General features: G+C 34.4%; 8 protein-coding genes across 12 annotated transcripts in view; 5 read left to right on the forward strand and 3 right to left on the reverse strand.

Moving 5' to 3' along the window:
* Positions 1–8,201: 8,201 nt before the first annotated feature.
* On the forward strand, positions 8,202–10,497 carry LOC142629896 (uncharacterized). The gene is made up of 5 exons (XM_075803947.1): positions 8,202–8,748; positions 8,862–9,016; positions 9,131–9,187; positions 9,427–9,481; positions 9,938–10,497. Exons 1-5 carry the CDS (start codon positions 8,202–8,204, stop codon positions 10,495–10,497), a joined length of 1,374 nt encoding a protein of 457 aa, XP_075660062.1.
* Positions 10,498–11,931: 1,434 nt separating this feature from the next.
* On the forward strand, positions 11,932–12,309 carry LOC142629904 (uncharacterized). Its single transcript, XM_075803956.1, has one exon. The coding sequence runs from the start codon at positions 11,932–11,934 to the stop codon at positions 12,307–12,309; it is 378 nt and encodes a 125-aa protein (XP_075660071.1).
* Positions 12,310–14,706: 2,397 nt separating this feature from the next.
* LOC142644252 (uncharacterized) lies at positions 14,707–40,020 on the forward strand. 2 transcript variants are annotated; one of them, XM_075818911.1, is made up of 23 exons: positions 14,707–14,748; positions 16,393–16,684; positions 16,809–16,877; positions 16,958–17,095; positions 17,203–17,320; positions 17,835–17,917; positions 18,268–18,363; positions 18,881–19,049; positions 19,121–19,263; positions 19,333–19,419; positions 19,601–19,786; positions 20,591–20,758; positions 21,784–21,904; positions 22,005–22,074; positions 22,848–22,935; positions 23,030–23,150; positions 23,403–23,596; positions 23,727–23,835; positions 24,342–24,497; positions 25,383–25,485; positions 27,177–27,350; positions 36,272–36,417; positions 39,664–40,020. In XM_075818911.1, the coding sequence occupies exons 2-23, from the start codon at positions 16,442–16,444 to the stop codon at positions 39,861–39,863; spliced, it is 2,982 nt and encodes a 993-aa protein (XP_075675026.1). In that variant the 5' UTR covers positions 14,707–14,748; positions 16,393–16,441; the 3' UTR covers positions 39,864–40,020. The 2 variants fall into 2 exon arrangements, with proteins under 2 accessions (XP_075675026.1, XP_075675019.1); XM_075818904.1 differs by lacking the exon at positions 14,707–14,748 and having other exon boundaries at positions 16,169–16,684.
* A 7,916-nt stretch (positions 40,021–47,936) lies between these two features.
* LOC142613523 (uncharacterized) lies at positions 47,937–67,918 on the forward strand. Its single transcript, XM_075785903.1, has 23 exons — positions 47,937–48,190; positions 48,790–49,081; positions 49,206–49,274; positions 49,355–49,492; positions 49,600–49,717; positions 50,232–50,314; positions 50,672–50,767; positions 51,493–51,661; positions 51,733–51,875; positions 51,945–52,031; positions 52,213–52,398; positions 53,203–53,370; positions 54,426–54,546; positions 54,647–54,716; positions 55,440–55,527; positions 55,633–55,753; positions 56,007–56,200; positions 56,331–56,439; positions 57,019–57,174; positions 58,094–58,196; positions 59,930–60,103; positions 60,339–60,484; positions 67,484–67,918. Exons 1-23 carry the CDS (start codon positions 47,973–47,975, stop codon positions 67,681–67,683), a joined length of 3,249 nt encoding a protein of 1,082 aa, XP_075642018.1. The 5' UTR covers positions 47,937–47,972; the 3' UTR covers positions 67,684–67,918.
* A 2,257-nt stretch (positions 67,919–70,175) lies between these two features.
* On the reverse strand, positions 70,176–95,083 carry LOC142622686 (uncharacterized). 3 transcript variants are annotated; one of them, XM_075796214.1, is made up of 16 exons: positions 94,645–95,059; positions 94,470–94,553; positions 92,793–92,933; positions 92,559–92,629; positions 91,187–91,280; positions 89,319–89,396; positions 87,637–87,703; positions 83,646–83,731; positions 83,160–83,210; positions 79,751–79,798; positions 76,327–76,447; positions 76,041–76,221; positions 74,178–74,315; positions 73,933–74,045; positions 70,920–70,991; positions 70,176–70,833 (listed from the first exon to the last, which is right to left on the reverse strand). In XM_075796214.1, exons 1-16 carry the CDS (start codon positions 94,837–94,839, stop codon positions 70,706–70,708), a joined length of 1,668 nt encoding a protein of 555 aa, XP_075652329.1. In that variant the 5' UTR covers positions 94,840–95,059; the 3' UTR covers positions 70,176–70,705. The 3 variants fall into 3 exon arrangements, with proteins under 3 accessions (XP_075652329.1, XP_075652330.1, XP_075652328.1); XM_075796215.1 differs by lacking the exons at positions 70,176–70,833; positions 70,920–70,991 and adding an exon at positions 70,998–72,372 and having other exon boundaries at positions 76,372–76,447; positions 94,645–95,083; XM_075796213.1 differs by lacking the exons at positions 70,176–70,833; positions 70,920–70,991 and adding an exon at positions 70,998–72,372 and having other exon boundaries at positions 94,645–95,070.
* Positions 95,084–100,449: 5,366 nt separating this feature from the next.
* On the reverse strand, positions 100,450–107,398 carry LOC142615152 (isocitrate dehydrogenase [NADP]). Its single transcript, XM_075787860.1, has 16 exons — positions 107,175–107,398; positions 104,949–104,992; positions 104,735–104,844; positions 104,003–104,040; positions 103,813–103,890; positions 103,664–103,717; positions 103,490–103,591; positions 103,232–103,323; positions 103,029–103,132; positions 102,770–102,838; positions 102,559–102,674; positions 102,371–102,405; positions 101,501–101,643; positions 101,217–101,339; positions 101,044–101,133; positions 100,450–100,708 (listed from the first exon to the last, which is right to left on the reverse strand). Exons 1-15 carry the CDS (start codon positions 107,221–107,223, stop codon positions 101,052–101,054), a joined length of 1,239 nt encoding a protein of 412 aa, XP_075643975.1. The 5' UTR covers positions 107,224–107,398; the 3' UTR covers positions 100,450–100,708; positions 101,044–101,051.
* Positions 107,399–121,503: 14,105 nt separating this feature from the next.
* On the forward strand, positions 121,504–124,296 carry LOC142629911 (uncharacterized). Its single transcript, XM_075803965.1, has 3 exons — positions 121,504–122,383; positions 122,861–123,393; positions 124,228–124,296. The coding sequence occupies exons 1-3, from the start codon at positions 121,504–121,506 to the stop codon at positions 124,294–124,296; spliced, it is 1,482 nt and encodes a 493-aa protein (XP_075660080.1).
* Positions 124,297–143,269: 18,973 nt separating this feature from the next.
* LOC142622263 (transcription factor MYB1-like) overlaps positions 143,270–144,179 on the reverse strand; it is a 3,099-nt gene continuing 2,189 nt past the window's right edge. For both annotated transcript variants that reach the window (XM_075795710.1, XM_075795709.1), the window contains one exon: positions 143,270–143,976. In XM_075795710.1, coding sequence (XP_075651825.1) covers positions 143,397–143,976 — 580 coding nt within the window. In that variant the 3' untranslated portion in view covers positions 143,270–143,396. The remainder of the gene's footprint in view (positions 143,977–144,179) is intronic.

Raw genomic sequence — 144,179 nt, forward strand, 5'->3', positions numbered from 1 at the left:
AATTGCCACATCAGCGCCACGTCAGCTAATAGGGTGTTCCGTCTGCCACCTCAGCTTTTCCCGTTAGTTGGCTAACAATAAGGACTTAAATGCCACGCGTTAATTGGTTTAGGAATTAAAAGTGGTAAAAATAAAATGTAGGGACTAAAATGGAAAAAGTGCAAAATATATGGACCAAAAGTGCATTTACACCTAAAATCAAATAAAGTCAAGTGACCAATCACAACCTAAAAAAACCCAATGATTGGTGGCGACTTCACAACCTTTGGTAAAAAACAACTAAAAATGACTCAACTAGTCAATCGCAAGGTTCCGCACCCGAGCCGTGCATTGCCTTCCGAGTATGGGTGCGCGTGTCACCGTTTTAGGGTGATCGATGATCATGAGGTATCGACACAGCACATGAAAGACATATTTTGAACTAGATTTTTCATAGTAATAGTTAATTGAAAAAAATCAAAAAACGTACAAACTAAATACATAGCATAATCAAAACACATAAAAGAGTTCAAAAGTTGAGAATTTTAAGTAAAAATTACCTAAAAGAAACCAAGAACTTAAAAGTGTGTCCCTTGTTTGCTTCTCTGTAGTAGACTTCATTTGACATAATATCCATACATGAAAATTTAGAAACAAATAACAATAGTAAGATGAGTTTATTTAATCAAAACTATCATATACAAATACATATGCGTAAGTTGCAACTTGAACAAAAACATGGGGTGCAAGAAGGATTCTATGGAAAGACTATTGGTGAATATATATATATATATATATATATATATATATATATATATATATATATATATATATATATATATATAAGTTTTGAAATTTTGATGATAGATTTTTAGTTGGAATAAAATTTAAATTTTTGAAACTTAGATGATAAAGTTTTAGCTAAATTAAATTAAAATTAAATCTTATCCCTAAATTTGAGTAAACACATCCTAACAATTAATAAAATAATTTTTAAAAATTATTAACATAACCTAAGATGAAACTTAAGGGGGGAAAAGCATGGGGTGTTGTGCAGGATTCCCGATTTTAGTTTTAAATTTTTTCCTAGGGAAAGAAGTTAAAAAAAATTTATAATAAACTTTTAGTTTGAATAAAATTTAAAATTTTTAAGATTTAAATGATGACGTTTTATGTAAATTAAACTATTGTTAATTTTATCCATTAATTTGAGAAAATATATCCTAACAATTAATAAAAACATTATTGAGAGTAGATGTTAATTAGGAAAAAAAATTGTTAGAGAGAGAGAGAGAGAGTATAAATTTATCAACTCTTATGAATCTATACAACATGAAAAACTGTTTAATACAAATACATATGCGTAAATTGCAACTTGAAAAACAGAAAACAAAAATGTGAGGTGCAAGAGAGATTCTATGGAAAGATCATTGGTGAATATATATAAGTTTTAAAATTTTAATAATAGATTTTTAGTTGGAGTAGGATTTAAATTTTTGATGCTTAGATGCATGTTGCATATTTTGTTAAAACATTCATTGATACTTTATTTTAAAAAAAAATTGATAAGAACAAATAAGTTGTTATCTCTATCAACTGAAACATAGATGCATGTTGCATGTTTTGTTAAAATAATTATTGTTACTTTATCTAAAGAAATTGAGAAGAACAATTTAATTGTTGTCTCTATCAACTGAAACTTATATGCATGTAGCATGCATGTTTTGTTAAAACACTTGCTGTTATTTTATTTAAAGAAATTTATAATAAAAAAATAAGTTGTTATTATTATCTAAAAAATTGTTTTTATCCAAAATATTGCTGTAATTTTGTGAAGCCATTTGACGCAACCACAACTTAGAAAAAATTGCAGCAATTTAGTGAAGCTATCTGGCGTAACCACGACTTCTAAACTCAACTTTTATTATAAAAACATTTATTGTTATTTTTATCTAAAATGCATGTTGCATGTTTTGTTAAAACAATTATTATTTCTCAACACAAAGAAACAAAACACTTATTGTTTCTTTATCTAAAGAAATTGATAAGAACAAATAAATTGTCAACTGAAACTTAGATGCATGTTGCATATTTTGTTAAAACACTTACTGTTATTTTATTTAAAGAAATTTATAAGAGAAAATAAGTTATTGTCACTATCTAAAAAAAAATTAACCAAAATATTGCTGTAATTTGGTGAAGCCATTTGATGCAATCACAACTTAGAAAAATTGTAGCAATTTAGTGAAGCTATTTGGTGTAACCACGACTTCTAATTATTATAAAAACATTTATTGTTATGTTATCTAAAATGCATGTTGCATGTTTTGTTAAAACACTTATTGTTTCTCAACACAAAGAAACAAAACACTTATTGTTTCTTTATCTAAAGAAATTGACAAGAACAAATAAGTTGTCTCTGTCAACTGAAACTTAGATACATATTACATATTTTGTTAAAACACTTACTGTTGCTTTATCTAAAGATATTGATAAGAATAAATAAATTGTTGTCCTTATTGTTAAAATACATATTGCTATTGTTAAATTGTTAAATTGTTGTCCTTATTGTTAAATAAATATATCCTAACAATTGTTAAAATACTTATTGTTATTTTATCTAACATGCATGTTGTGGGTTTGTTATAACATTTATTGTTACTTTATCTACAAAAATTTATAAGAAAAAATAAGTTGTCTCTATCAACTGAAATTTAGATGCATGTTGCATATTTTGTTAAAACACTTATCGTTATCTTATTTAATAATGAAATAAATTAAAACAAATAATTAAGTTTTTGTTTCTATCTAAAATTTTTTTTATACAAAATATTGCTCTAATTTGGTGAAGCCACTTAGCGCAACCACAATTTAGAAAAAATTGTTGCAATTTAGTGAAACCACTTGGGACAACCACAATTTCTAAGCCCAAATTTTATTATAAAATCACTTATTGTTATTTTATCTAAAATGCATGTTGCATGTTTTGTTAAAACGCTTGTCTATATATATATATATATCGTCCCGATAATATATTATAAATAGTTTTTTGGCGGAAATACTATTTTCATCCCTACATTTTCACCATATTTTCACTTTGGTCCCTACTTTTTATCTTTACCGCTTTTAGTCTTTATTTTGAAAAACGTGTTCCATTTTTGTCTCTACCATCATCTTTCTAACAGAAATATCCTACAAGGCTAACGGAGTACACTTTTGGCACTCAGAACGCCTATGTGACCATTAAAATAATAATAAAAATTTTTAGTTAACATTAAAAAAGTCCACATCATCATTTAAATAAATAAACACAACATAAGAAAATAATAATAACAGAACTCTCAATTTCTGTTTTAAAAAAAAAGAATAGGTAATTAAATTAATAACTAAAAACCTTTCATTAATTTTTTTGGAAGAACATCATCATGTTCTTTGTGTTCTTTCCCAAAACAGGACTCATATTCTTAGCAAAGTAATCCTTATTTTCTTGCCTTTTCTTTGTTTTTCTTTTCTTTTATTTTCTTTCCATGTATTTTCTTAGCAACCAAACCCAGGAAATTTTCACAGACTTAGAAGAAAATTTTCAAATTGCAGCACTACCCTATCAAACCAGTTCCCCTCCCTTAATGTTCTCAAACCTCTCTCTCTTTCTCTCTCTCTCTCTCTCTCTCTCTCTCTCTCTCTCTCTCTCTCTCTCTCTCTCTTCCAAAACTCTCACAACTCTTTCTAACTCCATGGCCGACATCCTTCACTCATCTCCACTGCCGCCACCACCAAAACCAATGGTGGTTCATCACTTCATTACCTCTGATTGACCCACTCTCTCTATCTCACAATTCGTTCAAGTCTCTCTCTGACCACCTCTGACCGACCCATTCTCACAAATCGTTGTCTCTCTCTCCTAGATAGGCAAGTCTCTCTCTTTCATCTCTCTATCTCTCAGCTCAGTGGTGCAGATCTGGATTTGTGGGTTAAGGGTTGTCGGTTTGTGAGTTTTGGGTTTGTGGGGGATTGGTGCACTGAACTGTGGCGGATTTATGGGTTCTTGGGTTTGTGAGATTTGTTGATTTGGGTTTATAGGTTTGTGGTGGATTGGTCCACTGATCTGTGGCGGATTTGTGGGTTGTGATTCCAAAGGCTGGGTTGAAGAGAATGGTGGGATTTGGAGGATGGTGGAATTCAGTGGGTTTCCAAGTTGGATATGATTTTTTGTTTCGATGGATTGGTGGGATTCCAACTTAGAGATTGGTGTTGATTTTGTGATCAAAGAGGATGTAGATCTTTTGATTTTAGTGGGTGTATGTTGGGTTAAAATTTTTTAATATGCAAATCTGTTTCTAGGTTTGATTGTCGGTGTATGTTGATTTCTGGGTTTTAAATTTCGGTGGGTGTATGTTGATTTTATTGGATTTTGGTTGGTGTATGTTGATTATTGTTTGATCTAAGTTTTGAATTTTGATTTGTTTGGTTATAAAGAAAGTACTGGAAAGGCAAAGAAAAGAAAAGAAAAGAAAATAGGAATTAATTTACTAAAAACATGAAGAACATGAACAATAAGAACACAAAGAAGATAATCTTCCAACAAAATAATGAATAGAAAAGAAAATTTTATTTTAATTATTAATTATTATTTAAATAATTAAATAATAACTAAAATTTTATTTTATTTTAAAATAATTAAAGAAAGGAAAAAAGAATGATGTGGCTTTTTTAATATTAAAATGTTGATATGGTATTATTTAAATGCCAAATTAAAAATTATTATTATTATTATTTTAATGGACATGTAGGTGTTCTGAGTGCCAACAGTGCACTCCATTAGCCACGTAGGATATTTCCGTTAAAGAGATGACGGTAGGGACAAAAATGGAACGCGGTTTTCAAAATAGGAACTAAAAGCGGTAAAAATAAAAAGTATGAACCAAAGTGGAAATATGCTGAAAATGTAGGGACAAAAATAATATTTTTGCCTAATTTTTTTTTGGGATTATTTTTTACAATTTCAACTCGGCTTTTCATTGCTATATTATATTTTAAATAGTTTTTTTTTTTTTTGGATTATTCTGCTAACACCACTCTGCTTTACAGTCTCTTGAATTGATTTTGGTTCTTGAAACCCCTTCAAAACAAAAGGTATGTAAATTTTTCTTATCAGGTTTAATGTTAACATATATGAGAGATATTTTGGTCATTAAATTTAGTTTTTTGGTACCATACAATCACTAAACTTAAAGGAGACCTAAATTATCACATAATCAGGGAATTTTTAGATAATCCTAACAAAATTTATAATAACTCCATTAATATAAATCTATCCCATCTCCATTAATTTGATAATTACTATGTTGATGACATTTAAAAAAAAAAATCTATCATATTTCCTTATATCTATCAATCACATTTTCTTTCTCTTCTTTTATCATTCTTTTTATATTAACGTTGATTATAAATTATAATTTCATTAGGATTTAAATTCTATAATTATATCAAATGAGACTCAATAAATATATATCATTTTTAATTTCAATAAGATTTAAATTTTATATCAAATGGACTCTACCAACATATTCATCCTTTTAAAAAAAAATTATATAACCAAATTTGATTAGGAATCCATAACCCTAACCGAATTTGATTAGGAATTCATAACTCTATATTATATTATAAATAATTTTTTAGTGATTATTTGTTACAATTTCAACTCAACTTTTCATTCCTTTATTATATTTGAAATAGTTTTTTTTTTTTTGGATTTTTTCTTCCAACACCACTCTGCTATACAATCTCTTGCATTGATTTTGGTTCTTGGAGTACCTTCAAAACAAAAGGTATGTAAATTTTTTTTATTAGGTTTAATGTTAACATATATGAGAGATATTTTGGTCAATTAGAAAAAGTTTGATGAAACATAAAAGGAAAAAGAATTAAAGAACACACAATTTGAAAATAAATAAATAGTGATTGTATTGGGTAGAGGCTTTTGGAGATTGTTGTTTTTATTTTTAGAATTATTTACGTTCATTTGTATGTATGTATTGGGTTTAATTGAATAATTATCTTTGAAACTATGGTTTTGATTGGATAATGAAAATGGCAGAAGAAATATGTTCCAATATTTGGAGTCTTCTATATATGTGTTGTTGTAGTTTAAACTTGGTATTTAAATTGTTAAATTGTTAATTCACGGTTTCATTGTTCATCTATTAAACATGAATAATAATATTGCTATTTACAACCATCATGATATGGTATCAATGATGTGATCATTCCGAATGCTTTCCTTTAGAGTTTAGATAGAGTCTATTTTATGATTAAAAAAATTTTAAAATTAAAAGACTTTTGAAATTACATTTTTTTTCAAAAAACTTATTGGATATGTTGGATCTTAAATGACTTCTATTAAACTCCATCCTTTATGACATCATTAAAAAGAAAAATCATATAGATAGGTATTAGGATTTATTTGGAACTATTATAATGGACTAACGTGTTACACATGGTATGGATCTAACTATAACATCATATGCTATAAAATAAAAATTGGGCCTACGGGTTTCTTCTCTTTGCAAAAAATGGTTAAGTTCTCATTAATTGTGATAGTTCACTTTTAGGTAAAATAGAAACTCTAGTAACTAAGTTTTAAGAAATTTAAAATTCTATTTCAAAAATTCCAAGAATAAATATGATAAAACACTGTGAACACAATTAAATTTCTCTCCCACGGTGGAGCTCTCTCTCTCGTCTAAAAGCAAGTCTCTTGCTCCCTTGGCTAGATCTAAGGGTATTTCAATTTACTGTTCGTTACTCGGAATGGAGGATGATGTTATTGATGGCTTGGGAAATATGCAACTAACAACAGATGAAGAAGAGGATATTGCTATATCTAAAACTGGAAGATTGGAAGCTATTGAGAGTTGTAGTTTAAGTCTCATTGGGAAATTTCTTACGTGCAAACCTTTCAATAAACGGGTGGCAAAGACTACATTAAGGAGAGCATGGGGTATGGATGAAGGTTTGTAAATCCTTGAGGTTGGTCTGTATCTTTTTCAATTTAAATTCCAATCAGAATTTGATATGAACCGCATCCTTCGAGGAGGGCCTTGGACTTTTGATAATTAGCTACTTATGCTTCAGCGGTGGAAAAAAGGAATGACTGTGGGAAATATACGAATGGAATATGCATCACTGTGGGTCCAAATATGGGATGCTCCGTTGGATATGTTTTCTCCCCAAGTAGCTTCTGAAGTAGGGAGTAGACTGGGAAAAATGGAGGAAGTAGAAAGGAGACGTCAAGAGGAATTTAATTTTTTCATGCGTGTTCGAGTTGCACTGCCAATAGCAAAGCGACTCCAATGCGAGGCGTACATAGCAGATCTTGATGGAGTACGTACATGGGTTAAATTCAAATATGAGAGACTCCCGTTATTTTGTTACTATTGTGGAATTCTCGGACATGATTTGAAACATTGTGCTCAACACTTTGAAATGCAAATAAATGGTGTAGGGGTGGAGTATCAATACGGCGAATGATTAAAGGCTGCTGGGGGTCGCCCACGATCTCCATCAAGGCGAGACATGGGGAAAAATGTTGTGTGGGGTGCAACGAATGATATAGGGGATATGCCGAGGCAAACAAAGAACAATTCGATGCATGGTAGGTGGAGACCAGAGGTGGCAGAGAAAACAGGTGACTTAGGTGATCGAAGTGACAATGTCAAACCCGATAAAGGGAAAGCCGTGATTCTAGGACCTGCCCCTGAATTCCAGGAGTTTGAAAGCATGGATAAGGAAATTATGCTTACGTGAAGGATGATAATGCTGTGAAAGTAGGGATTATCTCTGGGAGTGTAAAGGATAACTCAAACGAAGAATCTGATCCTATTGTGAGGGAAGGCATGTCAATCTCTATAACAGCTGGATTGGATGAGATCTCTACTTTGAATTCGAAAGGAGGTAAGGAATACCAGATAAACTCAAAGTCTAATGAGCTATCCTTATCTCGACCCAAATCCAATTGGACTAGAATTAACCGAATGGATTTTGGGCTGAGTGGATTTCTAGAAGCCTAGCGTTACCTACACTTGGAAAAGGGAGGCAAATCAGAAAGTCATGTTAAGCTTGGATATGAATCACGATGCACCATCTTTGAAGCGTGGGAAAATTGATGGAGCTAGTAATGATGAGATATCGATGAGGGTGGAGAGCCACCTTTGCCGAGAGCAATGAGGCTTTTAAGTTGGACCTACCAAGGGCTTGGGAACCCTTGGACAAGTCGAAACCTTCGCAAAATTATGAGGGAACAAACTCCCAATGTATGTTTTTTTATGGAAACAAGGCTGGATAAGGAAGGATTTGAGAAGCTTTATGATAATCTACCTTTTCCCAATTGGATTATTGCCAAAAATCTGGATTCAGGAGGTGGTATTGCACTAATTTGGAAGAATGAGGTATCATTGGAGGTTATTAATTTTACAGCAAAATATATACTAGCTAAGGTTGTAGAGGATGATGGCTTCGTATGGTTTATGACAGGCTGTTATGGCTGGCCAGAAACAAATCAACGAGAGAAGTCATGGAAACTACTAGCTCATTTGAAAACGTATGCGGATGGACCCTGGCTTTGTATTGGTGACTTTAATGCTTTTCTCCATGCATCAGAAAAACAAAGCAAGCGACCTGCACACTCAGCACAGGTGGATGCGTTTAGAGAAGCCTTGGAGTTATGTCAACTTGAAGATTTGGGTTATAGAGGCTATCCATTTACTTGGAGTAATAAGAGGCCGGGTGGTGCAAACACAAAAATCCACTTTGACTGAGCTGTAGCAACAAAGGAGTGGAGGGAGAAGCATCAGTTGAGCACTGTTACCCATCTTTCTTCCCAGCATCAGATCGTCTACCTATTGTTCTTCAGACTCAGAGCTATCATAGGCAGAGACAGAGAAAGGAAAGATGGTTCAAATTTGAGGAATCCTGGCTTCTGTGGGAAGATTGTGAGGCGGTGGTGAATGAAGCACGACATGCGAATGGGAATGGTGAAGTGGGGTTAGCTTCAATTAAGGAGAAAATCAAGTCATGTGGAGCGAATTTGATGACATGGGGGACAACCAAAACAGATCTAAATGAGGAGGAAATTTAAAAACTACAAAAACAGATTGATGTTCTTATTGAGGCCAAAACTACTGAGTGGACTAAAGCAGAATATTTGGAGGTGAGTAAAAGGTTGGATGATTTATCGTTGAAGCAAGAGATTTATTGGGCTCAACGGTCAAGAATTCCTTGGCTGAAATATGGGGATAAAAATACAAAATATTTTCATTCCAAAGAAAGCCAAAGGAGGAGGAGAAACCATATAAAGGGGGGTAAAAAATGGAGAGGGCCAATGGGTGGAGGACATAGAAAATATAGTCAATGTAGTTGCAGGGTATTTTGATAATTTATTTTGTGCAGGTTCATGTAATTAGATGGTTCAAATTTGAGGAATCCTGGCTTCTGTGGGAAGATTGTGAGGCGATGGTGAATTAAGCACTGCATGCGAATGGGAATGGTGAAGTGGGGTTAGCTTCAATTAAGGAGAAAATCAAGTCATATGGAGCGAATTTGATGACATGGGGGACAACCAAAACAGATCTAAATGAGGAGGAAATTAAAAAACTACAGAAATAGATTGATATTCTTATTGAGGCCAAAACTACTGAAAGGACTAAAGCAGAATATTTGGAGGTGAGTAAAAGGTTGGATGATTTATTGTTGAAGCAAGAGATTTATTGGGCTCAATGGTCAAGAATTCCTTGGCTGAAATATGGGGATAAAAATACAAAATATTTTCATTCCAAAGAAAGCTAAAGGAGGAGGAGAAACCATATAAAGGGGGTAAAAAATGGAGAGGGCCAATGGGTGGAGGACATAGAGGATATAGTCAATGTAGTTGCAAGGTATTTTGATAATTTATTTTGTGCAGGTTCATGTGATCAGATGGAAGAATGTCTAAATGCAGTTTCTAGTATGGTGACCCCTGAAATGCAGCAGATGTTGTCTAATAATTTTAGTGCTAAGGAAGTGGTAGTGGCGTTGTTCCAAATGGGACCAACAAAAGCTCCTGGACATGATGGTATGGATGCTCTTTTCTATCAAAAATTTTGGCATGTGGTGGGTGAAACTATAACTATGGCTGTGTTATATTTTTTAAATTCTGGTAACATGGTGCTTGATATTAATCATACCAATATTGTTCTTATTCCTAAAGTTAAGAACCCTGAGAAGATGTCTAAGTTTAGATCTATTAGCTTGTGTAATGTAATTTATAAAATTATATCTAAGGTCTTGGCAAATAGGCTGAAGCAGGTTCTCCCCCAGATCATATCTCTCACTCAAAGTACCTTTATGCCTGTTCGCCTCATCACAGATAATGTACTGGTGGTTTACGAAACTTTACACACCATGCATTGTAGGAAGAAAGCTAAAAAAGGATCTCTAGCACTGAAGCTTGATATCAGTAAGGCATATGATCTTGTAGAGTGACCTTTTTTGAAGGAAATTATGTATAAGTTAGGGTTCCCAGAAAGGTGGATTGATAGGTTGATGAGCTGTGTCACAACACCTTCTTTTTCTATTCTCATTAATGGCAAAGCAAATGGCAATATACACCCATCAAGAGGAATCCATCAAGGAGATCCTCTTTCACCTTATTTATTTTTGTTATGTGCAGAAGGATTCACTTCTTTGTTGGCTAAGGCAGAATTGGAGGGGAGAATTCATGGAGTTTCTGTTTGTAGAAGAGCACCTAAAATCACCAACCTTTTATTTGCTGATGACTCATTGCTATTTTGTTGAGCAACTCAAATTGAAATGGAAGTGGTTGCTGAGATACGTTGAACCTATGTTCAAGCCTCGGGTCAAAGTATCAACCTGGAGAAGTCTTCAGTATATTTTAGTAGTAATACCCCTAATTGTTCTTTTGTATTTAGAAGTATAATGTTGGCACTCCCTATTCTTAAAAATGGGTGTTCTTGGAGAGTTGGGAATGGTTCTTCCATTAGAGTTCATGTGGATAGGTGGATCCCAAATTATCCAAAAATTAAAGTACTATACCTAGCCAATGAAGAAACTGAAGGATTGTTGGTGGCTAACCTCATTGATCTGGACCTACATTTGTGGAGAAGAGAGTTGATCATGTATATGTTTCACATTGAAGATGCTAAGGCGATATGCAGAATTTTGTTGAGTCGTCGACATGTACCAGATACAATATTTTGGATGTATAACAAGAATGTGAGGTTTTCAGTAAAATCGGCATACAAGGTGGCTGTGCAGATTCAAAGGGGTGAAGAGTGGACTGAGAATTCCAGTGGCTGTGTAAGGAAAAATGTAGGGACTGCTCTATGGAAACTACAAATTCCTAGTAAGATTAAGGTGTTTGGGTGGAGGGCATGTCATGAGATATTGCCAACATGATTGAACCTTGCAAAGTGAAGAATTATTCATGATAATGTATGTTTAAATTGCACAAGGTTCCCTGAATCAAATATACATGCATTGTGGGATTGTGAGGTTGCTACGGATGTGTGGGCTAGAAGCTTATTGAAATTGCAAAAGTGTTTGCATGGCCAAGCTAATATGCTTGAACTGATGGAGTACTTGCTGAGTCGGCTTTCTCTGTAGGAGATGGAAGTGTTTTTAGTTTAGGCGTGGTTTATTTGGAATCAAAGAAATAAGTTGTTGCACGGGGGTAAGATTCAAGATCCAAATTGGTTATGCAAGAGAGTTGTGGAGTACTTGGAGGAAAATCGGGCTTCTCAGGACCAACTGCATGTTGATGATGCAATACAATCTGTTGGTGAAGTATGGAAACCGCCCCCACTTTCAATCTTCAAATTAAACTTTGATGCAGCTGTGTTCATGGAAACTCAAAGCTCTGGATTCGGTGCTATTATATGAAATGACAAAGGTGAGGTGATGGCAGTGATGATGGCAAGAGGGCCACCTGTGAGCAATAGTGAAGAAGCAGAGCTGTTGGCATGCAGAAAGGTAGTGGAGTTCGCCACTGATGCTGGATTTTTAGAGCTTGTGGTTGAAGGGGACAACTGTAATGTAATGAGAGAAATGTCTTCTTCAATGGCTGATCTGTCTTTGTTAAGCAATGTAGTGGATGATGTTCGTCATTTGGTTCTTGGGTTGCATTGGGTTAATTTCAATTGCATAAGGAGAGAGGGGAATAGGGCAGCTCATGCTCTTGCACAGCATGCTAGGAATATTTTTGAGGATGTGTTTTGGATGGAGGATTCACCTCCACTAGCTATGAATGCCTTGTATCAAGACTCTCTTATGATATAAATAGATGAATGTTCCATTTTAAAAAAAAAAAAAAAAATCCAGAATATTAGATCTTATTTTAATAATTTTATATTGTAAAAGAATATAATTTATACATTACATACAATCATTATTTTAATTACCTTCTAAATGATGGAGGATATGAGAATGCAATTTGTAAATCTACTATCAAGATAACATAAATTAGATTGGTGGTGGATAGTAGATTTAATTGCCGTTGAGTATTGTGTGAAGTCATCATCATAAAATAACCTACACAGAGATGTGTTATGTGAAACCTATGATATAAAATAAAAAAGAATTTTTTTAAACCATTATATTGAACAAAAAATTACTTATTTTCATTCATGTTCAAGTTATACATTTTTTTTTAAATCAAGTCATAGACCTTTATGCAAAATAAATATTTTTAATTTTTATTTAATTATCTCGTGCATTGAACGAGTTAACAACTACTTGTTATAAAATCAAAACTTTCAACTTTTTGCTATCCTTTTAAAATTAAAATTTTGACATATCAACTTCACGTGCCTTACAAATTTACCTTTCATTATAATTTATTTTATATTTTAATTTCTTTAATTAGATTGCAAAAGTGCCGCACGATACATTACACGTTAGGACTTATAAAAAGAGTTAGAGACATTCACATTAGAGCATTCACGGTAAGGTTGTTACACAAACGCTAAATGCAGGCTACAGCAAAGGAGGTATACTTTAAATAAAAAAAAAAAAAAAATAGCAATGGAGCTACAGTAGGTTGTCAAAGATGACAACCTACTGTAGCTAGAAGTTATAAATAAAAACTATTATTTTATTTGGTTTTGCCTAAACCAGCCTTTTTTCTCTTTTATTTAATCATTTCTTCTTTCAACTGTGTCATCTTCTCCTTTGTTTCTATCGCCCATGCCCAGCCCCTCCATTTTTTCACCTTTGATTCTCTCCATTACTCCCATCTTTTCCTTTGGTTCTCCATTACTGCATCACTCCATTAAAATCCTCTCTCTTTGGGTGTGGTGGTGGTCGTCACTTGTGGCTAGATTGGGTTTGTCATCGCCGCCACCGTTAGTATGGATTTGTGAGATTGAGACCTCTGGGTTTGCTGGGTTGTGTGGTTATGGGTTTGTCGAAGTTGTGGCGCTGGTTATGCATTGTGGGTCGCGGTGGTAGTGTGGATTTTAATTGGTTTGCAGGGGGGTTTTTGATTTCAACGGTGGCTGGTGGTGGTGATGCAGTCGTGGGTTTGAGTTTATGATTTGGTTGTGGTTTTGGTGGTTGGAGTTGCGGTTGTTGAGTGGGTTACTGGCTAGTGGGTTGTGGTTGGTGGGTAGCTGGTTTTTTTTTTTTCAGAGGCAATGGCTGGCGGTGTGGGTTTGCTGGGTAGAGAAGAAAGGGAGTTGAGTTTATTGGTTGGTTTGCTTCAAAGAAGTGAGAAGAAGATGAAAAGAGAGAAAGAAATAGAAAGAAAGAATAAAAATATAATATTTAAATGAAATGGTAAAAAATATAAGTGTTTTGATGTTGAAAAATTCTGGTATCACACCACTCGCCTCCAATAGTCTGGCATCAGGATTATTTGTTAACGTTCAAAATTTTATAATTTAAGTTGTTAAAATAGATAAAGTAATATTTTAATATTTTTTTAAATTTTTTACCGTAAATGCTCATGCTCTTAGGATTGCTCTCTTCCCACCTCAAAACCCAGCTACTACCACAACCGCTTGGTAATAGCAGGGGAAAGCTTAATTGAAGTGGAAGCAATTGGAAATGAGCTTACAGGTATTACGGTCTACCATTGTCAAAATCCATGGATCATTTTGTGGCGAGCCTAACAAATAGATTTGCACCTTTTCAAGAATCTAACCAGAAATCAAGGCCATCCAAAAAATTTTTAGATTGTAACCAAGAAATAAAACCTTATAATTTGTGTTTTTCATTCCACTACAATGTAATTTCGAATTTCTAAAAAAAAAAATGAAAATGAATTTCATTTACTTTTCTCATTTTCTTATTTTTAATTTTAAGCCCTTAATTATAAACACAAGTCACAACAATTTCTACCTAAATATATAAAACCATCGGCATACCAATCCTGATTCTTTTAACAAAGTGGATATTCTAATTATTCATAAAAAATAAAAATAAAAAAAGTGAATATTCAAAAAATTCAGTTACGTTAGCAGTTAGCTCACTTCATTAAAAAAAATGGTACGTGGTGCAGGTCCGGGTCAGCCGCATTGAGAATTTGAGATTCGCACCATTCAACGACAACAACAGCACTAGCACGAGCATTGTCTATTAATAAAATATTAAGTCTTGTTGGAGTCGACCAGTGGTCAGGTTGAGGAATCTTGGTCTTGCTGCTGCTGCTGCTGCTACTCAGGGCCAGATCTTCACTTCATCATTTCCTTCTTCTCCGTTTGGCCCCATCACCATCAGGTACATTTACTAGTTCCTCCTTTGGCCTTTGTTTAATACAATCACATATTAGATTAACCAGAATATGATAAGAACAAAAAAAAAAAGTAACTAAATGTGTATATACACGGTGCATACTCATATTAGTTTCGTGAATGATTGATGCATTTTTGAAGTTTTGAACTTAATACACTCGCACCAGGCTGAACTTAATGTTAGCGGCATATTTTATGTAATTGACTAATCCTTTGACAAAATACACTTTACTTGTAATTGAGTAGATCTATGATAGGTTTAAGACTTCAAGAAATATGTTGTTTAAGCCAAGTGTTGAAGCCATGAAGATCTGACTAAGAAACAAGTGAAGAAGAGTTGTTCATTAAAACTCAATAGAAGTCTCAACAGAATCCTTTCTATCGAGATTTAATGTTGTTCTATCGAGATTTAATATTAAAACTTGACAGAAGCTCGACACAAACTGTTTTTGTCGAGACTTACGAAATCAGAAATTTCAGATCTGATTTTTGGTCCATGCTAAAATATTTGTATAGGATTTCTTCTCTCACAACTATAGACATATATAAAATTTATTTTAAAGGCCGTCATGCATGCAGATAGCGACGTAGTTCATCATTCTCTATGAAGAAGCTACTATGTTTTTAAACCAAGGGTTTTGTAACCAAGAAACTTCCTGATTTTCATTGTTGATGAAGTGAAGAACTTTGCAGCCAACATCTTCTTCAAGTTGGTGAGTTAGTCACGTACTGGGATCCGTGCATCATTGGTTCACGTATTGAGATTCGTGCATTGAACGGAAAGATTGCCACTACAATACAAGTCCAATTGGGTATTGGAGTAAGGGTTCAACTGTAGGTTGGTATTTTGGGATAGGCCAAAGGGTTTGGTAAGATTCATTATACTTGCGATTGATAATAGTGGATTCTTGGGAGTGGTGACCTTAAAATCACCCGATGGGATTTGCCTCGGTGGTTTTCCCCATTCAAAAACAAATCATCTGTGTCAAATTTATTTTCTGCTGCATTTAGTTTAGTTGGTGATTTGTTTGTGCTACCACGTCATTGCATGTAATTGAACCTAATTAAGTAACTTGGGTATTTAATTAATTTGCAAAGAGTCAATCCATTTTTGCCCGATCACTTAAGAGACTAAAATTTAAACTTTAGAGACTAAAATCGATTACAAGCTAAACTTAAGGGACCAACAATGGATTTAATCCTTAAATACTATCCTTTTGTCTATATGGGTAAAGAAAGAGTTTCTCGTATGATTGTCGGTCCCGTAGCTCATGAGCAGGTTTAATCCTCGAAGTTTAAAGTGATCGCTTTTAGTTCACAACAAACAAATTTAAAGTGATCGCTTTTAGTCCCAAAAGCTGTGATCTGGACTAAATTTAAGGGACCAACCATTTATTTAAACCTTTAGATTTCGCTTTCCGTCTATATGGGAAAAGAGATAGTTTCTTATATGATGTTTATACAAATGATAAATATCTGAGAGTGATGAACCATTGCCTGCTTAAATCTTTATTCAGCATTATCATCCTCTGCTGTGTTGTTTGGAAAAGTAGAAATTGAGAAGAGAACAGGGGAGAATACTAATACTACATGTCGGGGAAGGATTACTAATGCAAATTTTGGCTTGCAGAAGGAAGAGGCTTAGTAGGAAGTTGGTTGGTGAAAGGTTGATATCTAAAATGGCTGACCAAGAACAAAAGGCAGTCACTGCAGATGTCTCCTCAGGGGATATGATTTTTCAACCTATATTGGAGGATGGAGTCTTTCGATTTGATTGTCCTCCAAATGATAGAGATGCAGCATATCCTAGTTTATCTTTTGTAAACAGCAAGGATAGGGAAACACCCATTATGAGTCACAAGGCGCCCTTATACACTCCGACATTTGAATGTCTTCTTGAAAAGCAGATTGTTAAAATCGAGGTCAGTTCCTTCATTGCTTTCTTTGATTTGGTTCTCCACATTTCTTTTTATCTCTTTTCTAATGCAATTTCAAGTCTTGCATTATTCCTATTAATTGATACAATGGAATTTTCTTCTAATGTAGCTTCCTTCTGGTACCTCCTTCTATGGAACTGGAGAAGTTAGTGGACAACTTGAACGGACTGGAAATAGAGTAAGTCAATTTGTTTGATATTCCATCCATGAAAGCTCTATATTTGCTCTACAAATATTGAGCAGTTGCCTTTCTTTAAGGTTTTTGCTTGGAACACGGATGCATGGGGTTATGGTCCAGGAACTACATCCTTGTACCAGTCTCATCCTTGGGTGATAGCTGTTCTGCTCAATGGGGAGGCACTCGGGGTGCTTGCTGACACAACACAACGCTGTGAGGTACTGTGACAATTGAATATATGGAAATAAAACTTTCTGAAATCTTTATAGTTATACTTTATAGTTTTTTACGTATCTATTGGTTGCGCGTATCTTTTCATAAACAGATTGACCTGAGGAAAGAATCGAGGATACAGTTTGTTGCTCCATCCTCATATCCTGTTATTACATTTGGTCCATTTCCTTCACCCACTGCTGTCTTGATAGCTTTATCTCATGCAATTGGTAATTTCTGAATCCATCTTAGCTATTATTTCTTTAGTCCTCTTTATGTATAATTTCAATTAATTTAATGTGGCCACAATTATCAAATTGATGACAGAAGAGCCTAAAATTCAATGGTTGAGGTGTCTTATACCGCATAGTATTAGTCTACTTAGTTCTAGTGTGCTTTACTCAATGATCATATATTGCTACTTGTCTTCTAATATTTTCTTTACTTCTAATTGTGAGACTCCATTAAAATTTCAACAGTGTGAGTCTTCTAGAAGGCAGTTTTTTTTCTTTAATGTTTTTGTGTCATATTATTTTTTCGGCAAGAACTAAGATCTACTTGGATATATGTATCCAATCTTTGTATTTGTGTCTTGTTCATGAAGAAACAAAATTACATTGTTAACGGTAACCATTTGACTACCACACAATGCAACCAGTATCTACTGACTTGTCCATTATTCTTAAAAATTATCATTTTGGTAGTGACTTATATATGCTGAATAACTGATTATTTTTCCTTCAGGATCTGTATTTATGCCTCCAAAGTGGTCCCTCGGCTATCAACAATGTCGTTTTAGCTATGATTCAGACAAGAGAGTCCTTGAGGTTAGTAATTTCTAGTTTGCTCAAGTTAATGCCAGCCTCTCTCCTTCGTGCATGCATTTGTACATGCATGCTTGCAGTAAATCATGTTCAAGCACAACATCAGTTCTCTTAATTTTTTAAGTTTTTTATTTCCCAAGTGATATATGTGAATAAGCTTGACTATACTGTGAAGACTACAGTATATTATCAAAATTCTTGATTTATTCTCTAAATCTTTTCTAAGGAGAAAGCAAAATGCTCATATTGGTTACTTCATTGTTTTACAATCATGGACCCTCTATGGACGATTCTATTTTGAACATTATTATAATTTTTTTTTTTCTTCATTATTGAACACCTTACTTTTGCAGATTTCCAGAACATTCCGGGAGAAAGGTATACCTTGTGACGTAATATGGATGGATATCGATTACATGGATGGTTTTCGGTGTTTCACCTTTGACAAGGCATGTCCTCCTTTAGTGTCTTCTGTATGACAATTCCATAGGCATAAATTATTAGCTATCTCAGTTGAATTTAGTCACATATTGTTTTGTTCCTTGGAAATGGATTGGCTGTTCTTGATTAAATCTATACCCTTTTTCTTGATGTGGAAAAATGAATCAATATGTTGCTTTTACCTTCTTCTTTTTTTGGGTTTTGCTCCCCAACAAATTCTGAAGTTTATCCATTTTTTCTTCAGTCATTCAGTAATGGAATGATAAATCATGGTTCTTTTACTTGAGTAATCCATTGCTTGTGGCTATTTCCTTTTTGTGTTTGTTATTTACAATAATCTAATTGAACTGATAAATACATTTAGTGCTTTCCTAGTAGGTTCTATCTTGTGCTACACACTACTACAAAAAGTATTTAATTACAAAAAGTAGTTTGTATTGTGACTTGGAAATGAATTAGCCATCTTGCATGAAATCTTTCACATCATTTTTGACATGAACAATAAATCATTATGGTATCTGTCAGGACCGTTTCCCAAATCCAAAATCTTTGGTAGATGATCTTCACCAGAATGGTTTTAAAGCTATCTGGATGCTTGACCCAGGGATCAAGCACGAAGAGGGTTATTTTATCTATGACAGCGGTTCAAAAAGTGATGTCTGGACTCAAAAAGCTGATGGAAGTCCTTTTGTTGGTATATCTTCTTCATTCACTAGTACTTAATTTTGGCAGTTGATGTGTTAAAATATTCCAATCCAATTTCAGGGGAGGTGTGGCCTGGACCCTGTGTTTTTCCTGACTTTACACAGTCAAAAGTTCGTTCCTGGTGGGCTAGTTTAGTTAAAGATTTCACATCTAATGGTGTTGATGGTATATGGAATGATATGAATGAACCAGCTGTTTTTAAGGTAATTCAATAATTCTTTTTAGTACTTGAATCTTTCATTGTTATTTGATCTAATTATTTTTCTTTGCAGGCTGTAACAAAAACGATGCCTGAAAGTAATATTCATAGGGGAGATGATGAGCTTGGAGGTTGTCAAAATCACTCTTATTATCACAATGTATTACTCTGTAACCCTAGCCTTTTGCTTTTTCCATGTTACATGCTTGTCAAACCTTGTTTGTATTTGCTGTCGGAATGCGTTTGAAATGAATTGCTTTGGTCCCATAGGATCCTTTCTATGAACTAGACTGGCATAGCAAAATATGAACTTCTCTCAGATAAGGGTTTGGCTATTACAGGTGTATGGCATGCTGATGGCAAGATCAACATATGAAGGCATGAAGCTGGCTAATGAAAATAAGCGTCCTTTTGTCCTCACCAGGGCTGGGTTTATTGGTAGCCAAAGATATGCTGCAACATGGACAGGAGATAACCTTTCAAATTGGGAGCATCTTCATATGAGTATATCCATGGTACTTCAATTGGTAAGCAATTAGGAGTTCACACTTATTTAAAGAAAAAAAAAAGTGATCTTTGCAGTCTGTGCTGTTTGCCTGAAACAAAATGGGACACTTGAATTCACTTTTGTGCCTTCTTGTGTAATTTATGCTTTTGCCATTCCTGCCAACTTTCCACAAATCTTTTCTTTCATCCAGTGGTCTTGTGGAGAACTTTGGGGCTGTCTACATTGTCGTATGTGCATGGGAAATCAAACTCATTGATGCAGCCATGAAAAATAAGGGTCAAGTTGCTAATCTTAGGATAATTTTGGGTTTTGTCGAGTTAAATGCTTTTTATTTATGGGACTTACATGCAATGTTGGATTGAGACAAGTCTTAAATGGTTTGAAGTTAAGTCATTAGGAGTCTAGGGCTACAACATTTTCCTAATTTGGATTACTGGTTTGAAAGTTGTAGGTGTATCTTATGAGCAGGGAAGATCTGGCATATAATTTTACTTTTATGGTTATTGACTTGATTGTGTTTGGTCTAAGAGTATTCTAATTTTGGATTTCTAATAGTGCTAAGAACTATTCTGTTTGTTTCAATTTAGGAGTCCTGTCCAAGAAAGTTAAGGAAGAGAAATTTTTATGAATATGCTTTTTTGAATATCTTAAATTTATTTATCCCAAATTTAATTTAGATATTTTTCCTTTCGTCCTTTTCTTGGTTCAGTTTTGGACACAATGAAATGTTTTTCATTTCCAGATAATACTTCGGATAAGTGTATTCATGTTCAACTTTTTGTAGTATTCCTGTACTCTAACTCTGGTTTTAGCTTGTTTTCAGGGACTTAGTGGTCAGCCATTTTCAGGACCTGATATCGGTGGGTTTGTTGGAAATGCAACACCCCAGCTTTTTGGAAGGTGGATGGGTGTAAGTGTTATGTTTCCTTTTTGCCGTGGGCATTCTGAAGCTGACACGATTGACCATGAACCCTGGTCTTTCGGGGAAGAGGTTTGTCCTCCTTTAGCAATACAACAATAACTTATGTTGAGTATGTGAATGAGCCTTTTTAACTTATTGATGATCAAAGTGCATCATAGTACCACTTCATTAAATGCAGACATTTATTTTTGTTATAACAACATATGATAACTGATAAATTATCAATAGTCCCAAAAACTTAAGCTGTTAGGAAATAAAGAATTTAATCATTATGTGGGCCCAATATCCCTAGGTTTGAACTCAGGATCACTTGCTCTTATTCCATGATAAAATATTGATTATACCAAAAGCTTAATCTGTTAGAAAATTGTGAATTTAAAACTTAACCATTAACTAAGAGATTTTTATATTCAACATATTTATGCCTAGTTTTTCAGCTGTTTCTAGTTCCTATTTTGGGTTTGAAGGGATCATCATGCAGTAAATAGAATATGAGTCAGGTTAGAGTATGTTCAATGTCATTTGAGTTTTCTTTCTGGTCGTTTGGGTGAGAGGTTAGCCTATTTGCAATCATCTCAAAAATGTTAGGAGGTGGTTGGGGTAGGGCCATAGGTCCCGATATTTCTAAATGGAGCCATATCTTTGTGGTATCTATATTGAATACTAATAGCTCTTGGATACTTCCTGATATATATTTTATTTCATAGACGTACCCAAAATTTTAGAATGATATTTACATCTTTTAAAAAATGTATACGCTATGCCTTGGATGCTCTTGGACATGTGGAAATGCAATAAATACCTTGAGTAGAATGAATCATGTGTTTTCAAGCTACAGTTTTCCACCTGAATTTTGAGTGAGCGGTATACTGCATAGTTTGGAACTATTAAAGCGCATGCATTTATGTATATTGTATATGGAGAGCTTAAATCCAATCAGACTAAACTATTGGAATTTGGAAATGACTTTTTGAAGTCGTATATTTAGGCACTATTGATTGCCACCTATTAATTTGTTGTAAAGTTCTTTAAATTCATGTTATTCTGTTGTGGCCACAATTTAGTTCAGAACTTACTTCAATTTTGTTCATTAGTGTGAAGAAATTTGCCGCCTAGCTTTGAAAAGGCGTTACCGCTTTCTGCCACACATATACACTCTTTTTTTTAAGGCTCATACAATTGGTACTCCAGTGGCAATGCCTACTTTTTTTGCTGGTGGGTTCTTGTGCTGTTTAATAAGAAATTCCATTTGATGGAATTTGTGAAATTGATTACTTTATTCATGGGGTTTGATCTGTGTGAATTCCTTTTGCAGATCCAAAAGATCCCAACTTAAGGAAGCTTGCAAATTCTTTTCTTCTGGGACCAATTTTAGTCTATGCAAGGTTTTCATCTATTCCTTCACAGATAGATTATTTATTGGGTGATTGTAGAATGTATTCATATGTGTTTATATGGTTCAGTTTCTTGCTCATTCTGCTACTTGGATTAGTATAGTTAACATACACTTTGTTTCTTGCAGATTAACATTTAACTTTGCATCTAGTATACTTCCCGTGTACTTGGTGTATTCTTTGTTGTAATAGAATTGATTACTTATAAAAATAATAATAATAATTAGAACTTCTAGAATCTTTGAACCTTAATGAAAGAATTTTCTAAATATAATGCTGGGTGGCTGTCTTCAGTAAGTTGGATGGCCAAACATTGTCTTATTTCTCATTAATACATCCATCCAATGGCATACCATACTATTTTCACAATCTTTATTCCAGATACCTCATTCCTAACAAGGTCAATACCTAATTTCATTTTTACGAAGCCTTATTGTGTAGCGACCATTACAATTAGAAATTACTACTACTCACTTTTATACTTTAGATTCCTGTGATATCTATGATTCTTATCTGTTGCACTTAACTTCATCCAATTTTATACGACATATATTATTTGCACTGCTGAGGAAAATAAAAAAAGAAAATGTGAATGTGATGTTATGACCCCCTTGATTTTGAATATTTAATTTTAAGCCTTTACCACATAAAGGTCTATTTTGTGCTCTCTGGTTTATTGGTATACATTTTTTGTTTTCTGTTGCTGAATACCTATACATTTGGCCCATACAGTTTGTACTAACATCCTTGACATATTTGATTAGCACTATGCCTGGTCAGGGTTTGGATAAATTGGACTGTACATTGCCTAAGGGAATTTGGCTGAGGTTTGACTTTGATGATTCGCATCCGGTATCTTTTACTTCACTTCTTGCCTCCTTTTTTTTGTGCAGTAAAATGTTTTGTATTGTTGGTTTCTCATTTTAATTTTTTGTGGACATGTCAGGATTTGCCAGCATTATATTTACAAGGTGGATCAGTTATACCTTTGGGTCTACCTCATCAGCATGTTGGTGAATCTAAACCTTCAGATGACTTGACACTTCTTGTGGCTTTAGATGAACATGGTAAGTTTGGTGCTTTCAATATTTTTAGGAATGATATGTAAATTTTTCACTTGCTGATCCTGTTGTTTCAAGCTTCAACTGGCTATTCACCAATTCAGGCCATGTTCTGAAGCCTGCTTGTTTACCTGAGCTGTTTTAAGTCCGAGTTTTCTGTCCACAGTATTCAATCTTGCATGGACTGTTTAAAATGATAGATTGGCTATAAAGACATCATTGTATGGTCTAAGGACGTACTTCTCTTTTTATTTACAGGGAAAGCTGAAGGTTTTCTGTTTGAAGACGATGGTGATGGATATGAATTCACTAAAGGTGGATATTTGTTGACACACTATGTTGCTGAACTTCAATCATCAGTTGTTACTGTGAGAGTTTCCAAGACTGAAGGATTATGGAAGAGGCCAAAGCGTCGTACGCATGTGCAGCTATTGCTTGGTGGAGGTGCAATGGTATGTCTTCTTTTTTTGGAGGGACAAGGCTGTACATTCTTGAGACATGCATATGGTAGTAAACCAACATAGGTAGTCCTCTGCTTTATTTTTATTTGTTGATTTTTTCAAATCTGGGTACCTTCAACAGCTTGATACGTGGGGCATGGATGGAGAAGTGCTGCAAATTATGATGCCTTCAGAACAAGAAGTGTATAAGTTGGTTTCTACCAGTGAAAAGTATTACAAGACTTGTTTGGGTAATACAGCTTCTGCAAGGCGGTGTGCTAGCTCACATTTTTTTGGTTACATGTGCATATTAGTCTTGCTAAGTGATAATATGCTTCTGAACAATTAGTCTTTATCTGAACCTTCTGCTACGAGGAAATTTAAAATTTTGGGTTGGCTATGTATTATATATATAGTGATTTCTTGTGTTTGTACATAGGCTTTCAGACATTTTTTTCCTAGAGTTCTTGCAAGATATATATTATAATTTCTTGTGTCTAGATATAGGTTTTCAGACATGTTTGTCCCTCAGTTCTTGCCAATATTCTTCTCACTGACCCCCACCCTCTGTTTTATTTTTGGGCGCGGGTATTTGGGTGTATGAGGTGCATGATTTGCATTTTTGTCTTGCATTCTTTTTCTAAAGAGCATCGAATACTATTTGTACACTTCTTGTCACAAAAAGAATTTTTTTACAATTCTTTAATTTTTATTGGTTGTCATACTTTTTGCTGATGAAGTAGGTTGTTAATTGCAGAAAATGCTAATCGCATTCCAGAAATCGAAGAGGTTTCTGCACAAAAGGGAGTAGAACTTTCAAGGACTCCTATTGAACTGAACAATGGTTATTGGATTCTAAAAGTAGTTCCATGGATTGGGGGTAGAATTATTTCCATGATGCACCTTCCCTCAGGTAATTCTTTTGAATTGGCACAAGCTCAATATTTTTGAATTTGTTCCATGATAATATTTGAGAATAATAGCTCTGATTTTAGAATCAATTGATTCAGAGCCATATTCAGGGATGGCTGCACCTTGAGATAACATGATACTTGATGTTTGTATTAAGGAATATACAGGACGACCTTAAAAGAATTGGTATGGTATTTTTTGGAGGAAGGCAATAGATTATGATTTGTCAGCAATTATTACAATCAATATTATACCTTACATATTTAACTATTTGCATGGGCACTACTACCAAGGCACTCTCAGTTGTAGGATATTACAAAATGGTGTTATCCTGGTTTAGTGCCCAATAAGTTTTCTAGTCAACTAAGCATTCTGCGATCTTATAGGAAAAAATTCTGTGCCTTTTCTGCATTTTGTTGTTGTGAGCTTCTGTGTTGCATATGATCATGTTCAACAAATCCTCTAAGAAACTCCTTATTAGGTCTGTACTTTCAGTAAAGTAAATATTGATAGGTACAATTTGTTTTTTATTGAATATGAATTGAGTATCAAAGAACCATTTAATTTTCCTTTCTCTAATAGCAAGTTTGTAAGATGCTAAGTAATTTTTGTTGGTTTACATCACACCTCAATTATGAAGTCTCCCCAATCCCAACCTATTTGGCACTTTCTAAAGATTAAATTAGCTTAATAAGTCTCATGTTAAATGGAGAGCACAGTCACTGCTGATCAAATGGTTCATTTGATGTATATTATATCATGTCGTATATATTGTAATCATGGTTACTAGGTCATCTTAAGTATGCTAATTTATATTGTTGTAATATGCAGTAACCACTCTTTATGGGTAATGCTTCATTTCTCCTCCTTGTAATCATGAATGTAGGAATGCAATGGCTTCACAGCAGGATTGATATCGATGGTTATGAAGAGTATAGTGGCACTGAGTACCGGTCTGCTGGATGTTCTGAGGAATACAATGTCATTGAGTGAGTTGCTAACCTATTTTTTAGGAACGGTCTTTATCGGAGAAGCATAAGTTTAAATGATCCATATAGAATATAAAAATTATGTCTATATAATTACTTTCTAAATGTAAGTAGTCACTCCAATGTTTGTCAAGGATCTGATGCATGAATCAGCAGCTAACTCTTATTATTAATGATATGTTTGTGTTAGCATGGTTGTGTTATGTGGTAAAATAACTTGGATATAGAATCTTTCGCTTGGATCTAGATACTCTTCTATTAGGTCCAGGATCTCCTGCTTTGATATCATTTGATGCAGTGGATGAAGCTTAGATATGGATGTGGTTCGGAAGTTACGTTTCTTGCTAATTGACATTATCAAAAATGTTATGAAGAAATGCCAGTAGTAAAGCTGCATATTATAGCAAAGAGAGGAACAAGATTGAAGTTGAACTATAGATATAAATCTCTAGCTTTAGGGGACCAAAGAAATATTCCAAATTTGGATTGAATTCAGTTTTGCCAGGATCTCTGCAAGGAAAGCAAGTCAATTGGGTATTGGAAGTGTTGGAAATCATGAAGGAATTTTTCTTTTGCTTCCTTTTTGAGATCATTGGTGATGGGTTGCACCAGCAAGGATGGACAACATCTTTAGAACTCAACTGCTGATTATCTGAGGAAAAGAAACATTATTTTAGTGAGTTGGTATTGTTTGTGTAAATGGGTTGGGGAGACAGTTGAAATTCCCCTTTTGCCAAAGAATTGTGGGATATGGTTTTGGCTCTATTTGGAGTTCAGTGGTGATGGCTTGGGGGCTTATAGATTTATTTGATTGCTGGCAAAGCAGATTTGGGAGACATCAGAATTGTGAGATTTGGAAAGCCATCCCTTATTGCTTGATGTGCTTCCTTTGGCGGGAAAGAAATGCTAGAAATTTTGAGGGTTGTGAACAAGCATAAAATTTCACTCTCAGGACTTTGTGTGAATGGATGACAGCATCAAGAATCTTTCCTTTCTCCAACTTATTAGAATTTTTAGATCATTGTACTTTTAGAGCTTAGTTGTGACATAGATCTAGTATACGCCCTATGTACTTGGTTCATTCAATTTCTCTTAATAAAAATTATTATTTATAAAAAAAAATTGACATTTTGAGAGAGTCCATGGGACCAATGGAGATGGATTTAGAATGCTAAGGTACCTTGAAAGGTTGCTTTCTTCGCTTGGGAAGCAGAATTTGGTAAAATTTTGATAGTGGGTAATCTCTGGAAGTGAAGTATGGTAATAATAGATTGGTGCTATAGTTCAAGAATAGTGGGGAGTCAGTTGAGCACCTTCTACTTCATTGTTCAATAGCTTGAGATATTTGGTCGTTTGTTTTTTTTCTTATTTGAAGTAGTTTTGGTTATACCAAAGACTGCAGCAAATGCTAGAGTGTCAACAGCACAAACAATCCAAGATATGGAAAGCGGTTCCATTTTGCGTCTTGTGGATAATTTGGAGAGAAAGAAACAATAGAATTTTTTATGGTGTTGAACAATGCAATCATTTCATTGAACAATATTTTGTGGGATTCCCTAGCTTATTTTTTTGCGTTGCTGCCTCAGAAGGAGGGTTGGTATTAGTAGCATTATTGCCACAGTTCTTTTTTTTTTTTTCCCTTGGAATACTTGTATAATTCCATTTATTCTTTAAGTTTTATTTCTCTGTAGGCGTAAACTTGAGCATGCAGGAGAGGAGGAATCAGTTATGTTAGAAGGTGATATTGGTGGTGGATTGGCGCTTCAACGGAAAATATATATTCCAAAGAATGATCCCAAGGTTTTCCGAATTGACTCTAGCATTGTTGCCCGTAAAGTTGGTGCTGGTTCTGGTGGGTTTTCAAGGTGAAAATTACTGTCTTTTCTCTTTTCCTTTTTGGCCTGTCAAGAATTTTGGTAGTGTTTCTAACACTCTGATGGAATTGTGAATATTCATATGTTTTTCCCTTTTGAATTGCTTGATATATTTATCCTCCCAAGTCACTTGGTTAATGTTGCCTAGTTGATCTTGGTGCTAACAGTTATCTAATTGCTGCAACAATATTGTCAAATTTACATGCTTTCGTGTGCGCACCTTGTTTGTCTTTTAAGGCTATAACAGCAAACTTAAAAGACAAACAAGGTGTGCACACGTAAGCATGTAAATTTGACAATATTCTGTTTGTCAAATTTACATGCTTTCGTGTGCACACCTTGTTTGATAAAGGTTCCTTGTGAGAAATACGCTAGGGTTTGTTGAAGATGAGATTAGAGTTTTGGTTATGCATGAGAATGATGAATGGGCAGTGGCTCTTTCGAGAGATTTACCTTCTCCAAGATGAGATTGCTTCGAGGGAATCTCTACCTCCAAGCAAGATTACAATAGTGAGAGCAACAGCAAGTCTATTATTCCACTTGATGAATGAAATGGAAATTACAAGTCTATTTATAATTGGCCGACTTGGCTCAAGATTATTGGCTAACTAATTTAACATATGATCATTTGGATTTACACGTGTTTAATGTGCTTAAATCCTAACTAACTCAAGCTAGTCTATCTAGTAATAACTAACTTGTAATTAACTTCTATTTATGTGCACTCTTGAAATCACATCCATCTAAGCCCTTGATTGTCAACTCAAGGCTGAACCACTTGCATGGGAGTGGGGAAGCTGCCGCGTGAAAATGTAAGCTCTCAGAGCAAGGAGTGCCATTCGGCACTTTGTGGGGGAAGAGAACTGCCGAATGGAACTCCCTGAGTGCTGATCGGCATTCTAGGGTCTTCCCTAAGTGCTGATTGACAGTTAGGAACAGTTAGGGTCAGAAGCTCTAAGTCTTGAGTTTCTGTTTTATTTGCGACCCAAGACCTTTTGAAAAACTCAGATTGATACTCTGACTATCAAACCCAAAATCTTTAACTGTCAGGAAGTGACCTAACAATGTGGAACAAAGTGTACACTAACAAGCTAGATCTGTCATGGTGGTCTGGTTCTATTAACCCAGTTTGTGATAGCATGTGCACAGTTTGCAGTTTGCATAGCATTTCATTGTGGATGTTGTGGTGCTGTGGTTGTTGAACAGGAGTGCATTTCTCAAAGGTTTAGGATTTGAAGGTCAACTTGTTCTCCATGATTATCCACATGTTACAAGACAGAGCCTCCTAAACCTGCATAAAGCCTGCTGCTTGGTGCAATATGCCAGAGCTTCTGTTGGGCTGTATGAGCCTTTTTAAGCAGCTAATCATATAACATTAGGGGATACAAAAGGTTAAAAGAAATGGTGATTTGATTGAACCCCCCCCCCCCCCCCCCAAAAAAAAAAAAAAGATTACCTACAATAGGTGTATATATCCATGGTTAGATTACATTTTTCTTTTACCTTTCATGTTTGCAAAATTTAGAAAATGATCAAAGATCAATAACTATGTCATCTATTAAATGATTGAATTTCAAGTTTATGTGTATATATATTATTATATATATAAAAGCTGAAGCGTAACATTTATTGTCGCTACGCTCCAGTTGAGCCACATCATCACTATGTCACAAACTTTTTTTTTTTTTTTTTCCTTTTTTTTTTTTGGGTTTCTACTTCACACATTCTCTTTAATCAATCTCATTTTCTCTCTCTCAACTCATCATCTTCCCATCAAACAAACGGCTAATGTTTAATGGCTTTCCCATTGAATCCAAATTGCTTTCAATTCAGCAATCTCTCTCTCTCTCTCTCTCTCTCTCTCTCTCTAACTTATCATCTCCCCATCAAAACATTGCCTCCCTTTAGATTTAAAACCCACCAATTTAATTTTTTATATATAGATTTTGAAAGTCTATTTGAGGTCACCAAATTACAACTAGAATTGGAAACTTTACTTGAGGTCAGTTTTTCTTTTTCTTCCCTTGAACGTCTTTGCTTTTCTGCTACAATTTTTATGGTTTGTATAGCTTTCTTTCCACCCAATAAGTCACCAAATTACAACTAGAATTGGAAAGTATGTTTGAGGTCAGTTTATCTTTTTCTTCCCTTCAACTTCTTTGCTTTTTTGTTGCAATTTTTATGGTTTGTAGTTTGTATTGGATTTTCTATTCCGGGGTTGCAAGTACCATGTTTCTTTTTTCTCTTTTTCAATTTTAAATTGATAGTTTACTTCTTTGTATTCATATTCACAATTTTTCTTTACATAATCACGTTTTACCCATTAAATTTTTTTGTATCTAAAGAATTGGAATGCATTTTTTTTTGTTTTAGTACATGACAATTTTCCTCCCATTTGTTTATTTTATTTTCTAAATGGCTTTGTAATTTTTTAAAACTAAATAATACATAAATTCTTGCTAATTTTCTTTTAATCTCATCAAAATTTATGCTAATTTTTAACTTATTAGGATAACTTGGAAAAGGAAACAAAATATTATGATTGATAAGTATGGACCGTATGATCCTCTTTTTCTTTGTATTTGGGATTATAACTCAGCTTTATATGATTATTTTCTTTTCTTTTTTTTTGAAAAATTATTGTGTAAAGGTTTGTATTGGATTCTCTTTTCCAAGGTTTCTTTTTTTTTCTTTTTCTTTTTTCTTTTTTTTTTTTTTTTAAATTTTCAATTGATAGTCTATTTCTTTATATTCATGTTTACAGTTTTTCTTTAAATAATTGCGTTATACCCATTAAAATTATTTGTGTCTAAATAATTGGAATGCGTTTTATTGATTTAGTACATGATCATTTGCCTCTCATTTGTTTATTTTATTTTCTAAACGGCTTTGTAATTTTTAAAATACTACATAAATTCTTGCTAATGTTCTTTTAATCTCATCTAAATCTTTGCTAATTTCTAACTTCTTAGTTCTTAGGATAACTTGGAAGAGGAAACAAAATATTATGATCAATAGGTATGGATTTTATGATGTTCCTCTTTTTCTTTGTATTTGGGATTATAACTTAGCTTTATATGGTTATTTTTATTTATTTTTCCGCAAATTATGACGTAAATTATATTATCGTAAGTCAAACATACTAAAGTTTTTTTATATATAAAAAATATATAATCTCTAATTCTTACCATTTATCTTCTCAAAAAAAGAATCTACAATTTAAAATTTTTAAGATTTTTTTTTTTTATACAAGATAGAAATTCTACTCTAGCCTAATCTAAGTGTATATGTGTATGAAACTTTCTCCTGAAAACTTGAACTCCGACCCTTGCCCCTCACACTCTACAAGTATATCACACCAAGGGTGTGCGGTGGTAAAGAAATAACTTTTGGACGCTGTGAGGGTCAATTTTTGGACGGTGTCCAGGCCCAAATTTAAGCAAGGACGCCAGGCCCTCTTGTTGTAGTTTGAAGGGACTGGGCTTGGTTCACCGCAGCTAAATGGGCTGTTTACAAAACTAAGTGATGCACAGGGCAAGACTCCTGCAATACGTACACACTAGCAAACGAGAATATGTATTGAGCAACAAGAAAACAGCAAAGGAAGACAAGATTATAACAATAAAATACAGAGTAATTGTTCGGGATCCTCAAATCAATAAGAACTAATCCATTAATTTTTCTTAGTTATGGATTACAAATTTCGCTCATTAAGACGTAATACAAGGTCTAAATAAGCTCAAAAATTACAGACTTAGATGACTATTTAAGCCTTTAAGACTTGCAAAGTTTGAATCCTTTTGAATCCAAGTATGTACTACAGTGGCTGTTTCTGGGATACCGGGAGATATTCCCCTGTTTTCTTTGAATTTTACAGAGCTTTTTCTTAATGATTCTGTCTGATTTCCTTCTTGTTATGCAATGGAGTATTTTTCCTTTCCCTTTACTTTCATAGGTCCTGCATAAGATACACAATACACATATCTTCAAATAATTGTTAGTTTCTTAGATTAGGATAATGCATTTTAATAAATATACATATACGTAAGTGAATTTCATGAGAATAATTCAGCCACGAGGATCCTGGCCCCAATTCTCACAGACTTAGTGCTTTTGCACAAGACTTGTGGAATTTGGAACTCAAGTCCAAGTGGCTTTGCTTGGGCATTACCATCCAAGATAGTTAGGTGAGGAGGATTTTTGTGGGAGAGAGTGATAGCTGATGTGTGCATGTTTTTGGCTTATATTTCTTTGGAGGCTAAGTGATATTTCGAATAAACTCAAGGAAATAGGACAAATTCCTACTCCTTGGCTCTCTCTTTTATTTTCTTCTTTCTCTTCCTTGCTGGGCTTTTAAAGCTCTAAGAATATGTGTTTTAAAACTCTAAAATTTTCCCCTGAATACCCATTTTTCTCCTATCTGAATCCATTTTTTCTACTATGCGTTGTATTCTTTTTATAGCAGATCTGGTCTAGGACCCCGGGAGAGGACGTGCTAGGTTTTCTAGGTAAAACTACGTCCTTTGTGACCTGAAAATGTGCATTGGGCAGACGTTTAGCTTATTTAGCCAATTATAACTCAAAAGGGACATTTGACTTTAGCTATAAATGCAAAATTCCCTCTGCAAAAGTCAAAGGAACGGGTGGGCTGCTCAATGTATTGTCACAGCTTTGTTGAAAATGACATAGCAGACCTAGTCTGGTACCCCGGGAGGTCTGCTGGGTAAAATTACGTCCTTTGTGACCTGAAAATGTGCATTGGGCAGAGGTTTAGCTTATTTAGGCAATTATAACTCAAAATGGGCATTTGACTTTAGCTATAAATGCAAGATTCCTTCTTGGAAAGTTAAATGGAATGTCTGGGCTGCTCGGTGTACTGTGACAACTTTGTTGAAAATGACAATTGAGAGGAAATTGTGGGGAGGTGTCATGCACAGGAAGGAACTGAGCTTTCCATTGGTTCATGCATTCCAAGCAAATATATGAACCAAGGGAAAGCTTTGGGATCCTCCTTTCACCATAAATCACTCCCCTACCGACCAAACTATTCCTCCCTTACTATCCACTCGGGATCCCACGGGCTTGGACCATGGGTTATAAAGATAATACCTGGTTTTTTGCTGGATTTTTAATGGGTTATTCTTTGCTGGAAATCTGAACATACATAGGGCCTTGATGTTGATTTTTCTTGCTGCATATCCTCTGGCCTGACTGAGATCTTTGCTGCATGTCCTTTGGTCTGATCGAGATCCTTGCTACATGTCCTCTGGCCGGGATCCTTGTCTGAGATCCTCTTCTTTTTTTCTTTTCTTTTTTTATTATTATTTCTTTCTTTTTTCTTCTTTTTGGGATTTTGGGCCTTCATGGTCCTTCTTAGCTTCATGAATTGGGTTTTCTTTTGTTAAAGCCCATGGTCTTTCCTTACTTTTCGTGGAATGAGTTTTCTTGTGAAATTTTGGCCCTCAACAGACGCTTACAATGTTTAACTATTGCATCCATTTTATGACTATGGACATGCATGCATTTATGTTTTCCATGGTAATACTAATGTTCATTACTTTGGAATTAAAGAATTCTCTTAATTGAAGCATATACCTCAATGGGATCTCATTCTTAAGAAATCCTGAAACTTAATCCAATCATGCTAACCAATATATATAAACAAATAGAATGATTTTGTAGAGTCCAACACAAATTAAATCTTATTACCTTAGTTAGCTTAATTAAACTTATCTAATTCTCTTGAGGGAAAAAAAAAACCTTAAACTTATTTCTTATATCTTATTCTGAGTTCAATTTGGCTATGATATGTTGCGCTTCAATCCACCATACTCCTTAATTTTACATAAATATGATAGAAATAATATTTAGATACCTACAATAGGAAATCAACTAAGAATTTCTTTTGTACTTAAAAAAAATCTTAAATGCATACTACAAATTCCACTATTATAATAATTCTTAAATAATATATACTTAAATATTCACCATTAGCTCTTTTAGATACGTAATAAATTTTTTCCCCTAAAGTGGGGATAATCTTCTTTTTAAAATTATTCCTAAGAGGCATTTTTTTTTTTTTTTGAAACTAAAAAGTCTTTTTTTTTTTTTAGGGGAGGGGGGGGGGGGGGTGGAAGTAACCTAATAAAGCCAAGAGTTAAAACAATTAATTTCTATGTACAATTTCCCCTCTGGTATAATTTGGGGAAAAAGTCATTCCCTACCTATATATTCCCTATCTAATTGAAAAAAAGAAACCATAAAATTCTCATTTATGAAGGAAAGTCTCAAATTTTTCATAAACTTATATAGTAGCCCAAAAGTCCTTTATTTAGACTTATTATTATATTACCACATTGGATTTGATGAGTTTTTATTATTATTTTTTTACAAGAACACATATATATATATATATATATATATCATCGCATTAACTATGCAATTTACCAGCTGTAAATACATTTTTCAATTACCAAAACATACAAAGTCTCTTCATCTTCCCTAACCTTCCCCTACCTCAACACTTATGTATAGTATATACCTTTTCCCCTTCCCCTACATAATTTTTATATTTATATATGTTCTCTTTTAATCTTTCTTAAAACCAATAAGCATAGTATTTGTGAAGGAAATTTTTTAATTTATAGAAATAAAGAGTATTAATATAGACAAAAACAAATATGGACATATATAAACAATTATACTGTGAATATGTTTGCTTTCCCCTACCCATTTTATGTCATTTATTGATTGACTAAGGTCAACTATAAATTTAACTTCCTTAGTTTTTCACATTTTTTAAATTGTATGGAAAGTAAAAATAGAAATCTGTATATGTTTTGAGGAGAAAATTTTTTCTAATAGTTAATTCTCATGTATGAGTTTAGTGATTATGAAAATATAAATTGTTATAACTTTGTTTAATAGTTCTTATGTGATAAAATGGAAACAAAGTTTGAATAAATTGCTCATTAACTTCTCAAAAAATGCAAAATAATGTTAGCTCTCATATGAACCTTTAAGATTCATTTTTATGTTCTAATAAAAATCATACATTTTCCATTTTTTAAATGTGTTGTATTTTGATGCATATCTCACCATATTATAATGTATTATAAATATTGTCATATAAAATAATTGAAAGTAAAATGCAACATGTTTCATTGCCAAAAAATATATATACTTATACAACGTAATCACATTATTGTGTGATGAGTTTGGGACTATTACTTATAATTTTCTACTACTATTCTCATTCTTTACTTGGCAAAAAAGAATATGTCAAATTTTCCCGCGCATTGCGCGGTTTGCGACTAGTTTTAAAATAATGCATAAAAGATGAGTTTCTGAATTAAATAATAAATAACATCTAATTGTCACAAAATTTGATTTGTGTGTTAAGAATATAGAGAACATGTAATATAGCGGTGTGAGATTTAAACTTTTTTTATCCATTGAAAATTTATTAGGCTGTGTAACATTACTTAAAGTAGGGCTGTCCATGGAAAACCGATACCCGACCCACTCGCAAAAATTGTCCGACCTGGCCGACCTGACACTGGTGACGGTCGGCGGCGGGTCTCCGCTTCCAGAACCCGTAAACGGCACGTCGATTGGCGGGTTTTCTCCCCCAAAATCCAAAAAACCCAACAGACCGCCAAAAGCCCATAATCCGGCGAAAAATTTCAAAATCCGGCAAGCAAAACCCAGATTCCGGCGAGCAAAACCCAAATTCCGGCAAGAAATTTCCAGATCTCGGCGAAAAAATCTAGATTCAAGCAATATTTCACGTAGATCTGACGAAATTTTGACCGGATCTAGCAAAATCTCATCGAATCCGGTGAGATTATCGCCGGACCTGGGTTTTTCTCGCAATTTCCTTACCATTTTCTCAGAGCTATGACGTCAACCGATCCGTTCGCCACCCATTGAAGTCTGACCCGGACCAACCCATTTACTCCAGCGGTCGGCGGCGGATGAGTTTTTCCAAATCCGATTCCGTCGGGTCGGTCCAAGTTGGGCACAAACTCGACCCAAACCGACCCGTGTACAGCCCTAACTTAAAGTTACTTCATTAACTTAAAGTTACTTCATGAGTAAGTTGATCTTGACCCTTTTTATATATATATATATATATAATAGCGAATTTAATTAATAAATGAAGACTCAAAATATATTGGTGTCGAAGAACAAGTGTGAGTTGGTGGGTTTATTGATGTCGGCAGTTTAGGACTGTCAAGAAGTCGGGTTTGAACTCTGCTATGTAAACCAATTTGGAGATTGATGGCTATCATCAGTTGTAGAAGTTTCTTCTTCTTCTTCTTCTTCTCTCTCTCTCTCTCTCTCTAATTTTTATTTTGAACGGTTGGTTGAGTGGGTAGGTCTCACCTGGTTCTCAGTGTGTTGGATGGGCTTGACAAGCTTGGATGTTTGGATTTTATTATTGATGGTTGCGGCTTGAGCTTGTGGTGTTCAGATTGTGTGATTTGAGGCTTCTGATGACTGAGGTAACAAATAACAAGCTATGCAACACAGAGTTGCAAAGGGCGTGTCTGACACTATTTTTGGGGCCTTTAGGTAGAGTTTCAAGGATCACAACAAAGAATGAAAGATACGATGTAATCAATTAAATTAAATTCATAAATAAAATCCAAATGAAATTAATATTACAGATCTATGAAGAAAATTAGCAACATTCTTGTTTGGCTTTTAATCAGCATTGTCATTCAACAAAGCTCTCTTGGCTAGCAGTTTTTCTTATCCCTTTACTGTAACCAACTTTTTAGATGGAAAGATTTTGATACATTTAATTTCATCATACTTGATGATTCTAACTTTGACTCTTCATCTTTTTTACTCTATTTCTGTCTTTGAATTCATGCATAATTCTTGGTTTTGCTTTTGTGTTGTAGACTTGTTTGCTTGAGAGTACACCCTACATTTGGTCTCTTGCACCCAACAGAATCGTTTGTGTCATTTACTTCCATTGATGGGTCCAAGCATGAAGTGTGGCCAGTATCTGGGGAGCAGTTTTATGAAGGGAATCTACTTCCTAATGGTATTTGTTTTTTTTTTTTTTTTGGTGCACTTTAATATCTTCAATGCCATTATAGTGAAAACTTAAAGCTATTTTATTGTGTTGAGGGTATGAAAATCTCTTTGGGAATAAAATAAATGGAGGACATGTTTTCCTTTCAAAATCTGGTTATTTCTTTTCATATGAGAACTCAACGCTTTGATGTAAAATGTTCTGATTTTTTTTTCCCAATAATGTTTTTAGAATTTTTATTTTATTTTTTAAAACTATAAGTGATTCTCTAGCTTTTAATCAAACAAACAAATGCATGAGTAGATGTCTTCCAGCTCCTATAAATTTTATACTGGAGTTACTTTTTGCATGGCAATGTTTGAAGCTGGGATTTCCAAACCTAAATTGAATCTTTAAGGAATTTTATTTTTTTTCTCATAGCCAGTCCAAGTCTAGAAAAGGGATGGTTGTGGTAGGTTGAAGGCCAACATAAAAAATTGGTTACTTCTCTTATAATTGGGTCCATTTTAGATAGAAGTTGGTGTCCCTTACTAACAAAGCGTTGCATTGGGCTTTGAAGTTCGGATGTAGTGAAAAGTGAGCAAGAGTTAGCTAGGTCTAGCTGGGGCATTCCCTGTAAGCAGCACATTACATCACGCCATGGTGTAGTGAGTGGCAAGGGTTCTTGCACTTTATGCATGGGTGAGGGTAAAAGGATTTAGTTCAAGACAATAAGATTTGTTTTGTAACTTGGAATGTAGAGTTTTTAACAGGGAAACTAATGGAAATGATAGAGACAATTTGTAGGAGAATAATAAGCATAGTGAGGTTACTGAAAACTAAGTGCATAGGTGAGAAATCTAGAGGAATTGAACATATAGGATCTAAACAATGGTATACAATAAAAGACAGATAGAAATGGGAATAGAATTTGCAATGACGTATAATCTTATATTTGCAAACACTTGCTTTAAGAAAATGGATTCACACTTAATTACTTTCAAAAGTAGGACAAACATTGGTCAAATAGATTTCATCCTTAAAAAGTTGATAGTATATATTGTAAATAATGCAAGATGATACTAGGAGAGAGTATAACCACTCAGACTTAGATTGGTGGTACTAGATATTTGTATTAGAAGATTGAAAAGAAGAGATATTAGAAAGAGTAACACAAGAATTAGGTGGTGGGGTTTGAAGGGAGAGCAACAAGTTAAAGATAGAATGATTGAAAGCAAGTGAGACTTAGACGAACTTTTTGATAGGATGTGGAATGAAATGACCAGTTGTATTAAAAGAGTGCCTAAAGAAGTTATCGGAGAATATAAAGGATGTATGATATTGACCACAAAGACTTGGTGGTAGAGGTCCCAGCAGCATTGGGAAAAGTGAGTGAACTATACAAATCTACCTAGATGTAGAGACAATGTCGCTTATGTAAGTTTGGTAAAAGTAGAAATAAAGATGAAATAGTTACTTGGATGGTCGAGAGATACCAAAGAGTGAGTGTTTTGATATGTTGAATTTGTGATTCATAAAGATGGACAGATTGAAGGAAATGTGAATCATAGGATAAGGGCATGGTGGATGAAGTGGGGAAATGTATTTGGAGTATTGTGTGATAGTAAATTTCCCACTAAATTAAGTACAAAGTTTTTTAAGAGTGTTATAAGATCAATTATGCTATGTGGTATTGAATATAGAACTATTAAGAAGTAACAGGTTATTTATGAAAAAAAGTTAATAAATAAGAAGTAACAGGTCATGTCATCAAATAAAAGTACTTGAAATGAGAATGTTAAGATATTGGAAATATAAAGAAACATAGGATACGAAGTGAAGAAATTCGTTTAAAGAAAGTGATCGCTCTTATTGATAAAAAGACGAGGGACAGTTGCTAGAGATTGTTTGGTCATGTGCAAAAGAGAGTGATTAATGCACCAATGTTAAAGAGTCTCTTGATTTAAGTTGGGTAAAGAGGAAGAGAAAGTTATAAACTAATGTTTTTAGAAGTAGTAGAAAGGACCTATTAATTAAAATAGTGATGCAAAATATGATGTTGAATGGGATAGAATGACAAAGAAGAATACATGTCGCCAACACTGATTAGTTTGTTGAGGATCTATAGTTGATCCAAGGTTTTGGGGCTAAAGCTTTGTTGTTGTTAAGTTTCTGAATAAAGCTGTGTTGCCAGAAATATTAGACTAATAACTTGAAGAAAGGATGTCAGTTGTAGTTTTTATCCGTCTCCATTGTGGACAATAGTCATCAAATTGGGTGTGGATGCTTGGATCTGGATGAAGAAATCAAAATATGAATTTCAAGTCTTAGAAAGAGCTTAGAGCTTAAAGAAGGAACGGCACATTGGCTGCTTTGTTCAGCTGTAGGCTTGAGTCATTAGAGGGTCTTGAAGTAAGGATGAGTCAGTTATGCAGATCTAGACAAAGTATGGTATTTACAAACCTAAAGCCTTTTATTTTTCTTATATAAAAAAGAAAACCCTAAGAGTTAGGACTTATTCTCCGGAATATCGTTACACTTAGTTACACATATAATTATTATGTCAGAAATTGATAATGTTTGGTTTGGAAATATAAGCTATGCTCTATGCTTACCACGGTAGAAACTCATTACTCAGTTGATGGAACTGAGACAAGATATGCACTTTGTTTCCAAGTGTTATAATTATATGTCCCACGATTAATCCTAGATTACTTGCCCAAAAATATCTAAGATTACAGTGGATGAACAGCAACGAATTTGATCCACTCAACAATAGAAGAAACTGGTATAAAATGAGCATAAACTACATATTCATTGAGTATCTGTAAATCATAATGGGTATTGTAGATATCCTTCTATATAAATGCTCTTTACACATTTTAAGGTAGGACCAATTCAATCTGTAGTTAATGACTGCCATTACCGTCATATATCCAAAGATTGCCAATACAAGTTTTATAAGTTATTGCTTTCTCTTCTCTGAAATATATTTTCTCAGTTCACATTTTTTTTAAGAAGCTGCAACTACTTTGAAAAGCTATCCTAGTGCTTCTTCTTAAAAGCCACCAAAAAAGTCTAAGCCACTTCTCAAAATTGGCAGAAAACTAATGCACTATTCAGCTTTTTAAAGTCTGAAGAAACCCTTAAGAAACTGCGAAAATCTCCGTTATTGGGCCTGATTTGTTTATTAGTTAACTCAGTTTATAGAAATTATTTTCCTATCATATTGATCAAAAGTTGGTTTCTAACTTTCCATTGCCGTTGTTTTTTCAGGTGAATGGATAATTATTGATAAATGTCTGAGCTTGGGGCTAGTCAATCGGTTTAATGTCAAAGAGGTTTTCAAGTGTCTCATCCATTGGGGAACTGGGACAGTTAATTTGGAGTTGTGGTCAGAAGATAGACCTGTTTCAAATCAATCACCTCTTAGGATCTCCCATGAGTACGAGGTGATAGAAATCCCAAAATTGTGATCCAACATATAGATTATAGTGTTGCTATCAGAAGATTCTGTATAATAAAACTTTTTTAAGTATGTCTCGTATAGGGATCAAGTGATAGCACAGCAATAATTACATTTTGTTATCTGCCTATTTTATTTATTTATTTATTATTATTATTTTTTTTAAATTATGACTTTTGTAACAAGCTTGAAATCAAACTTATATGGTGTCTTAGAGCAAACACATCAGTTCATGTAAAAATTTCCTCTATTTTACACAAAAAACTCCTTTTAAAATTTTGCACATTCACTTTTACAAATTACCCACATCAGTTCATCTATCCTACTCCCTCTATTAATTAAATAATAATTTTTTCACTTTTTTTATTAATTTCCTCAACTAACCCACGCGCGTCTTTATTTCATTTCTTCTTTTCTTCCGTTCTGATTAATTTCTCTCTCTCTCTCTGTCTCTCTCTTTCTCTTCATTTCTTCTCTTCATTTCTCACTCTCTCTACCCAGATCATCTCTCTCACTCTCTCTCTACCCAGATCAAAGCTCGATCCGAGCTCCGATCCAGCGGTCCGAGCGCGATCGGAGCTCCGATCCAGCGGTCCGAGCGCGATCACGAGCTCCGATCCAGCGCTCCGAGCGCGATCCGAGCTCCGATCCAGCGCTCCGAGCGCGATCCGAGCTCCGATCCAGCGCTCGGAGCGCGATCCGAGCTCCGATCCAGCGCTCCGAGCGCGATCGCGAGCTCCGATCCAGCGCTCCGATCGCCGATCCTCGCTCCGATCCAGCGTCCGCCTGCCCCGATCCCCGGAAATACCCACGAGCTTCGACCAGTCAAGCACCGATCTACAAGTCAAGCACCGATCTGTGGTTGTTTGTGTATGTCTGTGTTTTTTTTTTTTTTGAGCAAAGTATATCTCTGTATTCTGTGTTTTGTAAATTTTTGAGTGTGTTGTGTAGGGTTCTGAGTGAGAAAATAAGGAGCGAAGGGAAAATAATTTAATATTGTTTTGCCGAGCTACGAACCGTGTATATTTACACGGTACTGTAGCTCGTGGATGAGTTTCCACATTTTTACCCAGTTTTAGATACACTGATGTAGCTCAAAATGTGTAAAATTGAAAAAAATTTGTATTATACATGATTTTAGATACACTGATGTGGATGCTCTTAGAGCATTAGCAGCAGAAAGGGGAAATGCCAAATGTAAGGGTATCTTAGTATTTAGACCCAAATAGAGCTCAGCGTCCGAAAGTGAACAATTGTAAAAAGCCAAATTTTTTTGCCATTCAGCTATAGTGCAATTCTACCTTTAGAATTGCACTGTAGCTGAATGGTAAAACAAAATATACTATTTAATTCTAAATATTAGATTTCTCTCTCATTCTGTCTCTCATCTTTCTCTCTCCATCACTGAAGCTTCAAGCCTCTCTCTTCTCTCTCATTCACACGGGCTCATCTCACTCTCTTGCCATCGTTGAAGCCTCTCACCAAGCATCAATTGTGTTTCTTTTTCTCTCTCTCATAGTGTGGTTGGTTGAGATTGGCGTGGGTGTGGTTTGATGAGTGTGTTTGCTTGGTCCGATGTGGGTGTGGTTAGTCCATTCTGCTTTGTTTCGTTGGTGGATGGCTATGGCGGCAGTGGGTTTGATGAGTGTGGGTGTGTGTGGGGTTGGGTTTGTGACTGATATGGTGGTAGTGGTGGGGGGTTCCGGTGGTGGTGGGTTGCGGTGGTGGTGGGTGTTGATGATGGTGGAGGTGGGGGTTGCCATGGGTCGTGAAGGGGTGGTGTGGAGTTTGGGTTTGGGTTTTAGATTTGTTGTGATTTGCTTGTTTGATTTGAGTGATTTTGGTATGGATTTTTTGTTGTGATTTTGCTGGGGTGGCAGGTGGATTTCTGGTGCTTGTTTGATTTGGGTGATTTTTTGTTGTGATTTTGCTGGGTATGGGTTTGCTAGAGGTTGAGGGAGAAAGAGAGGAAAAGGAAGAGAAAAAGAGAAATAGTAAAAAAAAAAATGATTAAAAAAGAATATTTAAATAAAATGGGAAAAAATAGAGTTTTGGGATGTTGGATGTATTGTAAAATGGTATGGTATAATTAATAAAGTAGTTTTTTGGAATGGTAAAATAGGATAGGATGACATTTCGGGCTGTGGATGCTCTTACATTTGGTTATCAAGAAAACAAAATAAAGTCTTACAATTACTGCCCCGAGCTACCGTTTCCTTTCAACATTTTTGACGTAACACCTGACATCATAATGGGGTCCACTATATGAACTCTCTTAATTTCACCGGTTACATACATTTATGATCAATCCCTATAATCCTTTAACAGGTGCTGCCTCTTACATGATGAGTGAACCATCTCCATCTAGAGTCACGACTAACTTTGATCAATTAAATAGTGCCAATCTGACGTGGGATAGAATATGAGGTTTAATTTTTATGAATAATGCTAGAGATACAAACTATTTTATAAATTTTTTTACAAACTACTAATATAGTGAGTGATCATTGGTAAATGAAAAAGTGATATTAATGATGAGCCTAAATAAAAATCAATTAAAGGTTGGTCACATCAATATTTTGTAAAAATGTTGTAAAATAGTTTGTGAATATAGCTGTAGGGGTATTGGGCCCGGTAATTTATGAAGGATGGCCCAACGAAGTCTTTTGGGCTAGAAACTCAAATCCGAAGACATCAAAATGACATTGGAGTATCTAAATGTCCAAATACGTCCGAGGAGTAGATTTGTCCTCGGATTGCTAGGCCGAGGACATAGGACGAGAAGTTTAGTGTCCCCGGGTTATGTTATAAAGAGTCCTGCGACTATGGGAATACACAGTACACGTGGAGGACAATAGAAAGAGCGGTGGAATATCTAAAGTAAAGCTGCTACCACCGCCCATACATTAAAAGCTCTGTAATTGATACGCTGACTGTATAGATGGAAGGATGAGACCTGAGCATGGAGTTTGGAACTTGGTCCCTAATCCCAGCGGGCTTTAGGGAAGAATAGATGGGACAAGTATCCGGAATCAGGATAGCAACCATAAAGTGGAAGATGATGAAGAGAAGGAGAGGAGTATAAATAGAAGGGAAGACATACGAGAAAGGTGGAGGCTTTTTCAGGAAGAAAAAGAGCCAATAGTATATGATAATCAATATTTGTATCCAAACTTAAGGAAATACTATTATAAATTATCCTCGGATTTCGTCTAAGGAGTAATTCTCAGTCTTACTCTTGCACACAACTCTTTAATTTGTCCCATTGGGCCTAAAGCCCGTTCTTTCCCTTATTGTCTAAACCATCCTTGAAATTTAGATTACAAACCCATCCTTTACAAATTTATTGTAAAGAAAGGCCTTTCAAGCCCATCTACCTCCAGTCATAGTTTGGGATTTTGAATTGTGTCCTTACAATAACATTACTCAATTTTTATTTGCTAATTTTTAAACTTATTTGTCCGGTAGTTTTTGTTAGTTTAGGATTTAACATTTTATTTTCTTGATTTTAGGTGTTTTTAAAGGCTTTTCTAGTCAAATTAGAATCCAATTTATTTATGGTCAATTAGGATTATTTCCCAATAAAACAAATATATATATATATAGGTAATTATACATAACCCACCTGTGGTTTGGGCGGAAATCACTTTGCCTATCCGTGGTTTAAAAAGTGTCACTTAACCCACTTGTGGTATATTTCGTTTGTTTTCCGTAACCCACCTCTGTTAAAATCAGGGGTAAATAGGTATTTTTGCTCAAATTTTATATCTCTCTCCTCCAAAAAAAAAAAAAAAGACACTAAAACAAGAGAAAATAAGATCATAAGATGCTATTTGTAAGAATTTAGAAACTTGTCTCAAGAACTCCAATAAATCACAAACTATATTCTTGTAACACACTCAAAAGAAAATAACACAAAAGGAAAATTTTACTTAACCTATTAACTTATTTTCTTCTCTATACATTAATTTATTCCTCACGCTCTTTTTGCCCCCCTCTCTTTGTTCTGTCCATGTCCCTCTCATCTCTCACACTCTAGTTCAGATCGTTGGCAGCTTTGGGTCGTGGTGGCTTGGGTGATGACTGTGGAAAAGCACGAGTTGGCTATGTTGGTTGGGTATGGGTTTTGAGGAGGAACACGGTGTTGGATTGAGTCTGGGTTTTAAGGAGGAGCATGACATTGGGTTGGATCTGGGTTTTGAGTTATGTTTTCTTCTTCTTTTTCACTTCCATTCCTTTCTTTTAGCTTTTCATTTTTTTTTTCAACTTTATTGCGAATGGGTTGGATCTTGTGCATAATTATTTTTGTTTTTATTTAAATTTTTTCTCCAGCAGAAACAATCCCAGCAACTAAAACTCAAACAAAATTCTTGAAAAAAAATCTCAGCAATCACCAAAACATAAAGCAAACACATGAACCAAGCCTAGCAACCACCACGACATAGATTGCATATCCAAACCACAACCCACTACTGTACCAAACCCAGCAACCAACGCCACCACGAGACATTGATCCGCCACCTCTCCACCACCCCCACGCACGCCGATCTCAACACCACGATCTGCCAAACGCCCACATCCCACGCCGGTAGACCCACTCTGGTGAAGAGTTCTGAGAATTGAGAGGGAGTTTGACTGAGAAGAGGAAAGAAAGAGTGAGATAAATTTTCACAAAACCCTCCCTTTTCCACCACCCCATGCATGCCGATCTCAACACCACGATCTGCCAAATGCCCACGTCCCACGTTGGTAGACCCAATTTGGTGAAGAGTTTTGAGAATTGAGAGGGAGTTTGACTAAGAAGAGGAAAGAAATAGTGAGATAAATTTTCACAAAACCCTCCCTTTTGATCTTGTTTCTCTTGCATTTTTGTGCTCTTTTTTGTTTTGGGAAGAGAGAGACATAAAATTTGAGCAAAAATACCTATTTATCTCTGATTTTAACAAAGGTGGGTTATGGAAAACAAACGGAACATACCTTAGGTGGGTAAAGTGACACTTTTTAAACCACAGGTAAACAAAGGGATTTTCGCCCAAACCACGGGTGGGTTTAGTGTAATTACCCCTATATATATATTATGTGTGTGTGGATTCTAGGTTTTCCTTATGGAATCAAGGAATTCCTTATGGATTTAAGGGTTTTGTTGTGCTAGAACAAGATCTAGTCTTTTCACGCTTACTATTTTGAGTCAATTTGTATAAGAATTTGTTAGTATTGTGAAATAGTGAAAGGCAACAGTGAAAGGCAATAGTGAAAGTGTAGGGCTTCTAGATGGCGATTCAAATTAATGGTGAGAAGATGACTCGTGAACTCAATGAAAGTTGAGACATGCTCTTCAAGTTAGATTTGAATTGAATAACAAGAATGATAACAATTGCGAAACATAACTCACAATTAGCCTATTGGTAATCACAATTCCTTTCATGAAATTTATAAGGATTACAGTGTTTTTTTTTTTTTTGAAGAATTGTAAAATTTAATGTCTTTTTTTATAAGGAAGAATTCCTTAAGACTTGATTTAGAGGATTTCTTTTATTATATGGATAATCCTAAGGAGAGAAAGGTTAATTTTTTTTTTTGGTTTAAGTTGATATGCCTTAGATTGGTGGGAATGAAGACAATATCATAGAACTTGAATAGGCAAAGACAAAATTTGTTCATTGCCAAAGATGCTTACAATTAAGTTTTTTCCTCTCTTTTTTTATGATGTAATTTTGTCATATACAAAGCAAAATTATAGGTCAATAAGTTTAGACTCGAATTATATTAATGAATTTTGCATTCAACCATCAAGAGAAGATATAAAATTGGGAATCAACAATATAGAACCAAGCTTTGAAGAAAACTTTTAAGTGGATGAAAAAAAAAAAAATCAAGTCTCACAACAGTTTGACAATTTGAAGCTTGAAGGTAATACTTTTCAAGAAATTGATGTGGTGGTTAAAGAGAAGAAAATGGAGCTAATTTAAGAGATTGCTGAAAATCATAAAATGGAGATTATTGTGGAAGACACAATTAAAGCCAAATGTGATGGTGAGCCCAAAGTTCCCAAAACCAAATTGATTTCCTAAAGACCATTGCTATACCATCTATTAATTTTCCTGGAGTTGAAAAGTTCAATATTTTCTTCAATCCTTTATTGGTTATATTGCAAACCAGTTGAAGGGTGAAAAGAAGCAATTCTAAATTATAATTGTGGCAAATAATTAGAAGAAATTCTAAAGTATGATTGTGGGAAATAATTCTAACCAAATTTTGAAGATGGTGAAGTATTTGAAATATCTTTTTACTTGGAGCAGAAGATTTCAATTTCCAGACAAAAACTCGAGGTCAAGTTTTGAATATTTTTGTAATTTTTATTATTTTAGGATTTTATTTCTTGAGTAATGCTACAAACATAAACTATTTTACGAACTTTTTACAAACTGTTAATTTATGCGCGGATAAATAAAAGCAAGTATGATTTATGCGCAGATAAACTACCTTCACATTTGCGTTTCTATATCAAGCTACTCTATTTCACACATTTACACTATTACTACAAATCACACTAAATTAAGAGAATAATATCCCAAATTTGGTTTTGTAAGCATTGTAGTGTATTCTTTAAATGAAAAACAAGCAGACTCAATACTGAGTAAATACAAAAATCACATTGTTTGGATAACACCCACATTAACTAGCAAATTATACCTGAAAACGGTTCCCTAGTTTAAAACATGACCATAAAGGTGGCCTCCTAAAATCTCAGATTGGTCGTTAGACTAACCAGAAAAGAATAATTTTCTCACATGTATCAGAACTCAAAGTCTATATAACAGTCAAAGCCAACAATAACAACATCCACATGTCTGCAGTTTTAGAATACCCCTCAGACCAAGGTTACACGCACTAGAGCTCCGTTTAAGACCGTAAGATGTTGAACATTCAGGGGACACATCAGAAGGAATAAAACTTGAGACAACGTTACAAGAAATCTTCAAATTGGCAATCCTAAGGGGTGACACAATTTGCTTGGGGCCAAAACTCACTTATCAAAAAAGAAAGTGTTAGGATTCTCCTCATTGCAGTAACAAACCTTTTAGACAAGACACGGAGAAAATGCCTGACATTCTACATCAAGGATAGCAGCTCCAATATCTCTAAAAAAAATCAATCAATAATAAAGTCATTGTGGTTATCATGATTAGATGGGCATCAAATAAGTACTAAAGTAAATGCAATCTTACCAAGAAAAAATACAACTTTTACAACATAATCTGAAGCACAACAAAAAATAATAACAGAAACAAGTTAAGTGTTGATCGTATGACATACAAAAGACTATGCTTGCAAACTTTTGGTCCAGCCATATGGTTACAAAGCCCACAGGATTTAAAAAATTCACTGGCTTTACCTCATTATAATTTATTTTATTTTTAAATTTCTTTAAATTTTTTTTTTTGATGAACTTAATTTCTTTAATTAGATTGAAAAACTGCCGCACGATACATAAACACTTTAGGACTTGTAAAAAGAGTTAAGAGACATTCACATTAGGATTGCTCTCTTCCCACCTCAAAACCCTGCAACTACCACAACCGCTTAGTAATGGCAGGGAAAGCTTAATTGAAGTGGGAGCAATTGGACATGAGCTCACAGGTATTACGGTCTACCCTTGTCAAAATCCATGGATCATTTTGTGGCAAGCCCAACAAATAGATTTGCACCTTTTCAAGAATCTAACCAGAAATCAAGGCCATCCAAATTTTTTTTTTTATATTGTAGCCAAGAAATAAAACCTTATAAATTGTGTTTTTCATTCCACTACAGTGTAATTTCGAAATTCTAAAAAAAAAAAAAAGAAGGCGAATTTCATTTACTTTCCTCATTTTCTTATTTTTACTTTTAAGCCCTTAATCATAAACACAAGTCACAACAATTTCTACCCAAATATATAAAACCATCGGCATACCAATCCTGATTCTTTTAACAAAGCGGATATTCTAATTATTCATCAAAAAAGAAAAAAGAAAAAAGGTGAATAGTAAAAAAATTCAGGTACAATAGTTATCTCCACTTTTGTGTGTATGGGATCCAGTTACGATAGCAGAGCAGTTAGCTCACTTTATTAAAAAAAATGGTACGTATTGCAGGTCCGGGTCCAGCCGCATTGACATTCGCACCACTCAACGACAACTACAGCACTGTGTCTACTATTATTAATAATGTTAAGTCTTGTTGGAGTCGACCAGTGGTCAGGTTGAGGAATCTTGGTCCTGCTGCTGCTGCTGCTACTCAGGGCCAGATCTTCACTTCATCATTTGCTTCTTCTCCGTTTGGCTCCATCACCATCAGGTTCTTTTACTAGTTCCTCCTTTGGCGTTTGTTTAATACAATCACTAATCAGATTACACGGGGCATACTCATATTAGTTTTGTGAATGATTGAGGCATTTTTGAAGTTTTGAACTTAATACACTCGCATTAATTCCACCGCAGCCTAAAATTTAAACTTTAGAGACTAAAATCGATCACAGGCTAAACTTAAGGGACCAACAATGGATCTAATCCTTTTGTCTATATGGATAAAGAAAGAGTTTCAATTCTCATATGATTGTTGGTCCCGTAGCTCGTGAGCGGGTTTAATTCCTGAAATTTAAAGTGATCGTTTTTAGTCCCAAAAAGAAAAAGCTGTGATCTGGGCTAAATTTAAGGGACCAACCATGTGGGTAAAGAGATAGTTTCTTACATGATGTTTATACAAATGATAAATATCTGAGAGTGATGGACCGTTGCCTGCTTAAATCTTTATTAATTAATGTCATCTTCAGCATTATCGTCCTCCGCTGTGTTGTTTGGAAAAATAGAAATTGAGAAGAGAACAGGGGAGAATACTAATACTACATGTCGGGGTCGGGTCGGGGAAGGATTACTAATGCAAATTTTGGCTTGCAGAAGGAAGAGGCTTAGTAGGAAGTTGATTGGTGAGAGGTTGATATCTAAAATGGCTGACCATCAACAAAAGGCAGTCACTGCAGATGTCTCCTCAGGGGATATGATTTTTCAACCTATATTGGAGGATGGAGTCTTTCGATTTGATTGTCCTCCAAATGATAGAGATGCAGCATATCCTAGTTTATCTTTTGTAAACAGCAAGGATAGGGAAACACCCATTATGAGTCACAAGGCGCCCTTATACACTCCGACATTTGAATGTCTTCTTGAAAAGCAGATTGTTAAAATCGAGGTCAGTTCCTTCATTGCTTTCTTTGATTTGGTTCTCCACATTTCTTTTTATCTCTTTTCTAATGCAATTTCAAGTCTTGCATTATTCCTATTAATTGATACAATGGAATTTTCTTCTAATATAGCTTCCTTCTGGTACCTCCTTCTATGGAACTGGAGAAGTTAGTGGACAACTTGAGCGGACTGGAAAGAGAGTAAGTCAATTTGTTTGATATTCCATCCACGAAAGCTCTATACTTTCTCTACAAATATTAAGCAGTTGCCTTTCTTTAAGGTTTTTACTTGGAACACGGATGCATGGGGTTATGGTTCAGGAACTACATCCTTGTACCAGTCTCATCCTTGGGTGATAGCTCTTCTGCCCAATGGGGAGGCACTTGGGGTGCTTGCTGACACAACACAACGCTGTGAGGTACTGTGACAATTGAATATATGGAGATAAAACTTTCTGAAATCTTTATAGTTATGCTTCATAGTTTTTTACGTATCTATTGGTTGCGTGTATCTTTTCATAAACAGGTTGACCTGAGGAAAGAATCGAGGATACAGTTTGTTGCTCCATCCTCATATCCTGTTATTACATTTGGTCCATTTCCTTCACCCACTGCTGTCTTGATAGCTTTATCTCATGCAATTGGTAATTTCCTGAATCCATCCTAGCTATTATTTCTTTATTCCTCTTTATGTATAATTTCAATTAATTTAATGTGGCCACAATTATCAAATTGATTACAGAAGAGCCTAAAATTCATTGGTTGAGGTGTCTTATAACGCATAGTATTAGTCTACCTAGTTCTAGTGTGCTTTACTCAATGATCATATATCATTACTTGTCTTCTAATATTTGCTTTACTTCTAATTGTGAGACTCCATTAAAATTTCAACAATGTGAGTCTTCTAGAAGGCAATTTTGTTTTTTTGTTTTTGTGTCACATTATTTTTTCGGCGAGAACTAAGATCTACTTGGATATATGTATTAAATCTTTGTATTTGTGTCTTGTTCATAAAGAAACATAATTACGTTGTTAACAGTAACCATTTGACTACCACACAATGCAACCAGTATTACTGACTTGTCCTTTATTCTTAAAAATTATCATTTTGGTAGTGAGTTATATATGCTGAATAACTGATTTTTTTTTTCTCTTCAGGATCTGTATTTATGCCTCCAAAGTGGTCCCTTGGCTATCAACAATGTCGTTGGAGCTATGATTCAGACAAGAGAGTTCTTGAGGTTAGTAATTTCTAGTTTGCTCAGGTTAATGCCAGCCTCTCTTCTTCCTGCATGCATTTCTACATGCATGCTTGCAGTAAATTATGTTCAAGTACTACATCTGTTCTCTTAATTTTTAAAGTTTTTTATTTCCTGAGTGATATATGTGAATAAGCTTGACTATACTGTGAAGAATTCAGTATATTGTCAAAATTCTTGATTTATTCTCCAAATCTTTTTTAAGGAGAAAGCAAAATGCTTATATTGGTTAGTTCGTTGTTTTATAATCGTGGACCCTCTATGGATGATTCTATTTTGAACATTATTATAATTATTTTTATTATTTTTTCTTCATTATTGAACGCCTTACTTTTGCAGATTGCCAGAACATTCCGGGAGAAAGGTATACCTTGTGACGTAATATGGATGGATATCGATTACATGGATGGTTTTCGGTGTTTTACCTTTGACAAGGCATGTCCTCCTTTAGTGTCTTCTGTATGACAATTCCATAGGCATAAATTATGAGCTATCTCAGTTGAATTTAGTCACATATATTTTTGTTCTTTGGAAATGTATTGGCAGTTCTTGATTAAATCTATATCCTTTTTTCTTGATGTGGAAAAATGAATCAATATGTTGCTTTTACCGTCTTTTTTTTTTGGGTTTAGCTCCCCAACAAATTCTGAAGTTTATCCATTTTTTCCTCAGTCATTCAGTAATGGAATAATGAATCATGGTTTTTTTACTTGAGTAATCCATTGCTTGTGGCTATTTCCTTTTTTGTGTTTGTTATTTACAATAATCTAATTTTATTGATAAATACATTTATGGTCTGTTTGGATACCACTTATTGCTGAAAACACTGTAGCAAAATAATTTTTAAATGTGTGAATAGTGCTGTGGGACTTAGTTTTTTTTTTTTAAAAGTTGCTGAAAAAAGAGGTTTGTGGGTCTTGTGAATAGTGCACGAGACCCACTAAAAATGCTAAACACTGAAAACTGAAAGTTTTCAGTGTTATCCAAACGTGCACTTAGTGTTTTCATAGTAGGTTCTGTCTTGTGCTACACACTACTACAAAAAGTATTTAATTACAAAAAGTAGTTTGTATTGTGACTTGGAAATGGCTTAGCCATCTTGCATGAAATCTTTCACATCATTTTTGACATGAACAATAAATCATTATGGTATCTTTCAGGACCGTTTCCCAAATCCAAAATCTTTGGTAGATGATCTTCACCAGATTGGTTTTAAAGCTATCTGGATGCTTGACCCAGGGATCAAGCACGAAGAGGGTTATTTTGTCTATGACAGCGGTTCAAAAACTGATGTCTGGACTCAAAAAGCTGATGGAAGGCCTTTTGTTGGTATATCTTCTTCATTCACTAGTACTTAATTTTGACAGTTGATGTGTTAAAATATTCCAATCCAATTTCAGGGGAGGTGTGGCCTGGACCCTGTGTTTTTCCTGACTTTACGCAGTCAAAAGTTCGTTCCTGGTGGGCAAGTTTAGTTAAAGATTTCACATCTAATGGTGTTGATGGTATATGGAATGATATGAATGAGCCAGCTGTTTTTAAGGTAATTCAATAATTCTTTTTAGTACTTGCCTCTTTCATTGTTATTTGATCTAATTATTTTTCTTTGCAGTCTGTAACAAAAACAATGCCTGAAAGTAATATTCATAGGGGAGATGATGAGCTTGGAGGTTGTCAAAATCACTCCTATTATCACAATGTATTACTCTGTAAGCCTAGCCTTTTGCTTTTTCCATGTTACATGCTTGTTAAACCTAGTTTGTATTTGCTGTCGGAATGCGTTTGAAATGAATTGCTTTGGTCCCATAGGATCCTTTCTATGAACTAGACTGGCATAGCAAATTATGAACTTCTCTCAGTTAAGGGTTTGGCTATTACAGGTGTATGGCATGCTGATGGCAAGATCAACATATGAAGGCATGAAGTTGGCTAATGAAAATAAGCGTCCTTTTGTCCTCACCAGGGCTGGGTTTATTGGTAGCCAAAGATATGCTGCAACATGGACAGGAGATAACCTTTCAAATTGGGAGCATCTTCATATGAGTATATCCATGGTACTTCAATTGGTAAGCAATTAGGAGTACACACTTATTTAAAGAAAAAAAAGTGATCTTTGCTGTCTGTGCTGTTTGCCTGAAGCAAAATGGGACACTTGAATTCACTTTTGTGCCTTCTTGTGTAATTTATGCTTTTGCCATTCCTGCCAACTTTCCACAAATCTTTTCTTTCATCCAGTGGTCTTGTGGAGAACTTTGGGGCTGTCTACATTGTCGTATTTGCATGGGAAATCAAACTCATTGATGCAGCCATGGAAAAATAAGGGTCAAGTTGCTAATCTTAGGTTAATTTTTGGTTTTGTCGAGTTAAATGCTTTTTATATATGGGACTTACATGCAATGTTGGATTGAGACAAGTCTTAAATGGTTTGAAGTTAAGTCATTAGGAGTCTAGGGCTACAACATTTTCCTAATTTGGATTACTGGTTTGAAAGTTGTAGGTGTATCTTATGAGCAGGGAAGATCTGGCATATAATTTTACTTTTATGGTTATTGACTTGATTGTGTTTGGTCTAAGAGTATTCTAATTTTGGATTTCTAATAGTGCTAAGAACTATTCTGTTTGTTTCAATTTAGGAGTCCTGTCCAAGAAAGTTAAGGAAGAGAAAGTTTTATGAATATGCTTTTTTGAATATCTTAAATTTATTTATCCCAAATTTAATTTAGATATTTTTCCTTTTTCTTCCTTTTCTTGGTTCAGTTTTGGACACTATGAAATGTTTTTCATTTTCAGATAATGCTTCGGATAAGTTTATTCATGTTCAACTTTTTCTAGTATTTCTCTACTCAACTTTGGTTTTAGTTTGTTTTCAGGGACTTAGTGGTCAGCCACTTTCAGGACCTGATATTGGTGGGTTTGGTGGAAATGCAACACCCCAGCTTTTTGGAAGGTGGATGGGTATAAGTGCTATGTTTCCTTTTTGCCGCGGGCATACTGAAACTGACACATTTGACCATGAACCCTGGTCTTTCGGGGAAGAGGTTTGTCCTCCTTTAGCAATACGGCAATAACTTATGTTGAGTATGCGAATGAGCTTTTTTAACTTATTGATGATCAGAGTGCATCATAGTACCACTTCATTAAATGCAGACATATTTTTGTTAAACAACATATGATAACTGATAAATTATCAATTGTTCCAAAAACTTAAGCTGTTAAGAAATAAATAATTTAATCATTATGTGGGCCCAAAATCCCTAGGTTTGAACTCAGGATCACTGGCTCTTATTCCATGATGAATTATTGATTATACCAAAAGCTTAATTTGTTAGAAAATGGTGAATTTAATACTTAACCATTAACTTTTTTTTTGATAGGTAATACTTAACCATTAACTAAGAGAGTTTTATATTTGACATATTTATGCCTAGTTTTTCAGTTGTTTCTAATTCCTATTTTTGGGTTTGAAGGGATCATCATGCAGTACATAGAATATGAGTAAGGTTAGAGTATGTTTAATGTCATTTGAGTTTTCTTTCTGGTCGTTTGGATGAGAGGTTAGCCTATTTGCTATTATCTCAAAAATGTGAGGAGGTGGTTGGGGTAGGGCCATAGGTCCCGATATTTCTAAATGGAGCTATATCTTTGTGGTATCTATATTGAATACTAATAGCTCTTGGATACTTCCTGATATATATTTTATTTCATAGATGTACCCAAAATTTTAGAATGATATTTACATCTTATAAAAAATGTTTACTCTATGTCCTGGATGCTCTTGGACATGTGCCAATGCAATAAACACCTTGAGTAGAAAGAATCATGTTTTTTCAAGCTACAGTTTTCCACCTGAATTTTGAGTGAGTGGTATACTGTGTAGTTGGAACTATTAAAGCGCACGCATTTATGTATATTGTATATGGAGAGCTTAAATCCAATCAGACTAAACTTTTGGAATTTGGAAATGACTTTTTGAAGTCGTATATTTAGGCACTATTGATTGCCACCTATTAAATTGTTGTAAAGTTCTTTAAATTCATGTTATTCTGTTGTGGCCACAATTTAGTTCAAAACTTACTTCAGTTTTGTTCATTAGTGTGAAGAAGTTTGCCGCCTAGCTTTGAAAAGGCGTTACCGCCTTTTGCCACACATATACACTCTTTTTTTTAAGGCTCATACAATTGGTACTCCAGTGGCGATGCCTACTTTTTTTGCTGGTGGGTTCTTGTGCTGTTTAATAAGAAATTCCATTTGATGGAATTTATGAAATTGATTACTTTATTCATGGGGTTTGATGTGTGTCAATTCCTTTTGCAGATCCAAAAGATCCCAACTTAAGGAAGCTTGAAAATTCTTTTCTTCTGGGACCAATTTTAGTTTATGCAAGGTTTTCATCTATTCCTTCACAGATAGATTATTTATTGGGTGATTGTAGAATGTGTTCATATGTGTTTATATGGTTCAGTTTCTTGCTCATTCTGCTACTTGGATTATTACAGTTAACAACTTAACATACACCTTGTTTCTTGCAGATTAACATTTAACTTTGCATCTAGTATACTTCCTATGTACTTGATGTATTCTTTGTTGTTATAGAATTTTCTAAATATAATGCTGGGTGGCTGTCTTCAATAAGTTGGCTGGCCAAACATTGTCTTATTTCTCATTAATACATCCATCTGATGGCATACCATACTCTTTTCACAATCTTTATTCCATATACCTCATTCCTAACAAGGTCAATACCTAATTTCATTTTTACAAGATAAAACAAAGCCTTATTGTGTAGCATCCATTACAATAAGAAATTACTACAACTCACTTTTATACTTGGATTCTTGTGATATCTGTGATTCTTATCTGTTGCACGTAACTTATTCCAATTTTGTACAACATATATTATTTGCATTGCTGAGGAAAGTAAAAACAGAAAATGTGAGTGTGATGTTATGACCCTCTTGATCTTGAATATTTAATTATAAGCCTTTACCACATAAAGGTCTATTTTGTGCTCTCTGGTTTTTGGTATACATTTTTTGTTTTCTGTTGCTGAATACCTATACATTTGACCCATACAGTTTGTACTAACATCCTTGACATATTTGATTAGCACTATGCCTGGTCAGGGTTTGGATAAATTGGACTGTACATTGCCTAAGGGAATTTGGCTGAGGTTTGACTTTGATGATTCGCATCCGGTATCTTTTACTTCACTTCTTGCCTCCTCTTTTTTTTTTTTTTTTGGTGCAGTAAAATGTTTTGTATTGTTGGTTTCTCGTTTTAATTTTTTGTGGACATGGCAGGATTTGCCAGCATTATATTTACAAGGTGGATCGGTTATACCTTTGGGTCCACCTCATCAGCATGTTGGTGAATCTAAACCTTCAGATGACTTGACACTTCTTGTGGCTTTAGATGAACATGGTAAGTTTGGTGCTTTCAATATTTTTAGGAATAATATGTAAATTGTTCACTTGTTGATTCCTGTTGTTTCAAGTTTCAACTGGCTATTCACCAATTCAGGCCATGTTCTGAAGCCTGCTTGTTTACCTGAGCTGGTTTAAGTCCGAGTTTTCTGTCCACAGTATTCAATCTTGCACAGACTGTTTAAAATGATAGGTTGGCTTTAAAGACATCATTGTATGGTCTAAGGACGTACTTCTCTTTTTATTTACAGGGAAAGCTGAAGGTTTTCTGTTTGAAGACGATGGTGATGGATATGAATTCACTAAAGGTGGATATTTGTTGACACACTATGTTGCTGAACTTCAATCATCAGTTGTTACTGTGAGAGTTTCCAAGACTGAAGGATTATGGAAGAGGCCAAAGCGTCGTATGCATGTGCAGTTATTGCTTGGTGAAGGTGCAATGGTATGTCTTCTTTTTTTGGAGGGAGAAGGCTGTACATTCTTGAGACATGCATATGGTAGTAAACCAACATAGGTGGTCCTCTGCTTTATTTTTATTTGTTGATTTTTTCAAATCTGGGTACCTTCAACAGCTTGATACGTGGGGCATGGATGGAGATGTGCTGCAAATTATGATGCCTTCAGAACAAGAAGTGTATAAGTTGGTTTCTACCAGTGAAAAGTATTACAAGACTTGTTTGGGTAATACAGCTTCTGCAAGGCGGTGTACTAGCTCACGTTTTTTTATTTACATGTGCATATTAGTCTTGCTAAATGATAATATGTTTCTGAACAATTAGTCTTTATCTGAACCTTCTGCTACAAGGAAATTTAAATTTTCGGGTTGGCTATGTATTATATATATATATATATATATATATATATATATAATGATTTCTTGTGTTTGTACATAGGCTTTCAGACATTTTTTTCCTAGAGTTCTTGCTAGATATATATTATAATTTCTTGTGTCTAGATATAGGTTTCCAGACATGTTTGTCCCTCAGTTCTTGCCAATATTCTTCTCACCCACCCCCACCCTCTCTTTTTATTTTTGGGTGCGGGATTTGGGTGTATGAGGTGCATGATTTGCATTTTTGTCTTGCATTCTTTTTCTAAAGAGTATCTAATACTATTTGTACACTTCTTGTCACTAAAAGAATTTTTCTTTAATGCAATTTGTTGTACACTTCTTGTCAGTAAAAGAATTTTTTTAATGCAATTCGTTAATTTTTATTGGTTGTCATACTTTTTGCTGATGAAGTAGGTTGTTAATTGCAGAAAATGCTAAGCGCATTCCAGAAATAGAAGAGGTTTCTGGACAAAAGGGATTACAACTTTCAAGGACTCCTGTTGAACTGAACAATGGTTATTGGATTCTAAAAGTAGTTCCATGGATTGGGGGTAGAATTATTTCCATGACGCACCTTCCCTCAGGTAATTCTTTTGAATTGGCACAAGCTCAATATTTTTGAATTTGTTCCATGATAATATTTGAGAATAATAGCTCCGATTTTAGAATCAATTGATTCAGAGCCATATTCAGGGATGGCTGTACCTTGAGATAACATGATACTGGATGTTTGTATTAAGAAATATACAGGACGACCTTAAAAGAATTGGTATGGTATTTTTTGGGGGTTGATAATAGATTATGATTTGTCAGCAATTATGACAATCAATATTATGCCTTACATATTTAACTATTTGCATGGGCACTACTGCCAAGGCACTCTCAGTTGTAGGATCTTACAAACTGGTGTTATCCTGGTTTAGCACCCAATAAGTTTTCTGGTCAACTAAGCATTCTGCTATCTTTTAGGAAAAAATTTTGGAGAAAATTTCTGTGCCTCTTTTGCATTTTGTTGTTGTGAGCTTCTGTGTTGCATATAATCATGCTCAACAAATCCTCTAAGAAACTACTTATTAGGTCTGTACTTCCAGTAAAGTAAATATTGATAGGTACAATTTGTTGTTTTATTGAATATGAATTGAGTATCAAAGAACCATTTGATTTTCCTCTCTAATAGCAAGTTTGTAAGATGCTAATTTTGTTTTAATGTTTTCCCAATGGTATTTTTGTTGGTTTACATCACACCTCAATTATGAAGTCTCCCCAATCCAACCTATTTGGCACTTTCTAATGATTAAATTAGCTTAATAAGTCTCATGTTAAATGGAGAGAACAGTCACTGCTGACCAAATGTTTCATTTGACGTATATTATATCATTTCATATATATAGTAATCATGATTACTAGGTCATCTTAAGTATGCTAATTTATATTGTTGTAATATACAGTATCCACTCTTTATGGGTAATGCTTCATTTCTCCTCCATGTAATCATGAATGTAGGAATGCAATGGCTTCACAGCAGGGTTGATATCAATGGTTATGAAGAGTATAGTGGCACTGAGTACCGGTCTGCTGGATGTTCTGAGGAATACAATGTCATTGAGTGAGTTGCTAACCTATTTTTTAGTAACGGTCTTTATAGGAGAAGCATGAGTTTAAATGATCCATTTAGAATATACAGATTATGTCTATATAATTACTTACTAAATGTAAGTAGTCACTCCAATGTTTGTCAGGGATCTAATTTATGAATCAACAGCTAATTTTTATTATTAATGATATGTTTGTGTTAGTATGGTTGTGTTATGTGGTGAAAATAGCTTGGATATAGAATATTTCGCTTGGATCTAGATACTCTTCTATTAGGTCTAGGATCTCCTGCTTTGATATCATTTGATGCAGTGGATGAAGCTGAGATATGGATGTGGTTCAGGAAGTTACATTTCTTGCTAATTGACATTAACAAAAATGTTACGAAGAAATGCCAATAGTAAAGCTGCATATTATAGCAAAGAGAGGAACAAGATTGAAGTTGAACTATAGATATAAATCTCTAGCTTTAGGGGACCAATGAAATTTTCCAAATTTGGATCGAATTCAGTTTTGGCAGGATCTCTGCAAGGAAAGCAAGTCAATTGGGTGTTGGAGGTCTTGTTGGAAATCATGAGGAAATTTTGTCTTTTGCTTCCTTTTTGAGATCAGTAATGATGGGTTGCACCAGCAAGGATGGACAACATCTTTAGAACTCAACTGCTGATTATCTGAGGAAAAGAAACATTATTTTAGTGAGTTGGTGTTGTTTGTGTAAATGGGTTGGGGTGACAGTTGAAATTCCCCTTTGCCAAAGAATTGTGGGATATGGTTTTGGCTCTATTTGGAGTTCAGTGGGTGATGGCTTGGGGGATTATAGATTTACTTGATTGCTGGCAAAGCAGATTTGGGAGACATCAGAATTGTGAGATTTGGAAAGCCATCCCTTATTACTTGATGTGCCTGATGTGCTTCCTATGGTGGGAAAGAAATGCTAGAAATTTTGAGGGTTGTGAGCAAACCATTCAGAGCATAAAATTGCACTCTCAGGACTTTGTGTGAATGGATGACTGCATCAAGAATCTTTCCTTTCTCCAACTTATTAGAATTTATAGATCATTGTACTTTTAGAGCTTAGTTGTGATATAGATCTAGTATACGCCCTATGTGCTTGGTTCATTCAATTTCTCTTAATAAAAACTATTATTTATCAAAAAAAATTTGACATTTTGGGAGAGTCCATAGGACCAATGGAGATGGATTTGGAATGCTAAGGTACCTTGAAAGGTTGCTTTCTTTACTTGGGAAGCAGAATTTGGTAAAATTTTGATAGTGGGTAATCTCTAGAAGTGAAGTATGGTAATAATAGATTGATGCTATAGTTCAAGAATAGTTGGGAGTCAGTTGAGCACCTTCTACTTCATTGTTCAATAGCTTGAGATATTTGGTCGTTTATGTTTTTTCTTATTTGAAGTAGTTTGGTTTATACCAAAGACTGCAGCAAATGCTAGAGTGTTAACAGCACAAACAATCCAAGATATTGAAAGCGGTTCCATTGTGCGTCTTGTGGATAATTTGGAGAGAAAGGAACAATAGAATTTTTAATGTTGTTGAACAACGCAATCATTTCATTGAACAATATTTTTTGGGATTCCCAAGCTTATGTTTTTGCATGGTTGCCTCAAAAGGAGGGTTGGTATTAGTAGCATTATTGCCAGAGTTCTTTTCTTTTCTTTTTTCTTTTTCTTTTTCCCCTTGGAATACTTGTATAATTCCATTTATTCTTTAAGTTTTATTTCTTTTTAGGCGTAAACTTGAGCATGCAGGAGAGGAGGAATCAATTATGTTAGAAGGTGATATTGGTGGTGGATTGGCGCTTCAACGAAAAATATATATTCCAAAGAATGATCCCAAGGTTTTCCGAATTGACTCTAGCATTGTTGCCCGGAAAGTTGGTGCTGGTTCTGGTGGGTTTTCAAGGTGAAAATTACTGTCTTGTTTGGCTTTTAATCAGCGTTGTCATTCAACAAAGCTCTCTTGGCTAGCAGTTTTTCTTATCCCTTTACTGTAACCAACTTTTTAGATGGAAAGATTTGATACATTTAATTTTCATCATACTTGATGAGTCAACTTCTAACTTTGACTCTTCATCTTTTTTACTCTATTTCTGTCTTTGAATTCATGCATAATTATTGGTTTTGCTTTTGTGTTGTAGACTTGTTTGCTTGAGAGTACACCCTACATTTGGTCTCTTGCACCCAACAGAATCATTTGTGTCATTTACTTCCATTGATGGGTCCAAGCATGAAGTGTGGCCAGAATCTGGGGAGCAGTTTTATGAAGGGAATCTACTTCCTAATGGTATTTTTTTTTGGTGCACTTTAATATCTTCAATGCCATTATAGTGAAACTTAAAGCTATTTTGTTGTGTTGAGGGTATGAAAATTTCTTTGGGAATAAAATAAGTGGAGGACAAGTTTTCCTTTCAAAATCTGGTTATTTCTTTTCATATGAGAACTCAACGCTTTGATGTAAAATGTTCTGATTTTTTTTTCCCAATAATGTTTTTAGAATTTTTATTTTATTTTTTAAAACTATTAAGTGATTCTCTAGCTTTTAATCAAACAAACAAATGCATGAGTAGATGTCTTCCAGCTCCTATAAATTTTATACTGGAGTTACTTTTTGCATGGCAATGTTTGAAGCTGGGATTTCCAAACCTAAATTGAATCTTTAAGGAATTTTATTTTTCTCATAGCCAGTCCAAGTCTAGAAAAGGGACGGTTGTGGTAGGTTGAAGGCCAACATAAAAAATTGGTTACTTTTCTTATAATTAGGTCCATTTTAGATAGAAGTTGGTGTCCCTTACTAACAAAGCATTGCATTGGACTTTGAAGTTCGGATTTAGTGAAAAGTGAGCAAGTGTAAGCTAGGTCTAGCTGGGGCATTCCCTGTAAGCAGCACATTACATCACACCATGGTGTAGTGAGTGGCAAGGGTTCTTGCACTTTATGTATGGGTGAGGGTAAAAGAATTTAGTTCAAGACAATAAGATTTGTTTTGTAACTTGGAATATAGAGTTTTTAACAGGGAAACTCATGGAAATGATAGAGACAATTTGTAGGAGAAGAATAAGCGTAGTGTGGTCACTGAAAATTAAGTGCGTAGGTGAGAAATCTAGAGGAATTGAACATATAGGATCTAAACAATGGTATACAATAAAAGACAGACATAAATGGGGATAGAATTTGCAATGATGTATAATCTTATATTTGCAAACACTTGCTTTAAGAAAATGGATTCACACTCAATTACTTTCAAAAGTGGGACAAACATTGGTCAAATAGATTTCATCCTCAACAAGTTGAAAGATGATACTAGGAGAAGGTATAACCACTCAGACTTAGATTGGTGGTACTAGATATTTGTATTAGAAGATTGAAAAGAAGAGATATTAGAAAGAGTAACACAAGAATTAGGTGGTGGGGTTTGAAGGGAGAGAAACAAGTTGTGTTTAAAGACAGAATGATTTAAAGCAAGTGAGACCTAGATGAAGTTTTTAATAGGATGTGGAATGAAATGACCAATTGTATTAAAAGAGTGCCTAAAGAAGTTATTGGAGAATATAAAGGATGTATGATATTGACTACAAAGACTTGCCAACTAGTTCTCTTTTATCAAGGGTTGTATAAGGAAACTGAGGTGGGGCGTCCTACCATGGATGGGTTAGATTTTGCTTGTATTGAAGAGGATGAGCGGTTATCTTTAGAGAAGGAGTTCACGAAGAAGGAAGTCTTCCAGGTGTTAAGGGAGATGGAGGGTGATAAAGCCCCTAGTCTTGATGGTTTCATCATGGCTTTTTTTCACAAATGTTGGAGTGTGGTGGAAAAGGATGTCAAGGATTTTTTTGTTTACTTTCATTGGCACTCTATGTTTGAATGGTCTATAAATGCTTCGATTATCACTTTATTTCCTAAGAAGTGTAATGCCGTTAACATTAAGAACTTTTGCCCCATCAATTTGGTGGGTAGTGTGTACTAGCTGCTGTCCAAGGTGTTGGCTAATTGGTTGAGGGTGGTTTTGGATAATCTCATCTCTAAGTCTCAAAATTCATTTGTTGGCGGAATCCAGATTCTGGATTCTGTGCTTATTGCAAATGAATGCCTGGATAGCAGGTTGAAGAGCAGAATATCGAGCGTGGTTTGCAAGCTTGATATTGAAAAAACTTACGACCATGTGAACTGGGAGGCCTTGTTTTATTTGTTGGGCCGGATGGGTTTTGGGCTGAAATGGAGGGGTGGATTAAGGCTTGTGTTGCATCGGTCCGTTTTTCAATCCTGGTTAATGGATTCCCTGAAGGTTTTTTTGGAAGCTCTCGTGGGCTGAGACAAGGGGATCCTCTATTCCCGCTTTTGTTTCTCTTGATAATGGAGGTTTTAAGTAGACTCTTGAAGAGGACTGGGGAGTGTAATCTTATTTGGGGTTTTCATGTGGGAGCTGTGAACTCTGTTGGTGTGTGTATCTCCCATCTGTTATTTGCTGATAACACTATCTTATTTTGTGATGCCTCTAGGGAACAGTTGCTATCCATTAGGTTGGTGTTGTCTTGTTTTTAGGCTTTTACGGGTTTGAAGGTCAATGTTAGGAAAAGTGAGATTGTCCCTGTTGGGGAGGTGAATAATCTAGATGCATTGGCTAATATTCTTCATTGTAGAGTGGGCAGTTTGCCTATGAAATATTTGGGGATGCCGTTGGGAACTTCTTTTAAGATAGCTTCAATTTGGAATCCTATTTTGGAGAAAATGGAGAAGAAACTATCCGGGTGAAAGCGTCTCTATTTATCTAAGGGTGGTAGGCTCATGCTAATAAAGAGTACCCTCTCTAGTCTCCCAACATACTTTTTTATCTTTTTTTACTATTCCTAAAGCTGTGGCTACTAGATTGGAAAGTATTCAGAAGAATTTTCTATGGGGGTCTTTTGAGGGGAGTTTCAAGTTTCCTTTGGTGGCTTGGGAAAATGTGTGTTTACTTGTTGAGATGGGTGGATTGGGGATAAGAAGAGTGGTGTCTTCTAATCAAGCTCTTTTAGGGAAATGGCTTTGGAGATATGGTCATGAAGCTACTCATCTCTGGCAGAGAGTTATCTCCACTAAATATGGCGAGGGTCAAGGGGGTGGAGTACGAAAGTCTGCAAGAGGACTCATGGGTGTGGCCTATGGAGAAACATTAATGAAGGGTGGGAGAGCTTTTTTAAGCATTTGTCTTTTGTAGTGGGCAAAGGCACTCGTATCCGTTTTTGGCATGATAGGTGGATTGGTGATAATACTCTAAAAGATCTCTATCCTGAGCTCTATGTGTGTTCAGCGGTCAAGGATGCTTGCATCTCTGAGGTCTTGTGGATTCTAGAAGGGGGTACTGTTAGAGTGTGAAATTTAAGGTTTTATAGAGATTTTGAAGATTGGGAGTTGGCTGCATCTTATTCTCTGTTTCAACTTATCCAAACTCGTATTCCTCGAGATGAGAGGAGAGACACTCTTTGCTGGCGGCTAAAAGGTGATGGTAAGTTTGACACACGGTCTTACTATCATGTGATTCGGGGTGCTTCGAATTCTCTATTTCCTTAGAAGGGGATTTGGAAACCAAAGATTCCTAAGCACGTGGCGATCTTTCTGTGGACAGCTGCTTATGGTCGGATCCTCACTTTGGATAATCTAATGCTTAAGGGTCGCCCATTGGCTAATTGGTGTTGTATGTGTTGCCATGATGGGGAGTCGGTAGACTACCTTCTTCTTCATTGTCTTGTTACTCATTCCTTATGGTCTTTTATGCCTCAAGCTTTTGGCATTCATTGGGTTATGCCAGGTTTGGTGGCAGGTTTGTTATCTTGTTGGCATTAGTGGCTTGGGAAGCATAATTTGGACATTTGGAATTTGGTTCCAGGATGCTTTATGTGGATTGTGTGGTTGGAACGAAATTGTCGATCTTTTGAGAACAAGGAGAAGACGTTGGATGAATTAAAGGTTTTAAGTCATTGCAGTCTTTTGGAGTGGTCTCGTTGTTGGGGTTTTACTGATTGTTCTTCTCTCTCTGAGTTTATGTCTTCCCTTAGCTTAGTTTTCTAATTACCCTCTTTTTGTTGTGCTGTGTGCTCTTTTTTTCTTCTTGTTCATCATCATGAACATCTTGTACTTTTCTCTTATTTTTTTATCATTAATATTAATTTTTTGATTACCTATCAAAAAAAAAAAAAAAAGACTTGGTGGTGGAGGTCCCAATAGCATTGGGAAAAGTGAGTGAACTATACAAGTCTACCTAGATGTAGAGACAATGTCGCTTATGTAAGTTTGGTAAAAGTAGAAATAAAGATGAAAAAGTTGTAAAATTGGATGGTTGAGAGATTCCAAAAAGTGAGTGTTTTGATATGTTGAATTTCAATTCATAATGACGGGTAGATTGAAGGAAATGTGAATCATAGGATAAGGGCATGGTGGATGAAGTGGGGAAATGTATTTGGAGTATTGTGTGATAGTAAAATTCCCACTAAATTAAGTACAAAGTTTTTCAACAGTGTTATAAGATCAATTATGCTTTGTGGTATTGAATATAGAACTATTAAGAAGTAACAGGTTATTTATAAAAATAAATAAATAAATAAGAAGTAACAGGTCAAGAGTACCTTATATAGTCTTCCTACTTATTTTCTATCGCTATTCACCATTCCTACTCATGTGGCCAACAAAAGTGAAAAGGAACTTTCTATGGGGTGTTAGCAAGTCTCATCTGGTAGGTTGGGATAAAGTTTGTGCGCCTATAGCCAATGGCGGCTTGGGGACAAGGAAACTTGCTACTTTCAATAAAGCCTTATTGGGAAAATGATTGTGGCGGTTTGGAAAGGAGGAGGATCGATTATGGAGGAGGGTGGTAGCTTCAAAATTTGGGAAAGATTGGGGGGGTTGGACCTTAAAGCTAGGTAGGGGAGTTCATGGGTGTGGTTTGTGGAGATGTAGTTGCATGGGATGGGAGGATTTCAGCAAAAATTGTTAGTTTGTTGTTGGATTGGGGAATAGAGTGAGGTTTTGGCAAGATGGGTGGTATGGGGATCAACCCTTTCAATTGGCCTTCCCAAGGTTGTATGGTATTGCCATTGATAAGGAGATTTCTGTAGAAGTTTCTTTGCCTAGGCAAGGGGCGGAGGAGAGAAGAATTTGGGATGTTCGTTTTATTAGAGAATTTGAGGATTGGGAGATGGATGAAGGGCTGCATTTCCTTCGTTTGTTGGGAGCTAATACTCCTCTGAGGGATGTTGGAGACCGGATGAGATGGAAGTTAAAGCCTAATGGGGAATTTGACATCCGGTCGTTCTATAATAAATTAAGAGATTGTCCCTCAACTGTCTTTCCATGGAAAGGTATATAGAGAGTAAAGGCCCCTAGGCGAGTTTATTTCTTTGTTTGGTGTGCAGCTAGGAATAAGATCCTAACGGGTTATAACTTGAGATTGATGAGATTGGATTTTGTGGATTGGTGCATTATGTGTCGTCATTGTGGAGAGACGGTAGACCACTTACTTCTTCATTGTGAGATGACTTATCGGTTATGGAGTTTTGTCTTTAGAACTTTTGGCTTGTCTTGGGTTATACCTAGATCGATCCCAAATTTGCTTTTTTGCTGATGGAATTGGTTGGGGAAGCACTCGTCTCAGATTTGGAATTTAGTTCCATTGGGCATCCTATGGTGTGTTTGGAAGGAGCGGAATCGGCGGACTTTTGAGGATTTGGATAGCACCGGTGATCAGTTGCTTGCTTCTTTTAGTAGGACTCTTTTTGATTGGTCTAGGGTTTGGAGACTCACAACTAGTGACTCTCTCCCTTCTTTTTTTAGCTTCCTTTCTCTTTTGTAGTTTTTCTGTTGTTTGGTTTTCTTTTTTATTTTTGTTTTGTTTTCTTCCTCTTGTTTTTTCTAGGTTTGCTCTATGATCTTCATGCATAGAGTAGCCTTTTGTATATATATATATATATATATATATATATATATATATATATATCACTCTTATAAAAAAAAAGGTCATGTCATCAAATAAAAGTACCTGAAATGAGAATGTTAAGATATTGGAAATATACAGAAACATAGGATACGAAGTGAAGAAATTCATTTAAAGAAAGTGATTGCTTTTATTGATGAAAATATGAGGGACAGTTGCTAGAGATTGTTTGGTCATGTGCCAAAGAGAGTGATTAATGCACCAATGTGAAAGAGTCTCTTGATTTAAGTCGTAAAGAGGAAGAGAAAGTTATAAACTATTGTTGTTAGAAGTAGTAGAAAGGACCTGTTAATTAAAATGGTGATGCAAAATATGGTGTTGAATGGGATAGAATGACAAAGAAGAATACATGTTGCCAACACTGATTAGTTTGTTGAGGATCTATAGTTGATCCAAGGTTTTGGGGCTAAAGCTTTGTTGTTGTTAAGTTTCTGAATAAAGCTGTGTTGCCAGAAATATTAGACTAATAACTCAAAGAAAGGATGTCAGTTGTAGTTTTTATCGGTCTCCATTGTGGACAAGAGTCATCAAATTGGGTGCGGATGCTTGGATCTGGATGAAGAAATCAAAATTGATCAAAACTATCGTAACACGTATAATTATTATGTCAGAAATTGATAATGCTTGGTTTGAAAATATTAGCTATGCTCTGTGCTTACCACGGTAGAAACTCATCACTCAGTTGATGGAACTGAGACAAGATATGCACTATGTTTCCAAGTGTTATAATTATATGTCCCGCGATTAATCCTAGATTACTTGCTCAAAATATCTAAGGTTACAGTGGATGAACAGCAACGAATTTGATCCACTCAGCGATAGAGAAGAAACTGGTATAAAATGAGCATAAACTACATATTCATTGAATATCTGTTAATCATACTGGGTATTGTCGATATCCTTCTATATAAATGCTCTTCACACATTTTAAGGTATGACCAATTCAATCTGTAGTTAGTGACTGCCATTACTGTCATATATCCAAAGATTGCTGATACAAGTTTTATAAGTTATTGCTTTCTCGTCTCTGAAATATTTTTTCTCAGTTCACTTTTTTTTATAAGAAGTTGCATCTACTTTGAAAAGCTATCCTAGCGCTTCTTCTCAAAAGCCACCAAAAAGTCTAAGCCACTTCTCAAAATTGGCAGAAAACTAATGCACTATTCAGCTTTTTAAAGTCTGAAGCAAAACCCTTAAGAAACTGTGAAAATCCCCATCATTGGGCCTGATTTGTTTATTAGTTAACTCAGTTTATAGAAATTATTTTCCTATCACATTGATCAAAAGTTGGTTTCTAACTTTCCATTGCCGTTGTTTCAGGTGAATGGATACTTAATGATAAATGTCTGGGCTTGGGGCTAGTCAATCGGTATAATGTCAAAGAGGTTTTCAAGTGTCTCATCCATTGGGGAACTGGGACAGTTAATTTGGAGTTGTGGTCAGAAGATAGACCTGTTTCAAATCAATCACCTCTCAGGATCTCCCATGAGTACGAGGTGATAGAAATCCCAAAATTGTGATCCAACATATAGATTATAGTGTTGCTACTTGCTATCACAAGATTCTGTGTAATAAAACTTTTCTAAGTATGTCTTGTATAGGGATCAAGTGATAGCACAGCAATAATTACATTTTGTTATCTGCCTACTAAAAAAAAAAATCATGACTTTTGTAACGAGCTTGAAATCAAACTTACATTGTGTCTTACATTTGGTTATCAAAAAAACAAAATAAAGTCTTACAATTACCGCCCCAGGCTACTGTTCCCTTTCAACATTTTTGACGTCACACCTGACATCATTATGGGTCCACCATATGAACTCTCTTAAATTTCACCGGTTACATACATCCATGGAATGAAACATGATCAATCCCTATAATCCTTTAACAGGTGCTGCCTCTTACATGATGAGTGAACATCTTGAGTCTCAACTAACTTTGATCAATTAATAGTGCTGATCTGACGTGGGATAGAATATGAGGTTTAATTTTTATGAATAATGTTAAAGATACAAATTATTTTATAAATTTTTTACAAATTGCTAATATGATGGGTGATTATTGGTAAATGAAAAAGTGATATTAATGGTGGGCCTTGATGAAAACCAATAAAAGGTTGGCTACATTAAAATTTTGTAGAAATATTGTAAAATAATTTGTGAATGTAGCATTACTCAATTTTTATTATTTGTTAATTTTTAAACTTATTTTTCATGTAGTTTTTGTTATTTTAGGATTTAGCATTTTATTTTCTGATTTTAGGTGTTTTTAAAGGCTTTTCTAGTCAAATTAGAATCCTATTATGGTCAATTAGGATTATTTCCAAATAAAACATATATATATATATATATATATATTTTTTTTTTTTTTTTTGTGTGTATGCGGATTCTAGGTTTTCCTTGTGGAATCAAGAAATCCCTTATGGATTTAAGGGTTTTGTTGTGCTAGAACAAGATCTAGTTCTTTCATGCTTACTGTTCTAAGCAATTTGTATATGAATTTTTTAGTATCTTGAAATAGTGAAAGGCAATAGTGAAAGTATAAGCCTTCTGAGTGGTGATTCAAACTAATGGCGAGAAGATGACTCGTGAACTCAATGAGAGTTGAGAGATGCTCTTCAAGTTAGATTTGAATTAAATAACAAGGAGGATAACAATCACTAAAGATGACTCACAATCAGCCTATTAGTAGTCACAATTCCTTTCATGAAATTTATAAGGATTATAGATTTTTTTTGGGAAGAATTGTAAAATTTAATATCTGTTTTTATAAGGAAGAATTCCTTAAGACTTGATTTAGAGGATTTCTTTGATTATATGGATAATCCTAAGGAGAGAAAGGTTAATTTTTTGTTTTTGTTTAAGTTGATATGCCTTAAGATTGGTGGGAATGAAGACAATATCATAGAATTTGATTATGCAAAAACAAAATTTGTTCATTGCCAAAAATGCGTACAATTAAGTTTTTCCCTCTCTTCTTTATGATGTAATTTTGACATATACAAAGCAAAATTATAGGTCACTAAGTTCAGACTCGAATTATATTAATGAATTTTGTATTCAACCATCAAGAGAAGATATAAAATTGGTAATCAACAATATAGAACAAAGCTTTGAAGAAAACTTTTCAAGTGGTTGGAAAAAAAATCAAGTCTTACAACAGTTTGACAAATTGAAGCTTTGAAGATAGTACTTCTCAAGAAATTGATGTGGTGGTTATAGAGAAGAAAATGGAGCTAATTTAAGAGATTTCTGGAAATCATAAAATGGAGATTATTGTGGAAGATCCAATTAAAGCCGGAATGTGAAGGTGAGCCCAAAGTTCCCAAAATCCAATTGATTTCCTAAAGACCATTGCTACACCATCTATTAATTTTCCTGGAGTTGAAAAGTTTAATATTTTCTTTAATCCTATATTGGTTACATTGCAAACCAGTTGAAGGGTGAAAAGAAGCAATTCTAAATTATAATCGTGGCAAATAATTATACGAAATTCTAAAGTATGATTGCGGGACATAATTCTAACCAAATTTTGAAGATGATCAAGTATATGAATATCTTTTTACTTGGGGCAGAAGATTTCAATTTCCAAACAAAAACTCGAGGTCAAGTTTTGAATATTTTTGTAGTTTTCATTATTTTAGGATTTTATTTCATGAGTAATGCTATAGATACAAACTATTTTACAAACTATTGATATGAAAAGTTCTTACTAGTTCTCATTTGGTCCAACCACCAACATCATATTTTTACTTATCAGTTTGTAAAAATATTGGTAAAATAGTTTGTGTTTGTAGCATTACTTTTATTTCTTTGATTTTACGTGTTTTTGCATTGACAACAATTTCAATAAAGTGCAGTCATATTCACCGAAATTTTTATCACAACAATAACATAGCAACGCAAACCATTCGTTCTTAATCATATAAAAGCAAGTATAATTTAAGCGCGGATAAACTACCTTCACATTTGTGTTTCTATTTCAAGCTTCTCTATTTCACACATTTACACCATTACTACAAATCACAATAAATTAAGAGAATAATATCCCATATTTGGTTTTGCAAGCATTGTAGTGTATTCTTTAAATGAAAAACAAGCAGCTCAATACTGAGTAAATACAAAAATCACATTGTTTGGATAACACCTACATTTACTGGCAAATTAGACCTGAAAACGGCCCCCTAGGTTAAAAAATGACCATAAAAGTGGCCTCCTAAAATCTCAGATTGGTCTTTAGACTAACCAGAAAAGAATAATTTTCTCACATGTATCAGAACTCAAAGTCTATATAACAGTCAAAACAACATCCACATGTCTGCAGTTTTAGAGTACGTCTCAGACCAAGGTTAAATGCACTAGAGCTCCGTTTAAGACCGTAAGATGTTGAACATTCAGGGGACACATCAAAAGGAATAAAACTTGAGATAACATTACAAGAAATCTTCTAATTGGCAATCCTAAGGGGTAACACAATTTGCTAGGGGCCAAAACTCACTTATCAAAATAGAAGGAAAAAAAAAAGAGGAAGATAAAGAACTTTTCAATTTGGCTTGAATTCAATGCTCAAAGAAAGTGTTAGGATTCTCCTCATTGCAACAACAAACCTTTTAGACAAGACACGGAGAAAATGCCTGACATTCTCTATCAAGGATAGCAGCTCCAATATCTCTAAAAAAATCAATCAATAATAAAGTCATTGTGGTTATCATGATTAGATGGGCATCAAATAAGTTCTAAAGTAAATGCAATCTTACCAAGAACAAGCCTTAACTGAAGATAACTAACATTTGTCTTCAATCTGGATAATACAACTTTTACACCATAGTCTGAAGCACAACCAAAATTAATAACAGAAACAAATAAGTGTTGATCATATGACATACAAAGGACTATGCTTGCAAACTTTTGGTCCAGCCATATGGTTTAAAAGGCCCACAGGATTTAAAAAATTCACTGGCTTAGCCTAATTTCCTAACTGTTGAGTAATACATTAGTGAGAGGTGCATACTGTCTTAAGAATCTACAAAACACATTTATGCGTGTCTATTATGTTCACATCCTGGGCCTAGGGGGTGATAAACTTGCTCCTAGATTTTTTAAATTGTAATTTTCTTAGGTTTTTTTTGTATTCAGAAGGGATACAATCATACAAGTGACATTACCCTACTCTTTGCCTGCACTTTGTTTGTGTTGATGTCACCCTAGAATGCCTAAATACTTCATTTTTGCTCACATACCCATATCCGATACGCATCATACCGGATAGTCTTTTTTTTTTTTTTTTAGGGCCAATATGTCCAGGATACGCCTGTAATACAGCTTGGATACCATTGTAACCCAACCCCCTATAGTGAGAGATGGTCCAAACTTGTAAGAATATTTATTTATATTTATATTGATATATGCTTAACAATATATAAAAAATAAATGCTTAACAATATATTAAAAAAACATAAATAAAAAATATTTAATAAGTAATTTATACATGTATCCCCAACATATCACACCCTAGGCTTTTCAAGAAATATTGTATCCCTGGATCGTACCCATACCCGTATACATATCCATACTGACTCCTCCTTGTCTTGAGATCCACTCCTGCACTTAATTCTCTTCCCATTGCTTTGCGTAGGGTAAGTGTACTTGTACTTCTCATCATATTTCAAAGTTTGTATTGTATGACAAATTTATCTCCATCTCTTTGTGCTTTTACCCCTTCCATGTCTTCTATGGCTATTCTCCAGTCTATTTAGGAGGCTTCGTCTATTCCAGACTTAAGGACAGCCATGGAAGAAGAGATGTCAGAATGATACTTGGGATTTAGTTACTCTTCCATCAGAATATATTATTAGCTGTTGATGGGTATACACTGTGAAGTACTTATCAGATGGATCTATTGAGCATTTGAAAGCTTGACAGGTTGCAGGGGGAATACTTAGAGACATTTCCTCCTATTGCTGAAATTCTTGTGTATGAATTTTCATATCATTAGCTACTAATATTGGTTGGCCATTGTTTCATTTAGAAGGAAAAAAAAAAGAAGAAGAAAAGAAAGAAAGAAAGAAAGAAGAAGAAGCAATTTTACAGGGTGAATTACATGAAGAAGTCTATATGGAACAACCACCAGAGTTTGTTGTTTAGGGGGGAGTCTGGTAAGGCGTGTCAACTGCATAGAGCCATTTATGTCCTTACTCCTTAGGCAATCTCCTGAAACTTAATTTGTTAAATTCAGTGAAGCAGTAGTCAGGTTTGAACTGTGTCATATTTAATTTGATTACATTGTATTCTCTCATACCTCTAAGAGATGAAAGATCATATAATTAGTTTTATGTTGGTGACAATTATTACGGGTAATGATAAGAAGGGAATTAATGTTTTGAAGGCATTTTTCCAGAACTCGTTTCGAACTAAGAATTTGGGTAAGTTACGATACTTCTTGAGTATTGAGGTAGCGCGATCTAAAGGAGGGATTAATTTGTCATAAAGGAAATATTTGGATATTTTGAAAGAAACATGTGTTAAGTTCTGAATCTGTAAAGACTCCTATGGATCCCAATGTCAACCTGTACATGGATTAGAGGGAGTTGTTATCTAATCCTAGGAAATATTGTCGTGGCAAGCTAAACTATCTGCCCATCACCCAACTAGACATATAGTTTGCTGTTAGGGTTGTGAGTCAGTATATGACAACTCCTAGTTTTTGTTTTTTTATATTATATATGACAGCACCTAGTCTCTTTGCATTGTGAGATATCTTAAAGCAAATTCAGGTTGTGGACTTTTATATAGAGCTATATGGTCATTAACAGGCAGAAGCATTTACAGATTCAGATTGAGCAAGGTCATCCTCAGGTAGATGATCTACTGCTGGATATTGTACTTGGTAGAGGGAAACTGGACCACTTGGAAAAGCAAGAAGTAGGTTATTGTGTCCCAACCTAACGTAAGATGAGTATAGGGCCATGCCTCATTCATTGTGTGAACTTATGTTGATTTTTCTAGAGGAAATATGGCCATGTGTTGTGATAATTAGGCAATGATCCATACTGCTTCTAATCCTGTATCATGTGCCGCAGTAATGGAGAGATGGCAGATCATTTGTTACAACATAGTGGAAAGGCTTCTCGTCTGTGGAGTTTGGTATTTAGATCCTTCGGGTTCTCTTGGGTCTTGCCTAGATCAGTTGCGGATACTCTATTCAGTTGGTGGAATTGGCCTGGAAAGCATTTGTCTAGCATTTAGAATTTAGCTCCTTTATGCTTGATGTGGTGTCTCTGGAGGGAGCGCAATAGGAGGACGTTCGAGGACATGGAAAGTTCGGATGACCAGCTATTGGCCTCTTTTAGTGGCACTCTGTTTAATTGGTCTAGGGCTTGGAGACTTACCTCTAGTGATTCTGTCCCTATGTTCCTTAGCTCTCTCCTGTGTACTTAGTTTCTTTTCCTTTCCTTTTCTTTTTACTCTATCATTTCCCTTTGTATTTTTCTCTTTGCCTTATGTTTTTCTACATAAGGTAGTGTTCTTGAATATATATCTTTTTTACCTATCAAAAAAAAAAAAAAAAAAAACAGTAACTTCTAGTTGCTGAGTGCACTATCCTGCAGTGAATTTCGGTACAGAGCAAATTTCCCTTTCAATATGTTGTATTTCCAGATATTATAAGAAATCAGTTCCTTGTAAATAAGACAAATTTTTTTCTCAAAACTAGGAAAAAAGAAACAGAAGAAAAGAAGTTCAAGATTAGAATTGTGCATTTTGTAAGCTTACCAGATTGAGGATTCAACTTTGGAGAAAGACCATACAATGCATATTTGGCATAGGCTAGCAACCTAACCCGTTGTGAAGCACCCAACCTGCTAATGATAGATCTCAGTAGCCCACTGAAAGAAAGAACAAACAATGTGGAAACTATCAGTCAGCATTTTTCTTTCTTTATTTCATCATTTCCCCTTTATCCCTCTTCTTTGTTAGAAATTAGTTAGCATCTTATATAATCACTGAGCCCTTCTTACTCTGTACGCAATATTCTGGAAAATTCTGAAGGCAGAGATTCCATAAATGAAGATATGTCCTCCATCTTCAGCGACTTCAACTCCTGCTTTAAATTCCTTTTCTCTTCAATAGACATTCCCCCCAAAAGAGTTGATTTACTATCAAGCCACAAAAGTTACATGAGGTAGCTGTTTTAACAGTTAAAAGGAACACTAAAGGACAAATGAGATATCCAGCAAGAAAAGGAAAAAGAACTGAAAAGAGGAGTTCCAGAACATTTCCATTAGTAGAAAGAAAGGAGGCAAAAAAGAAACAAAATATAGATTACTGTATCTAGGGAAAAAGTTCTGATGGAGATGAAGGCTACTAAATAGCCAACATCTGTCTCTAACTAAGAACCAAAAAATTGTATTGAGAAAAGGCTACTAATAAAAACTTTTTTGCGTAATATTGTCTCTTTATCCACTGTCTCAATCTCAGTGACTAGACGATTGGAATGTTGTAGCAGGATTGCTTGTTTTTTCTTTTTTCTTTTTCTTTGTTGGGGGGGGGGGGGGGGTGAGGTTGGGATGGGGAAGCAGGATTTGTTTGATGGAGATGAATTCAACCATCTAGTATAATAGTATATGGTATGTTCTGTCCAAGTTGGTGGATTGGGTATTCACAAGTTAAAAAGTTTTAATCAAACCTTATTATGAAAAAGGAAATGGTGTTATGAGGAGGTACATGATCATCTTTGGAGACAGGTTATCAAAGCATGCTGGAGTTCCTCCTGAGACTCATCTGTTTTAAGCTAGGAGATGATAGTGGGTTTCAACTCTAGTATGACGTGGTGTGGTGATAAAGCTTTACAGGATAGGATTCTGAACTTCTTATAGAGAGCTATGGATAAAGAAGGTCCAATTGCCTTGCCTATTGGAGTGATTAGAGTAGGGGATCAGCTTGGAATACCAGGTCTTTGATACAGTTTCATGATTGAGTGCTACTTTTTAATCTTCCATTGGGTTGTGATGTTGATAGTATCTGTTGCAGGCTCCCTAAAAATTTGAAGGTTACAATTTGTTTGTTTTATGAGGTAATTAGAAAGCCTAGAATGCTAGGATTTCTGTGGAAGAGAAATTGGTCTGCAAAGGTACCATGGAAAGTTGCTTTTAGTGGATGGACAGCCTTTGGGTGGATTTCTGACAGTTATTAATCTTTTGAGTTATATGGATTGGCGAGAGATAAATAACCGCAAATTTAACACCACAAAGGCTCAATAGAAACTCTTTAAAGTCCATTTGTATATGATGTTTATACGACCGAATGTAGATTATAGGCAGTTTTCAGTATGATTCATTTTGGACTACACTGGTTCCTTGAATTTGTTGTTGTAATTTGTTCAGGATTACGTGTTTTACAATTTGTATTTATTCTTTTAATTTTCTCAAAAACAGTTATATTACTTGTAAAAAATAATACAAACAGATTAGAACTAAACATTTTCGAAGAAGAGGCAAGTTGGTCATGATAAACTTCGCATGTGTCCAAAATCTTAATATAAAGTTCGATATAGCTGACATGCTTGATAAGGTTTACAAATGAATTACATTATGGTGAATCCTGACATTTTGGTCATCATAGGTTTAAAACTATCAAAAGCACTTGGATACCACTATTTTATTCTGTAAATATTTAGTCTAACTTCCTCCCTGGTATTAATTGTTTTTATTTAATTGATTTTACTTAGTTTTTACACTTTGCAAGGCAATCTATGAATCATCATCACAAATCATTACCTGAGGTGTAGAACTGAGCAATGTCAAAAGATACACCTTTCATCAAGACTCTAATTGACTAGTAAAATTCTCTTTGAACGAACTAAAAGGATGATAAATAATCACCTGTCAATAGTTCTTCCAGTGAAAATGAGAGGCAAGGATTTAAAGTACTTTCCAACGCCAAATCGTTCACCTAGCTGTTGTATTTTATTTGTGTCCAGAAGAATTAAAGCCTTCCAAAGTTCACAATAGTCAATTCTAAATCCTTCATCCAGTTGTCTGTAGATTCCATGATCTAAAAGAACTGTACCATTTATGCATGACAAAGAGAATGATAAGAAATCTCATACACAACATTTGTTTATCTCAGATAAAACTAATAGATATTTAATAATCAATCAGGACATACCCAAACAAAATCCATTCCGACCTTCTGGAGAAACTAATATATTACCAGGGTGTGGATCTCCATGAATGAAACCATGGACGAATATCATTTCAGCAAATACTTCCATCAATGCTTTTGCAACCTACAATAGGTAAACCATTTCATTTATCCAAGACTTACGTAGCAGAGAAGTTTACATAACTGCACTAGGATGAGCTACGAAGGCCCTCTCAGCTCAATTATAAAAGGATAATTAAGTTACAGCTCATACACTTAAAAGCATTCCACGCCCTGTCAATGTTTCATCATTAATGAAAGATTTGATAGGTCAATATCATGCTTGGACATAGGATTATATATTCAGGAAAAAAAGAGAGACTTCACATGGCTAAAATGAGCCAAGCTGCAAGCAAGTAGCTTGTGCTCAGCATGCCTTGACTAATCTTTTGCTAGCAAACCAAGCCTGGGTTCACTTTCAAGCTTGTTAAGAAAATGAGATGGGTTCAGTTCATTAGGCTTGTGAGCCAAAGCTTTATGAGCTAGGCTATGTTTGATATCTCTACATGGAATGCATTTTGCAAGTTTCAAAACATAGGAAAGAAAATAAAAATAACTCTTCTTTTTATTTTTTGGTTGAGTAAGAAATCCAGTCCCAAAAGCTGCCTAATTATCATACTTTTCAGGCAGACATAATGAAGAGGACTTTATGTTCATGATGCTGAACACAGTATCATAAAAAGTTAAAAAATGTCAAACGGAAGATCTAAGAGAATTTTGGAACTCTAAAATAGAAGAACAGTATGTTAAAACCCAAAACCAAGACCAATCAAATAGAGTATGAGCTTGGAAAAATGGAAGGAAAGAAATGGTAATTTGTGTCAATTACAATTATACCCCAATGATATAAGAATGTTTTTAAATTATTTTCCAGAGTACTTTAAGTTTGATTACAATAACATACTGTATTAACAAATGAATATTAGAATAGAATCAATAGATGCTCAAAATTCATTATGGGCTAACCATTTTTTTAAAAGAAAATTTCTGAGTATAGCATTGTGCAAATAAATAGAATTTTTTAATAATTACTTTAACAATTAACTAAAATACAAATAAATAGAATAAATTTGAAAAAAATGGCAATGTGGAACAACAGGAATACTAGCTCTGATACCAATTTGATGCAAGCCGAGATCCACTAGATAGGCTAAATCAAAGATTTAACCGAATGATAGGATGAATAGATTAGGGATGCCACTAAACTGGAGGTAGCGGATGTCACTCAATGCGACCAAGTCACACACTTGATTGTTAGGAGGAATCACTCAACTCTAAAGCAAGGACACTTGCAAATGATTTTCTGAATAGAAACTTTCTTTTTATTTTCTTATGATTTCTTATTGATAATTATAGGTAAATACATTGCATGTGAAATAATTGCCTACACTAAATGCTTGATAACTTCCAATACAAATGACAACTCCCTAGACTTCACATCACCCTATGATCAGATTATTTATGCTGGAACAACTACCAACAAAACTTATTATTTACTTAGACTAAATAATAAAGATAAATAAAAGACAAATGGACTTATAAATAAATGACACAAATCACCTATGTGGCTGCCGCATAAGTTGCCATTATGCTCCTACATCATTCTCCCCTTCTTGAAAAAGAACTCGTTCTTGAGTTCAACTTCAAAATCCTCCCTCGGTCTTTTGGATGTCCAATCATTCCTTTCCATCCCTTTATCTTCAACGATACAATTGAAACCAACATGCTATTGATCATTCTTTTCTCGCTCATGATAAATATTGCTAAACAAATTTTGATTTGTAATTTTTTTTGCCAAAGTGTAGCACATGAAGCCAATGCTACAAACAAATCAGCATACTCACTCATTGATCCAAGATTTCCATCTTCACAAATTTGTAGTGGCTTTATCCTCGTGAGTGTTGAACCAATTTGAATTACTTCACGTTGCACAAAAGCTTCCCAAATAAAATCATGCATCTTTTCCAGATAAGGAGTCTTAATTTCCATTGATGGACCAACATCAACATCAAGTTTACCATCAGAAAATAAATATTTTTCATTCCCAAGAAAATCAAAATGTGGATTTCTCTCCTTAAGAAACAATGTCTTTACACCCATTCTTCTATGGCTAAAGGAATAAACCTTACCTCTAAATAATTCTCCTGTAAAATCAATGATCTTTTTTATTTGAACAAAGAAAGCCTCATCATCATCTTTCCACAACTTTACTATTGCACAATTCACAATTGCCAACAAGGTAATTATCAAAGATTGGTGGAGAATTCCAATCTACAATACTATCTTCTTCAGAGCACTCTTTTCCATCTATAAATATGTTTGAAACAAAAGAATCCATGGAGGATGGACTCACAATGGTAGTTTCTGAAGCAGAACCTGAAGATGTTGAATGCTAATCATTGGAATCATATTCCTTGCAAAACTTTGCTTGCCTGTTTCTATGACTTTGAATTGGAGAGGTTGGAATCCCATTAAGAATTTTATTCATCTTTTGATAGAGAACTTCATAAGATTGCCTCAACTCAATAAGTTCAGATTGTATATCAACACTATCAGTGTTCCTTTGATGTCTTGGAGCCATTTCACATAACAAACAGAAAATTCATATCTTTCTGACGGATTGACGTTTGCTCAGTAAATCATGAATATCTCACTGTAGGAAACTCAAAATCATGATCTGCTTTTTTTGCTTGAAACTAGAAAGATATATCTTTACAACCATATATGGTATGGAAATAGAATCATCACAGGAAAATACAGATTTGCCAAAGAAGATAAACAGACTTTTCTGAAACAGAATGAGAACTTGGGTAGAACAACAGGAATACCAGCTCTGATACCAATTTGATGCAGGCCAAGACCCACTAGATAGGCTAAATCAAAGATTTAACCTAATGATAGGATGAATAGTTTAGGGATGCCACTAAACCGGAGGTAGCGGATGTCACTAAAAGCGACCAAGTCACACACTTGATTGTTAGGAGGAATCACTCAACTCTAAAGCAAGGACACTTGTAAACGATTTTCTGAATAGAAACTTTCTTTTTCTTTTCTTATGATTTCTTATTGATAATTATAGGCGAATACATTGCATGTGAAATAAATGCCTACACTAAATGCTTGATTACTTCCTATACAAATGACAACTCTCTAGACTGACTTCACATCACCCTATGATCAAATTTATTAGGCTGGAACAACTACCAACAAGACTTATAATTAACTTTGACTAAATAATAAAGATAAATAAAAGACAAATGGACTTATAAATAAATGACACAAGTCGCCAATGTGGCTGCCACATATGTTGCCATTATGCTCCTGCATCAACATCACAATAGCAGAAAATTATTACAAAGATAACCTGTAGCTATGTAAGAAAACCAACCTTAATTGGATTGATTCCCATCTCTTTTAAAAATTCCACATCATCAACCTGAAATTTAAGGAGCTTCCTGTTAATAGCACATAACATTTAAAGTCAAAAAGCATCCTCACTACGCTGCCTGTGTACATGGGGAGTACACTCGTTTTAAATTTCAATAAAATTCAATTTCCTATAATAATAATAATAATAATAATAATAATAATAATAATAATAATAATATCCAAAGTTAAAAGCATAATATAACAACAATAGCATAAGAAAGTCCTTGGAAATCATTGAATATATCCACGCATGTAATCTCAAATATCTTGTAATTCTTTAACAAATGAAGTATAATATTCTTTCATATATATATAAATGGGATTATAATAGATCACAAGACATCCATAAACTCTTGATATCATGAGTTCATTGTTCAAAGCTGCTACAAGAAGCAGAAAATGCCAATTCAATACCAATTGAAGAATAATGATAATAACTACATGTCCAAGAGTGCCAAAATAACTGTCTTCACAGTTTCTTTTTAATTTTTAATTTTTTGGTTGATTTCACAGTTTCATTATTTCTTTATTTACATTTCTCTTTGATCATACAATGATATTTTAAGTTTCGATATTCAAAAATTTCTCTTATCTTTTCTCTCAACATATTCTTACATTAGATACAATAAGTTCCCAACATGCTTAAGCCATGATTGAATTCAAAGTCTAATTAGGGTTTTCAACTATCTGGTCTAACTTTGATCAGATAATATGTTTATTGACTCTGTTGCACTCTGTACATGATGGTGTCTGCTAGCAAGCAATGGGCCAATCTGCCAAAGTCATGTGTCCAAGATCAAATAAAAGAATAATTATATTACCTATCAAAAAATCAAAAATAGATAAAAGAATAATTATAAAAGGGAGAACGCAATAGAAAGCGAAAGGGATTCAACTCACTAAGTTAACTCACACAATGGCTATTTCATAGAGGATATCGTAGTCAACATAAAGTTCAAGCAATAATATCAAAATCCAAGAGCTTCATTCGGAAACTTGAGGACAAATTTTCCTTTCAGGGGACAGTATGATACAGGAGTCTAATGCATTACATGGACAATGATGATGTGGCATGGTGACGTAGCATGAGGGACTGACATGGCACAATGCCAGCCAAGCCTAAGGGCTGAATTTTACGTGCCATATGGTTAATGTTGCTAAATCCACATGTGACAAGTTTGTTGTTATGTTTGAAAATTGGAGAGAAAATTTGTTAGTGGCACATGTTAGATTTTAGGAAGTTGTTAGAAGCAAAAGTCATGTGTCTTATTAAATCTAGTGTTTGCTTTTTCTAGTTTTTATTGTTAAGTATAGTTATGATTTTTTTTTCATCCAATCTGTCTAGCAATAGCTGGTCCAGTATCTACTTCAGTGGCTGCATGTTACAATTATATTCAAGCATGTGGAAAATGTGAGTTAGTGATGGATGATGTCATCACCAATAACTAGCTCCCAGGCTATAATTATCCATGTACATGCATTGTATAGATTTAATTTATAAGTAAGTAATTATTTTTTATTGAGAACCAAGTAAAAGCTTATGTTCACAATGATGAACACAGGGAAAATAAGTACAAAAAACTCAAAAGGCAAATCTAAGGGAAACTTGAAATTCCAAAATAGAAGAACATTGTGTAAAACCCCAAACCCAGGACCAATCAAAGAGAGTACAAGCAAACATAGCTTTCAATTGATCCAAAGAGCTTTCCATGCCTTCAAAACTACGACCGTTCCTCTACTTCCAAACAAGCCGGCCCCATATTCCAAATATCTGAACCAAACTTACCAAGCCAGTTTCTCCAGCTAAATAGTACAGAAACAACATTCGCTGGCAAACTCATTGAATCCCAAACATTTGAAGTACAATTCCCAGAAAGGGGAAGAGATGTCACAATGAATTAAAAGATGAACCACTGATTCCCCATTGTTGTGGCACATACAACCAATGCCTGTCCACAAAAAGAACGACCACCCTCTTAGGAACCTTAACAGACCAAATACCTTTCCAAGGGAAAAGAACTAAAGTGGCGCCCCGAATCTCCCTATATAAGGACCTGGTACCAAAAATTCCGTTTCCCTTAACATTCCATTTCCCTTAACATTCCATTTCATCCTATCCATCCCCTCCCCTTAGGAACTAGAGAATAAATAAGATTGAAGAAAGAGAGAACATCACCCAACTCCCAATCATGAAAATTCTTGTGAAAGCTCAGTTTCCAGCTTCTTGCTTCCCCATTCTGTTGAGAGCCCAACACATCAGAAATGAAGACATCCTTGTCCACTGTATAGATAGATAGATAAAAAGTGAATTTCAGTTTTGAGTTTAGATTGAGGTGTGAATTCCCTCCCTTTTTCTACTTCCCTCTCCCTCTAGAATCTTTCTCTGTCCAGAAAATGTAAGCATTAATTTTCTTGCATCATGTTGTCAGCCCATTTGCTATCGCAAGACTACCCTTTTATTTATTATGTTTCGTTCATTATTATGCCTTAAGCATTTTAAAAGGTCATGTGACTACAATGTGACTTCTAATAAAATTAGATGGTTAGGACTTAATTGTTATATGGAAGCTGAAGGGCCAGAAGTTACTAAAGGCTATTATAAATAGCCTCTTTTAAGTCATTACAAGCAGCCTTTTCTTATCTTATTTATGAAATTTCCAGCTCTAGATATGTCTCAAGCTCTTTCAACCTAGAAATTGATACTATATTGTTTCAACTTCAATCTTGTTATCTTCTCTTCACTGTTTTATTACTGGAATTTCTTCTTAAACACTTCATGAGCGTCAATTTGCTTGAAATATCTTTGGCAGATTCATATCAGATCTACACTAGATTTAAGTTTTCCTCACTGCATCACTTCACCCTCCATATCCCCTCCCAAGGAAAGTTCAAAGCAGCATCCCCCTTCAATGCCTCATAGTACCTAAGACCTAAGAAGAACAGAGAATTGATCATTTCTATTTACTCCAATCACTCTGTCATCCGCCCCAAGCTGAATACACCACAATACAGCAATCAAAAGGCGCATTAACAGCTTTAACTCCCAAACCTAACGAGGACCCAAAAATTCCTTTGAGTGAAAATATATGCCTATGAGAACACACAGGACCAAAACAGTAAAAGAGGGGGAAAAAACCTTCACCTTTTCCAAATGGGAATTTGGTGCATAGCAAACTCTTTTTGAAAATTTTTTTTTCTTTCTTTTTCTAGCTTTAAATGTTCAAAAGAATTCTTAAAGTTGTCCTGATGATTCTACACTAGCCATTTCACTTCTTACAGGCTTTAGACAAATATTAGAAGTTTAAAACAGTCTAAAGAATCCAAATACAAACATAAACACACAAGTCGAAGGTATCTAAGTATCGTACCTTGTGACCCCGACAAAACTCCATTGTCAGAACCTGGGTTGTTGTCAACTCCTGGATCCATTTATACGTTGGTCAGGTAGACAAAACATGTTGATATATTTATCATCAAATTCATGTATTTATGAAGTACTGAAGATGACAGTTTGATAGAGGATGAATTAAAATTTAGAGGAAAAAAAATTGAAAGTAAAATAATATTATTCAAAAAGAAGAAGTGTTTAAATACACAGGGTGTGCACCAGACCACTCCTAAATTTAAACAATCTATGATTCTAAAAACAAGCAAAAGACAGTCATCCTGTCTTGCAATCTTCTTAGAATAAATTTTTTAATGAATTAAAAATGAGAGGGAAAACTCAGTTACCATACCCAAAATACATGAGGAACCCAGTGGATAATGCCAAAGACAGTCATCCCGTCTTACAAGACTCTTAGAATAAATTGTTTAATGAATTAAAAATGAGAAGGAAAACTCAATTACCATACCCAAAATACATGAGGAACCCGGACCATGTCATTGTTTTTGAAGTTTTTGGCAGTTCTCTCAGAATTTCTTGCTTCCTGAATGAAATCTGCAGAGCGATAAAAGAGGGAAAAACAGCTATTGTTACAATGATCTTAGATAATGATTCAAAAGTACCACTATTAAAAGTCATGCTTGTCTAAATTAACAAGCAATATGTAAGGCATCAACTGATAGAAATGCCTCTCAACCATGGTCATAAGCATTGATGTCAGGCTATATTTAGATGCACTTTTAGACAATTCGTTACCAGTTAATAATCAGAAATTGAAATTTTAATAAATCAATAAAGCAGAAAATGAATGAAATGTGGAAAACAATTACATATGTTCCGACACCAAAATAGTAAAAAGGCAAAACTGTATTACATATTATGCGACTGCACATTAACTAAATGTACTTCATATGATAGTCGTACTTTTGAGGATGTGGAGAGTTCAGATAATCAGCTGCTTGCATCCTTTGTTGGTACCTTTTTTGATTGGTCTCAGGTTTGGGGACTCACATTGGTAATCTTTGGCTGCTTTATGTTTTTTGCATAAAGTAGTCCTTCTTTAATGATAAATTTTCTTACCTATCAAAAAAAAAAATTTACCAACTTGAATTTAACACCCAGGTCAAAAGGCTGTATAGCCTGCAAAACCAATGGGGATTGATGCCTTCCAATTAGTAAGTTTATGAATAGTACCCAGGAGAGAATAAACTATTAAGAAGGATTTGGCCACTGTGGGTAGTGCAAGGTTTTTATGTTAGGATGCTTGGCAAACTGCCAACAGAGTTAAGGGACATAATTAATTTCCTATTTTTATTAACACAACCGCAAAATCTAAATACACCTAATACAAGCATAGTGAATAGCATAGTGCTCTATCTAATGTTGTAATTAGTTTAGTTGATGCCTCACAAAACAATCCTTTAAAATCAAGAACTTCCATAATGACTTTCTTCATCATGTCACCAGTTGTATCATATGGTTCATATTTCTTTCTTTCTATTGGATCTTCTGACACTCCTTGAGCATGATAACCCCTAGTATTATGCCTTTGATGAGTATCGACAACCTGGTTTGCCGATTGGTCTACTTAATTCTTACTATTCTCACCATCATTACCATTATTGGTTCCAAATGTTTCCCCCCCATCTTTACCAGTTTCTTCATCATTCAATGGAAGGCTAAATCTATTGTGTTGTGCGAAACTTTGAATAAGAACAGCATCTTCTTCACTATCAGCCACTTTCCCCCTAAATGGGTAGGCATGATGCGAAACATAGCTCTAATACCAATTGTCATACGACAAAGGGTAATGAAACCAAATCTGATATAGAAGTTTTGGGGAGTAACTTTTAACAGAAATTGTTGAAGCACTGGGATCAGGCTTTGGAGGGAAAAGGTTGGAGAATATTATGGAATGTATGGGTTTTAAAGAGTAAGGAAAGGGTAGGATTTGGAGAATAAACAAAGGGGAAACACTTGAAGATTTGGGCGCTGTTCCAGTGCTGAGAACAGTTCTATGAATAGTGTTTTGGTGTGTTTAGGATTTTGGATTGCAATTTGACGAATGAGTGATTTAGGGTTTCAGACGTTAGAATTTAGGGAATAATAAAGGTGTAAAATTTGATCAAAGTTCACCAGAAATTTCAATAGAAAATAGAAAGATGAACATATCTAAGCATCAGACCATGGGAAGGATTTGTATCACCCAATTGCTGAATTTTTCATGAATGTAGTATTATTTCAATTGAAATCCTTACATCCATATACACAAGCAGTAAGCACCTAATCCTAGTGGAACGATGGACTTCTTAAATCCTAATAAGACTTTGAATCCTTGGGCCTTACTACTCAACCCAAACTAATGATTAAACTCACAAATCAAAATCTCATTACTAAATGAAACCAAAATTAGGACACAACAGACCACTACTAAAGGCCATATCCAGAAACCAAAAATTACAAAACTGCCACTGACACTAAAGAAAAAAATAAAACTAAAGAGTTCTGATGAGGAACTTTTTTTTATTATAAATTATTCTGACCAGAAAATAATTGATCCCAAAAAAATAAAAAATAAATACTCATGATCAGCCGGCAAGATTATTCAAATTCCCAAGTAGCCTTAGCATCATTTGGCATGTGTCAAAATATGCTTGGATATTAGAAATAGCTTTTAGCCTTTAATATGTCCTCAATGGTTGCTGGCATAGTCCTCCATCGGTTTCATTGTCCACTAAATTTTCATTCAAAACATTTCAACCACTACTAAATTCATTACCTAAACTGAGTCATAGGTACTCAATATCATGGTCAATAATTATACAATATGTTGAGGCATGCATTCATTAATGTAAAGATATCTTTCTTATAAAAGATAGTATGGATGTCTATTAGCACTGCCATATTGGGTAAGTGGTTATGGCGGTTTGCTGTGGAGATGAATGCTATGTGAAGAGTTGTGATAGCTAACAAGTATGGCTGTGTTAGGTGGTTGATGTTCTGAAATATCTAATGAACCTCATGGGGTTTCGTTGTGGAAGCACATTAGAGATGGTTCGGGGAAGTTTTCTCAAAAGCTTCAGTATGAGGTGGGGAAGGGTTTTCGGATTTGTTTTTGGGACGACAAATGGTGAGGGGAGCTACCTCTTAAAGAAGGCATTCTCGTTGTTGTATCGCATTGCAAGGAATAAGGATCCATTTGTGGCTGAGAATTTGTGTAAGCAAAATGGGATTGTGATCTGGGAAGCTACCTCTTAAAGGAGGCATTCCTGTCGTTGTATCACATTGCAAGGAATAAGGATCCATTTGTGAAAAGCATTTGCGTCAGCAAAATGGGATTGCATGTCCTGTTTATTAGACTGATACAAGACTGGGACTTCAAGAGCTTGGATTCTTTCTTTGCTCTTCTTTATTCTACTGAGGTGGGTCGGAGTGAGGAAGATAAAGTGGTATGGTTAGCCACCCAGAGTGGTTCCATTGAAGTTAAGTCATATTATAAAATTTTAACAGGTAGCGGTAGCAATTTCTTCCCTTGGACAAGTATCTGGAAGTTGAAAGCTCCTTCTAAAGTCTTTCTTCACTTAGACAGCTGCTAAGGGGAAGATTCTCACATTGGACAATTTGAGGAAGAGGAATATTTGTATTGTTAACAGGTGTTGCATGTGTAAGAGCAATGGGGAATTGATGGATCGCCTACTCCTTCATTGTTCTTATGCTTATAACCTGTGGTCATTTGCGTTCAGCTTGTTTGGTACTTTGGTAATCCTGGGTTATGCCTAAACGAGTGGTTGAGTTGCTAGCTTGTTGGCATAGAGGTGTTGGGTGACATAGAGCAGCTTCTTTTTGGGGTTCTATTCCACAATGTATTATGTCGACTATATGGAGGGAGCAAAACAACCGAACTACCGAAGTGGAGGAGCGTTCTATCATTGAATTAAAGCGCATTTTCATTTTATATTTTTTTGAGAAGATAACTGCTTTGAGTAGTTTTCCCATACCTTCTTCGCTAGATTTCTAGATTTATGTAGTTTTGTAGAGTTTTTTTTTCCCCCCGTGTACCAGGGAAACTGTTTTTGCTGTACCTCTCTTTTTTTATTTTTCAGTGAAGTTTTTCTTTGCCAATAAAATATATATATATATATATATATATATATATATATATATATATAAATGTCTATTAGTCACACGCTGACTCTGTCATCTAGTACCATCAAATGGCCAAGACAAGGAAGAGGACACACAATTATGAAGAGATTCAAAGAAGACTTTTGTTGAAATATCAATTTCATAATTTTCTATACCTCATTCCAAACAATTTATCTAGGTTTCTTGAGGTGAAACACAAAAGTTAAATAAGAGGATATAGTAAATGACAATAAAGCAAGAACTATCAGATCTCAAGATTCTGCTCAACAAAAACCAATACCCATTACAACTACCAAAACCATTCTATAACTCACCAAGTTCTAAAGAAATAGCTTCCACAAATTCTGACACTAGCCACTGAAACCGGTATTCAGGGAGAAGCTGTGGAAAAAAAGAAGAAGAATGAAAAGAAAAAACTGATCAAGCAAGTGAAAAACATTGAGCAATAAGAATATAAATAATAACAGCAAGAAAAAAAAAAAAAATCAATATGAAAAGGAACAAGGAAAAATTGAGTTCCTCAACAGATCCTCAGCCAAAAATAATACAAAAGAACATAGAACTTTTTGATTCTCAAATCCCATAGAAGTTTAAGTCAAATTACTTATTGTTATACATATCTTCTCTCTCTGTGGAAAGTAAGAAAGTGTATATTGAAACAAAATTATTATATAAAGTGTAAGGGAGACAAGGAATAAATTTCACAGATGTGAGTCATTTCAGCTAACCAAAATACAGAATGATTTTGAAACAGTAACACAAAAAAGGGTACTAAAATTGACACCACAAGGCTTGTAAACTAAAAGCAAGAGCCACTATTGCACAAAGATAAGCATAATGGTCCATTGGTTCCTGGAATCTTGAGAAGATTCCTATACACTTTCTGGGAATTTGACGGATTCCCTTTGATTAGTTCACAGCTTTCACTCAAGATTCTGGCAATCTCAAATTGTTACTGGCTTCACATTCCCATGTCTCGTACCCAACTCAGTAACGAGGTCAAGTGGGAATAATGGGTATTGTGTGTAATGTGTAGAGTACTTGAACTATCTTTTTTCAATAAATTTACATTATTTATAAAAAAAAAATAAAAGGAGGCCTAAGGGTTGATCACATGAACATGTCTAATGGTCAATTGCATTGGGACACCAATTTCATGAGAACTATGCAGGATTGGGAGCTAGAACCTTTATCTTCATTTCTTTGTCTTCTTTATTCCAACATATTAGGGAGGGATGGAGAAGATTAATCCCATCCAAAAGCCATGCATTTGAGGTTAAAATGTATTATAAATTTCTGGGGTGGTAGGCAAATTAAAAAATGTAATATAAATTTTTGATAAATTTGTGATCTCTAATGACAGATCCCCTTTCCCTTGGAAGAGTATTTAGAAGACCAAGGCCCCCTTGAGAGTCACATTCTTTACATAGACTGTAGCAGTAGGTAAAATTCTAACGATGGATAAATTCAGAAAGCAACACATCATAATGGTGGATTGGTGTTGTGTCTATAGAAAGAGCGGGGTAACCATGGATCACTTACTCCTCCATTTTGAAGTAGCCAAGGAAATTTGTGATCTGATCTTATGTTTGTTTCAGGTGCAATGGGTCAGGACTGGACGGGTGGTTGATTTACTCACTTGTTGAATTGGATAATTTGATGGCATCATAATGAAAGCATATGGAATGCCATTCCTTATGCATCATGTGTTGTTACTGGTGTATTAGAGAAAATGCAACATGCGTAGTTTTGAAGGTTGTAAGACAACTTCTGAGTTGACACTTCTATTATTGAAGACCCTTCATGATTGGATAGCTGCTAGTCTGATCTTTTTCTCTCAAACTTGACGAATTTCTTGATTTTTTTGTTTTTTCATGATTTCTTGGTGTATCTCTTGTATACTTCCCTGTGTATATTGGTTGCCTTTTTTGCACAGTTAACAAATTTTGTTCACCTGTAAATAAAAAATCATAGTATCAAGAAATTCAATACATACCCATGCAATGGATTTCGAAAGGAAAGACATTGTACTTGTGTCTAGTTTCATCAGGTCCTCTAACCCAGGATATTGCACCTGCAATCCACCAAAATATAAAATCAACAAGAACTACTTGCCCACTCATATTAATCCAAGCTTGATGAACAAGATGCAACAAATGTAAAGCATAAGCAAGAAGGACAAGGGAAAGACATGATTTAATGCTTCCTAAGATGATTAAGAACAAATAGCAGCATAAAAAAAAGCAGATAATTACTTCTTCTTTTCCAATGAAATTATTTATTACTAGCAAATTGACCATTATAAATGCTGCAAACTTCAAAGACATTTGGAATGGGATGACAATACAAACTATGATGATGCAAGTTACTTCCAGCATTGGTATGCATCCAAAGCAGTCCCTTACATGTAAATTTTATGAAGATCCTCACCATCTTGGGTACATGAGCTAGACTCCTGTTATTGGCATCTTTCATCCACTATTATTCAGGGAAAAAAAAAAGTTCCATCGCACCCAATGTTCCATTTTTACGGGGTCTTGGAGAGGTAATTAGTAAGAAACCTTACTCTCAATTTTGAATAGGCTAATTCCTTGAGGGTCTATTTTCTAGTGCAAAAACAAAGTGTTAGGCTGTTAAGCACTGCCACAGGTGATTAGAAAAACCATACTGTGGGAAACTAGCAATCTGACCGTTAAGAATGTAGTAAAGTTCATAGACCAATGAAGTGACAAGTTATAAACACAAATTATAATAACTTATGTTACTTTCAGCATAAGTTGATATCCTAAGCACCACTGTTGATTTTTTACTGAAATTGTTTAATTATATTAAAAGAAGGAGAAGAAGAAGAAGTCTATATCCTAAGCAATATCATGGATGTAAATCAACTATGAATGTCATCTTCTTTTATTTTCAATCAGTAAATTACACACATCCATTGAGTCTTGAACCCAAGATCTCACCGACAATCAAATTCTTTATGGACGGAGAAAGTGGCATTTAATACATACATACCCTTTATGAGCCCATGGAGTTCCACTGTATAATTATCAACTATAATAATTTTTTTATAGGGATTATCAACAATAATAATAAAAATATCAAATAGAATTCAGTTTTCTATACAAATCAGACATGGACGGTGCTTTAAGTGGAGATGGGAGGCAAGATCTCAGTATATTTAAATCAACAATATGTGTGCATGCACACACACATACACATACATGCATGTAGGTAGATAGATACACACACACATGCACACACACACACACATGAGCACACACATACGCAAGTAGAAACGCAGATGGATAGATAAATGTGTATAAGTTCTTTTTTTAAGTATATATGAAAAAATCCTTTTTTTGTACAGGATCTAGGCTCCCATTACTGGCGCCATTCATGCACTATTATTATTAAAGACCCCAAAAAAAATGTTGCTACCATAACAGGGCTATTGTCTGGTGCAAGTGTAAAGTCTTGAGCTGCTAGGTGTATGCACATGGATTAGAGTTTTTGAGAATAGCCACTTCGTGCCAGAAAAACTGAAAGTACAACAGTGTCTAAGCCACCCCTCCTAAGGCCCCAGTTAAATGGAACTAACAATAGGTAATGACCCTAAGATCACTATTATAATATGTGAAAAATGAGCACAATTGATGAAAAAGAGAAGAAAAGACAGCTACGCAAAAAAAAATTATGGCATGTTCTTACAAGATGAAGATATTGGACTACATACAGATTTGCTAGATCATTATTCATATTGAAGAAACATTATTGGTTCATTCAACAAGTACGTAATATTAAGGCCAAAATTATATCAAAATCACTTGAACTGACATTACTTTCTCACCAAAAAACACCAACCTTAATTGCTACTTCTTTGTGGTCTTTCAAGATCCCATGGTGCACTTGAGCAATAGAGGCCGCAGCTATTGGTTGTTCATCAAGTGACAGAAATCTGAAGTGTACATTCTAAAGTCAAGAAAAAGTTCCAGCCTTTCAAGTACAAAATTTTACTTGCTTATTTTACTTTTTTGAAAGAAGGATGGGAACAGAGTAAGTCAATAAGCATATTTTAAGGAATGTTTTACTAACTTGGAAAGTGCCGGAGGAGCAATACATGCTGCGAGAGAGAGTGAGAGAGAGGAAAGTATTGCACAAGAAAAGTCGTGCCACGGTGGAGATAGAGAGTTAAGAGAGCTTAAGACGTAGATGAAGAACTTACTAACTTAAACTAAAAGCCTTCGGGAGACGGATTTTTTTTTGGGGGGGGGGGGGAGGGGAGGAAATGATGACTATACTGCAATGGTGTTGCAGGGAGATGGATGTTGAGTTTTAAAAAATGAAGAGGAAATCACAAAATAGATGGAAGACCTTATTAAGGCAAGTGTTGACTCCAGCTCTACCCTAGATGTTGACTCCTAGTGGTTTTCCTGCTTGGTGTTGACTCCTACGTCATATCCCTTTATTTTCATGTCTTTTAATTTTACTGTTTAATTGTTTTGGTTGTCCTACATCACCCACATGTTTATGTTGGGGGGCATACTATATTCCACTCCACCAGATGAAATTTAAACTCGTCCCCCAATCCACCCACAAGAAGTTTTTACAGCTATTTCAAACAATTAGTCACAAAGGTAGCAATACTAAAGCTAGAATGAGAATCCTCAAAATTGAGATTCTCACTCTGCGTTCACATTTAATGGGATTGATTGTAAGAGTTTGGAGGAAAAGGAGGAAGAAATTTTCTGTTGAACAGTTGAAGCATTTGGGCCTTGTGTTGGATTTTTTTTTTTACCTCATATCAGTGCTTCCTTGCAACTTTGAAAGACCACATATTCATGTAACTTCATCGAATCAATTCTATGGTAAGTAGTTAAAGTTATGAAATTAAATGATAAATCAGATATAGTTAATAAAGAACAATATGTTAAAGATGCATGATGCTAAACAAAGACATTCTTAGAAGAAGACCCCACCCCCCACATATGTTCCATTGAAACTGGTGGTAATTACATTTCCACTCACAAAAGATAGACATATAACAAGTTCTCCACAAGAGAGTATTATAAAAGTCAAACCCCAAATCTGCATAAGGTGAATGAGTTTTTCCATATGGAAAACAGGACAGCAAAGAATTGGTAATACTCAAGCATACATAAAGGTTGCAACAGTCATCGTAACATATACATAGAAAAATGACAAACAGATAAATTGATTTGGAAAACTGACTTACATCTCAGACAAATCCTGTCCCAGGTTGCTGATTAGAACTTGTTTTATAGCCTTGAAATGACAAGGAACTGCCTAAGGCAAAAGCGAGCACAGAATGAGCATAAGAACCAATCAGATGCACTCCTATTCCCTACCTTCTTAAATAAGTGCAGATTTTTTATATAAAAAATAAATTTTAAAAAAATAAATAAATAAATAAAAAGGAATATAAATAAAGATATGTATTAATTCAGACCTGATCCTGTAATGAAGAAAGAGTTGATGAGTATTCTTTTGGAACCTGCCGCAGGGCAGCAACAAACTGACCAGCTTTGACATAGAAACCTTTATTTGCTTCACATAATTTCAGGATTCTTTTGGCCGAGCGTAAGTGGACCTAAATGCAATGGTAAGATCAAATTCCCATTAGAACTAAAGCCCACTGATATGCTACTTATTAGAATAATGGTTAAAGGATCAAATTCGGTCTTTTCAAACAACTCAGGCTTTTAGGACAATCGGTAATTTATGATAGTATTAAAATAGGTGGTCTTGAGTTTGAACCCTATCTCCACTCTACCTCTCATTTAAAACGTTAAATTTTCACGTGTTGAGCCCACTTATCAAGGGAGAGTATGAGCCCACATGTGAAAGGAGTGTTAGAATATAGTTAAATGATTAAATTCAGAATTTTCTAACATCTTAAGTTTTTGGAACAATTGGTAACTATATGCAAATAAGGAATCCCACTTTCTTATTTATTTATAATATGAAAGTTACAATGGGGGAAGGGGATTTGAACATAGACATCTCTGTTGGAAATACAAGAAGGTGCTACTTGAGCTGCAGGGCTCTTGGAACAGGAATTCACTACTCAAAAACTAAACATTAAAAGCCCTAAAGAAATACATGCATTTTATAGATTAATAAAATGCTTTTGATTGATTCTGAAAGCCTAGCAATATGTTTGAAACCTAAGTTACAGAATCAGATCTGAACCCAAAGGAGCTCGGTTGCATATATTACAAAACTGTCTGTTTCCTTCTTTCATTAAGCTATTTTCTTAAATGCATGTGTTCTGACAATTATGGAGTAAGAAACAAAATTTGTTATTGAAAGAGCAATATCAAACTGAAACTTCTAATTGCATAGTAACAAACACGTGCTCTAGCGGTGACAAACTCTGGTTTGGCAATATTCTTTTAGGTAAATAATTCAATGAAAAGTAACAAAGAAGGAAGCAACCCTAGCACTCAGTAAGTATAAAAGAGAAGCGAATATTCTAGTTTTCCTAAAAGCTTAAGCTAATAGGAAATGAAGAACTTAATAATGTAACCAATATTCTAACAAAATATTGTTAAAAATAATTCCAAAGGGCCATCAGAAAGGATTATAAAACCCAAATTGCCACTCGAAAAGCAATCTTAGGGGAAAAATACTACAACTGCAGCACTAAATTGCATAAACAAGGAAGAAAGAGCAAAAACAATCTCATTATATACATGCACAACTAAGCTGAACCAGTTCAAATACCAAATCAGTTCCATTGAAGGTTTTGCATTCTTGCTTCTAGTATAGCGTGCAATCTAATAATGTTGTAAAAAATTTAAATACCTTTGCATTCTCTTCTTCGGCTTTTTCACGGCCGTCCAAATATGGCTTTCAAATTTGTGGTAAAATTGTTTTCTTATCACCAAAATAGGCAAAATTTTAATTTTGTTTAAGATTCTAATTTGAAAGACTCGCTTTAGCAACTACATTCCCCAAACAACAATATTTAAAAACACACTAAATAATAAATTTAAAAAAAAAAACCCAAAAACTTTTCATTCGTATTCAATTCCAACCATTTCTCAGAAACCAAACAGAAATCAAGCAATGACACAAAAAGCCAGAGAGAGAGAGAGAGAGAGAGGGTTTAAAAAAAGAAAACCTCAGATAAAACGCGAAGGTAGTCATCGGAATCCAGAGGCAGGCCATGTAAAGAATACTTGTAGTCAACAACAGTGCAAGCAATCTGCAATACAAAATTAAGATTAAGATTAAGATTAACATCATTCATTCCTCTAAGAATTATTGTATTTATTAGAGAGAGAGATGGGAGAGACAGTGGAGATTGCACGAGACGAGCGAAGGACGCCATGGAAGAGAGTGGCGAATTTGGAGGAGGAAGTGAGGAAAGAATCGGCTGAATTTGGGCTGAATTGCAAGCCCACGCCAGTGGCGGTGGCGGTTGCTGTTGCTGTTGCTGCTATGAGAAGGTATACACCGCTCTTCGCGGGAAACTTTAATATTTTACTCATTAATTTCAGGGGTTCGCTCTTTACTCTTTGCTCATTTATTCTTCTTCTATATATTGAAACAGGAAGACGCAGATTTATGACGTATGTGGCAGTAAGGACTAGACTAGTCTACGACTACTGCTGGTGCTGGAGACTTCGGAGCGTATCTAAAGGCATATTGCTTGCATGCTACACCTAAATCTCTAACAAAATAACAGCTTAAACCCACGGTTTTAAAACACATGAATGGTCATCAGATAACCGATAAAAAGATCCGATTTCCTGTTTTTCCCTGGTTGAACCACCAATTTTTATCGGACCGGTTGGTCGATGTGGTTTTTAAAACCATGCTTAAACCCAAACCACAAAATGAAGGTGAAAAACTAAAAATATCACTTTGGTCTTATATTTCAGGAGCACTATCAATTTGGTCCTATATTTTGGTAGGAGTATTCTTACCATCAACTCACTAATGGAACAGAAAATGACTGCATGTTGAACATAACAAAATAAGAAATAAAATCTAACAAAGAGCTGAACATGTACGAAGGCATTCATGTTCCCTAATTTACTTGCTCAAGGCAAGAGTTTCAGTACACGTAGCAACGGGCTAAAACTTATTCCGTTCCTATTTTGGCTACAACCTTATGGACTACTAGTATTCTGTGTATTTGATGCATTACTTGATAAAAAACCGTGTGTAATTTAAGGAAACTATTTCAATAATATAATTAAATTTCAATACTAAAATAGATAATAAAAATTACTTTAAACTACAAAAGAAATGCATACAGTATAAAATCAGTTTTTAATCAAATCCAAAAACTATAATAGAATATAAGTAATATAAAGGAAATAATGAAACTCCTATTAAATTTTTTAATAGTATAAGAAAAATTGAGCTTTAATCGTTTTTTTTTTTTTTTTGTGGGTATTAGTTTCATTTAAAGTATACTAAGTTAATTTCTAAAGTACATATAATGAGTAATGAAATTGTCGTATAATTTGAATGATTACATAAAGCCACATAATATAAACACAATTTAGGTGAAACAATTTTTATTATTTAAACAAACAATTATGATGTATTTTTATTAGTTGTATATGATTTGGAGACACGGTTTTGTTTGGAGTTTATGTATCTACTGAATTTGTGTCAATCTCTAAAACTCTTAAATGCAGGAATCTATACTTCAAAAGGAATGATCACAATTGAGGCTCCTTACAGTGGGGCATCACAATCTCTCCCACTTAAATCCCTAACGTCCTCACCCACTTTTTGTGGGGTAGTGCCTCTGAGTTCACATGGGGTTACTAGGCTAGCTCTGATACCATATGTAACGACCCAAGGAAAAGTGCTAGCCACATCAGCGCTATACCTCAAAAGGACTAGTCACAATTGAGGTTCCTTGCAATTGTTAATAAAGCCCAGTTCAACCTAGTAAATACCCGATGTGGGACTCATCACACACCCACACACATCACACAATCAATCAAATCGGGGCATCACAATCTGATTCAAGCCTATTCTTCCATATCCTATACAAAACATCAAAAAGTCCTAATTGTCTACAAAATCATAACCTAGAGCTTTGATACCAACACTGTCACGACCCAAATCCATGGAACATGAATTTAGATGCATGACTAACTTGCTAAACTTACGTAACTTAATAAACATAATTGATCCAAAGTAAATTTTAAACTCCAAAGAAACAAGTACTCTTAAACCCTCTTACAAAAATCTAAACTCCACAAATCGAAAATAATCTCCACTATATAAAACATGAATTACAAAAAAAATGTAATTGAAATTCTATAAATCTTCTAGAAATACTGAAGTCGCCTACAACATCCATGTTCTACCTCGCACCTTACAAAGCGATCCAAAAGTTCTATATTCTCAACTACACTTTAATCTGAAAATAATAATTGATGGGGTGAGCCACACATCTAGTAAGTAATTATACAGAATACACAACTGAATAGAGTCAAGCAAAGTACGAGTATTTTAATTTTTCACAAACTCATTCTATGATATCAAAAATAATTATTCCAAAACATATAATGAATTACTTAATACATATGTAATCACATCTCAAAATAATTAGAAAACACATATATATAATTGATCAGAGCACAATGTCATATATACACATTACATATTCTCACATACAATCCTGTGAGCGGATTTACACATATCTGATATATCTAATTAAAATATATATATAAAAAAAAACTTATTTTGAGTCACATATCACAAAAGCAAAGTCTATACAAAATATGATAATTTGCTTGATATTAACGATTATTCCAAATATAGAGGCATATTAAAGATCACAATATCGTATATAACATAAATCAAAGGATGCTTGACTCTCTTGAGGAACGAATAGAAACTAAGGAGTTTATATAAAAATATTACAATGCTTGAGTAAATCTGAAAATTTAATTTGCTAAAAGAAAAATTTTAACTACCATTTAGAGAATAGGAATATGACTTTGAAATCCTATTCTCAATGACGTAAAAAAATTCATTTTAACTACAAAGTAAGTTTTCTAAAAAGGTCCTTGTTCTTTAAATTTGTTAAAACCAAGCAAAGTAAGTTTTCTAAAAAGGTCTTTGTTCTTTAAATTTGTTAAAACCAAGCAAAGGATGCTTGACTCTCTTGGGGAACGAATAGAAACTAAGGAGTTTATATAAAAATATTACAATGCTTGAGTAAATCTGAAAATTTAATTTGCTAAAAGAAACATTTTAACTACCATTTAGAGAATAGGAATATGACTTGACTCTCTTGGGGAACGAATAGAAACTAAGGAGTTTATAAAAAAATATTACAATGCTTGGTTTTAACAAATTTAAAGAACAAAGACCTTTTTAGAAAACTTACTTTGCTTGGTTTTAACAAATTTAAAGAACAAGGACCTTTTTAGAAAACTTACTTTGTAGTTAAAATGAATTTTTTTACGTCATTGAGAATAGGATTTCAAAGTCATATTCCTATTCTCTAAATGGTAGTTAAAATTTAAAGAAACTAAGGAGTTTATATAAAAATATTACAATGCTTGAGTAAATCTGAAAATTTAATTTGCTAAAAGAAACATTTTAACTACCATTTAGAGAATAGGATTGAGAATAGGAATATGACTTTGAAATCCTATTCTCAATGACGTAAAACTTAATTTGCTTGGTTTTAACAAATTTAAAGAACAAAGACCTTTTTAGAAAACTTACTTTGAAATCCAATTATTTTCGGAAAATGACTTTAAATGCTTGAGTAAATATGAAAATTTAATTTGCTTGGTTTTAACAAATTTAAAGAACAAGGACCTTTTTAGAAAACTTACTTTGAAATCCAATTATTTTCGGAAAATAGTTTAGTTTAGAACTCATCCTTTTAAATGAGATTTGGACGTTCAAAACGTTATTTAGAATTCAAAGTTTCTCTTTAAAACACTTTTTAAAGGTCAAAGTTTCTCTTTCAATGACGTAAAAAAATTCTTTTTGATAAACATTTAAAAATGTAAGCTTAAAAAAATATAACTTTTGAAAATCTTAACTTCTAAGAACCTAGGAAACAAACCTAGTGCATATTATGTCTAATTACTTACAGCATTTGAATCACTCTGAAAGTCTAGCTGAAATACCTTCCAAAAAGCCTCAAAACACTCTTAAATAGGACCTATCATCAATCATAAAGTATACTTAATATCCTCTACAAAATATAAAACTTATCGAATTATACAAACTAACTCACTAGAAAAATACTTTGCTGAACTAATAGCACTTTTAATACTAAATTAAAGTTTCTCTAACCGATGACATTCTAACCAATAATATTCCCTTGTATTATTCGAAACTCAGATTGCCAAAATATCATTGACCTAAGATTTAATATAAAACCCCAATGAAAAACATGAAGGCCATATTCATTAATAATATTTTGATCCATGACTTTGTTCATGGGTACACACGGTGGCAAAGTCATTGACTTCAAATATAATATATATGTACATGTTCGAAGTAATAAGACATATGCCATAAATATAGGTCCTTGAAATGCTGTGGCTCAAATCTAGGATTATACGTATATTTGTATCCCAATGAACAACGTTAAAGGCTTAAAGCCATCCTATATAATATATATATATATATATATATATATATATATATATATATATTAACCACAATTGAAATTTTACAACCGTGTCTTGAATTAGGAATTGAAATTCCATGAATCTGTTCAAGAACCCACATACTGAGCAGTGGGCAATCCATGATTTAATAGTGTAAACCACAATTCTAGGAAACAAAACCCTTTTATTTTTAACAATTTACACATCCCTAAAGTTTTCCATGATAAAATTCTAACTCCTTTTTCACTTGAATGTGCTCCAAACTCCAATGGAAAAACACCTCTTATCCTCTTTGGTAATAAAACCTTCTTATTAAAACCCTAATTTAATTTTTTTCTCCACCTTATATTTAACACATCAGAGCTGTGAGTTTAGTAGGGTCGTGGGTTGTAGTTTAAAACCCACTTAAACTTATCTCTTTAGTCTCCAAGAGGCTCACAAAACATCTTCCTCTTTTATTTATTTGTTTATTTAAACTACCGCACTAAATTATATGCGCTAAAACTTTAATCTTTTCACCTATTCTGCAACACCACAAACTGTATACTCTCATCTTACTATGCACACACATATAGTACCCCAACTATATATTAACAATGACGTTGACGATGATGATTATAAAATCAAATTGGGGAATTACAGAGTTAATCCAACAAAACTCTTTGCTGCCATACCATAATTTACAGAAGTATTGAACAGGCACCCGAGCCTGGTGGTGCTAGTTAAAATGCACTCGAACAGATATGAGAGATTAGGGAGTTGCTTTTGTAGCAAAATCAAGGAGTAGGGAGGGGAAGGCGTTTTTGCAAACTCCTTCAGTAAGGAGATACAATTGCTCAGGTGTTACGCTCTATTCATTTTCTGCTTGGCAATAAATCAACAATGAGATTAGAGACATGCATAAAAAGAAAAGACAAGTTTTTTTTTTTTTTTTTTATAGATAAAACACTACTCTAAATGTAATCATCACGTCCCAACCCCCAACCCACAAGAAGTAATCATCACGTCAATGGTAGGTGTTGATAGAAAGTGTTGGTAGAAAGACAGTTAAAGTAGCAAGTAAAGCCCTGGTGCTAGATATTAGAATGCTCAGGGTACAAAATTCCTTTTAATAATTTTTGGGTTCACGTCCATATGAACCTAGGCATCTAGAAACCTTAGCTTCTTCTTCTGCGAATATCTTTTGGCCTTGCATCTCATAACTTCTTAGTTCTATTGATGTCAAAAAAACTGTGGGAGATTAAATGATTAATTCATCTTAATAACTTTGTTGGTTCCCCCACGTAATTTGATAATGCCCACACACACTGTGTCTATTTGGTAAAGACTATTTTTGCCAATTTATTTTACTATTCAGTTTATTTTGCTACTATTTATGGGTCTCACTATATCTTTTGGTACTATTCATGAGCCTCACTATACTATTTCAACTAACTTTTACCTTTATCTATAATACTTTCAGCAAAAAGTTTTCAGTTTCAGCAAAATATGTGGTTCTCAAATGGACCCTATATCCATAAATTATATTGAATCAAGGATGTAAAGCACCAATGGTCTAATATGAAAATGGGATTACAGATAAGCAGAGGATGAGAGCTGTCTGTTAGAGCAATCAGAATTAGCACCCTAAAACTCAACCCATCAATACTCCAAAAACGTTCACACTCAACCCCCCAATTTCTTTATTGCTCCTCAATGTCATATGAAGTTCACCAAAAAGACTTCCATTCTTCGGGTCGCCTAGCCATGCCTGCAACACAACCCAAAAGTTTATTTACTAAACATTTTCAACATTTTTGACTCAATGAAATCTAAAATTCAAAAAAAAAAAAAGAAAAAAAAAAGAAGGCCAAAAGACAAGGTTTAGCACCAAACCAATATGGAGCTATTTCCTCTAACCCATTACATGGTAATTTACAAAACTATCCTTGTGTATATTTAAATAAGTCATTTGACTCATTAAATGGTATCTTCAATCGCCACATAGTAGATTAGAGGAAGATAGCTAAACTTTTTCCAATAAGAAACTGCAGTATGAGAACGCCATTCTAGGGTTTAGAATAAAATTGGGGAGTGTTTACTTACATCTATGCTTAGGCAGAAAGTCTTGCTTTAAGTTCTGTTGCAACAGCATCAATGAACTCTTCAGTACTCAGATACTGCTCCCTAGTAACCCTGCACCACGCATAAGGCATATCACAAACACGAAAATCGTAGTAATGTTAATAGAACATCTACCTAAATCTACACACACTTACTTAGATCCATGGATAAGAAGCGCAAGATCCTTGGTCATCTTCCCAGATTCCACGGTTCCAACACAAGCTGCTTCTAGTTTCTCAGTGAAATCCAATAGCTTAGCATTGTCATCCAGCTTTGCCCTGTCAACCAAAACATAGTTAGATACTCATACAATATCTGTTTTCTAAATAAATGATACATTTTCATTCAATTTTTCCGCCTAAAACTTAAAAAATACATGACAAAATAAGTATCAAGTGCAGAGCCCAACTGTGCTAATCAAGAACACTCTATCATATACCTGTGTGACAGCCCTCGGGACCAAGCAAAGATTGAGGCTATGCTGTTCGTGCTGGTTTCACCTCCTTTCTGATGAACCCTAAAATGCCGTGTAACAGTACCATGTGCGGCTTCTGCTTCTATGGTCTTTCCATCTGGACAAACCTGAAAGTAATCCATAACAATATTAAGTCAAAATACCTACATAAAGGAACAAAAATGGAGTAAAGATGCTAGTGTATCATTTCATTTTTGCAACTATCCCTGCTCTATTGTATTTCTACATTCTATATATTTGTCTTAACCCCAATCTGTAAGCCCCCCTCCCAATTTCATCCCACATTATCCATAACTCATGTATCCTCACCCAAACTCTTACACACTATAAATACAAAAACGCCTTGAGAGCAAGAATAACCATAGTATATATGACAGAATTTGGCTATCCAATCATATATACTCTACAAAGCTGTAATCCAAAATAAATCAGTTTGACACTCTTATATAGAATAAATACTGGTGAAAACAATAATGTCTGAGGCAGTTTAGTCTTATCTCACCACCAAAAATGTTGAAGTTGCAAACATTTTATCAAATGAAGAGCTCATTGGTTCTGCATATGTGCAAGCTATGATGGTATACCGAGTAAACAATGTGGATGGTATTACAGCTATATTTACAAGATAATTGTGGCTAGAAAATGAGGGGAAAAGCCCACAATTTGGTAAATCGAGGATTTAAAGCAAATCAATAACAGGCTTGAGTAGCAAATAGTCTACAGAGTAGCATAGGGAGAAGTAGAACAAAGCTAGCACAAGAGAACCAAGAAGCCAACCATAATTTTATTACATAAAATTAGTTTATAATAGAAACTATTAAACACAAAACGCACCAGTACTGATGTCATCAATCCAAGAGATCCAAAACCTGTAACCATGCATTAGAAGATGTGATTAAAACAATGCAGATACAACATTCAAGATTGTAATACTAATACAGTAAAAACATGTCTAAGGCCCTAGAGCAGAATACAATCTTTACTCTGAATCCTTAAAGTTGGTAGTGGCTTGTTACACAAACCTTGGGCTAAGAAATCACTCTGCACATCACCATCATAGTTCTTGCATGCCCAGACATAACCTCCTTCACTCTTGACAGCATAAGCAACCATATCATCGATAAGACGGTGTTCATACCTTCCAAGTCAATCAAATAAGTAATCAAATAAACAAAAGTGTCTACTGCATACATAATCTTTTAAAACCCAAAAAAAAAAAAAAAAAACACTCACCATATGCCTGCAGCTTCATACTTTGATTTCCAGTTTGCCTCGTAGACTTCTTGAAATATGTCCTTGAATCTTCATTGAATGAACATATATGACCAGACATATATTGAAGGAACAAGATGCCAAGAAGGGGTTTAACAAAATTATGAAAAGATCAAATTTTAAAAGAACAACATCAAATTTCTTTAATAAGAAAGTGACAATAGCATTTAAATAAAAAAGGGGAAAAAAATGAAGTAATAAGCTAAACGGTGCCGCCTACCTTCCATCATACTTCTTAAGAATAGTATTCTTTGTGCTTAGATAGAGTGGCCACTTTTTCTGATAGGCAGTGTTCATGGAAGCCTCAGCAAAGGCACGGATGGACTGAATTCCCATGTCAAATATAAAGAGAAAGAATTAGTAACTTCAAGAAATCAATATATTGGCTTTGACTATACCACCAAGGAGTTCCCAGAATCAAACCTCATCAGTGTTATACATTGCTATTGCCACTCCTCCAGCACCTGTAAAGTTGTAAACCTCTAACTCTGTCTTCTCATCTTTTCCTTCTGGTACTGCAAGTATTTTATGTATAATTTAAATATAAATATCAAAATAGGACAAGAGAAGGAAAAAAATGAAACAAAATAAAAATAAATATTTGCATCCAATTGTGCTGCAAATCATAAATATAAATAATTTGACATCTCAAAAAAACCTCAAGCAAAGTAAATGGTTTACCAAACACCAGTTTCAGTTTCCCAGCTCCCTTAATTACAGTATCAGTTGCGCGATATTGATCACCAAAAGCATGTCTTCCGATACATATAGGCTTGGTCCAGCCTGACAACAGCCACAATCATTAGAATCTGCCACATCACCAAAAGAATGTAAATGCAATATCATCATTCGTACCTGGGACAAGGCGAGGAACGTTTTTGCAAATAATTGGTTCTCTGAAGACAGTACCTGTAAAAAAATCCAACCACAACAGCCCATCATTAAAAAATAGGCAAAAAATTGCAACCAAGATGTATTATAACCACAAATGCATATTCACCGACCATTCAGAATATTCCTAATTGTCCCATTTGGACTCTTCCACATCTGCTTCAAGCCAAACTCCTTCACGCGAGCTTCATCTGTCAACCACCCAGCAAAATAATGAAACTTTTGTTCATGTTTAGTGCATCCATTCATAATAGAGTGACTTAATTTTGTTCAAGTGAATTATCCAAATTCAACCATTAGTACCTGGAGTAATAGTTGCACACTTGATTGCTACATTGTACCTATAAGGTAATACAGGTTTATCAATGTATAACAAAAAATAAAGGCTTCCAATTAAAAAGCAAGTCTATGGTGCCATAAAGAAGAACACACAAGTCACGTTTCATAACTAGGTCATAACATGGTCGGATATATATATATATATAGTATAAGGTAATACAGGTTTATCAATGTATAACAAAAAATAAAGGCTTCCAATTAAAAAGCAAGTCTATGGTGCCATAAAGAAGAACACACAAGTCACGTTTCATAACTAGGTCATAACATGGTCGGATATATATATATATATATATATATATATATATATATATATATATATTATGATTACCGCAAAACATAAATACAATCATGTGTATAAGTACATGCCATAATAACAAATGAGTACTGGTACTTTTAAAAACCACTAAAAGCAATATTTTCTTTGTGATTATTAAGGGCTGAATATTATTCACTAGAAGCTTCGAAAAAAGAGGGAAAAAAAAATTAAAATTCATGCAGAAGTTATCTGATCATTAAGCGCTGAATATTATTTGCTACAAGCTTTAAAAAGAGAGAAATAAATTAATAAATTTTAATTTCATGCAGAAGTTGATTCATTGTAGCTGCATTAACTGCTAATATAAAACTTACGTTCATTTAATTAAAAAAGGAGAAAGACATCCTTTTTATAAAAATAAATAAATAAATAACACATACTTAAGAGTAGCTTCTGCACTTTCAATTGTAACTTTATCATCAGTGGCATCACGATGAGGAAGGCCAAGGTCAAAGTACTTAATGTCCAAGTCCAGAAAGGGGAAAATAAGCTGCAGACACAACAAAGAAATGATGCATATAAGCATCAAGAATATAACCAGAAAAATGTGTATATGACGCATAATGTAGATGAGCCAAAATAATATTAAATCACCTTATCCTTTATTGATTTCCAGAAAACTCTGGTCATTTCATCTCCTGCGTTATAAAATCAAAGATGCATAGCATGAGAAACACAATAAGAGATATATGCTCAATTGCATAAATAAATTTTTTAAGCATTGGAAGTTGCAAAATATAATGTGATGTCTAGTCAAATTTATAGTGTCCCAATGCTTTGTGGCTACAACCTCACGAAGGCACGCCTTCTTCCAACAACGAACAACTTCAAAGAGATAATGTTGTTTCCAAACTAGCAGAAAATGTTTTTTGTCGGGTATCTTTGGTTCTATTTGGCATTGCAATCATAAAGAACTAGGATATAAGACAGTAGGACAATGCTACTAATACATCATTAAAATGCTGCATATGTAGATAATTATGGCAAAGTTTTTCAAATACTTTTAAGTACGAAATGAGGACATCAACAAGATAGTAGCTGACAGATTTGCACATCTAAACAACATATGAACTCACTACAGCTCCACATCTATGGTCAGACATCCCCACACAAACCAAAAAAGTACAAGGGTTTTTTTTTTTTTTTTTTTTTTCATTTTTAACCCCATGAGATGATGTCATGATCACATGTTAAAGCAACCACTTAATAAATTTTCATACTGTAAGCAAATATTAAAAACAATATTTTCACATAAACATAACCATCATGTTATACACAACAGAACAGGCCAGGTATTTGGCACACCAAACTTTTAAAAATACAGGGCAGACACACTTCCAAAACTAGTGTTTTCTCTATTCCTTTCAAGCCTCATTTCCCACCACGCCCCCCCTTTCTATTGATAAATCATTTGAAGCTTGATATTGTAATACTTGCTCTTATATGTTGCACAAATGGTCAGTTTGGAGAAGTGAATTCTTTCGATAAGGGACTCCTTCAGCATTGTAGATAACAAGAGGCAGCAATTTCAAACCAGTATATAATAATTTTCATTGGGGAACAACCTAAGTACAATTCCTAAGGTGTTGTACCTTAGATTCCCCAATTGAATCCAATGGCATAACTGTATTGACCAATACAACAAATATAGTATTATCTTTTCCAATGACAATTAGATTCAATCATGTGGTAATTATCTACTGCAATCACATGGTTGAATTTAATTGGGAACCTAAGATGCAAAACCTAAAGAATTGTATATAAGTTTTATTTTTAATATTCTTTAGGTCATGAATATGAAAAAAGGCATAATCTTAACCATTAATATTATACTTGATGTCTCTTTCCTTTCCAAAAGTTCATAGCTCAAAATATACATACATACATATATATATATATAGATATATATATATATATATATATATATATGTATGTATGTATAAAACCAAGTTACAACTTTAAGTTTAGTATTTTGAAAATCCCACATTTGGATTACATATTTTCTATGTTCTTAACACACATGCCAAATTCACACAGGAATTGGATGTTATTTATTTACTATGCAATTCATAAACTTATTTTTATGCATAATTTCATAATACAAAACCTTAGAATTTAAATACTTATAGATGAGATGGTTAGCGATCTCAGATTAAGTCGTGTAATGTTCCTTGAAGTTACCCAAAGTGTAACTTACATATATAATTTTTTTTTTTTTTTACAGCTTAATCTCCACCAATGATTGAAAACATTAATTAATAATGACCCATATGCTCAAAGACTGTTTTTCCGCTGTAGAATTACTTGCTAGTATCTTAACCTGGTTAAATAAATTTCAGATGATCTTTTAGAAGTACAAATACAACACCATAGTTTCATCCCAAAAAAGAAAAAAGTTCAAGTGATTAGAAAAAGTAATGGATCGGAATATTCGTGAACAACTTTTTGACGATCAGTATCAAGAAATGAATACCAGAACATACAGATCTTATCTACAACAAATAATAATAATAATTAAAAATATATATCTGTATAGATCGGCCTTATGTAAATAGCAGGAAAGTTGTGTTGGATTTAAATTAATAATTTAAATAATTCCATTTGCAAAATAAAAAAGAACAAAAAAAAATTACGTAGTTGTTATTATTATTAACAAGGTGATGGTAGTTTATAGTTTATACTTTATATATGCAATCAGAGGTTTATGTTTAGTGTGTACTGATTATTACATAATAATCAACAACAAAGAAAAACTCGAACAAACAGATCTGCGAATCGAAAGAGAGCGAGAGAGAGTGAGTGAGAGAGATGAGATCTGACCGTCCATCTCAACGATGGGGTTCGCCACCTTGATCTTCTCGAACGCCATTTTTTTGAAAAGCGAGAGAGATTGAGACAAAGAGGGGTTGGTGGCGCACGACAATGTTAGAAGGCAAGATGAGCAGTCTGCAGAAGACTCTTTTTATATTGATATTGATGAATCGTCAGTCGTTGTTTTGCTATGCATTCCTAATTAGACAAGACACAAGAATATATAATTTGCCAATTAAAAATAAAAAAACAAAAACTATATATTATTTCACTTTTTTGTCCATCTATTCCTTCTTTATTACCCATTGCCATTCCCTTCCCCTCGTAATTACGCGTGAGTTTTACAAAAATTATTTTTATCAACTTATTTTACTATTTATTTTATTTTTGTTATTTTTTATAGGCCACACTACACTTCTTGATACTATTTACGGGTCACACTATACTATTTTAGCTAATTTTTACTTTTATTTAAAGTACTTTCAGCAGAAAATTTTAAATTTCAGCAAAATAAGCAGATTCTAAACAGGCCCTATGTATGCTTTTTTCTTCCTTCCAAATAATACTATGCTATTTTTGTTTCCTATCATTTAGGGGTGTTTTCATCTTAGGTCATATTTTTGTGAGAGGTAATATACCTATAATATTTTCACAATAAATTATATGTGACAAGTAATTATTGGTTTTAATTTGAATTCACATCTTAAAATTACTTTTTTACCTACCTATAACAACCAATAACAATCTACCACTTAGTATTTCTTGTGAAAATATTGTGGGCATAGTATTTCTCTATTTTTGTAAGTTTTATTTTTGTCCTCCATTATTTTAGCTTTAAAAAAAAAAAAAAAAAAAAAGAAAAAGGAAACGATGTGAGACTAACTTAGGGCTGACATGACACATCTAAAAATGACACGTCTTACAAAAACTCATTCCTTAAGTAATTTAAAAAAAAAAAATACTCAACTTGCCATTTCTTTTATTTTCTTTCTCTTTTTTGGCAACCGAACTCAAAAAAAACACAGTCAACTGAACATTTTATATTCGCTAAGAGAGAGAGGGGTACTCGTTCAACTTGCCATTTCTTTCATTTTCTTTCACTTTTTTAGCAATCGAACACAAAAAAACACACACTCAGTCAACTGAACATCATATTCGCTAAGAGAGAAGGGGAGAAAGACAGAGAATTTACCGGTCTAAAGAGAAAGAGAGTGCAAGAATATTTCAATGAATCTTGTTTACATGCGTTGAGTCATTAACCTGATGACACTCTTATGTCTTACTGAAACCCATGGTGCCGCCATCAGGAAAATTGCCACAACCTTACACCATTGACACGATGTTGTATGGTATCTCATATACCAACTACATGCAGCATCTTTTTCATATTGTGTGGATCATAGAGGTGTTGCATGTAGCTGATTCATAAGATTGAAGCAAATCCTATGGCAATTAGAGACTCCAAAACCTGCATCTAGAACAAAACTCATTCAAAGAAAGAAAGCACCTTTTCCTCTTCCCTACTATCCATCCAATCACTTCCATTAGATTAGGTTATTAGGTAGGTTCATCCATTTGTACATCAATCTCGTTGGTCCTACCTCCCTTTCATTTCTTTCCATTCTTCATCACTTCAAATTTGCTCTCTTTTTTATTTTTCATTGTCTCTTGCTTCTTTTTCTTTTTTTCTTATTGTCCATGTGCTTTCAATATTATCACAATCTTTGAAAAAACATATTCTTATATATATTTGTGTGTGTTTCGGATTTGGACATTTGGAATAGAAAAAAAAAAATTATTTAGAAGATTTTAAATAAAATGACAGCATTAAATGGAGATTATGCTTCGTGGAAGGTTTTATGAGTTTATAATTCACAATTGGTTATCTTATGTATTGAATTTTGATTTCGTTGTTGTAAGTAGAGAAACCCCAGTCATTCACAATGAATTTTGATTTTATTGTGTTCTTATGTATTGAACTATACTGGTGTACTTGGCTTTTCATGTTCATCTCTACAATATTTTGTTCCTAATTTTTTTTTTAATTTCATTGTGAGAGGTTAAAAATTTAAAAGGTTAAAATTTTGTTTGGTTGCCAAGCAAGTGAAAGAAAAAAAATTATTGTAGATTGAGTTTTTTTTTAATTCATTTTATTTTATTTTTAAGATTTAGAAATGAAAAATTTGTTGTTTGATTTTTTTTTTTTTTTTTTTGCTATGGATTTTTGTCATTAACATGCTGATGGGATTTTTTTTTTTTAAATTCCAATTAAATGTTATTTTAATTATTTTGTTAGAACATGTTTGGTACACTGAATACAGATTACAACAGGAATAGTAGTCTTTATTACTATAAATAAAATATGTTGTAATGGAATAACTAAACTTATTTATATGTTTGATTGTGAGTTTTAAGATTATATTAAAACTTAAGATATATTCCTATAAAAAAAACTTAAGATGTATTTTTTTAATTCAAGAGAGATTAGTTATTTTTTATGAGTTTTATTTTCATTATTGTCATGTGCATATGGTTTGTTTATTTGGGAATATATTAATTTTTAAAATTATTACACCTACTAAGAAATAACTATTATAATAATTTTAGAGATGAATAATTATTCCATATTTTAAAGAATAATTTTTTATAAAGAATAACTATTTTATGTAATAAAAATATAACCAAACTACTGAATAGCTAAATCATAGAAATAACTATTGCATTACAGACATTTTAAAAAGGACAGTTTAGTTATAATATTGGTTGTAGCATTAGGCTACAACCTTACACAATATTTTTTTATTAGAGGTCAATTTTGACAAATCCACCATTAGATTACATCTTCTTCTTATATTCTCCACGCTGGCAAAATTCCTAGAAAATTAAAGATCAATAGCTATATCATCATAATTAAATTGTTTAAATTACAAGTTTTTGTTGTTTAAAATTATGCATGAAATATAAGCTTATACATCATATAGTGAATAATTTCTGATTAGCACAAAATTTGACATGTGTATTAAAAGCGTAAGAAATATGTAAATCAACAGTTAGATTTTCAAAATATGTAGTAATGTTTATTTTATTGAATAAGGTTGTAGTTTAAAGCTACAATCAATTTTGTAACTAAATTTTGTCCTATCAAGAAACTATGGCATTATAATGCTTATTACAATCTACCAAATATATCCTTAATCACATCATTTGTAAGTGTGCCATGACGGTCTTCCATTAGGCATTAGCCACATCATCAAGTTTTGCCCCTAAGATGATGAGAAGGACCAAAACACCCCTAAAATATAGGATCAAAATAGTTTTTTTTTTTCCCTTTATTTGTTTATATATTTCCTTTAATACTCACCAGTAGTTTTATTTTTCGGCAAAAGTATAAATTGCAAACACTAATTTTCAAGTCAATCATATAAATTTGATTTAAAAATTTTTTTCGGTCTTTTTAACTTTCATTTGTTGTAAATCCAGTACTTTCGTCCACTTTCTTTAGATGGGTTTCTCTTAAGTATCCCAAAACAATTTAGCTTTATACAAGTTTCTTTTAGTTTGATTCAAGTCTTAAATGTTAATTATGTTTGATATGAAATGCATCACTTCCGATATGATTTGGTGTTTAGTTTACTTAGGCTTCGACTTGTTTTTGCTTAGTACACTATAGGAATTGAATTGTTCTACTTGTTTGGTAATATTGTTCTAGTAACATTGTTTGTATTTTTTTGAAAATATGTGTGAGTGAAAAAGTATGTGAGAATACGTGTAATATTGTTTAAACACTGAAAACCGTTGTTTAAAATACCTTGCCAAACAAATACCTATACCAATATATTTAAAAGAAATGCTATGTCCACAACATTTTCACAATAAATCTTATGTAACAGGTCATTACAAATTGTTATTAGTGGGTAGAAAAGTAATTTCATTGAAGGTTCAAATTAGAACCAATAACAACTAACCATTTACAATCACACATTTTTATATTTAAACCTTCATTTATGTATAATTTCTTCCATAATTCTACCATAAGATGTATGAGTACATGAATTATACTCTATAGTCGATTGATTGAGTAGTTTTTATATGGTTATCTATTGCGATCAATGATTTTTTTTTTTTTTTTGCTTACATTATTGAGAGGAGGAGGTGCACCAGCACTAGTATTGGGGTATAAAAACCCACCAATTGCTATTTTAGCAACCAACAACCCAAAATCTAGCCATGTACGGGGGTGGGTTTCTATTTTTTTTGCCAGCTATTCACAAGGATGTAAAAAATATATATTATTTTAATGATGAAAGAGAGACAAAAGGTAGATAGGAAAGAGAGAGAAGGGAGAGAAGAGAGAGAATTGATTCATTTGTATTATTTGTTGGTATAGTTTATATTATTTTAATGAGTTGTATATAAAAATAGAAATTGAGATGTTGGGTGAGTTGTAAAATAAAATGATAAAATAAATAAAATAGTAAGTTTTGAGAACGTGAAATAAACACTTTTTTTATATCCTTGAATGCTAGTTAAAGGAATAAGCTCCAAGCCCACCTTATAAAAGGGTACTTTATCTTATCTATTACAATTAATGATTATTTTCATTTTGATATAGGTAGCATCCGAACCCAATTTTCTTATTTAAGGAATTTAGCTAATTGAACCCACTAATGCTTAGTTGCTAATTGTTTACTCATTAGCTTAATGATCGAAAATTAGATTCAGATTAGGTGTAATATTTAGGGTATTGCACTTGATACAATTGTAATCAATGGCTAAGATTAAAAATTGTTTTTTCAATCTCAACCATTAAATAAAATATATTAATGGAGAATTAAAATGTAAAAAGTGTAAAAAAAAAAAAAAATTGTGAGAGAAAATATGTGAATTGTATCAAGTGCAATATCCTAGGTATTGCACTTTATCTCAATTTCGGAAACTCATCATAATTGTGGAATTCACGTTGGACCTATGTTGATTTGATACAACCCTTGCACACATGAACAGTACCCTGTGTCTATAATTAATTGTGGGGATCTTTTTATGTTGGAATAATTGTCATTGAAAGGAAAACAATTGAATCGGGTGTCTTGAATCTTGACCTAACTGAAAGTCTAAAATCATTGTCATCATGAAATGAATTAATTCAAATCCTGTAATTTATTCCCATAAAAAAAAATCCTGTAATTTATTAAAAAAAATTAAAAAAAGAAAGAAAGAAATAACATATCCATTTAAAGAAAGAAAGAAATAATATAGGCGTTTGGTGCTAGGGGCTGTATAGTTAGCTGGAGCCTGGAGATGGTGGAAGCGTTGACTGTTTGTTGCCTTGGACGGCTAGGGTGAAATATATTTAAGCCAAACATTGTCTTTTCCTAAATAATCTAGATTATGAAGTCCTCTTATTATTATTATTATTACTTTGGCTAAATTTTAAAACTCATTTTCTAAGTTTCATTACCTTTCGTTTTAGTCCTCTAAGTTTGTCATTTGTTATTTAAGTCCTCTAAATTTTGAAACACCCCAATTCAGATTTCCTTTATCTTGTCATTCACTATTGCCGTTAAATTATCAAAACTATGTCGTTTTGCTATTAATTAAAAAAAAATTATTTTTATTTCCTAAAAAAAAATTAATTAAAAAAAATCCAAAAATTAAAAAGAAAAAACTATTCGGTGAACCCACTATCAGGGCTACCACAATCATATTTCAAGGTATTTGGCATCTCAATGACTGGTTCTGAGGGCTCTGAAATGGCATAATTAATTATAACATTTAAAATTTTCAGCACATGGATCAGATGGTTGAAAGGCAACTGAAACCAAATTTACCTTCTAATTGAAAATCTAGATTATTTGTGGATACCAATCTGTGGTGAGAGAAATATTAGATCTTCAATAAACAGTCCATTCCCTTGCTGTTCGGGCTCTTTTTGTAATTGTCCCGGTGCCATTGTCATCTCCTGTCTCCCCCTCAGTTGTGTTGCAACTACTAGAGAAGGCAATTCTGATAATGATAAGAAAATATACCCTGCAGAAACCATAGTAGAGACCAATGGTTGAGAAGTGAGAACCAAGTTCGGATTGGCTCTTCATTATTTTAATACTTATTAAAGGAATAGGTATCGTATATAAATATATAAATATATATATATATATATACACACACATACACTAGTATTATGCCCGTGCGATGCACGGTTTAATCAAAATTCATATGTAAACTATTTTTTATATTAATTTAATTAAAATTGAATAATAAAATAGATAATAAAAATAAATGAGTATTTTAATTTTAAATTATATAATAAATGCATATTGTGTGAGACTAATGTATTATTAAAGGTGTGGGGAGTAAATAGACCCAAACAGGCATTTGGGCCTTTGGGCTCTAGTAAGATGGGCCGATCTGCTCTCAAGCTAAGGATTTACTAGTACTACGAATTGGCCCATGTGCCGAGGGTCCGAAGACATGTCCGAGTGTAAGTTTCTCCTTGGACGGACCCAAGAAAACTTAGAGCTTAACTATGAAGGTTAAGGCACAACTTTGGAAAGACTATTGGTTAAAGGGGGAACCCCTGAATGTTGTAGACACATCGGTGTTGGGAAAATATCATGAGCAAAGGCTATTACCTCCACATTAAAGACTCTGCACCTGCCTCCCTGGCCACATTAATGGGGAGGTGACCCCTGAACAGTAGAACTGAAATTTCTGGTTACTATTCAAAGGCACTAAGGGAAGAACTATCTAGGGGGGATGGAATTCGAGTAGCACGTGGACAAAGCATTAGGGAAAGAAGTATTTAATGGGGGGTGAAGGCCAAAGGAATGGAGATCGGTCAATTGTAAATGAAGAAATTAAGAATTGTAATCTTTAGGATAGGAAGAGAAATAATATTGAGGTAGTCCTCGGCTTATGTCCGAGGAGGCCTATTTGTGATTACCATTTGTTATTTACAAGTGTTTGCATACCTTAGCCTGTGATCCAGTCCTCAGCACCTCTAACCTAGGTTTCAAGCCCACACTCTACAAATTTCATTGTTTAAGGCTCATTGGGCCTGAGCCCATAATTGTCGTTGGGTCCAGGTGCAATTGTGCACTTACAAAAGGATATATAAAATAATTGAATGGAAGATGGTAGATAGCTATGTAACTAATATAAAAGGAGATACCTAAAAAAATATAAAAGGATTTTGCATAATATATTGAGATTTAAGGCTCAAGTAATATTTAAATGGAAAAACCTTGAATTTAATAAATAAAAGCTATACAAAAAAATGATTGAAAGCATATTTAAGTGGAAACATTAATTCAATAATTAAGAACCATCTAAATTAATAAACATTTAAAAATTTGAAGTAAAAAAACTTACATGAAAATTTAATTTTTGTCCTTGAAAGCATGGGAGAAGACACCAAAACTTGAGTGATTTTCACCCTACCAAAAAAATATAATAAACAAAGAGGATGTGTGTGTGTGTGTGTGTGTTATATATATATATATATATATATATATATATATATAAACTCTTCAATTTTTTTTTTTTTTTTTTTGGAGAAAAACTAAGAGTTAAGACATTGGCAATAAGTTTGCATCCATAATTGAAAATATAGCATTGAGATATGATAAAAATTGAGAAGTTATACCTTTCAATAGTAGGTCATTTTTGGCCTTTACTTGTGAACAATAATCTCTATTATTTGATCTCAACCTCTCCCTGTAATTATTAACAAAACAAAATAAATAGCAAAAAAAAAAAAAAAACTGCTTAGTATGATATTCGCTATCTAATTCACCTAAATAAGTTTTTTCAAAGCGAGGATAAAGCTTTAGCTATGAAGAGATACAATATGCCAAGCAATAGAGATTAAAGTTAAACTACAAAGAGAATAGTAGACCGTTAAAACAAATGCAGTAGCTTCCTAGTTAACAATATGGGCAATATAATCTACGATATCTTTTAATTAAGCTCTAAAACAATCCAAGTGTTGTGAACAATGTGCAAGAATGTGTGCTGTTGTATTTGCTTTTCCATTTTACATGATGAAAACTCCAATTTATCAAACTTGTTACAACCATCTTTACATCTTCACTGATGTGCCCCATCTGTGATATGCTTTCTAAGACCTCACAGTGCATATGTAAAAAAGTTGATAATAACAATTAAAATTTGTGTCTATCTAAAACATTGTCAAAGCATTAGGGTAAAGTTTTAGAACTAATTTAATGGCTGGAATTAAAAAAAAAAAATTCCCTGTAATGAGCACCACATAAAGAAAATAAATCTAAAGCTTCTAACCACAAAACTAAACTTTAATTTTATGCATGCTTGCATGGGATCCATATAAGGAGTATAAAAGAAGTGACCGAGGGAAAAAAAATCAACAACATATGCACAAAAATCAAAAGATTAGGAAGGAAGAGTACAAAAGGCAATGAAAAAATTGCAACAAAATACATATAATAGATGACTGAAGTTATGCAAGTTTATGTGCCACCTGATTGTTTTCTAAGATTGAAACCATGACAAGCCATGAAAGATGTTCTGTATCATGTGTCCAAGTGGCCCAATTGATTCGTTGATTTGACTGCTTGAAAAAGAAATGTGCTCCTTGCTCTTAGGTGAAATAGATTTCTACTTCTAGTGCAAAAACCTCCGTTCGTTTTCTAAATAGAAATAAATAACTTGCTTTTCTAGTTTCAAATTAATTCTAGCAATAACAGAGTTCTAGATGCATTAGACTCTATTTTTTTTAAAAAATCAATTGTATTTGAACATCTAAAAATAATTTCATTATTTTATTTCAAAACTTACGTTCTCATCAAGCAGCACCAAATCATCACTCATAAGTTTATTGTTTGTTTTAATATTGAGTACTTCCCACATTCTTGTGACTCTTACTCTAATATTCCAATCGTCTTTTTCAGTGTCGATTTCATCTAAGAGATTATATCTTTAATTTTGTCTATCCATTCTGATAAAATAATATAAAAAATAGCATTTAGCTATAAACAAAAGAAATATGATTTCTATATATGAAAACTCAAATGCTCCTAATAATAGTTGCTTCTCGAGATTAAAAGAAAAAAAAGTAGATTAAAAAAACAGAAATATAAATATAATCAATTAAAAAACATTCAACATCTATATACACAAAACATGAAAAGGAAAAGAAAAGCATAGAAAAGCCTAAATATTAGCTCTATTTGCCAAGAAGAAAAGAAAACCCTAGAAAAGGAAAAAGGAAAATATTGACTATATATTTTGTTAGCTAATTTCTTAGTTAATTAGTCATGAAAGTTCAATTTCTTATATATTTTCTCAACAATCAAACTAACATTATAAAAAAATAAAAAAAAATCAATTGACAATCCATAACAATTCTCTTAATTAGATTAAACTTAAGGAAATCAGCTTAAACACATACACAAAATATATTCAATTTGATGGAAAAAAAAAAGTAGAGTAAACAAATACGTACTTGTAAGGTTGTAGGCAAAAGAAGAGAATAATAGAGCGAAAGAATTGTATGATGAGTATTAATTATGAATTATTTGATATATATACACACACAGTACTCCACTCTCCACATTGAAGAATTTGATATGAACAAAAAGTCTAATGTTAAGCTAATCAAATTGTAGAATTTTTAAGTTGGGCAATCATTTGTTATTATTAGAATTCTGTCTACTACTTTATCACCTCTTTGGGTAAAGTTTGATGAACACAAAAACTTAATAAATTAATAATAATATTGGAGATTAAAAAAAAAACAATTTGGATAGACACAAAAATCTAATATTGTATTACTGGTAATCAATTATATTGAAGATTAAAAAAAAAAAAAAACTGTTCCTAACATTTTTCTATAATTATTTTTTCCTTCACGTTTTACTGTTTCTAATACTTTTATTTTATTTTTTCCCTTATCAATTATATTGAAGATTATAAAAATAAATACATAAAAAAAAACTGTTTCTAACGTTTTTATGTAATTATTTTTTCCTTCACTTTTTTTTTCTAATACTTTTCTTTTATTTTTTCCCTTCACGTTTTCACCCTATTTTGGTTAATCTAACATTTTTCTGTAATTATTTTTTCCTTTACGTTTTTTTGTTTCTAATACTTTTTAATTTTTTTTTCCTTTACACTTTTTTTTAGTAAAGGATAATTAATATTTTTATCTACTTAAAAATTATAGCAGAAGAAAAATTATAAATTTTTTCTTAAAATCTAAAATTCTATATATATATATATATATATATATATATTTTTTTTTTTTTTTTTGCAATTTGGTGAAGTCATTTGGCGTAACCACAACTTCTAAGCCCAACTTTTATTATATAGTATATGATATATGTGAGGACCCGAGGACCTAAGAACCCGAGGACCCGAAGAAAGGAAGGCCAACATTTAGTGTGCAAGATGAGGTCTCTCCGGGTGTGCCCGAAGATGAGGTGGCGTGGACGATAACTACATAAGGGACATGTTACAAATATCCGAATGTGGTAGGTTGATTTGGAAGGTTGCATTAAATGCTCGGCAACAACCATTATGGCCGCATTAATTAGCAAGCATCACCTCTATCCGTCGCATTAATGTGGACATGACCTGAACAGTGCGGAACGCAAAAGTAGGATCTTACTCCATTGCCGACGGACAAGTGTCATGGGAAAAGGACCGCAGATTGCAAGGTGTAGGGCTACGATGAAAGGAGAAAATAATATAAATAGGAATCAAGAGACTACGAAGGGGGGACTTTTGTTGTTGAACCCTCTCTACAAAATGTATTGTACAAGGATCTTGAATAAATAAAGCAGGAGACTGTTATATATATTTTTGGGTCCTTACAATTGGCCCCGTCTGTGGGAACAACAACAACGTAACACATTCCATTTAGAAGTGTATGGCGGAGGTGTATCTAGAAGGGGAAGAGTCAGTAAGTTCACGAAGTAGGGACGTAGCTGTAAGTCTCCAGCGTGACAAGGGGAAGGGACATACTTCAGGGGTGGTGAAGGCATATGATGGCGGTCAGGGGGCTGAGCAACGATCGCTAACTGAGGGGCATATGTCTCGCGACGACGTATTGCAACAGATGCAATCTGAGATAGCGTACCTACGCAAGTGCGTGAATAGTAAGAAGCGGAGACGTAAGGGTAATGCTAGCTCTTCCAGTGACAGTTCAGAAGCAAACCCTGGAAGAATTCATCCCCCAGTGTTTGAGCCTACACGCAGTGTGACCCATGCCAGTGTGTCCTCGGGCATTAGGGCAAAGCAGCAGAAGGAGATGAGGATGCCCGATACTGATGGGATATATCGTGATGACGGGAGTGATGCAATGGGTAAAGCCCTGAGGCAAATTGCCAAGTCCCCTTTTGTGGCAAGGATAAGTAGGGCAAAGCTACCTCGTAGGTTTTCTCAACCCATCTTTACTATGTACAACGGAAGGACTGACCCTATAGAGCACGTTAGTCATTTTAGTCAGAAGATGGCCGTTTATTCGAATAATGAGGCGTTGATGTGCAGAGTTTTTCCCTCCAGTTTGGGGCCCGTGGCTATGAGGTGGTTTGATGCTTTGGCAGAAGGTTCTCTGAGGTCTTTTGAGGAATTGACTAGGGCATTTGGAGCAAGGTTCATAACTTGTACTAGGATTCCAAAACCTTTGGATGCTCTACTGTCTATGTCTATGAGGGAAGGCGAAACACTCAAAACCTATTCTGACCGATATTGGGAAACGTATAATGAAATTGATGGGGATGTGGAGAGTGTAGCCGTGAGAACTTTCAAGGTGGGTCTTCCCACGGAGCATGGGTTAAGGAAATCTTTGACAATGAAGGCCGCAATAGACATGCGTCAGCTCATGGAACGGATAGATAAGTATAAACGGGTAGAAGAGGATCAGATGCAAAGCAAAGGCAAAATGAAAGGGTATCTGGAGAGGAAGGATCTTCGGGTAGGGGGGTTTCAAGGTGTTCGGCCTAAACGAGACTTTCCAAGCCATTCGAGGACCGCCGAGTCTCCTCTAATTAACTCACTATTTAAGGAACCTGTGCATCACATACTGGAGAAAATTCGGCATGAGCCATATTTTAGGCCACCCAACAAAATGAGCGGAGATGCATCCACGAGAAATCAAAACCTCCACTGCCATTACCACTAGGATAAGGGACACACCACGGAGGCGTGCCGGACACTGCGCGACCATTTGAATCAATTGATTAGGGTTGGGAAGATCAATCACTTATTGGCAAAGCCGAATGGGAAACAGGAACAACTAAACACTCGGAAATATTGGGGTCAGGCCCCTCAACCATCTCTAGGCACTATTAACGTCATCTTGACCCAGCCGAGAGGAGAATTTGGGAATCCTTCTCGGGTCATGACTGTTCAAAGCAAGTGTGGGAATGAGGACGTAGAGGAGGATCATCAGGCAAGCAAGAGAGTGAGATCCTCGGTGACGCCCATATTGGGTTTTTCTGATAAGGATAAAGAGGGAACGTTTCAACCCCACGATGATGCCTTGGTCGTCACAGTTCGTATCGGGGGGTATGATGTGAAACGAGTCTTGGTGGATGATGGAAGTGGTGCCGAGATTATGTATCCGGACCTATTCAACGGACTAAATCTGAAAGAGGAGGACTTGGAAAAGTACGACCATCCGTTGGTCGGTTTTGATGGCAATCAGGTGATCCCACGGGGAATGATTAAGTTACCCGTGCAGGTGGAGGGTTCCGAGGTACAGGTAAACTTCATAGTTGTCATGGCATACTCTCCATACACAGCCATTTTGGCTAGACCATGGCTGCATGCAATGGAGGCAGTTTCATCTACTTTACATGTAATGGTGAAGTACCCTGTACGAGGAAGCGTGGGAATATTACATGGCAGCCAAATGGTAGCCAGGCAATGTCTAACGTCTGCCACCATCCGAACAGGCCGAGGATCGTTGGAAGGGGAATATCTTGAGGCATCATAGCAATTAAAGGACGCTGCTCGGGAAGTCGGCCTAGATGAGGATGAAGGCTCTGCTGAGCAACTAGTCAAGGTAGTTATTGGGGTAGATGAAGAGAAATATTTTCAAGTTGGATCTAAGCTGCCGATACGGGAAAGAGAAGAATTGGTTCAATTTTTGCGGGATAATATTGATGTTTTTGCATGGACGACTTATGATGTACCAGGTATTAATCCAGAAGTTAATATTAACCCCCATGCGACGCCTAGACAACAGCCTCCTCGGCGAGCATCTCAAGAGCACGCAGAAGCAGTTAAGGAGGAAGTTAGTAAGCTAAAACAAGCTGGGGCGATCAAGGAGATCTTTTACCCTGAATGGCTGGCCAATACTGTTGTGGTAAAGAAAAAGAATGGGAAATGGAGAGTTTGTATTGACTTTACAGATTTGAATAAGGCATGTCCCAAGGATCCTTTCCCTATACCCAGAATTGACCAATTGGTTGATGCAACTGTGGGGCACCCCCGAATGAGCTTCTTGGATGCATTCCAAGGGTATCATCAAATCCCTTTGTCATTAAACGATCAGGAGAAAACGGCTTTCCGTGCCCCTAATGGTAACTACCATTACCGAGTGATGCCCTTTGGTCTAAAGAATGCAGGGTCCACTTATCAACGAATGGTGACCAGAATGTTTGATGCGCAGTTGGGGCGTAATATGGAAGCTTATATCGATGACATGGTCATTAAAAGTAAGAGGACAGAAGACCATTTGACAGATTTGCAGGAGACCTTCTCGGTGTTAAGAAAGTATAAGTTACGCTTGAATGCATCAAAATGTTCCTTCGGCGTGGGATCAGGGAAGTTTTTAGGGTACATGATTACTCATCGGGGAATTGAAGTTAATCCTGATCAAATTAAGGCTGTTTTAGGCTTGCATCCCCCTCAGAATCCGAAAGAGGTGCAGAGGTTGGCTGGTATGATTGCAGCCTTGAACAGGTTTATATCTCGGTCCGCAGATAGGTGCCGCCCATTTTATCGCCTTTTGCACAAGTGGAAAGATTTCCGGTGGACTAGTGAATGCAACTTGGCCTTTGAGGACTTAAAACAATACCTATCTAGACCACCGATATTATCAACGCCCGAGAAGGAAGAAGTGTTATATGCTTACCTAGCCGTCACAAATCACTCCGTAAGTCTTGTCTTAATACGGAATGATGGTGGGGTCCAGAAACCGATATATTATGTCAGCAAGTCTTTACAGGAAGTAGAACAGCGATACCTACTTTTGGAAAAAGCGCTTCTAGCCGTGGTGCATGCGACAAGGAAATTGCCCCATTACTTCCAAGCTCACATCGTTGTAATACTCACATAATTGCCTTTGCAAGCTATCATGAGGAAGTCGGACTACACGGGTCGTGTAGCAAAGTGGGGAACCAAACTGGGAGCTTATGACATCAAGTATATGCCTCGGACAGCTATCAAAGGGCAAGTCCTTGCCGACTTCGTGGCCGAGTTCACGGAAGGTCAGGTTAACCATGAGGGTACCATGATGACAGTAATGTCCGTTAGGCTGGAAAATGTCACTCCTTGGGAAGTCTACACGGATGGGGTGTCAAATCGAAAGGGAGCCGGGGTTGGAGTCGTGCTAATATCTCCTGAAAAACTAGTCATTGAGAAGTCTTTGAGGTTGGGATTCCCAGCCACTAATAACGAGGCCGAGTACGAAGCTCTTTTGGTGGGCGCCCAAATGGTTAAGCACTTGGGAGGAAAGGTAGTCAGGTTGTATTGTGACTCCCGATTGGTGGCAGGGCAAGTGAATGGAGAATTTGAGGCGAAAGATGAGCAAATGAAAAGCTATCTCAAACAAGTTCAAGGGGTGTTGGTTTTGTTTGAAAGTTTCAAGGTGCAGCAAGTCCCAAGGGGACATAACTCTCATGCTGATTCATTAGCAATGTTAGCCACTTCAGTGGGTTCGAAATTACCACGAATGGTCATAGTGGAGGATTTATTGTCCTCTAGCTTGACCGACATCTTGGCAGTACGGGTTCACAGCGTTCATGTTGGTCCAAGTTGGATGGACCCGATTGTAGCTTTCTTGCAACACGGAATAATACCTGAAGATAGGACAATAGCCGAGAAGGTACGAAGAAGCGCTCCTTGTTACTGGCTATCAGAGGAGCAAAAACTCTATAGACGTTCCTACACCGGGCCGTACCTGCTTTGCGTGCACCCTGAAGCCGTGGAACCTCTGCTGGAAGAATTGCATGAAGGTGTGTGTGGGAGTCATACGGGAGGAAGATCACTAGCTCATAGAGCAATGACCCAAGGGTATTGGTGGCCGAGCATGCAGAAAACCTCTCAAGATTATGCCAAGAAATGTGATCAGTGTCAAAGGTTTGCGCCTAACATACATCAACCAGGAGGTAACTTAAACCCGATATCCAGCCCATGGCCCTTCGCTAAGTGGGATTTAGATATCGTTGGACCCTTTCCTCGGGCACCAGGTAATAGGAGATGGCTCATTGTCGGCACAGATTACTTCACGAAATGGGTGGAGGCTGAGCCATTAGCCAATATTAGGGATGTGGATGCAAAGAAGTTTATCTGGAAAAATATTATAACTCGCTTCGGAGTCCCTCATACTTTGATTTCTGATAATGGGCTTCAATTTGATAGCAAGGCTTTCCGGCGATACTGCGCAGAAATGGGAATAAGAAATGGATATTCAACACCGTCCTATCCTCAAGGAAATGGTCAGGCCGAGGCAACAAATAAAGTCATCTTGGCAGGTTTGAAGAAACGATTGGATGATGCTAAAGGAGCCTGGGTAGAAGAATTGCCTCATGTATTATGGGCTTATCGCACTACACCCCGAAGATCGACAGGTGAGACTCCCTTTTCAATGACGTATGGAATGGAAGCTATAATACCATTAGAATCGGGCTTTCCCACCCTGAAGTCCGACCAGTATGATGAAGCGAGTAATCATGAGAGGATGTATGATTGTTTGAATACTATTGAGGAAAGGAGAGAAGTAGCCAATGTGAAAATGGGCAGTTATCAGCAAAAGCTCAAGCAGACATACGACAAGGGAGTTAGATCCAGACCCCTGGTTCCAGGTGATTTGGTGCTAAGAAAGGTAGTGGGGGTAGCAAGAAATCCTGCTTGGGGAAAGTTGGGCCCTAATTGGGAGGGGCCATATAGAATTACCTCATTAGCAGGAATAGGGGCTTATCGTTTGGAAGATCTGGATGGAGGGGTGGTTCCTCGCCCTTGGAATGTAAATAACTTACGACGTTACTATTATTAAGAAAAGAGTTTCCTTTTGTGCTAAAGATGTGTGTGCATGGTTCCCATTTGTATCAATTCTGCATCAACAAAATACAAGTGTTAAGCTGACCTTAGTTCTTGTTCGGCTCCTCGGGCCACAAGTCTAAGAGAAATTAATCACTTACACAGAACATAAGTGTTAAGCTGACCTTAGTTCTTGTTCGGCTCCTCGGGCCACAAGTCTAAGAGAAATTAATCACTTACAAAAACACAAGTGTTAAGCTGACCTTAGTTCTTGTTCGGCTCCTCAGGCCACAAGTCTAAGAGAAATTAATCACTTACAAAAACACAAGTGTTAAGGTGACCTTAGTTCTTGTTTGGCTCCTCGGGCCACAAGTCTAAGAGAAATTAATCACTTACAAGAACATAAGTGTTAAGCTGACCTTAGTTCTTGTTCGGCTCCTCGGGCCACAAGTCTAAGAGAAATTAATCACTTACAAAAACACAAGTGTTAAGCTGACCTTAGTTCTTGTTCGGCTCCTCGGGCCACAAGTCTAAGAGAAATTAATCACTTACACAGGACACAAGTGTTAAGTTGACCTTAGTTCTTATTCGGCTCCTCGGGCTACAAGTCTAAGAGAAATTAGTCACTTGCAAAAACGTAAGTGCTAAAGAATTTATAACTGACTTTTGCTCTTTTTTGGTTCCTCGGACCATAACTAAAGAATTATAAATCCAACAAGATCACGGCTAAGGAATCTCAAGCATCTAAAGCCTAAACACATCATTAAGCCTCGTCACTCATTAGCATATTGAATCTCATGCCTTCTCTTTCAAACATCAGAATAGGTTAAGTAGTGAAATTATGGTGCCCGGGTTAAGATTTTCATGTTTCTTGAAATCACAAGTATAGTGAGCAATTTAGAAGTGATATTATGATTTTTTAATTCGAGTAAGCGTCTATCTGAATGCGTATAAAGTAACAGTTGGATGGCAGCACATTGTAATAAGGATTGTATATGAAACAAGAGAGAAGGACTAAATATTAATTTCTAAACAAATACTCGTTACAAAATTGAAGCAATCATATAGCCCCATACATCCGTTAAAAAAGAAAAAAGAGAACAACAAAAAGAAGAAGGAGACAACTATGATAGAATGACTAAGCAACAGGCTGCTTGTCCTTCCTTTTTTCTGGTTCTTTATCTTTTTTCTTCTTCTTCGGCTCTTCAGCCACATCACCCTCAACTACTTCTTCCACGGGCTGAGCTATGGGAGAAGGATCTTTTGAAGCTGCTGCATCAGAAGGATCAGGAACAGGAGTAGGCTCAGCTGGTTCGCTTGGTGGCATGGGGGGAGCAGGAGCAAGCCGTAATGCTGTGGGATAGTAAACACTATCTGGAGCCCGAAGTTCAGCATCGGCAGCTACCCCAGCAGCGTCCAAGGTATGACCCCATACCTCCAAGCAAAACGCTCTAGCAACCCCTTTGAGTTGGGCGGTCAAGCTATCCGAAGCCTTTTTCATTCCCGCATCGTATGCTGCTTGTTCCGCCACGGCCTGCTCCTGCTCCTTGGTGGCCAGTTTCTCTTGCGTTTGCTTAAGCTCAACAACAGTAAGAGCGAGCCTACTTTGAGCTTGTTTTTGAGCCTCCAGAGCAAGGTTTGCTTGTGATTCGTAGCTTTTCAGGGCCGACTCAGCATTCTTGTGAGCTTTTTCTACCTCGGACAGGTGAGTGAGGGTCTCTTTCAAGTTCAACTCGGCCTCTTTTTGTGCCCTCACTGCCGCCTCGGCATTTTGATCAGCTTTTCAGGCAAGATCTAGTGAGTGATCTACCCACTCCTCAGCCATAAATGAAGCTTGGACCGCCTATAGTATATTCGAGTAGGAAAAAATAATAAGTTAGTCATAATAAAAAGTTAAACTCATGTATGAACTGTGCAAAGGCTTAGAAAATACCTTGGCTAAGTCCTGCTTCAAAGACAAAAACACTTCCCTCTTACGGAAGGATCGCAGCTCTGCCATGTCTTCTGGAAGGCATAGAGCCTTCTCTAGACACTCGGCCACCAGGCTCGAGCTTCCCTTCTTCGGGTCCCTCAAGTTCGCGTCATCCATAACAGGGCTGCCCGAGCTGAGAGTGAAGTTGGGTCGCCAGGCTGACGCCTTCTTTATAGACTCACTACTGGGGTCCTTAGACGAACCGGTAGGAGCAGCTTTCTTGGAAAGGGCTTTCCCAGCCCTGGTATCTTTAACGGAAGGGTCAAGATTTTCCCCTTCTTCGATTTCTATCACATGCTTGCTACTTTGGCCCCTTTTCCGTTTTTTATCCGCCGCCTCCGAAGAAAGAGCACGGGTAGTAGCCGGAGTAACGGGGCGAGGAGGAACCGGCACCGCTGGCGAAGAGCCGCCTGCATGTGCCTGCAGTAGGGCCAGCAGGTCGGGCTCTTTTTCTTGAAAACCCATTTGACTGCTTGACGGTTGGGAACTGGAGGGAGCGTCTGGGCGGTAGAACACCTCAAAGTCTTTCTCTGTCACCTCGGGAGGAGGGAGCTCGGGCGTGGCAGCTCTTTCCTCAGCAACAGGATTAGCAGCTTGCTCCAGAGGAGGATAGATCAGTTGGGCGGCAAGTGGGGCAGGAAGTTGTGCGTCCTGAGTTCCTGCAGGGGGAGGTACGGCTAATAAGAATCCCGGGGCAGCAACGTCAATCTGAGCTAGCCTTAGATCTCTTGTTCGTATTACGTTCTTCGGGCTTTGGAAACGTTTAGTAGAAGGAGTGTATCCGAGAATGATGTGGGCTGCTCGGAGCTGTCCGTCTCTATGTACGAATATCTCTGACCGAAGAATCTTGTTCAAATCGGCACGGTTCACGGCAGACAAATTCGGGGCGGTATGGTAATCGTCTGCAATAATAAATGAAGGCATTAGAACAAATACGTAGTGTGGTGTAAAGCACAGGAAAGAATATGGTTAATCCTAAGTGCTAGGTTAGTCCTCGGGAACCCTACTTGGTACCCTTCTCGGGTAGGACAATGCAATCCGTCATGCCAATTGCCCGAGATGACGAGGTAATCTTCATCCATCCCTTTGCTTGAATCGGGTAAACAGGAAATCAGCCTAACAGAAGGGATTCTACACTTCATATAGTATTTAGTCCTGTCCCCTTTTTGGCAGTTATATACCCAATTTACATCCTGCCAGGTCAGATTGGTTCCCAGTTTTCGGTTAAGGGCATCCGTGCATCCTAAGATTCTAAGGACATTTGGGGAGCACTGCGAAGGGGTAAGCCTATAGTTTATTAGAAAATCCCTAGTTACTCTACCCATAGGAATTTCCATACCCCCCTCAATAAATGCAATCATCGGAATCAAAATGGATTCAGGTGGCCGAGACACCAGTGGGATATCTTCTTCCTCACAATACGTAATATCTACGTCATTAGGGATCCGATATCGGTCCTTAAAAGCGGCCTTCGCTTCATCTGTATTCACTAACTTAGCGTATCTACCCATTAACCCCCGCTATAAGAGGAGAAAAGCAAGCAAGAAGAGAAAAACGAAAGGAAAATGAACACACCTCTGAAGATCGCTTAAGGATGGTCCTCGAGAGCTCACTTTTCTTTCAATCCTTCGAAGTGTCAAAATGAGCTTTATCCAGCGTAAGACTTTGCTTTTATAGGGGTGGGGAAAAGTGGAAATAATGAGGTAAAAGAATAAGAGCGGTAACTTTCCCGCTCATAATTAACAGCGAAATCTGAGCCGTACATTTCTCATCCAACCGTAGAACGTGCGCGGGAAAAGAAGCGTCAGACGCCATAAATGCCTCATCGTGGGATACGAGGCGCCAGACGCGGATCATGGGGCAGTGAAGAGACGTCTATACGTGTGAAACCATAAGAAGGGTAAGAAGCGTGTATGAGAAGTTAAAACTTGGTTATTAATTCATGGTTAATAACTCAAGTATTAAAGGGGCTGTTGTGAGGACCCGAGGACCTAAGAACCCGAGGACCCGAAGAAAGGAAGGCCAACATTTAGTGTGCAAGATGAGATCTCTCCGGGTGTGCCCGAAGATGAGGTGGCGTGGACGATAACTACATAAGGGACATGTTACAAATATCCGGATGTGGTAGGCTGATTTGGAAGGTTGCATTAAATGCTTGGCAACAACCATTCTGGCCGCATTAATTAGCAAGCATCACCTCTATCCGTCGCATTAATGTGGACATGACCTGAACAGTGCGGAACGCAAAAGTAGGATCTTACTCCATTGCCGACGGACAAGTGTCATGGGAAAAGGACCGCAGATTGCAAGGTGTAGGGCTACGATGAAAGGAGAAAATAATATAAATAGGAATCAAAAGACTACGAAGGGGGGACTTTTGTTGTTGAACCCTCTCTACAAAATGTATTGTACAAGGATCTTGAATAAATAAAGCAGGAGACTGTTATATATATTTTTGGGTCCTTACAATATATATATAGATATATATATATAGAAAAAATTTTGGTTAATTCATTTTTATGTTGTCATGTAAACTTTTGAGATCCCAAATATTTTTCACATCATCACGAGAATATATATTGATTTATTTTTATGATATACCAATTAGAACTCACTAGTTTATTGTAATAAAGCAACCAAACATAAGCTAAATAAACTATGATTAAATGAGCCTTGATCTTTTGTAAATAAATTCAAATTAAATTACATTGCGTGCACACTCCCTGGCCTTATCGCACATGCGATGAGGCTGCGATGAGGCTCTTCTTTGTATATTTGTGTTCAGCAATCAAGGAAAGAAAAACAAGAAGAAAGATAAAGGGAAAGAGAAAACAATATAATAAGGTTTATTAAAAATAAATGGTATGTTCATACCTTCTTAATTGAGTTATGAGTGATTGTTTTCCTTTAAAATTAGTGGGAATGTGAGAATAGATGTGCATGATTGGATTTGTTTTTTTAAAATTCGAAGAAGGAGAAAAGATGATAAAGATGGAGAGACATGTAGAATAAAGTAATTGCTTGTTATTGAGAGTATAAAGTTATTGGAAATGTGAGGGTAGATATGTTCAAGGGAACAAAGGATAAAATAATAAAAAAAGCATGCACGTAAATTTTTTAAAAAGAAAAGAAAAACTGTTTGTTGGTAAACTGTTTTATTTATTTATTTATTTAATTTATCTAAAATTTAGGAGTTTTAAAATTAGTAATTTTATATGTCTAAACATATTATTTAAACTTTCTAAACAAGTGAATTTAAGGGTACTTTGGACATACAAAAATAAGAGTCCAAATAGGAGAAATCTCTTAAATAGTATGTCCAATTAGAGAAAGAGAGACAAAGAGAAAAACAAAGGAAGGGAGAAAGCAATATAATGAAATTTATTAAAAAAAAATGGTATGTTCATATCTTCTTAATTGAGTTTTGAGTGATTGTCTTCCTTTGAAATTAGTGGGAAAGTGGGCATAGATGTGCATGATTGGATTTGTTTCTTAAAATTTGAAAAAAGAAAGAGAAAAGATGATAAAGATTGAGAGATATGTAGAATGAAAAACTGCTTATTATTGGGAGTATAAATTTGGTGGGAACATGGGAATAGATATGTTTAAGAGAACAAAGGAAAAAAAGAAAAACATGTACTTAACTTTTTTTTTAAAGATAAATCGTTTGTTTTAAATTGTTTTTTTTTTAAATTTATCTAAAATTTAGGAGTTTTAAAATTAGTAATTTTACATGTCTAACCCTATTATTTAAACTTTCTAAACAAGTGAATTTAAGGATACTTTCAACTTTGGGCATACAAAAGTAGGAGTCTAAATAGGGGAAACTCCTTAAATGACAGTCTAGATAGATAGATATATATACATATGTTCGCTACCTCGAATCAAGTCAATTCACATTCTCCTATAAAAAAAAAGTCAATTTACATTGTAATTCATCTACCACTTCCATGTATAACTGAAACCCTAATTCCCAATCATTCAAAACCATAACTCCTTTTATATCAATGAATTACTTTTAATTCATCGAGAACCTTTAAACCTAAGATCGTGTATGCAGTGGAGGAGTTAGAAAAAATTTTCAAGGGGCCAAGCTAAATACATAGTAAAAAAAATTAAGTCCAAAAAATAACACACACACATATAATATTTATTTATTGCTTTTTTTTGGAGAAAATTATTTATTTATTCCTTATACGTGGAATGTTTGTATTTTGATTTAACATATGATATTTTCTTACCTAAAAAAAATATTTACATCAAATAAGCCTTTACATCTCAACAAAAAAAAAAAGGTTAGTCTTGACATGTCTAAAAATATTCAAGACAATTTAATAAAAATAAAATATAATTAATTTGATGAGTTATGTATGTAAGAGTAATTAGAGGGAATAAAAAATGTATTAGTCAACTATATAATTGTTGGTAAAATATTTTTTATTTATTTAAATTACTTTCTAAACAGGTGAATTTAAGGATACTTTGGGCATGCAAAAGTAAGAGTCAAAATAGGTAAAACCCCTTAAATAGTATGTCCAATAAGAGAAAGAGAGACAAAGAGAAAAACAAAAAGAAAGAGAAAGCAATATAATGGAATTTATTTTAAAAAAAAAATGATATGTTCATTTATTCTTAAAAGTCTATGGTCAAAATTTTTAGAACTACTTTTATATATATATATATATATATTATCAAGTCAATTCACATTGTCCTATAAAAAAAAAGTCAATTTACATTGTAATTCATCTACCATTTCCATGTATAACTGAAACCCTAATTCCCAATCATTCAAAACCATAACTTCTTTTATATCAATGAATCACTTTTAATTCATCAAGAACCTTTAAACCTAAGGTAGTGTATGCAGGGGAGGAGTTAGAAAATTTTTTCAAGGGGCCAAGCTAAATACATAGTAAAAAAAATCAAATCCAAAAAACAACACACACACACACGCAAACACATATAATATATATATATATTTCTTTTTTGGAGAAAAATATTTATTTATTGCTTATACGCGGAAAATTTGTATTTTGATTTAACATATGATATTTTCTTACCTAAAAAATATATTTACATCAAATAAGCGTTTACATCTCAACAAAAATAGAGTTAGTCTTGACATGTTTAAAAATATTCAAGTCAATTTAATAAAAATAAAATATAATTGATTTAATGAGTTATGTATGTAAGAGTAATTAGAGGGAATAAAAAATGCATTAGTCAACTATATAATTGTTGGTAAAATGTTTATTTATTTATTTAAATTTATCTAAATTTTGGAGTTTTAAAATTAGTAATTTTATATGTCTAATCCTATTATTTAAACTTTCTAAACATGTGAATTTAAGGATACTTTGGGCATGCAAAAGTAAGAGTCCAAATAGGAGAAACCTCTTAAATAGTATGTCTAATCATAGAAAGAGAGACAAAGAGAAAAACAAAGGGAAAGAGAAAGAAATATAATGAAATTTATTTTTAAAAAATGTTATGTTCATATCTTCTTAAAAGTCTATGATCAAAATTTTGAGAACTACTTTTATATATATATATGTCCAGCCATCACTTTTTGATCCAATCCCTCTTAACCAATTCGTCATCCCTATAATTAAATCTCACATAATACATCCCACATTGTTGTATCCTTTTTTCACCTTTTTTTTTTCCCCCAAGATGCAACCTCATCCTATAAAAATCGGTAGCCAAGTCATAATGTATTGAATTGAGAAAATATAGGACTACAATTTTTTTTAAGAGAGGTGCTACGTCCACAACATTTTTATAATATTTTCACAACAAATCATAGGTGGTTAGTTATTGTTGGTTCAAATTTGAACTTAACACTAAGATTATTTTTTTGCCCCAACAATAACAACCAGTAACAACCTGCCACTTAAGATTTGTTGTAAAAATGTTGTAAAAATGTTGTGGACATATCATTTCTCTTTTTTTAAGGATTTAGGACCGTATTTTTAGGGTATATATTAATAAATAGTTTTATTAAATAATAAAAAAGTTATTTACTATTTTGATAATTTTTTCAATTCTTAATGAATTCTCTAAAAGGTCATTCATTAACCGAACATTTTTTTGTATGAAAAATACTAATGGATATCCTTAGGCCAATAGTTAACAATTTATTTAAAAAAAGTTTTTATGAAAAAAAATAATTAATGTTTTGACAGTTTTTTTTTTCATTTCTTATAAAAGTGGTGTTAAATCTTTCTTAAAATGAATTGTTAATCATTGCTCTAAGGGCATCCATTAATATAACCTTTTTTGTATTATAACGTTGTGAGAAAAGGTGAAAAGTTTATGTGAAAGTGGGGGGACAGCCAATTACAAATTTGCCACATAAAATAGTAATGAAAAAAATATAGTATTAATATATATATATATATATATATATATATATATATATATATATATATATATATATATATATATATATTAGAGAATTTCAACTCATGACGTCTGCTTCTAATGATAAACACTAATCAATTTTTAGTGTTCACGGAAATTGAACTCTAAATCTCTTATTTAACTATTAAAAACTTTACCAGTTGAGCTAACTGGAACTCACATTGTGATGCCAATATAACTCACATTTAGTTTATATTTGAGTGCTTATAAGCTAGCTTATTACTTCTTCTTCCTTTTTTTTTTTGTTGCAAATTTCAAGTTACCTTTTTATTTTATTTAACTTTTACTTACTATTTTTTGAAGATTCTATTCAACCTTTTCTTTTTAGTAATTTGAATCAATTTTTAATATTTAATCAATTTAAAATTTTCCATTCTCATTCATAAAAGTGGGCCCCTTACGAGGAGAAATGATGACTCATCATGGACCACCCTTCTCTTTTTGCCTAACTAACCTTGGATTTTTTTTTTGGCAAAATAATACTATTTTTCAATCAATTTTGTTAGTTAGAATGATTTCCAAACTATTTAGGAAATTAACATTTCAAATCTCTTAGATTTGATTTTACAGTAACAACTCGAGTATATGAGACTCAAGTTACAAGTTTTGGCCATGCTGAACTCGAGATTATGAGACTAGAGTTCCTTATAAAATTACTTTCGTTCCCTTAACTGAAGTTCTTACCTTCAACCAACTTCAACAAAACTCAGCTCTAGCAAAACCTTCCTCATAGGTCTGATTCGATCCAATCAACTCTAGCAAAGCCTTCCATACAGTTCTGATCCGATCCAAGCAACTTTAGCAAAACTCAGGTCCGATCCAAACTGAGTAACTCCAACAAAACCCAAGTAATCTGAGCAACTCCAACAAAACCCAGGTCCGATCTTATCCAATTCGATCCTAGCAAAATCTCCACTACCTCATACTGATCCAATCAAAACCTTCCTCACAACCCAAATCCAACACCTCATACCATTCAAAGCCAATTGGAACCTTGCAAACCCAAACCCAACAAACACGCCACCATCTCATACCGATTGGAACTCACAAACCCAAAACCAACAATCGCGCCACCACCTTATCTTGATCGAAACTTGCAAATTGAAAACCAACAAACGTTATGTAAGGACATATGTGGAACTTGTTATGAGCATATGTTATTTAGAATTGGCTAATCCTTTGACAAAACTCGTTTTACTTGTAATTGGGTAGATCTAGGATGGTTTAAAGTTTTCAAGCAACATGTTGTTCAAGTCAAGAGTTAAAGTCATGCAAATCTATTCAAGAATCAAGTGAAGAAGTGCTGTATAAAACTCGACAGATAGTATCTATTGAGGTTTAAAATGGAATTTTAGCCCGATACTCGACAGCAGCTCGACAGATACTTTATCTATCGAGGTTTATGAAAATCAGATTTCTAAATTTGTTTTTCACGCATATCCAAGTTATTTGTGTAGGGTTTCTTTTCTCACAATCCTAGACATATATAAAGATTATTTTAAGGGCCGTCTAAGGTGATGCAAGCTGATGCAACTTGATGCAAAGTGATTATTCACTCAAATTGTGACTGGAGACAATTTGCCGTAGTTCATCTTTCTCTTGAAGAAACTGTTGCGTTTGTACGCTATAGGGTTTTGTAACCAAGGAATTTCGAGGCTGTTTGGATCATCAATTTCCATAACTCATAACTCTGTTTTCATAACTCATAACTCAAAAATAGTGGGATCCATAGTGAGAAGTCCGTTTGGGAGCACCATAACTCTGTTTCTATCACTCAATTCTCTGATTTTTGAGTTATGAGTTATAGAAACTGAAAACACATTTTTGCTGTTTTCAGTTTCCATAACTCATAACTCAATGGCATTTTTGTAATTAAACACACATGGGGGACCCACTAGTCATAACTCAGCCGCACTTTTTGACCAACTGACTTTTTTTTTTCCCTTCTTCTTTCACTAGGTTCGATCTTCACTCTTCAGTTCTTTTTTTTTCCCTCTTCTTTCACTGAGTTCGGTCTTCACTCTTCAGTTCTTCCTTTTTTTCTTTTTTTCCTTCTTCTTTCATTAGGTTCGCTCTTCACTCTTCAGTTCTTCCTTTTTTTTTTTTTTTTCCTTCTTCTTTCATTGGGTTCGGTCTTCACTCTTCAGTTCTTCTTTCTTCTTTTTTTTTCCTTCTTCTTTCACTGGGTTCGATCTTCACTCTTCAGTTCTTCCTCTCTTTTTTTCCCCTTCTTCTTTCACTGGGTTTGGGTTTCTAGGTTTCTTTTTTTTCTTCTTCTTTCACTGGGTTCGGGTGATTTGGGTACTGGGGGGGGAAAAAAAAAAAGCTGCACCGAGTGACAGGTCTGGGGCCCACAAATAGTGTGAAAAATATTGAGTGATGGCAAGTGAGTGATGGTGCCAAACAGGTGGTGTATTTTAAAGTGATGAGTGATGAGTGATAAGTGATGGAAATTAAGTGATGAAAAAAAAGCATCCAAACATGGCCTTCTTGATCTTCATCTTGTGGATAAACTGAAGAACTTTGCATCTAACATCTTTCTCAAGTTGGTGTATAAGTCGCGTACTAGGATCTGTGCGTTAATTGGTTAGTCATGTACTGGGAGCCATGCATTGAAAGAAGAGATTGTCACTACATTGCAAGTCTAATTGTGTATGGGGTTAAGGGTTCAATTGTAGGTTGGTATAAGGTACTGGGATTTATTTACTTGTAAACGATTATTTTGATAATAGTGGATTCTCGGGAGTGGTGACCTTAAATTCACCTAGTGGGGTTTTGCCTTGGTGGTTTTCTCCATTCGTAAACAAATCACTTGTGTCAAATTTAATTTTTGCTGTATTTAGTTATTTGGTGATTTGTTTATACTACCACGCGTATTGCATGTTAAATTAACTTAATTAATTAACATAGCTAATTAATTGGTTAATTTGCCCAATGGGTCAATACATTCTTGGCCTATCAAACATAACTTTTGAAATCTTTTAACTTCTAAGAACCTAATGGACAAAAACTTGTGCATATTATGCATAATTACTTACAGCACTTGAATCACTTTGAAAGTCCAACTTGAACACCCTCCAAAATAGTCTCAAAATTCTCTTAAATAGGACCTATAATCAATCATGGAAATTACTTAATATCCTCCACAAAATATAAATCTTATTGAATTATACAAACTGACTCACTAAGATTATACGTTGCTGACCTAAATGATAACACTAATGGAAAGCATCTCTACCCAAAAATATGTTTCCTTAAATTTATCAAAACTCAGAGCTAGCAGCCAATACTTTAGGATTTAATATATGTCCTAAACAAAAAGTAAAACCTTAAACATGAATTAGGCTCTATAACCATAACTTTGTTCTAGAATACACATTATGGGCAAACCTAGGATTTAATATATAACCCCTATGAAAATCGTGGGCCAAATCTAATATGACTTTGTTCATGGACTTAACCCTAATGGATTTAACATCTAAGCATTTTGGGATGAAATTAGAATTTGGATAAAAACCAAGTCTGTCATTATCCTTTAAAACAATTGTAGAAGTGTTGAACCTAAATGGTTCATTGTGTTTGGAATAGTCAACATCTGGGCAGAGACTATCAAGGCCATCAATCAGAGAAATTGGACTTTTGACAAAATGTGAGCAAGCTAGTGTGAAATTTGTGTGGGGTCTAGTGTAAACTGTTCAGCAAATAATGAAAGAACATTATGGCATCAATCAGTATATATGTGTGGTTATCATTGCAATACCAAAAACTCTTACAATCTTACGAAAACGATGAAAGCCATATTCATGGATTTAATAACTCTGGCTTTTGTTCTAGAATACGTACAGTGGCAACCTAGGATTCAAGTACTAACGTAAAAGTGTAAACCATATTCTAGGAAAAATATCTCTTTGAAACAAATCTACATATCACTAATGTTTCCAAGATAAAATTCTAACAAAAATCATATCTGGAACGATTGGTTGCCTCTTTAATTGTATTTGTTCTAAACTCCAAGAGAAAAACACACTTCCTAGCCTCCTTAGTGATGAAACCCTGATTTATCTCTTCCTTTACCTTGTAGTTAACATATCAGAGATGTGGGCTTAGAGGAGTAGTGTGCCACAGTTACTAGCAAAAGAATACCTATTGCCCGTCAACTATATTTAAAAGAAAAAGTAATAACCTCAAAAAAAAAAAAAAAATATATATATATATATATATATATATATATATATATATATATGCGGGGTATTACAATTGTAGTTTTAGATTACAATCAATTTTATAACTAAACTTTGTTCAAAATTAAATTCATTTCTTATTCAGTATCATAAAGTTCATGTCAACGCATGTAGCAGTTGGCAATGGAACTAGTGGGCTTAGTTATACAACTTGTTTAATTTCAGCTAGTCCACTCATCTTCTGAATTTAGAAATGATGCCAGTTTATTTAGATCCATATTAGGATGTGAAGGGTTACTATTCCTCGAATTCTCAGTATTCGCTTGGCTTCATGTCCAGAACTTGGCAAGTCCTCAAAAAAAAGAAAAAGGAGACATTCTCTTGGAATGATCAATTTCCCCATCCACCTCATTGTCACATGCATGCATTCATAGAGTAGAGTAAATTTGGTTTAAAATTAGTCTATTTTTATCCAACTCTACTTTACTTCCCTTCATTTCTCCTCCTTCACCTCTCAATCTAAACGGGCCCTTAGTTTGGTGGTTGTCAAAATTTAACACATCTGATTCCAAAAGGTCATTAACATCCAAATCTTTCAGAAATTATTCTTCTTCTGAGTTGAAAGAATTGGGCATTCACTATCCCCACGAGGAACTGTATTTTTATTGACAATTTGATTATTATCAAGTTGCCATGGGATAATAACCTTTGTGCACCGTACTGCTTTGGATCGAATCACTTGGTGAGCTATTGGTTTTATTTCTAGATTGGACTCCAAAGATGAGTTTCTGACCTTTTCCTTCTTGTCATCACCTTTCCAAGTAAGTGTTCTAGTAATTTTTTATTTCATTGTCTGTTCTTCCCTGCAATCTCCTACTATTGAGTGACCACCTGCAAATCCCATAACATGACATGTAATTTGTAAACACATTCACTAACCAGTAACCACTTTTACATATTCAAACTTGTTCAGGACAACTAACTCTCAAGTTCTTGAAAGGAGACCATAATACATATTTAAATTATTTTAACCCAAAACTTAATTCAATAGATTTGAGTCTAATAATATTTTCTTAATTACTCAACCTACAAGATATATCAGATTCCATTGTAGTCATTTATTAGATTAGACTTAGTATTGGTGGAGCTAAAATTTTTAGCTTTTAACGACTCAAAAAACTAATTTATCTATTTTAGCACTTCACTTTACAATTCACTTAAGGTTGTATTTTTTTAACTACTTCATTTAAATATTCTTTCTTTATATATTTTTTTACTCTCTCTCTCTCTCTCTCTCTCAATGTGGCCTACCTTTTTCACTTTCTTGTCCGTGCAGTCACTTGTATAAGTTGAGAAAGAAATAAAAAAAAGGCGAAAAACTCATTTTAGTCCTTACATTTTCACACGATTTTCACTTTGGTCCCTAACTTTTTTTTTTTTTCCATCGCTTTTAATCCCTATCTTGGAAAACGCGTCTCGTTTTTGTCCCGTTTGCCACATGTGCAATTTCCATCTCTGAACGGCAGGGACAAAAAAGAGATGTGTTTTCCAGGATAGGGACTAAAAGCGGTGGGAAAAAAAGTTAGAAATCAAAGTGGGAATCGCACAAAAATGTAGGACTAAAATGGATTTTTTGCCAAAAAAATATTGTTTTCTTTTAATTTTTAATTTTATTTTTTATAACTTGGAGCTACAATGAGCTGCCAACGATGGCAGCTCACCGTAGCTCATTGGCAAAGTTTTTTACCTATACCACTGTTAATATGGCCTACCTTTTATTGTTTTTTGTGGTATAATAGCAATTTAGCCATTATACCACTATCAATGCTAATACTCATTCACATCGGTGGAGCTAAAATTTTAGTATTTAATATCTAAAAAAATCATTTTATCTATTTTAATACATAATTTCACAACAGATCCTGTATTGGTGGTCTTATTTTTACCATCAGCTAAACACTATTCATTTTTTTATTAATTTCTTTCACACTTCCTCTCTCTTCCACTCTGCCACAAAACCCAAATAAGTGATAAAATCATATATATATATATATATATATTATTCCTTCTTGTTACAGTGAACTGCTAGTCTAGACAATTCACTGTAGCAAAAAGGCAAAAAGATTTGCCACCAACGTTGGACACTGAATTGGAGTTTGAGTTACCACCGCCAATTGTGATGCTGAAGAGAGTGAAATTAACACCTTGTCAAGTTCATGCATGTGCTTATACCATGAAACACATGTTAGGACAAAATATATCTTACCCCCAAAAATTTGTACTATACTACTGTGTCTAAATAATATATTAACAAATTATTTTTGTTGCTACTACCCGTAAAAGCATTAGTATTGGGTCTCTCAAAAGCTATATATTGGTATATTTTAGCATTAAAGTCCCAAAATGACCCATTATCTGGTCTTGTAATTATAAAAAAAATTACAATTGAGCTACAGGCCATCATAAATTTATGATGATATTGTAGCTCAATTGTAAAAATAAAATACTCATATTCATTTTTATTTCTTCTTTCTCTTTCTCTCTGACTCACTTCTCTCTCTGTCTTGTACTCAGTCATCTCTTTTCTTCATTCTCTCTATTTTCTCTCCATTTCTCCCTCTTCTATATTTGTTGGTGTGGTGGGTTTGCTGGTCGGTGTGGTGGCGTGGTTGTCGGCGAGATCAGCGTGGTGGGTTTGTTGGTGGTGGTGTGGTTGTCAGCGATATTGGTGATGGTTTTTTTTTTTTTTTTTTTTTTGTGGTTCTTGCGGTGGGTTTCTCTTGGTGGTTGTCAGCATGGGTTTCATTTTAGGTTGTTGACGTGGGTTTCTCTTGGTGATTCTTGCAGTGGTTGCCTTTTTTTTTTTTTTTTTTGGAGAAACTTTTGTGGTTGCTGTTGGTACAGGGTTTGGTGGTTTTTTTAATCGGTTTTGGTAATTGGCATGGTGGTGTCATGGTGGTGGCTACTGTGATTATGGTGGTGGTTGCTGGCCGGTGCCATGGTGCGTTTCCTTAGTGGTGGCTAGGTTTTTTTTTTTCTTGGTGTCGTGGCTAGGTTTGTTTGATGCCATAGTGGGTTTGCTTGGTGATTGTGGCAGTGGGTTTTCCTAGTGGTGGCTTATTTTTTAAATTAATTTTTATGAAGAGGAAGAGAGAAAGAGGAGGAAGGAGAGGAAAAAGAGAAAGACGTGGTGAAATTAATATTTTAATGAATAGATGAGATAAATAAAAAATGAGATGTTGGGTGTATTGTAAAATGATATTGGATAGTGAATAAAATAGTTTTTGAAATTAAAAAGTGGAATATTTTGTAGAAAGCAAATGTGAATGCACTAATTAAGGGATTAGACTAGAAACTCCACTTTATTTTTGGAAGTGCTTGGGGGAGGTACCAACTTGCCTAAGAGTACGTGGTATAAGAGCAGTGAGTGATCATTTTCAAACTTTGCCAAACTAGTTTTCAAAAGTCCAAAAAATAGAATAAAATAAAATAAAAACAAACAAAACAAAACAGAAAGAGAGCAACAAAAAAAAAAAAAAATTGTATAAAAACATTGTTAGGAATCTGATGGTTCCTAACAGAGGTGGATGGAAATTTTATGGTTTTGACTAAATTCGATATAGCCAACCTCCAAACAATTATTAAGAGAAAGACATAGAGAGATTAAGAGAGCAAAAATCACTAAACAACAATTTTGTTTATTCATTTAATGCTTAGTTGTGAAGTACAATGATTTATTTATGGGAAACTATTTTCTAATCTAATTGTCTCACATGGTTCAATATAATCGACTAATTAAGGGATTAGACTAATTATGGAATATTTTGTAGAAAGCGGATGTGAATGCACTAATTAAGGGATTAGACTAGAAACTCCACTTTATTTTTGGAAGTGCTTGGGGGAGGTACCAACTTGCCTAAGAGTACGTGGTATAAGAGCAGGGAGTCATCATTTTCAAACTTTGCCAAACTAGTTTTCAAAAGTCCAAAAAATAGAATAAAATAAAATAAAAACAAACAAAACAAAACAAAACAGAAAGAGAGCAACAAAAAAAAAAAAAAATTGTATAAAAACATTGTTAGGAATCTGATGGTTCCTAACAGAGGTGGATGGAAATTTTATGGTTTTGACTAAATTCGATAGAGCCAACCTCCAATCAATTATTAAGAGAAAGACATAGAGAGATTAAGAGAGCAAAAATCACTAAACAACAAATTTTTTTTATTCATTTAATGCTTAGTTGTGAAGTACAATGATTTATTTATGGGAAACTATTTTCTAATCTAATTGTCTCACATGGTTTAATATAATCGACTAACAAATCTATCATGCACACTTACTAGTAACACATGTTTATAAGAAATACACATGATAATTGGGCCAAAATGGGCAAATGCCCTTTTCGCGCAAAAAAAAAAAAGCAATATGTCCCATTTTCCAAACTAATTAAGGAAATGTTCCTCTTTTGAAACTCGATTTTCTCAAAATCGAGTTAAGCCTTATAGCGACATTTTAAGGAGCTTATAGCGGCGTTTTGGAACTCGAGCTTCATGAAATCGAGTTATAGGTAAAAAAAAAAAAAAAAAAAAAAAAAAAAAAAAAAAAAAACTTGATGAGTTCATGGAGCTCGAGTTACACAACGCCACTTTAGGTCCTTAAAACGTCGCTATAGGACTCCATAATTTTTTTTTAACTCGATTTTGAGAAAATCGAGTTTCCAAAAAGAGGCATTTCCCTAATTAGTTTGGGAAGACATTTGCCTTTTTTTTTTTTGCGCAAAATGGGCATTTGCCCATTTTCGCCACGATAATTGTGATTAGTCTGCAAGACTACTAACAAACTCACTCTTACTTCTCCAGTTATAACTAACTATCAACTAAGTTATTCCTAATTTAATTTAACCTTTGGGATCTCATTCATCTAAGCTATATGGCAATGGGTGTGAATTAAAAAGAATTTGAATTGATTTGAGGTAGCAGCTTTCCAAAGAATTAAAGATAAGAAAGAGATAGAAAGATTAAGAGAAAGAGTAGTACACTAAGCAACAATTTGGTTTATTCATTCAATGCTTAATTGTGAACTACAATCATATATATATATATATATATATATATATATAGAGAGAGAGAGAGAGAGAGAGAGAGAGATGGGTTCAAATTATACTTGGTGTAACTCCACAAGAATTACACCTTTTTTATACCATAGATTTCCCAAAGATCAAATGATTAAAAAAGAAGACATATTTATCTATTATATCATTAAATACTTACCTAATTAATAGTTTCCACATTATCTCTCTCCTCATTAAATATTTCTCTTGTCTCTCTTTCTCTCTTTATTAATTCATTCTTTCCTTTTTCTTTGAATTTTTTTTTTTGAGAAACTTTTTCTTTAAAATTCCTCATACGTTTCTACTCAATTTGAAAATTAGTGCGGCTACTTGTTGCTATGGAGATTTTTTTTTTTTTTTTTGTTTTTTTGAGAAAGTGCTATGGAGAAGTTAGTTTCAAGTAGGTGTCCATTTTTTATTATTTTCTCCTACAAGTTAACGTTAGAACTTAGAAGTGGTTTCATTGTTATAGATTTACTTGTTTACAGTGGTGTGGCTATTATGAGTTCTTGTTTATTATTGTTTAGCGTTGTCTTGGATAGTTGTTAACTGAGAGCATGTTCATTTGGATAAAGCAAATTAATGAAAAGAACAAAATAAAATTTTAAAGGAGCAAGTACTATTTAGTATTTGAATTCCTAACAATTTCTCCAAAAAAAAAAAAAAAATCAAGTTCAGGGATAGCCATGATTAGATCATTTGAATTTCTTGCAAATAGATTTGTGCTTATTATGTCTATTAACTTATCTAGTACCATTTGAATTTCTTGCAAATAGATTTGTACTGAAGTTTCTACCCACACCAAAATTATATAGTGCTTTTTAATGGTTGGAAAGAAAAAAAATGATATTATGCTCTACGGATAGAAAGAAAAAGGAAAAAAAAAAAAAAAAAAAGGTATGGAAGAATTTAATAAGGAGAGAGAGAAAAAAATTGTAGTATTAATTAGGTAATAAGGGAAAAAGAATAGCATTTAATGATTTTTTTTAACCGTTAGATCTTTTAAAAATCTACGGTGTTAAAAAAGTATAACTTCTGTAAAGTTACACTAGGTGTAACTTGAGCCCATCTCACATATATATATATATATATATATATATATATATATAGCCAAAGCTGAGAGAAAATTTAATTAGATTCAAATTTGGATTTCAATTAAGCTATAATTTTGTGACATGTGTCAATTCAATTTCTTAATTTTGGCGAAAACATTTAATACTCATTTCAAAAATTGAAAAGTTGTTTATTTTTACAAATGAAAGAATTCTGCTACAAGATCAAGTTCAATTGGATATTGGAACAGAAGTTCAACTGTAAGTTGGTATTTTGGATTAGACTAGGGTAGTGGTAAGACTACTGGCATTACTATAGCCTACAAAGTTTTAATTCTATTGGCTATTTGTTTGTGGGTTGGTATAATCCTAATAGGGTTAAGAAAGCTCAAGGTTTGTATAAACCTAATTGGAATAAGAGAGCTCATTAAAAATTCCCATTAAGCTTCTATTTAAATAAGGAGGCGGAGAAAGAAAACTCAAACCCCAAAAAGCTTCATAAGGTTTTCTTTTTGAAACCCTAGCCTATTCATATAGAAGAAAGAGATATTGCTGCGTTTTTTGTACACCTTTGAGTTTATAACCAAGAAATATCATCAACATTGAAGATCTTATTAGTGTTTCTATGTGAAACTGTTGCAAATCAACTATAACAATTAAAGGGTTGTTGTGGAGTTAGTCACGTATTGGGATCTGTGCAAAGGAGTTAGTTACAAATTGGAAATTTGTGCAAAAAGGAAAGAAATCTCTACAAGATCAAACCCAATTGGAAATTGGAACAAAGGTTCAACTGTAGGTTGGTATTTTAGGATAGGCCTGGTAGTGGTAAAATTTCTTATACTTATGACCACTTGTTCGTGATTAGTGGATTCTTCGGAGTGGGGACCTGAAATTCACTCAGTGAGGTTTTTGCCTTACGAGAGGTTTTCCCATTTGTTAACAAATTACCTTTGTATTTATTTTTTTGCTACATATTAGTTTATTTGGTGATTTGTCGGTACTTCCACGATTTGCATATAATTTGACCTAATAAACACATTTGCAACTGAAAAATGCCTAATATTAACATGTGGTGGTCATTATCTATTATTGGGTTCAACAGATGCCAAGCAGAATACACTCCAACTATTCATGATTTTATTAGATACACATAGATGACTATACTAACCCACAACATAAGAAAATGCTAACAGCTATGGGCACCGAATTATTCGTGAAGATAACGGGCTTAGTTATGCATCTTATTTACTTTCAGCTAATCCATGTATCTTCTGAATCCAGAAAAGATGCCAAAGTGTTAAGATCCGTAGCTTCATTTGGCTGAAAAGGATTAGTAGTCCTCCAATTCTCAGGCTTCCTTGCATCCATTAAATCTTTAAGCTTGGCATTGCATCCAGAAACTGGCAAATCCAACAGAATGTCATGTTCATTGATTTCATTGGTTTGGTGGCCATCTGAATTTTGCACATCCGATCTCAAAAGGTAATTTATATCCAAATCTATCAGAAAGTCAGAGATATTATTCTCCGGCTGAACTGAAGGAAATAGGTTTTCACTATTCCCATAAGGAACTATATTTTCATTGAACACTTGATTATTATTTGGTTGCCATGGGAGGATAACCTTTGTGCACCGGACTGCTTTTGGTCGAATCACAGGATGAGCAACTGGTTTTATTCCTGGGTTGGAGTCTGATGTCAACTTTCTTATCCTTCTACTACTTTGTTCATGAATCTTGTCACCTTGCACCCTCTTGCTTAAAATGGTGTTCCAGTAATTCTTTATCTCATTGTCAGTTCGTCCTGGTAATCTCCGAGCAATGAGTGACCAACTGCAACACTCGTTACACGACTTTTAGTTTGTAAGCACATTAATTTATCACTTTATAGTGTGAAATTTGGGAGGAGGGAGGGAAATTTTCCCCGGACCCAAAGGAAAAAAATACCATGTAATCTATGGGAGTATTTTCTATAGTTCAACTTATTGACACTTCATAATGTTTTTAATGAAAACATTCAAGATTCAAATTTTTCA

Source organism: Castanea sativa, chromosome 1 (assembly GCF_040712315.1).
Source record: "Castanea sativa cultivar Marrone di Chiusa Pesio chromosome 1, ASM4071231v1".
Classification (NCBI taxonomy): Eukaryota; Viridiplantae; Streptophyta; class Magnoliopsida; order Fagales; family Fagaceae; genus Castanea; species Castanea sativa.

What these genes read in the sequence shown, in the direction of transcription:
- LOC142629896 (XM_075803947.1), top strand. Translation starts at nt 8,202, where the DNA reads ATGAGGCTTTTAAGTTGGACCTACCAAGGGCTTGGGAACCCTTGGACA. An exon ending in AGGCTATCCATTTACTTGGA is followed by an intron (nt 8,749 to 8,861) that starts GTAATAAGAGGC and finishes CTTTCTTCCCAG; the next exon opens with CATCAGATCGTCTACCTATT. An exon ending in CTAAAGCAGAATATTTGGAG is followed by an intron (nt 9,188 to 9,426) that starts GTGAGTAAAAGG and finishes TATTTTGTGCAG; the next exon opens with GTTCATGTAATTAGATGGTT.
- LOC142629904 (XM_075803956.1), top strand. Translation starts at nt 11,932, where the DNA reads ATGGCAGTGATGATGGCAAGAGGGCCACCTGTGAGCAATAGTGAAGAA.
- LOC142644252 (XM_075818904.1), top strand. Translation starts at nt 16,373, where the DNA reads ATGCAAATTTTGGCTTGCAGAAGGAAGAGGCTTAGTAGGAAGTTGGTT. An exon ending in TGATGGAAGTCCTTTTGTTG is followed by an intron (nt 19,050 to 19,120) that starts GTATATCTTCTT and finishes ATCCAATTTCAG; the next exon opens with GGGAGGTGTGGCCTGGACCC. An exon ending in GAGGAATACAATGTCATTGA is followed by an intron (nt 25,486 to 27,176) that starts GTGAGTTGCTAA and finishes ATTTCTCTGTAG; the next exon opens with GCGTAAACTTGAGCATGCAG.
- LOC142613523 (XM_075785903.1), top strand. Translation starts at nt 47,973, where the DNA reads ATGGTACGTATTGCAGGTCCGGGTCCAGCCGCATTGACATTCGCACCA. An exon ending in CAGACAAGAGAGTTCTTGAG is followed by an intron (nt 50,315 to 50,671) that starts GTTAGTAATTTC and finishes TTACTTTTGCAG; the next exon opens with ATTGCCAGAACATTCCGGGA. An exon ending in TGATGGAAGGCCTTTTGTTG is followed by an intron (nt 51,662 to 51,732) that starts GTATATCTTCTT and finishes ATCCAATTTCAG; the next exon opens with GGGAGGTGTGGCCTGGACCC.
- LOC142622686 (XM_075796213.1), bottom strand. Translation starts at nt 94,839, where the DNA reads ATGAGTAAAATATTAAAGTTTCCCGCGAAGAGCGGTGTATACCTTCTC. An exon ending in GGACAGGATTTGTCTGAGAT is followed by an intron (nt 91,281 to 92,558) that starts GTAAGTCAGTTT and finishes TGTACACTTCAG; the next exon opens with ATTTCTGTCACTTGATGAAC. An exon ending in TCCAGAATATTGCGTACAGA is followed by an intron (nt 74,046 to 74,177) that starts GTAAGAAGGGCT and finishes TCTTTCTTTCAG; the next exon opens with TGGGCTACTGAGATCTATCA.
- LOC142615152 (XM_075787860.1), bottom strand. Translation starts at nt 107,223, where the DNA reads ATGGCGTTCGAGAAGATCAAGGTGGCGAACCCCATCGTTGAGATGGAC. An exon ending in GTGTGCAACTATTACTCCAG is followed by an intron (nt 103,891 to 104,002) that starts GTACTAATGGTT and finishes GGTGGTTGACAG; the next exon opens with ATGAAGCTCGCGTGAAGGAG. An exon ending in TATGAAGCTGCAGGCATATG is followed by an intron (nt 102,675 to 102,769) that starts GTGAGTGTTTTT and finishes TTGACTTGGAAG; the next exon opens with GTATGAACACCGTCTTATCG.
- LOC142629911 (XM_075803965.1), top strand. Translation starts at nt 121,504, where the DNA reads ATGAGGAAGTCGGACTACACGGGTCGTGTAGCAAAGTGGGGAACCAAA. An exon ending in GCTGGAAGAATTGCATGAAG is followed by an intron (nt 122,384 to 122,860) that starts GTGTGTGTGGGA and finishes CCTATCCTCAAG; the next exon opens with GAAATGGTCAGGCCGAGGCA. An exon ending in TGGTTCCTCGCCCTTGGAAT is followed by an intron (nt 123,394 to 124,227) that starts GTAAATAACTTA and finishes TTCAAACATCAG; the next exon opens with AATAGGTTAAGTAGTGAAAT.